This window comes from Mustela nigripes, chromosome 17, assembly GCF_022355385.1.
Source record: "Mustela nigripes isolate SB6536 chromosome 17, MUSNIG.SB6536, whole genome shotgun sequence".
NCBI lineage: Eukaryota > Metazoa > Chordata > Mammalia > Carnivora > Mustelidae > Mustela > Mustela nigripes.
In genome coordinates this window covers 30,129,630-30,255,453 of record NC_081573.1, presented here as the reverse complement: position 1 = coordinate 30,255,453, position 125,824 = coordinate 30,129,630, and the positions used below count along the sequence as shown (strand labels likewise).

At 41.1% G+C, this 125,824-nt stretch overlaps 3 protein-coding genes and 1 pseudogene across 18 annotated transcripts in view; 2 read left to right on the top strand and 2 right to left on the bottom strand.

Annotated features, from left to right (window-relative positions):
- Positions 1–8,717: 8,717 nt before the first annotated feature.
- On the top strand, positions 8,718–19,747 carry AKTIP (AKT interacting protein). 4 transcript variants are annotated; one of them, XM_059382566.1, is made up of 10 exons: positions 8,718–8,829; positions 12,716–12,827; positions 14,355–14,560; positions 16,496–16,560; positions 16,645–16,745; positions 17,209–17,297; positions 17,374–17,472; positions 17,565–17,672; positions 18,724–18,784; positions 18,944–19,747. In XM_059382566.1, exons 2-10 carry the CDS (start codon positions 12,786–12,788, stop codon positions 19,052–19,054), a joined length of 882 nt encoding a protein of 293 aa, XP_059238549.1. In that variant the 5' UTR covers positions 8,718–8,829; positions 12,716–12,785; the 3' UTR covers positions 19,055–19,747. The 4 variants fall into 4 exon arrangements, with proteins under 4 accessions (XP_059238549.1, XP_059238547.1, XP_059238550.1 ...); XM_059382564.1 differs by lacking the exon at positions 8,718–8,829 and adding an exon at positions 9,935–10,055; XM_059382567.1 differs by lacking the exon at positions 8,718–8,829 and adding an exon at positions 9,936–10,055 and having other exon boundaries at positions 18,947–19,747.
- Positions 19,748–19,806: 59 nt separating this feature from the next.
- Positions 19,807–75,517, bottom strand: RBL2 (RB transcriptional corepressor like 2). Of its 2 annotated transcripts, none has more exons than XM_059382562.1 (22): positions 75,128–75,517; positions 72,014–72,144; positions 69,533–69,733; positions 65,470–65,534; positions 60,927–61,055; positions 56,963–57,123; positions 56,807–56,871; positions 56,010–56,196; positions 51,230–51,396; positions 46,974–47,080; positions 45,726–45,829; positions 42,945–43,082; positions 41,653–41,817; positions 40,586–40,697; positions 37,335–37,604; positions 36,870–37,150; positions 36,602–36,778; positions 32,376–32,447; positions 31,610–31,715; positions 30,835–31,040; positions 30,059–30,223; positions 19,807–21,286 (listed from the first exon to the last, which is right to left on the bottom strand). In XM_059382562.1, exons 1-22 carry the CDS (start codon positions 75,365–75,367, stop codon positions 21,116–21,118), a joined length of 3,420 nt encoding a protein of 1,139 aa, XP_059238545.1. In that variant the 5' UTR covers positions 75,368–75,517; the 3' UTR covers positions 19,807–21,115. The 2 variants fall into 2 exon arrangements, with proteins under 2 accessions (XP_059238545.1, XP_059238546.1); XM_059382563.1 differs by lacking the exon at positions 75,128–75,517 and adding an exon at positions 74,175–74,280.
- LOC132005792 (large ribosomal subunit protein uL18-like) lies at positions 58,513–59,269 on the top strand (annotated as a pseudogene).
- A 25,782-nt stretch (positions 75,518–101,299) lies between the features above and the next one.
- The window catches only part of CHD9 (chromodomain helicase DNA binding protein 9), a 222,708-nt gene continuing 198,183 nt past the window's right edge, over positions 101,300–125,824 (bottom strand). For 8 of the 12 annotated variants that reach the window (XM_059381331.1, XM_059381337.1, XM_059381338.1 and 5 more), the window contains 9 exons: positions 124,582–125,490; positions 123,407–123,570; positions 122,426–122,698; positions 121,516–121,684; positions 115,022–115,161; positions 114,497–114,718; positions 110,827–110,955; positions 108,229–108,333; positions 101,300–104,787 (listed from right to left, as the gene is read on the bottom strand). In XM_059381331.1, the coding sequence (XP_059237314.1) occupies positions 103,924–104,787; positions 108,229–108,333; positions 110,827–110,955; positions 114,497–114,718; positions 115,022–115,161; positions 121,516–121,684; positions 122,426–122,698; positions 123,407–123,570; positions 124,582–125,490 (2,975 nt within the window). In that variant the 3' untranslated portion in view covers positions 101,300–103,923. The remainder of the gene's footprint in view (positions 104,788–108,228; positions 108,334–110,826; positions 110,956–114,496; positions 114,719–115,021; positions 115,162–121,515; positions 121,685–122,425; positions 122,699–123,406; positions 123,571–124,581; positions 125,491–125,824) is intronic. The other 4 variants (XM_059381335.1, XM_059381341.1, XM_059381334.1 and 1 more) reach the window with 3 other exon arrangements.

The window sequence follows — 125,824 nt, the reverse complement described above, 5'->3', positions numbered from 1 at the left end:
GCCGGCTGGGAAATGAGGGGACCGAGATGGGGTTCGGAGGGTTGGTGGGCTGGGTGTGAGTACAGGGCTTGGATCGCTAGAAGTGTGCTCGCTCCTCCCTGGGGCCACTGACCTAAACACATACCCAGTCGGTGACGCCATTCCCCCCAGGTGACCCAGCCTGGTCCTTCGTCCCATGGGTATGTTCAGGGCTGGTCTTCGACTGGGCAGTGGCTCCAGGGGAGTGGCCCTGGGGAGGGAATTGCAGTGACCCTCTTCTCACTCCCAGCCCTCAAACCTTCCTAATCCCATCTCGGTCCCCTCATTTCCCAGCCTGTCCCTGGAGGACAGATGTCATCCCTGGGCTCTGGCGGCCCATGCCGGAAGTTACTGTTAGTGATTCAACCCTTTGAGGCTTTGGGGCTTTGAGCCCTAAGCAGGGGCGGGAGGGTTGAGTCGTGGCTAGTCGTTTCTGTTTTAGGGAATGAGGATTCCACGTTCCGGTTTTGATGGCAGGAGGAACGTTCGGGGGCAGAGGGATAAAGCCAGTGACAGGGGTGCCAAAGGAGAGGCTCTGCAGGCTAGTGGCATGAATTTTCTTAAGCGGGACAGCCCTGAAGAATGGTTTCTGAGATGATACCTACAGGATATTTAAGGTATCTTAGAGGAAAGGGTCAGGAATCCATTTTGAATCTATTCCTCTTCTCTGTGTGCTTGAGGCTCCAAAGGGAACGTTCCCCGGCTTGAGACTAGTAAGTACCTGGTCTAAGGGAAATAGAAAACTGTTTTAGGCAGGATTTCTTTTTTTTTAGGAATGCAAACATAGATGCAGGATTTTTTTTTTTTTTTTTTTTTTTTTTTTTTTTTTTTTTTTTAAGAAATGTGTGTGTTTTTGAATGTACTAGTCATCATTCCAGAAACAGGCCAATTAATTCGGCTTTGCTGCATGCATTCTTCCCGCTGCCCACCAGAGGGCGCGCGACCATCCACTAGGAGGAGGGCAGGCCCTTCCCCACGGGTTATTTAAACTCACCCAGCGCCTTCCCAGGCTTAGAGCCAAGTTAGAGCAGAGAATGGTTTGCTTTTTAGCGTCCGTTGAAAGGGAAGGCCTGTGTAAACGGTGTCAGGAGAAACTGCCGCCTGTTACTGGGGAAAGTAAAAATGCATTGCTGGGAGCCGATGGGGGTCCTCAGTGCCCGGCTCTGCTGTCCCATCCGCGTCCCGCACACAGAGCGGTGTACCGGGCTTTCCCGTTCCTGGGCAGCCTCTGTTTTCATTCTCACGCGGTAAGGGATGAGAGAGAGCAGCGTACAGTGTACCAGGTAGCAGGGACCGGAGGCCCCAGTCGGACTCCAAGGAGGACGCAGCAAATGCTGAAGGGGGAAATCCATCATCAACATCCGTCCTCGGGTGTCCCCTGCTTGCCCTGCCTTAACCTTCGCTAGCCGGGCGCCTGGCTGGCTCGGGTCCTGATCCCAGGGTGCTGGGGTCGAGCCCCACATCTGGCTCCTGGCTCAGCAGAGCGCCTGCTTCTCCCTCTCCCACTGCCTGCTGCTCTTCCCGCTTCTACTCTCCCTCTCTGTTAAATGAATAAATAAAACCTTAAAACAGGGGTGCCTGGGTGGCTCAGTGGTTAAGCCTCTGCCTTGGGCTCAAGTCATGATCTCAGGGTCCAGGGATCGAGCCCTGCATTGGGCTCTCTGCTCCGCAGGGAGCCTGCTTCCCCCTCTCTCTCTGCCTGCCTCTCTGCCTACTTGTGATCTCTGTCTGTCAAATAATAAATAAAATCTTAAAAAAAAAAAAAACCTTAAAACAAATTCTTTAACCTTCATGAGCAGACAGCTCTCCACCTCCGTCTTCTGAACCATATTGTTGCTTCTTCACATGGATTCAAGCTTGCCAAGGACTCACCAAGTGGTCATAAGGAGAAGTCTGGTTTCCTGACTCCTCAGTATTTGTGAGAACAGAGTCCTCGGCAGTAAGTCAGCCTTCAGAGCAGTAAGTCGGAATGGCCAAAATACCCAACTGAAAACTTTGCATTGACTCCCATGGACGGGACCCGATATTCAGGTACTTTGTGTGAGCACGAAGCGTGTTTCACGCCTAATCACTAGGGTGCAGTCCTGCTAAGTCAGTAGTTACGCGGTCCTAGAAGCTTCTCGCTCTGGAAATACCCCTGCCAGAAATGGTGAGTCTGATCAAGTCTTCAGACCTTACCGTTCGCAAGAAATACAGGGAGAGAGGACCAAGTTACACAACATCACAAGAAATCCAGAAAGTGAAACATCCTGGCCTGTTCAGATGGTCCGTGTCAGGGCAGGCTTCTAGAATACAGGATTGAAGAGACCAGCTGTAATGAGTGAAACTTGATTGGATCCTGGCTTACAAAAATAAAAACCATAAGCTTTTTTTTTCTCCATGATGTGTGGCAATCAGGGCGGTTTAAGTAGGTGTGGGCCTCTACGGAGGCAAAGGATTTAGAAAATTTTCTCAAAGTTGACTGTGGTACTGTGGTTTTGTAGGGAAATGTCTGCCCTTAGGGACAGACATGCTGAAGTATTTAGGAGTGAAGGTCGGGATGACTTCTTATTTATTTAAAGATTTTATTTATTTATTTGACAGACAGAGATCACAAGTAGGCAGAGAGGCAGGCAGAGAGAGAGAGAGAGAGAAGCAGACTCCCTGCTGAGCAGAGAGCCCAATGTGGAACTCGATCCCAGGACCCTGAGATCATGACCTGAGCTGAAGTCAGCGGCTCAACCCACTGAGCCACCCAGGCGCCCCGATGACTTCTTATTTATAAATGATTTGAGAAGGAAAAAAATTAGGAAAAAGAAATACCGCACAACCATTAACCACTGCTGAATCGAGGTAGTGAATAGAAGGATAATAAACAAGAAAAATAAATTATTTTTCATAATAAAAAGTTGGAAGAGACAATGGGTGACCATGTCATTTCCTTTGCGTGACAGACACTGAGATCCCTAAGGTGTCCTTCAACAACTGTAAGAAAGGAAGGTGTCCAAAAAAAAATTAAAATTTAAAAAAATTAAAATTAAAAAAGGAAGGGGTCTTGGGCGCCTTGGGTGGCTCAGTGGGTTAAACCTGTGCCTTCGGCTCAGGTCATGATCTCAGGGTCCTGGGATCAAGCCTGCTCAGCAGGGAGCCTGCTGCCTGCCTCTGCCTACTTGTGATCTCTCTGTCAAATAAATAACATCTTTAAAAAAAAAAAAAAAAAGGAAGGGGTCTTATTTGGAACAGTGCCCTGCCCTCAGCAGACCCTGAATTATTGAGCAGTGGATGAATATTGCTTCTTCTTCTTCTTCTCTCTCTCTCTCTCTCTCTCTCTCTCTCTCTCTCGGGTGGAATCTGCCACTCCAGCTGAAGTTAAGACTTTATCATCTTTCCAAATGCTTTGCAACCACAGAGTGAGGTGTTTTTGCAAAGATAACGCCAATCAAAGAGAAGAGTGTTCTTGTGGCTGGCGGTGGACTTGGCAGTGAGCGTGGAGAGGAGTGGGTGGTTGTCTACAGTGTTCTGTGTGTTCACATCGCTGCTAGATCATAAAAGGAAATCTCTTCTGCAGCCCGCTGTGAGCGCGCTGCCCTAGGTTGCTTGCCTTTCCTTAAAGCATCAATATTCACAGTGGTCCGTCAGCCAGTCTGATTTTTGATTTTAGTATTTGTAGTCTGTAAAACTCATCTCTTCGTCTACCTAGCCACCATCCCCCCATCTGTCCATGTAGCCACTCAGCAGCTAACGGGGAAGAAAGTTCTGGGGACTAGGGCAGGGGAACAAAATATGGTACAACCCCAAACCATGAATTGTGATGTGATGGCCAGAATTGTGACGATCCGTGAAGGTGCAGAAAGGACAAAAGCCACGTCATCCCTCCACAGCAGTGTTTCTCAGACTTCAGTCATTGTCAAAAATTCATGATTTCTGTCATCTCTAAGGATCATTATTGATTATAGGATTATTGATAGCCTCCCTTGAACCCACTCACTTAAAAAAAAAAAAAAAGACTACAGCCTCGTACTAAATGTTACGATCCATAAAATCATAGTTTTGCTGTGTTAATGATTTTTTTTCTGACCTATGAAAGTTTATAGCTATGGAATCATCTCCTGTATCTTAAGATTTTTTTAAATTTGACAGGCAGAGATCACAAGTAGGCAGAGAGGCAGAGAGAGAGAGGGGAGGAAGCTGACTCGCCACTGAGCAGAGAGCCCGATGTGCTCAATCCCAGGACCCTGGGGTCATGACCTGAGCCCAAGGCAGAGGCTTTAACCCACTGAGCCACCCAGGTGCCCCACGTCTCCAGTGTCCTAAATAACAATTGCAATGACGCATCTACCACATGTAATAGGAACCCACCTTTCTGAGGAGTCAAGGGCAAGTGGGTTGAACTAATGATCTTGGGTCGTGCGTGCATGTGTATATTTCAACTAAACGTCATTTTAGGTCTTCCTTCTGTTAAGGCCCTCCTTTAGTCGTAAATCAGTGACCTAAAAGCTTTGTGCAAGTAACTTCTGAGGGACCAAAGGAAGAAGGGATTCAGTGAATATTTTGCTGATTAGAACATGAGCAGGAGACCTGAGTGCCTGTAGAGCCCACATACGCAGTAAGTTCAACAGCAGTGGGGCACCTGGGTGGCTCAGTTGGTTAAGCCTCTGCCTTTGGCTCAGGTCACGATCCCAGGGTCCTGGGATCAAGCCCCATGTCAGGCTCCCTGCAGGGAGCCAGCTTCTCCCTCTCTCTCCCTCCCCCTGCTTGTGCGTGCACTCTTTCTCAAACGAATACAATCTTTTTTAAAAAGTCTGACATCAAGGGCATCGGCGTGACTCAGTTGGTTAAGCAGCTGCCTTCAGCTCAGCTCAGGTCCCAGGATTGAGTCTGCTTCTCCCGCTGATTGCTCTCTCTCATTCTCTCTCTTTCTCAAATAAATAAAATCTAAAAATAAAAAGGTCTGACATCAAGAAGAATTTATTTTTTGATACCAATACCAGATATGTTCTAAAAATTTAGAATAATGAAGTAATTGAAAATGTTCTACAGGTAAGGTTTAGACTCAAGTGGGGTTTTTCTCAGCACTTTATATACTTTAATTTTTTTTTTTTAATATTTTGTTTCATAGAGACACAACCAGAGAGGGAACACAGGCATGGGAGTGAGAGAGGGAGAAGCAGGCTTCCTGCTGACACAGGGCTCGATTCCAGGACAATGACCTGAGCCTAAAGCAGACACTTAATGACTGAGCCGCCCAGGCGCCCCTCAGTACCTTATATATTTTAATTTTCTGTTTTGTTTTTATGTTTCCTTGGTTTACATGTAAATAAAAAGGAACTAGACCAAAGCTTTATAACACAAATAAGAAAACACATTAAGTATTATTCTAAAGTGCTAATAGATGTAGCTACTAAGATTTTCACTTTATTTTTTTTTATTGTGATAAGTGCACTCTTTATTCCCCATCCCCTATTACACCCAGACCCCGCCCCCTGCCACGTACCCTTCTCCACTCTGGTAACCATCAGTTTCCTCCCTCCAGTTAAGAGTCTGTTTGTCTCTTTATTTTCACTTTAGCTTATTTCTGAAATTCCTCCTATATGAATGAGATCATACGGTATTTGTCTTTCTCTCTTCCACTTAGCGTTACACTCTCTAGCTTCATTCTTGTTGCAAATGGCAAGATTTCATTCTTTTTGATGGCTGAGTAGTATTCCAATAAATAAATAAACAAGCAAACACACACACCCCCGCCACACACACACACACACATTCTTCATTCATCTGCTGATGGACACTTGGGCTGCTTCCATATCTTGGCTATTGTAAATAATGCTGCTATAAAGATAGGGGTGCTTGTATCTTTTTGAATCAGTGTTTTTCTCTTTGGGGGGAAATACCCAGTAGTGTGTTTACTGGGATCTTAGAGTAGGTCTATTTTTAATTTTTTGAGGAAATCTCTATACTGTTTTCCATGGTGGCTTTAACAGTTCACATTCCCATCGACAGCGCGAGCATGTTCTGTTTTCCCCACATCCTTGCCAACACTTGTGGCTTCTTGTGTTCTTGATGTTAGCCATTCTGACCAATGTGTGGTGGTAGCTCCTTGTGGCTGATTGGCATTTCCCTGATGACAAGTGATGGTGGGTATCTTTTCAAGTGTCTGTTGGCCGTCTGGATATCTTCTTTGAAGAAATGTCTGTTCATGTTGTCTGCCCATTTTTAAATTGGATTATCTGCTTTTGGGTGTTGAGTTTTAGAGGTTCATCATTGGCTATGTCATTTGCAGATATCTTCTCCCATTCCACATGTTGCCTTTCAGTTTTATTGACTTTTCTTGGCTGTGTGGAAGCTTTTCATTTTAATGTTATCCCAATAGCTTATTTTTGCTTTTGTTTCCTTTGCCTTGGGAGAGGTATCTGGAAAAATGTTGCTACAGCTGATGTCAGAAAAATAACTGCCTGCTCTCTCTCTAGAACTTTTATAGTTTCGGGTCTTGCATTTAGATCTTTAATCCATTTTGAGTTTATTTTTCTATATGGTGTGAGAAAGTGGTCCTGTTTCATTCTTTTGCTTGTTGCCGCCCAGTGTTCCCAACACCATGTTGAAGAGTATCTATTTCACTCTTAAGAAAATGGTGCCTTGGGGCGCCTGGGTGGCTCAGTAGGTTAAAGCCTCCGCCTTCAGCTCAGGTCATGATCTTGGGGTCCTGGGATCAAGCACCGCATCGGGCTCTCTGCTCAGCCGGGAGCCTGCTTCCTCCTTTCTCTCTGCCTGCTTCTCTGTGATCTCCGTCTGTCAAATAAATAAATACAATCTTAAGAAAGAAAGAAAAGAAAAGAAAATGGTGCCTTGAGGCTGCTTCATTTCTCTTGGAGTCCCATCATCCTTGTTTTCATAATGACCTACTCTTCTTGATGCAAAGCTGGGGGCACGCAGGTTTTAAATTTACTTTAGTTGCTTCTGCCCTTCACTTGTCAAATATTCCTGCATACCTACTACATCCAGCCATTGGATTGGCTGTCGGGGAGATCATGAAGGGAGAAGCACACGGTCCCGACCTCGTGGAGCTTCCTGTGTAGTGAGAGAGACAGACACTAGTAGGTCCTCTCCCCAAAATGGAAAATCTGAGGAAGTGGTGTTTCAGCTGAGATCTGTGTAGGGGAGAACAAAAGAAGGTTCCAGGCAAAGGAGACAACCAGTTCAAAGGCTCCACCTTTGCAGTGGGGTGTGGTGGGAGAATATCACACCTTAGAAATTAAAAGAAAGCAAGTGACTACAGTCTAGGGCAGATGGGGCTGGACAGGTGCTGTCCCAGCCGTGCCACTAGTCTTGTCCTAAGAGCTATGGGAAACCACTGAAGGGTTGGACTCCTCAATAAGCATTGAGGACCTGTCAACAATGAAGAAGAGGGATGTGGCTATCAGGTACACAAGTAACAGTACTCATAGAAACACCCCTGACATTACCCATCGCATTTCCCACCCTCCCATAAACAGCATGGCTTACGGTCACTCATCGTGGTGAATGTTCTCACCATCCACCCGGTAGCTCAGGCCAAAAATCTAGGTGTCCTGCATGATACCCTCTGTCTTCGTATCCCTATCCCCCGTGTCTTATCTCTGGCCCAGGCTTGTCCACTCCACCTCTTTTTTTTAAGATTTTTTTTTTTTTAAGATTTTATTTGACAGAGATCACAAGTAGGCAGAGAGAGGAAGGGAAGCAGGTCCCTTGCTGAGCAGAGAGCCTGATGCGGGACTCGATCCCAGGACCCTGAGATCATGACCTGAGCTGAAGGCAGCGGCTTAACCCACTGAGCCACCCAGGCGCCCTCCACTCCACCTCTTAAATCTCTCTCCAATGCATCCCCTTCTCCTTCTCTACTATTATCTTTGTGCAGCTGTCCCTTGCTCAGCAACTGCAATGGCTTCCCAAATGGTGTCCTCCTCTGGTGGCCTTCTCAAAATGCAAATGTGATTATGTCCCCACCTTCCCTAAAGAGCAAGTAAACCTTGAGTAGCTCTGGCCCATCATGGCAGTCTCCTTCCACTTGCTCTTGACTGGTTTGGTTGTGGATGGAGACCCAGGGACTCCTCTCTGGTCACTGGAACGCGGGCATTCTTCTGGACCCCTTCCGGGTAAGGTATTCTTGCACTTTGGAAAAGGGTGGAAGAAAAGGATCCTTTCACGTCGCTAGGCATTGCCACATTTGGGTATGCCTCTGTCTGAAGCCCAGGGCACCGGCCCCCAGAGCCCGCCCTACCTTGTGAGATAAATCCCCCTTGCTATGGAAGCCAGTGTGAGCTGGGTTTATCTGGCAGGGGCCACCCCAAGGATTCTAACTGATGGTTGCCTGAGGCATCTAGGGCGGTTGTGGGCAATTGGATGTGAACGATGGAAGCTCAGTGGAGAGGTCTGGGCTGCAGTAACATACATGAGTCCTGGGGGAAGGAATGAGCTGGCCAGGCAGAGTGTGGAGGGTAACATTAGTCTGGGAGAGGATAATGAGCCTGCAAACAAGGTCGGGAGGGATTGGGCCATGTAGGTGCCAGGGAGACCATCTGTGGCCAGAGGAAAGCATTTCCTGCTTGCCTCCTCTTCATATTGACTGACTCTAATACTAAGGGCAGGACAACACTCCCAAGTGTATTCAGCCTGGACAAAAGGAAGCGGCTCAGGAGTGTTTTTCAGCTAGGGGAGGAAGTCGGGTTTCAGAACCAGCCCTGGGGATTAACAAGAGGAGAGTCTGGCTTCCTGCCATTCGAGGTCATTTTTACCAGGATCTCAAAAGCAACCCCAAACGGATCAACCTGGTCAGAGAAGACTTCTCTTCTGAGCACTGTAAGACACGGGAGTCAGGTGCGGATGGGAAGGGCGCCCCGAGAAAAGGCACCATCCTAAGAAAAGGGCAGCCGTCACGGAATGGGGCTGGCGACGGTCGTGGGAAATGAGAGGGGACCGTGGGAAGGAGGCCGACGCGGGCTGTGCCTGGGAAGGCCGGTTGAGTCTAGATCTTGTTTGCAGCCGGGAGTGGCTTCCGTGGCAAACTGTTGAGCAGTAAACGGTGAGACGGGGTGCAAGTGTTCTGGATCAGAGTGAGGGTTTGTGGGGTCAAAAGACTTAGGAGTCAGGGACCAGGAGCTCTGTTGCCATGGAAGAGGTCCCCGGACTTCGGCGCGCACCAGAGCCACCCGAGGAACTTGTGGCAGATGTAACTCCCGGCGCTCAGCGCCCCCCTGGGTTCGGGTTCTGCAGCTTCAGTCTGACGCGTACATTCTTAACAAGCTCCTCCGGCAGCACTACCGCCAAGCGCGGACAGGGCTGAGCTCCCGCCGCGCGCTCCTCCATTCTGTGACCGGTAACACTGCGTTTCTCAACGTTACATAAAACCTTCCAGTAGGTTCCCTCGACCTGTCAGCCACCCTGGTGTCCCCCTCCCACCACTCCGGGGAGATGAGAGGTCTCAGGGCTCGTAGCGCCCCCCGCCCCCAGAGTAGGGAGCTCCCACCGCCCGCCGAGCCCTCCCTCAGGTCACTCTCTCGGGGAAGCTAGCCCCGCCCTCGCCCTGCCACCGCGGGGACTCAGAAAATCCGCAGTCACTGCCTCTCTAAATGGCTGCAGCGGCCACGCACAAACCTGTGGGCGGGCCTCTATGATGACTGACGGATGTCATCGCCAATTACGCTCAGGTGCTTGTTTGTTTCCTCCCCGTCCCTCCCCCGGGGCTGAGATTTCCGTGACTGACAGTTCACTCTGGGCGCTGTTACGTAAGGGGAGGGTCAAGTGCTGCCCCACCCGAGCAGAGCTGATTTGATTGGCAGAGTGGAGTGCAGTCGCCCCAACGCCCCCGGAAGAACGTGCTTGACGGACTGGTATGGCAGCCACTTGGCGCCGGGAGGCTGGGCGGAAGCGTCCTGGCCCAGGGGCGTGGGGCAGAGGGCGGGGCCCAACACCGAGAGCAGGGCGGGGCGGGGAGCAGGCAGGGGCCGGGCTGGCGCTGCGGCCAGAGATGCTGTGGGGCCGCGACGGCGCTCAGCTGCCGGGAGCACTGCGTTGAAGACGCCGAGGTGAGGTGCACTGCTGGGAGGGACGGGAGGCCCTTGGAATCCTTAAACCTGAGCGGCTAGCGTCCTCGGCCCGGCATTTGTCCGCCCTACCCGGAGCTCTCGACTCCGTAGCGACGGCGGCCGCGCTGGGACACGGGGGCGGGGCCGGGCACCTGTCCGGGTTTGCAGGCACCTGCTGCGCCGCGGTCCGCCGGCCGGCGCTGGGGCTGTCTGGGTGCTGGGCCTGGCTGCCTGAGGAAGGGAGGCGGGCCCGACTGGCTCGCCGAGTCCCGCGGCCCGCCCTCCCCGCCTCCGTCCTGCGCCCTCGTTGTGTGTGTGTGGGGGGGCGTCCTCGAGCCCTGGAGGCCCTCAGCTCCCCACCGGAGGGGCTTGCGGACCCGGGCCGGCCTCGAACTAGCTGCGAAGCTGGGACACGGCCCGCGCCTTGCATCACCCCGAGACAGGTTTGTCCGGATTCCGTGTGTGTGTGGAGATGGATTTCCGCCCTGGGCGAGGGTGCCGGTCCGGGCTGTCCGCAGCGATCCCGGCCAGGGCCAAGGTTTTTGGTCCTTTCTCGGTGCCGTACTCTTGCCTCCTCTTAACGCGGAATTTAAGGCTTTTCGGGTGATGTATTAAGTTAGTGCCTATTTAGGGATTGTGGCACGTAGGAAAGCAGCACCCTTCTGAGTTTGGGCTCAAGCCATGTTCAGATCATTCGTGCAGGTCCAAGACACTGATTTCTCAGCTGTATGACGTAAAGGAAGACCGTCCTATTTGGTTTGTATGACCAAACCAGGAGAAATTCTCCAATTGTTCCCTAGGGCTTCCTTCCATCTATTGGAAAATGCTGAACCCTGTCTGGGTAGACTGGACTTCTAATAAACCGAGTAGTTAATCTTCAGGTGATTATGGTGCTACTGGAAACACAGGCAAGCATAGAAACTACCTTTTGCTTAAAGGTAACAGGAGCTGGGGGGGGCAGGTTTGGATTCTTAAAGGCAGAGTCATGGAATCTTTTTTTTTTTTTTTTTTAAAGATTTTATTTATTTATTTGAGAGAGAGACAGTGAGAGAGAACATGCGCAAGGAGAAGGCCAGAGGGAGAAGCAGACTTCCCATGGAGCTGGGAGCCCGATGTGGGACTCGATCCCGGGACTCCAGGATCATGACCTGAGCTGAAGGCAGTCGTCCAACCAACTGAGCCACCCAGGCGCCCAGAGTCATGGAATCTTTAGGTGTTAGATTTGGAAGGGACCATACAGGTGAATGAATCACTTCAGGAAATTTACATGGTGGTGAGCACTGCCTCTGTTAAGTCAGATGTATCCTAGATGACAGCAAGGTGCCGTACATTACTCTGGATCTGAAAAACCATCAATTTCATTTGGGCCAAATGGGAAGATGCCAGCACACAGTTTTGAGGTCCTAGTCATTCTCCTCTGTGCCCTAGTCACCTTTAAAGGCAGGTTTGTGGAGAGCTCTCTGCAAAAAGTTGCTCTGTAGTGGGTGTAAGTCAACAGGTTAGTGGAAGAACCAGGAGCCTCATTCCTTTGATTTAATTACTGGGTGGCATTATGTCGCGGCAAGGAAAACAGCAGTAATTGGCACCGCTGAGGTATGGACACTTGGTATCCACCTGCGGATATCACAGACTTGTCATAAAAATTTTTGCTGTCGGGGACATTTGGTACAGGTTTTTCTCATGATATGCTTCTTATGAGTTTAGCAGAATGTTGCTAAGTTTTGACCCTTTTAACCTTCAGCCTTTTCATTTGGTGCAAGTAGGAATTCAGAGAAGGAGCTGTGCTTTCCACATAACCGAGCTTGGAGAAAATCATCAGAGCGGGGAAGTTTTTCTTACAGCTTGACTTGCTGCTTTTGAGGTCCCAGTCATTCTCCTCTGCCTCTTTCTCTGTATTTTTTGCAAATGACCCACTGACTCTGTGACCTTTGAGGCATACTTTCTTGTCCAGTACTTGAAGCTTTGCTGGGAGATTTATTTGTGAAATGTCTCTGCACTCCTCTCTCGCATTTGTATGTACTGCTTGGCCATTCCATCAGCATCTCATCCTGTAGTTTCCACACATTAAGCACAGAAAAAGACCATTTCTCGGGGATAATCCTGCCAGGACCCAGTTATCCTCTCTCTCTTACCTGCTCTACCTTCTCTCTGTTATGTCTCTGGCTACTGGTTTTGCGGGGAATAATAATTTTGTACTTAAAACAACTGTAAGACGTAAATAAACCCCTTGGCTCTTTAATTACCGTAACTCTGAACAGTGATAGACCTTTTGTGTATGTGGGTTCAGTGTTCCCTGCCCCTGCCTGTCCCTATAATCGAATGCCTATGTATGCTAGTAGCAACTGTTGTAGTCCATCCGTATCCTCTGGTTCTGGCACCGAAGCTGAACTGTGTCACTGAATATTCTGAATCCTGGCTGAGGACTCATTACAAAGATTCTCATAGGCATTTAAAGGTGGGAAAGAAACTGGATTCAGAAGAAGGAGGGGTTTGCTGAAGGAAATTTTCTGAAGACTTTTTTCCCCTAATTTTTATAACTATATATTCTAGAACGTTATGTTGAATTTTTATTTAAGAGTGTCAAATTTAGTATTTAACTGTTTTGGAAATCTTAACTGTTGCTGTTGCTATGTTTCTGTGTTTTCCCATCTCATTTTTAGGTAAAGTGACTTCTGAGAACAGAAGTTTGATGACACAGACCACTGAATTTCTTTGTTCGGAGTCCACGTTATGAACCCTTTCTGGAGTATGTCTGCAAGCTCTGTCCGCAAAGTAGGTATAGTTAATAAATTTAATGAGGAGGGGCGCCTGGGTGGCTCAGTGGGTTAAGCCGCTGCCTTCGGCTCAGGTCATGATCTCTGGGTCCTGGGATCGAGTCCCGCATTGGGCTCTCTGCTCAGCAGGGAGCCTGCTTCCCCCTCTCTCTCTCTGCCTGCCCCTCCATCTACTTGTGATTTCTCTCTGTCAAATAAATAAATAAAATCTTAAAAAAAATAATAATAAAAAATAATAAATTTAATGAGGAAACCCATTTGAGTCAAAGTAGAGGTCAAGAATAATTCATACTAAAGTTGCCTATAATCTTAACGAAATTACCTGGCTTTGCTTATTTTGTTTTGTTTATTTATTTATTTATTTTGTAATTTCTGTGCCCAGTATGGGGCCTGAATTAACAACCCTGAGATCAAGAGTCATATGCTTTTCCAACAGAGCCAGCCAGGCACCCCTAGGTTTTACTTTTGAGAAATAATTTATTTTGCTGATTAAAGTTAGCTTCTGAGAGTTGGATGGCATCTCAAATTGAAAATCATCCTGGTAATCACAATTCTGAGATTATTTTTTCAGGTATATTTACACAGGATGAAATTTGTGACACATTATTATAGTAGTCTTTCTACTAATTTGCAAGATTCCACAGTCCAAGAAGCTTTGAGAAAGACCAGTCCAATGTAGTCAGCTCAGACTTGAGGGTATGGGTTATTTTCTCCAAACAAAAGGTCTTCTTTTTAAATCGCAAAACCAATACATTTTAAGAAAACTTTAAAAATGCAGACAGAATGAATATAACCTGTAACTCCACCTCTAAGAGACCACCGCCAGGAATCCTCTTTTTTCCTATGTACGCGATACCCATTTTTAATGCAGCCTTTGGCTCTACTTGAGCCAAGGAAGTGCCCATGAGATGGTGGTTTCATTTCTGACTCATGTAGACCTTTGTCTTTGACTTAGGCTGACTGACTGTGCTGGGCAGAGTCCAGATGGAGATCATCTCCATCAGGGACAAGATCAGAATCAGAGCAGCGCAAGGGAGAGCATAGCTCCTTCTGCTGTTTCTAAGCTCTCGAGGTGCTCACACCAGGTGGTGTGACTACAGTTTCAGTCACCTCTACTGTTTGCTTTGAGCTGCTTCGCACCTGACCTTCTACAGCACCTAAGAGCCAAGGGACTCTTCTCTTATGGTTGTCTAGTTGCTAAGTAACCCCTTGCCCTCTTTTTGGGGTCAGCAGAAGAAACCATTTCTTTGTCTGTTTCGTATACATCCTGTAAATACTGGCATTGTTTTTCTCAGATGTAGCTTTAAATTTTTTTTTTCCTGTTGCTTTAGTCTTCCTTCAGCTTTGCTCTCTTTCTAACCGGCTGCCTACTCAGAGGACTTCCAAGTCGTCTTGATTGTGATGCTAGAACTTCCTTGTGAAAGAGTCATTCCAGCTTTCAGGTCAAGGATAAGAGTGTATCACAGGTACTCTTGTGATTTAAGACTCATGCTAACAGATGTTCTCACCACTTCATCTCGAACAGCGATCTGACGGTGAGGAGAAGGCATTAACAGGGGACGTGATAACCAGCCCTCCACGTGCTGCTCCAAAGAAACAGCTGCCTTGTATTCCCAAAAACGCTTTGCCCATAACTAAGCCTACATCCCCCGCCCCAGCTGCACAGTCAACAAACGGCACACATGCTTCTTATGGACCCTTCTACTTGGAATACTCTCTTCTTGCAGAATTGTAAGTGCTGAAGCTGTCTGGTTAGATTCTGACTGACCTTTGAAGGTGAAAAGGGAAGGTTATTCCGGTGCACTCTGTAAACGCCTGCGTCATTCAGTCTTAAAGCTCAGGTGCATCCCCCTCCGATATCTGATAAATAAGATTGAAAGGCAAACATGGGTTTGCATTTTCACGTCTGTTTTGGAAAGCAAGGGGAAGACCCTGAGACTGAGCACTTAAAGTAGGTCAGGAACTGAGTAACTTAATTTTGGTGTGCCTTGGCAGGAGGTGAGGAAGTCCCCTCCTGAGGAGCCGGTTGTGGAGAACGGGACAGTGGGACGCAGGAATCTGTTCTTGGGTCAGACCCAGCTGGAGCTTGGGCTCCACTGTGGTGACCACCTCGTAAGAGGCATCCTGACAGACTGAGGAGAGGCTCCCAGTAGGCAGAGGTCAGGAAGCCAGACCTTAGGAGCCAGCAATGGAAGGAACTGGAACTGCCAACTCGGTGAAGAGACCATGTAGGAAGTACTTATCAGAGCTGCCTTCGTGTATTTGAGGGCCAGTCATTTCACAGGGGACTGGACTCCTGCAGAAGCAGCAGTAGGCAGTGACAGGGAAGTCCCAAAGGTTCAGGCTCTGCAGGTGAGAATCACACTAGTCCCAGAAGCTGAAGGTTGGACTGAAGTCGCAGCATCCATAGCGGGAGGCGAGGCACGCCACCCAGAGTGCTGGTCATGCCGATCTCGGGGGGCCGGCGGGCTTGTGTTCCTGGGGCCGAAGTGTGGAGGAGGAATTCTTCAGTTGTGTCATGGTACAGCATCCTCAAGCGTTCCCTGACTATACTCGTGTCGTGCCGGTTAGAGGGTCTGAAGCCCCAGCGCTGCTGGCGGAGTGTGGTTTGGTGACAGTGGTCCCTTTGGCTTTATAATGGAGGCCTTGTGTTTGAGGCTGGGCCGTGGGCCGGACAGGCGTCTATTGTGGCCCAGATCTGCTGTCTGTATTAGAACACCAAACGGCCTCCCCGTAGTAGCTACATCTGCCAGCTGCACGTGCTGACGTGCCGAGCTTTAGGGAAAGGATCGCAAATAAATGTGATGGTAAATAGGTAATACAGACAGACAACTAAGGTTCAACACGTTGTTTCTCAATAAAATCCAGACTTGGCAGGTTAAAGGTATTTTAAGGCCCGAAGTCAGCACTGTTCCAGGTCTGATCTCAGCCTTGTGCCTTTAGGTGCACGGTGACAAGGTCCCCGAGAGCCCGTACCACCTCTGTCAGGGCCCTTGTCCTCCCCCTTGCTGTGGGGCCCACAGAGTACAGGCACCTGGGTTGGGGGGTCGCTTGAGGGGGAGAGCAGAGTGGGGAGCGCCTCACGCACATGCCTGCCTTCGCCAAGAACGCTGCGAGTCTGAACGCGGCCCTCTGCCACGTGGACTGGTGTTCACAGCTGAGATGACACCTAAGTGAGGGCAGTTGTGGAGAATTTTTATGCTTATTACCTAAAATCGTGCTTCAGGAGGCTTTTGAACTTGTGTGGGTGAAATCTATTGTCCATAGTCACAAAAGCAAAAATTGTACATCTTTTTCCTAAAATTTAACGTCCAGAATTTAAATCAGTTTGCATTGTTCAGAATTACCTACTGGTTGGTTTCCAAGGTGTGATGTTTTGGGAAAGTTGATTTCTGGGAAGAAAACTTGATTCTTTGTGTACCCCTGCTTGGCTTGACTTTCTTCATCTGGGGCCGGCTCTGGCTCCTGTTTTTTCTGTGAGCTTGATCTGGAAAGCTGGGACACGGGTACGAGCCTGAGCCGGGTGAGATGGTGAGGACTTGGCTTGTGTGGTAGCTGCTGGCTGCCCGTCAGGGGACTAGTGCTTGTCTCGAAAAGTGAATGCAGGGTGGTTTGATCTGTATGTGTCATTTCTAGCCATACCATTTTACTATTCTTCTGTTTTAGTACCTTGGTCGTGAAGCAGAAGCTGCCGGGTGTCTATGTGCAGCCGTCTTACCGCTCTGCATTAAGTAAGAAGGATTTGTTCTAAATTTATAGCATATTTGGTTCCTCTGACACAAACTTGGGTCTTAACTGTTTATTTTTCCCCACAGTGTGGTTTGGAGTAATATTCATACGGCATGGACTGTATCAAGACGGTGTGTTTAAGTTTACAGTTTACATCCCTGATAACTACCCGGATGGTGACTGCCCCGTAAGTAAGGTGTCCAGTCTGCCTTCCTTTGCTGGGTCTGAGGAGGACTTAGAGCTTGAAAGATTCCTTGGTTCTTTTCCTGAGCTCATTTTACGATTTCAGTTTCCCAAAATGTTTTGTCTATGCAGTCGTTTTTGAAGGGCATTTTTGTGCTTTGTTGCGTCTTTTGCCACGCCAACCTCTGCCCTTAGTGTCCCTGGTTTCTCTGCTCAGGGTGTGTGAGGGAGGCTGGCTGTGCACACGGCAGTGTTGTGCTACAGCAGAGCAAAGGGTGCCTGCCCTCCGGTTGCAAAACTGAGTTTTATAGGAAAATGGTGGAAGTTGTTAAGTATCCCTCTTGAGGCAGCTCTTTGACTTAAAATACCATGAGTGCATTGTCCTGAAGCTCCCCTTACACCTCTCTGTATGGGTCCAGTAAGTTCCCAGCTTCCACTAAAGGACACGTCTCTCTCTTTAAATACAGCGCTTGGTGTTCGATATTCCGGTCTTTCACCCGCTAGTCGACCCCACCTCAGGGGAACTGGATGTCAAGAGAGCATTTGCAAAATGGAGGTTAGTAAATGAGATTTACTTTGGTGACCTACGTCAGCAGGACAATACTTTAGTGATCCTACGTGTTTCTCTTTAGGCGGAACCATAATCACATTTGGCAAGTTTTAATGTACGCAAGGAGAGTTTTCTACAAGATTGATACATCAAGCCCCCTAAACCCAGAGGCTGCAGTGCTGTATGTTCCTTTGCTTTGTCCTTTTAGATACATTTGACAGTGCAGCTAAGTAGATTACGTTGGTAACTTTTTGAATTAAACTTTTAATACAGGTATGAAAAAGATGTTCAGCTTTTTAAAAGCAAAGTGGTGGACAGTGTTAAGATGTGCACGGCTCGTTTGTTTGACCAACCTAAGATAGAAGACCCCTACGCAATTAGGTAAGTGGCCCACGATCTAGATAAGCTGCACTTTGCCATCCTGTAGTTCCATGTTTCAGCAGGTCTTAGAATGGGGATTTAAAAGAGTGTATCATCTGTTAGCCTACAACCTTTATAATTTGTTGGCAGCTCACTTTCTGATACCTCTTAGGTATCCCTGAAACAGAAAGCTTTACGTCGGGGCACCTGGGTGGCTCAGTTGTTAAGCGTCTGCCTTCGGCTCAGGTCCCAGGGCCTTGGGATCAAGTCCCGTTTCAATCCCGCTTCCCTGCTGGCGGGAAGCCTGCTTCTCCCTCTCCCACACCCCCTGCGTGCATTCCCTCTCTTGCTGTCTCTCTCTGTCAAATAAATAAATAAAATCTTTAAAAAAGAAAAGAAAGAAAAAAAGAAAGAAAGCTTTACATTGACTGGCATATTGTGCCAATAGCAAGCTATTTAGTGACTTTGATTTCCTAAGGATCCTTGTCATGTGCACGTTCAAATGTCCAAACTTTTCTTTTCAGCTGACAGTTTTAGCTGGAACCTCTCTTAAACTGCCACATCACTCACTAATGCTCAGATTTGGGGAAAAGAGGGGAAACTGAATAGGGTGAATAGCGCGTTCCTTTATCACTATGATATTTAATCTCGGAAGCGTCTGAAGGATTACTGAGACCTGAGGAATTGGTGATTTAGCTCTCTGGCAACACGTACTGCTGGAAGGCTGGTGGTCCAGTGGGTGAGAGGCCTGGCCTCTGCGGACAGACTGGCTGGACTTTGCACTTACTGACTTGGGTGACTCAGAGCAGTGACTTACTTTGACTGCCACGCTTTCGTCATCTGTAAATAATAATACTTCAGGGATGGTTGTGAAGCTGAAATGAGCTGACGTGACACGTGTAAGTGCTTCCTAAGGGAAAGTTACCCTATGAGAAGCATCTAGAGTCACATCTAAAACTTACATGTTGACAACTGGTTATTGCTCCTTGTTAAGTTTTGTTAAGGGAATAAATGGATATTCTACAAATTTAGTAAGCCAAAGCAGTTTTTAAATATTTCTCTCTTCCTTAAGCTTTTCTCCATGGAATCCTTCTGTACATGATGAAGCCAGAGAAAAGATGCTGACTCAGAAGGTGAGTACATAACCATTTTTGAAATCGTTAACGGTTTCCTTTCTGAAATGTCTTCGTTAGAGATTACTCATTATGTACAAGTAACTTTTTGGGAAATGAGTTTGTACAGGACCGACTCCATCAGTCTTATGTTTAATGTCTGTTTTTGATTATGCCTAGAAGAAGCCTGAAGAACAGCACAATAAAAGTGTTCATGTTGCTGGCCTGTCATGGGTAAAGCCTGGTTCAGTACAACCTTTCAGTAAAGAAGAGAAAACAGTAGCAACTTAAGCGCTGGTGAATCTGGTGCACCGTGCACTTTCCTGCCGGACTCGGGCCTAGTTAGAGCTGACCGATGGCAAAGGACTGCCGGAAGAGTAAACTGTGCGAACGAGGACTGGTATCAGTGTGTCCGTGTGTGCGTGGGTTCTAACAGCAAGTTTTGGAAACCTCTCTCTAAGTAATGCATTACTTCTGTCAGAAGTGTCTTTAGGGTGGTTATCTAGTTGAGTACTCCAAATTATTGGGGACCTCGAGGCTTAAGTATTTTTCTGAATATAACGCTAAAGGTAAGTTACGTTCATTTAAACTAATAGAGTAGCAGAGTTCGGCACTCTCATGACTCTGACATGCGTGGTTTCAGTTGTATATAATGTCAGGACGAGAAGGAGGTAGAGAGAACAGGTTCCGTAGCTGATGAGCACTTGGAAATGGAAGATCATCCGAACCTCAGTCCTCAGTCTGCTGTCTTACTACTTTACAGACTCCTGTCAATCACTGAGGTACACATTAGGTGAGTGAGAGGAAACCAGAACACTTGTTCATAGCTGAGGTTTTTTTTTCTTTTTTTTTAAAAGGAAATTACTTACTGTATTTTTATGGCAGGAGGGAGAAAGTGTTAAAACAGTTTCTAATGAAGTCAGATATTTAAATGATGAATGACTAATGTGTTTTGTAGAAACAAAAATAAACCAATAAATGATTGTTCTTTGTCATTTATGCAGGAAACTAAATAGCCCTTTCTCAATATAACTAAACAAAGATTAACTTATAAATGCTTTATTGAAAAATACACTTATTTTCATATAAAATTACAGTAGCAGTAAGTATCTTAAAGGTTTTATAAATATTTTTGCACCACTATTCTAACTGAACAGTGTAAGTTCCATATTTCTTTCAGAGCAATATGAAGTTACCCAGTAACTTGGTTTATACTGATTCAATTTACAATTGAATTTTCTCCCTAATAAGATTATTCGTTCAACTTTAAAACTGCTGGAACAATAGTGATTAATAAAGGTATATATAGATAATTCAATAGCTGTTAAATAACATTTCTAATTTTTATAAATGGTACTAGGTACTAATAAAAACCTAAATTCTCCAATCTATTTTTTAAACTGCCAGGAACACACCCAAAGGTATCTTAAATTTGTCACCTTAATAGACACATGTCTTTCAGATAACTACCTCCTAAATAAGAGGTCATAATTTTCCATATTGCCTTAATTCAACTTGATTTAAAATCTTTACTTAGCTAGCTGATCCCTATTAACAACAAAAAACTGGAGAATTTAAAACACATGCCCAAAGGTGGCTACTGGGGCTTGAACAGTTTAAAAAAAGTACAAAAGCATCAAAGATGATATTGCATGTTTAGCCTGGAAGTTTTGTACTCCATGAAGTTCACATTGTAGAAAGTGCCATCGCAAATATACAGCAAAATCTGGGTTACAAAATCATGCTTTTTACAGCCCTAAAGTGCCACTTCTTATACAAGTTCACTCACACATTGCACACCAAACAATCCAGCACTTACCACACTGTACCACACCTAATGGGGAGAGGGAAGAATTACATAAGGGGAACGGGAGATTTGGGATAATCTAGGAGCTCCAAATCTGGGCTCTCTCCCTTGTTCTGTTTCAGGAACCAAAATCCTCCTAACTCCTACCAAACGTTTTGGGACAAACACTCTTAAGTTTTTGTTTTTGCTTTTCATGAGGGCCAGAAGCTGACCACAAAACAGGTAGGAATGAACTGACAGCCAGTCCCTCTGCTAGAGCACGTCAACAGAGACCTCTTACACATATATTTGAGCACGCTCTGTTCCCTGTAATACTTGCAAAAGCATTGCTGAAGAGTTTAAAAAAAAAAAAAAAAAAAAAAATCCTGTCTGGATTCTAAGCAGCCTTGATGGCAAGCACTGAGTGATAGGAAAAAGGCAGTTGGGATGAGTAGAGATATCCTAAGGATACTGGAAGATTAGGAAACGAGCCCCATAATCTAGCATGCATTACCGGTGCTGCCCAACAGTTTGTGAAAAGACCGTTTCAGTACAACCGACTAACCTCAGTGAGAACCTCGGTCATTAGCTACATCTTGGAGACGACGTAATAAGGCAGAATGATTTTCTGGGCAAATTCTTTTTGCAGGTGATTCACTTCCATCTTCCAAAAGAATCCCTCTCTTTTTGGTTGGAGTTTCTCCTGTTCGTATCATACTGTTAATTTCTCTCAGTCTCTAGAGTGGGGGGAAAAACATACAAAACTTTAAAATGCTCATACGTCAAGTTCAGTGATATGTCAGAGAACCTCAAATGAGTTTCAAGAGTTCGAACATCTTGGGGAGCCTGGGTGGCTCAGTGGGTTAAAGACGGGTGGCTCAGTGGGTTAAAGACTTTGAACATCTTTATAAAGAAACTAACTACTGAATTATACCTTTCCGATTTTACTTCTCAGCTGGCCGACACTGATGACTCTCTGGGTTGGAGGGCAGAGTGTTTCTCTTTTTTAACAAGCTCCAGGGGTGATTCTGATGTAAACTTTTCCAAAAGTAAGAATTCACGAATTTGTGATTTTGTTGTTTTACAATAGTTATGGAGCATCACCTTGCTGTGCCATAGTCAATTCTGTATGTCTCCATTTTTCTTTTTTAAAAAATAGTGTGCTTTTACACAGTATTATGCCCCTTTCAATCTAGTGTTACTCATTTTTTAGCAGTGGTTCCAAACTGGAATTTCACAGGACAAGTAAACCTTAATTCCCTAAAGTATCCATTATAAGTAATTTATTAGTATGATCTAGAAGGTACTAGTTATTTTCTCATCCGTCGGAGAGTTGAGAAAAATTTGACAAATTTGTCTTCTGTGGTTAATGTGAGGAACCCTGATTGAGGAAAAACTGCCAGGATGCCAGCAAGATTGGACGTATATATAAAGCCTTCAGCACTAAGTTTCTCCAAAGCCCCAAAAATCAGTGGCCACGTTATTTTCTGGCAGTTTGTTGGCCACATTTTTTTTTTTTTCACACGCTGCTTCACTCTGTCTATGTTTCCTTAGGGAAAATATACTCCCCACATTCACCTGCACTTATTACATGAACTCTCAAACAGGAAAGCAGAGGGGGGGGGTAATGAACTCTCCCCTAGCGATCACCCCACTGGGCCAGTTTTGGTCCGTCATGCTTGATCTATACCCTCATTCATTTCCCATTCACCAGACTATCTTAATGCTAATCCTAGGCCTATTTTATTCATATTTTATTCTTTATTTTAAAATAATTTTTCTGAGGTTTTAAATAAAATCAGTATTCTTTATTACTAGCATATGCACCCTCCCAAACCTCAACCACTCTCAGGAAGCTTTCCTTTGACTTTCTCTTCTACCCTCTTGCATTCCTAAACTCTAGTCTCGTATTCACTTGACTATTCCTTAAATTGTTAGGTGCATATAATGTATACATATCTTGTGAAATATATAGTATATAACAATATACACAGCACATTTATGCCATATATAATATATGTAATGTGTTAAATACAATTTATATACAATTCATAGTATCTTACACAATTTGCACAGGTACATATTTAAAATACAAATTCTTACTCCCCCCAAAAGCTCATACAGAATATGCTGAGACTTCTTATCCTCACCAAATTCCTGGGACACCTACTGTTATTTTTCATTCACTGGACTGATCAGGCTACTGTAGAGCCTCTGCTTTCTATCTACAAATGCACTCACTAGAAATGTAATACAGTCTATTAAGTGGGGTTTAAAAAAATTTTGAAATGGCAGGGGCACCTGGATAGCTCAGTCGGTTAAGCATCCGACTCTCGATCTCAGTTCAGGTCTTCATCTTGGGGTCATGAGTTCAAGTGCCACGTCTGGCTCCTTGCTGGATGTGGAGCCAACTTAAACTGAAATGGCGTATTTTGTGTGTTGTTTGGAACAGTTGCTCAGTCAACACTGCATCTTCGATCTTTCCGTATCAGTACAGACGCACATCTCTTTAGCTGCTGTGTGCTGTCCTCGTTTAATCCTGTTAATATATGATTTCCTCCCACTTGTCAAGTATTAGAACATTGCTTGTCTTAAACAAGACTATACCAGTATGCCGAACTGCCCTGATAAATGTTACTAATGGCCCCCAATCATGTTAATTACCTTGTGTGGTATTTTAGAATTCTCTTCTTATGGTGGTGTAATTGGTTCTAGACCCGAGGTACTTCTGAGCTCAGCTATCATCTACTCAGTCATGATGACAGATGTTTCTTCAGCAGTCTCATTTTGTTATTTATTGGAGAAACTCCCAATTCTCTGCAAAAATTTTTCTGAAACCTTTCCAGGTGGTGATAGGTAAGATTGAAAGCCACTAATTTAGATGGTTAGTCTGACTTTTTTTGCCCAAAATGTCATTTTTTAAAGGTTTACTTACAGTAAAACTCACTCTTAAAAATATATAGTGGTACATATTTTGACAAACACAGCCCTGTAAGTACCACAATAAATAAGTTTCTTCGTTCCCCCCAAATTCCCACATTGCTAGTTAAGGGACACAGCTCAGGGGCCCCCTGCCAGCAAGCACTGATAATGTGTTCCTTGTCCCTATAGGTTTGCCTTTTCCAGACTCTCTCAGAAATGAAACCCTATAGTAAGTGGCCTACCGAATCCAGGGGGTTTCACTTAAGCACCAACGCATCTGAGGCTCATCCGTGTTGCCGGGTGTATCAGTAGTTAGTTCCCTTTTATGGCAAAGTAGTTGGCCATCACTCAGGCATACCACAGGTCTGCTTATCCACTGGCCACCTGGAGGACATGTGGATGGTTTCCCACTTTTTGGCAATTAGGAATAGTTTTAAATGTCCATGTATGTGTTTTGTATGAACCTTGGGTGAACATCTAGAAGTGAAATTATTGGTTATATTGTAAGGGCATGTTTGTAAGAAAATGCCAAACTGTTTTCCAGGTATTAGAGTTATGCTGGATTATTTTGAATTCTCACCAGGAATACATTAAAGTTCCCAGTGCTCCGTTATCATCGCCAGAATTTGTTACTAACGTTTTCTGGTTTTAGCCATCCTAACAGGCATGTAATGGATGAAGCATGTTTGAATCTTTTGCGTAGTTTTAAATCTGGTTGGTTGGTTTTCCTTTTGCATTTTGATAATCCTTTATATGTTACAGAATTAAATCCTTCATCAGGTAAGAGGTTTGTGAACTTTTCTCCCAGTTTGCAGCTTGTTTTTTAAAGAGCAGGAATTCTTAATTTTGATGGAAGTCTGATTTATCAGTCTTTTATGGATTGTGCTTTTGATTCTGCTACCTAAGAAGTCTTTGTGTAAACCATGTTCACAAACATTTTGTTCCCCTATGGTTTCTCCTAGAAGTTTTGTAAGTTTTACACTTAGGTCCACGGTCCATTTTGATTCATTTTTTATGTGGTGCAGAGTATGGGTACAAGTTTACTATTTGTATATGGTTATCAAGTTGTTCAGCACCATCTGGTGAACAACTAAATTACTTTTGTACCTTGGCCTACGATCCGTTGACCATGGATAGGTAGTCTATTTCTGGATTTTATTCTAGTCTATCAATCTGTATGTCCTTTCACCAATAACAGTGTCTTGATTACCACAGCTTCATAGTTAAGTCTTGAAATCAGTGTGGGTCTTCCACGTTTTTCAGAATTGTTTAATCTAGTTCCTTTGGATTTTCATATAAATTTTGGAACCAGTTTAACTTGCACAAATAATTCTGCTAGGATTTTGTCAGGAATTGGATTGAATTTATAGACCAAGTGGAAGAAAACGGACATCGTGAAAATGTCATCCAATTCATGAACATGGAATTTCTCCACTTTCAGTCGTTCCTTCACCACTGTTCTACAAATCTCAGGATGTAAGAGTCTTGTACACCTTTTGTCAAAACTTATCCCTAAGTTGTGGTCGTGTTTTTTGTTTGTCCAGTTTGGGGCTTGAACTAAAAACCCTGAGATCAAGATCTGAGCTGAGATCAAGAGCTGGGTGCTTACTGACAGAGCCAGTCAGGCACCTCCCCGCCTCCCAAGTATTTAGTGTTATGGTGCTTTAGAAAATTTTTACTTCTCATTACTTGTTGCTAGTATATAGAAATAAAGTTAATTTTTATATATTAGTCATATAATTTTGCTAATTGCTAATCTTATTCCACTAGCATTTTTTAGATTTTCATCTTTCTGTATAGAAAATCATTGTGAATGGAGATAATTTTATTTCTTCCTTTTCGGTCTGTATGCCTTCTTTATCTTGCCTTATTACATATGCGAGGGCCTACAGTTCTGTTCAATAGGAGTGGTGAGAGCAGATATCCTTGCCTTGTTCCTGATCTTCACAGTGGAAGACTGGATGCCTTCTCTCTTAGTGTGATGGTAGCTGCAGATGTTTTTGGTATGCAGTCTTGATCAGATTGAGCAAGTCTCCTGAGAGGTTTATCATGAACGTGGCATTCTGTCAAATGTCTTTTTCTTCAACTAGTGAGATGATTTATCACCTTCACTTTTTAGAAGAGTTTGGATGGAACTGGCGTTACAGCTGACTGTTGAACAACATGGGTTTGACTTGAATGGGTCTACTTATACTTGATTTTTTTTGATGATTTCAGTATTTTCATTTACTTTATAGTATGTACTATATATACAAAATATGTGTTAGTTAGCGGTTTTTGTTTTCAGTAAGGTTTCTAGTCAACAGTAGGCAATTAATAGTTAAGTTTTGGGGAAGTCCGAAGTTATACACAGATGTTCGACTGCATGGGGTATGGTGTCCTAACCCCCGTGCTGTTCAAGGGTCAACTGTGTCTTCCTTAAGTATTTGGTAGAATTTACCACTGAAGCCATCTGGGCCTACAGTTTTCTTTGAGAGGATGTTTTAAAATTATAAATTCAGTTCGCTTGATACAGGGTCACTGAGACTGCTTGTTCAGTATGTTTTAGAAGTGTATGTCTTTCAAGGAATTGATCCATTTCATCTGCATTATTACTTGTATTGGCAAAAAGTTGTTTAACCTTCATTATATATTCTTAATATCTGTAGGACCTGTACTGTTAACTCTAATTTCTGATCTTGTTGATTCATTTATTAATCCTGATTAGTCTGTGCAGAGATGTATCAATTTTTTAAAACCTTCTAAAAAAAACCCTGGTTTTTCATGGCTTTAAAAATTTTCTGTATCTTAAGCTGTTTTACAGATTCCTGCTTTTTTCTAGTTGTTTAGGGTGAAATCTTAGGTCACTAATTTGGGACCTTTCTTCTGTTCTCATGTTAAGTATTTTAGTGCTATAAATTTCCCTCTCTTAACATTGCTTTTGCTGCATCCAGCAAATTTTGGTATGTCAAGTTTTCATTTAGTTCAAAATACTTTCTAATTTCCTTTCTTTTTTGAATTAATAGAAGTATGCAATTTAGTTTGCATAAATTTGGGGGTTTTCCAGGTATCTGTTACTGATATCTGATTTGATTCTGTTGTGGTAAGAACAGAAAATACATTATTTGAATCCTTTAAAATTTTTTTTTTTTTAAAGATTTATTTATTTGTCAGAGAGCGAGCGAGAGCAAGCACAGGCAGACACAGTGGAAGGCAGAGTCAGAGGGAGAAGCAGGCTCCCTGCGGAGCAAGGAGCCCGATGTGGGACTCGATCCCAGGACGCTGGGATCATGACCTGAGCCGAAGGCAGCTGCTTAACCAACTGAGCCACCCAGGCATCCCTGAATCCTTTAAAATTTACCGAGACTTGTTTTATGGTCCTCAGTGTGGTCTGTGTTGGTAAATGTTCCAACTGATGCTGTTGGAGTGTTCTATAAATGTTAGTTAGCCAATTTGATTGTTCACATCCTGAATATTTTTATTGATTTTTTCTGCTTACTTGTTCTGTCAATTATGTTGAAATGTCTTGATTATAAAGGATTTTATGCCCTATGACTGGGAAATGACCTTCTTTATCAGTGGTAATATTCTTATTAATGACATGAAAGCTGGAGTAGCTACAGTAATTACTGTTAGCAGAGTATAACGTTTTCCATCCTTTTGCTTTTTTTAAAAAACTACCTTATTGGGATATAGTTTACATACCATACAATTCAACCATTTGAAGCTCACAAAACCATGGTTTTTGGTATATTCTTAAGAGTTGTGCAATCACTGCTACATTAAATTGTGCAATTCATTACCACATGTGCCCAGTAACAGAAACCTTCCATTCCTTCCAGACCTAGGCTATCACTAATCCATTTTGTGCTTCTATAAATTGGCCCATTCTGGACATTTCATATAAATGGCATCATATAATATTTATCCTTTTTTTTTTTTTTTAAAGATTTTATTTATTTATTTGACAGAGATCACAAGCAGGCAGAGAGGCAGGCAGAGAGAGAGAGAGAGAGAAGCAGGCTCCCCGCTGAGCAGAGAGCCCAATGTGGGGCTCGATCCCAGGACCCTGAGATCATGACCTGAGCCGAAGGCAGAGGCTTTAACCCACTGAGCCACCCAGGCACCCCAATATTTATCCTTTTGTGGCTACTTTAACTTAGCTTGTTTTCAAGGTCCACCCATGTTGCAGAATGTGTCTGTACTTTTTATTGAAGTAATACTCCACCGTGTGGACACTTACTGAGTTATCGTCCTTTTGGTTTAAACTGTCTGTGTCTTGATATTTAAAGTGGGTTACTTATAAGTGGTAAATAGCTGGGTCTTGCCTTTGTGTCCAGACTTCCAATTTCTGGCTTTCAATAAGTATATTTAGACCACTTACATTAATTGCTATTTGTGTACTATTTTCCCATGTGTTTTTTCCTTTTTCCTCCCTTTTTGTCCTTTTTCAAATTGAGTATTCTGGCTTATATTACTGAGTATTCATTTTTTCCACTTAACTTTTATTTAATCCAGATGGAATTTATTTGGTTATAGGGTGAATATCTAACACAGGCATACATAATGTGATTTTTTTTTTTTTTTTTTGTGGTGGCTCCTGCATCAAACAAGTGCATCACTGACATTTTCCAGGGGGGTTTGCTTTGTGTCTTTGTATGAAATTTTAGTAATTCTCTCAAGATTTCGAAGTTTTTCATAATATCTGTAAAGGTGATCTTTGGTGATTAAGAGTCACTGAAAGCTCAAAGAAATGGTTAGCATATTTTTTTAATTAAGGTATGAACAGGTTTTTTTAGATGTAATGCACAGTAACAGACAACAGTATAGTATAAACATAATTTTTATATGCACTGGGAAATAAAAAATTTCATTTAACTGCCTTCACCGTAGTGGTCTGGACCTGCACCTGCAGTATCTCTGAGCTATGTCATCTGTTCCAGTTGCTTTTGGGGCTATTGATGATTTATGTTTCCAGCTTTCACGATCCCACTGGCAATATCACTGGAATCAGATCAAACCTATGCAGTGTCTGGAGAAAACTATGTCTTTACATATTTGGTTTTCCTATTCAGAAACATCAGTATGTCTTCATTATTCAGGTTAACTGAGGTTTCTGCAGGGAATAAGTTTACTCAAAGGTATGTAGCACCTTCATTACTACCGTAACAGAAAAATGGAAAAGATTTTCCATTTTCTGAGAGTTTTGCTGCTTTGTTTTCCCCCAACTTTTTATTTTAAAAGTTTTTTTTTTTTTTAAAGATTTCATTTATTTATTTGACAGACGGAGATCACAAGCAGGCAGAGAGAGAGGAGGAAGCAGGCTCCCTGCTGAGCAGAGAGCCCGATGCGGGGCTCGATCCCAGGACCCGAGCCCAAGGCAGCGGCCTAACCCACTGAGCCACCCAGGCATCCCTAAAAGTTTGTTCTTAAAGAAAAGAACACCCAGTTATCAGTCAGTAGCATTTTACCACATATGTTCTCTATGTAATTTTCTTTTTAGTTGAACCATTTGAAAGTCCGTTATTCACACTGGGACATTATACCTCTGAATACTTTAAACATACTCTCCTACATAATCCAGTACTATCATAAATACCAAAGGAATTAAACAGAAATTTAACGATAAAATTTAACCTTGAAGTCCCCATTATATTTTCCCCACTCATCCCAAAAATGTCCTTGAAAGCTGTGCTTTTCTGTGTAGGATGCAGTGCAAGATCATGCACTGCATTTATTTGGGTGTCCTCTCTCTCTAGTTCCCTCCCCAGCTAACCTCTCCTTCATGGTACTGCTGACACTGCTTTGTTTGTTTTTGAAGAGTCTCTCTGTATTTATTTTTTCCATTTAACTCTTATTTAATCCAGAATTTAGTTGGTTGTAGGGTGAGTATCTAACACAGGCATACTCTCCTATGTTTTTCTAAGCAATCTTTATGCATACAAGCATCCCATAAGGGGCTTTAGAATCAAGTTGTGCTCCTAAATGCAGCACCTGATTCCCAGTGATCTAGCCTTACTGCCTTAAGGATATTTTCTTCTTTACTTTTCTGGTGCCTCCTGGATATCCCCCTTCCTTCCACACCTCAGCATCTTGCTAACTTTTCTTCTGTTAAGACCTGATGCAGAATTCCCTCCCCACCACAGACTGGTTTGGCAGCGTCTGCCTCACCAATCTCTCCTAAATAGGACTGTCCCACCGACCGGTACAAATTGCTGTTTCTCTCCTTAGACAAAGAATCCAAAAGGACAGAGACACTACCTGTCCCAGAAACAGACAATCCATAATCAGTTTAGAAATCCAAATTTTGTTAGGAAAATTTGCATTTTAAATGGTGTAAAAACCATAAAACTCCAGATTTACAGCAGAGTGAACTCTATATGCACAAACAGGAAAAGGAATAAAAATAAATCTAAATCCTTTACTCTATTTCCAGCCTTAAAGTTCTCCCACCGACCCCTGTATTTTGTTCCACTGGAACTTACTGGTCACTTTCCCCTGGTAGTTTCCATCATTGAGGTGGAGTACTGAGCATTTCCCATTAACCCCAATTCCAGCGTCCTAGGCATTCTGGGGTTAATAAAGGCCAAGATTTATATTGGGCTCACCTTTGAAGGACTGTTGCTGAAGTAGTAGAAAATCTTTTCTCGAGGAGAAAGCACTGTTTCATTTTTATGTGGAGAAATGTAGACCGGATGATTCTGAGACAGCTGTATCCGGCGAGGAGAACCTGTCCTTACAAATGGATAGGGAGAGAGTGGAGGAGCGTCCATCTGTTTAAAAAAAATAATAATAAAACAAATGTAAAAATCCATATGCCTAAGAAAGGTAACAAAATTTCTAGCCAGGTATTTTTTTTATGGAAATAGTTATTTTTATTGACAGAGTGGTGAGGTATAATAAACCCGTAGCTTTTTGAAGAGTAATGCATTAGCAGCCACAATTACACTTGAAGAACAAGTGACGCGTAAGTGCTTATTTTATGCCAGTCACTGTTTGAGCATTTTTAATCCATTCTGGCATTTAATCTCCACAGCAACCCTATAAGCTAGAGTCGACTCCTATTCCCCTTTGATATACGAAGAGACAAGAGGCAGAGAGAAAGTTAAGTAACTTGGAAGGTTACTGTAGCTGGTAAGTTTGGGACAATGTGGATGCATGCTCTCTCGCGCGTGCATTACAGTAATTTGTAGGGAATCCAAAAACCATCTCTTTAAATGCTTCACGATAAAAAGAAATTCTGTTGGTTAGGCATATTATGTCTCTTAGAGATTCCCTCAGTTTTATTTAACAAAAGAACGATAGTTCTAAGACTAGCTCAACCTAAGTTACTTCCCTTCCCTCAGAGGTGAAAAGAGTATGACATAATCCCTGTCAAACTTACTACGTTTGCCTGTGAGTACTTCATGGCAAATGTTTTAATCTGCTTTATGTAGATATTGTTGTAGAACTGAATGAGGTCTCCCCTCTCCTCCTCTTCCATGTCACTGTTGGCGCCGGTGAGGCGAGTTGGGGTAGGAGGGGCGCTGCTAGGCTGTGGAACCGGCAACGTGCTGTTGGACCTCATGACGGGACTGGAGTCTCTGCTGGCTGCAGCAGGTAAACAGAGGGTGTTAAGCAGAAAGCCCGCTAGTGCAGATTGTTTTTTAAAGGAAAGTTCAGTGAGAGAAAGGCGAACAGCTACCTGCTGTACGTGGGCACTCTCTTCTCAACCCCAGGGAGCAAAGCACAGACACTAGTAAGTATTAACTTTACCCCCTGCCATGCAAAGGCTTACTGAGTAGTTCTAATAAATTATACCACATTTTCTAGGACCTGTGCCCTGCATTAAGTGATGCAAATCAACCATTAGTGGTGGTATTTCCATAGCACGGCTTCAGTTGGCATACCAGACTTTTCTGGAACTCAGGCCAACAAATTCCTGCCTGAAACCTTCTCTAATTTCCCTGGAGAAAAATGCTATGCACAGTGTGCCTCGAAGCTATGGGAGGAAGGACAAACAACTTTGCCACCAAACTTAGGATTTTGTTTATTGTTCCAACAAATTTTTTGCCACTATTTTAATATAGTTGTAATTTCATTTAGTAATCCTTAGGCCTAAAAAGTGAGAAGCTCCTAATTTTGTTTTCTTAGTGTTCATAAAGACCCTAAACACTTACTTCTGTCTTTGTTTAGTTCTGTTGGAGAGTTCTGATGGCTTCTGCTATCACTGCTGCCAGAATTTCTTCTTTTCCTTTTTCCTTTTATCAGAACACTTCTATACACCTTTAGAGAGACCATGAGAAAGGGACAGATCTGTTGAGCACATCTTGGACTAAATGACCTTGACATGTAATTAAATTCTCACAGTGGCTCCATGTAGTAACAGTTATTGTCCTCAGGGAAGTTAATAGATGCAGCCGAGGTCATTTATCTGTTAAATAACAGAGCCAGGATTTACACTGGGGCCTGTCGGGCTTCAAATTCCAAATATGGCCTATAATACTGTAATATAAAGGGCAATACTAGCACCCAACCATAAAATCAAGCTATTCTCAAGCAAAGATCTTACATACCTACCCCTTGAGATAAATGAATAGTATTAAAGATGAAATGAGTTTTAAATTTTCCTTTGTTGTCTTGGTTAAATGTACAGTATTGTTTTCTAAAGGTGACACAGAAACCAAATAACTTGCTAAATTCTCCCTTATGATTATCTAAATTAAGAAAGAATCAAAAATTTCACCTCCACCTCCTCACCTTTTAGAGAAAAGAGGACTTAAACTAATCAAGATGTAAAGTTGTCAGATTAAAGAAAAGACTTCCTTAAAGTAGAATCTTAGCTTTTATCTTGGAGAAAAGGCCAAAGAATTAACTGTGGTTAATTTTTTATATTTATCAAAGATGTTAAGCTTTATTTTCAGCCCTGAGAGGAAATGTAATTACCTGGCTGCGGGCCTGTGGCTGAGTCCTATAACAACGCATAATATTCTGGAAGGACTTGTCTTCTTTTGTGACCTGGCAAAGAATAAGAGTATTCTGAGAGAGAAATGGACTTCAAAATATTTTAAAGAGCTCTGTGAACCTACTCCCCAGTGAAACTGGTGACAATTATAAAAACAGGCATTTCAAGTCTCTAGAAATGGTCCTAAGGACATATGCAAAATGAATAATCTATTCAAGAAAACATACTAAAATTCAGCAACAAGAGGGAGTGGGTGGTATCTGAGCACAGATTGTAATAAAGTAGTACAGTTACCAAATGAAAAATTCACCAAAAGGACAAAACAGATCTAAAATGGCAAAGAAAAAATGAATTAGCCAACTTGGAATAGATTGTGAAACCTGAAGAACACAGAGAAAGAAAGGAAGAAAAATTAACAGAGCTTCAGGGGATCTGTGAACATCATTCAAGCACAGAGAGAAGCAGAAAAAAAAAAATGATAAAGGCTGAACACTTCCCAGGTTTATTTAAAAAACAGTAACCCACACATCCAGAATTCCAAGTCTAAAATAAATGCAAAGAGATCATACCCAGACATAGTAAAAGTGTTGAGAGCCAAAGAAAGGGAGAAAATCTTGACAACATCCACAGAAGCCCAGTAAAGTAAGAGGCAACTTCTCATCAGAAACGACTGAACCGAAGAGGCGGTGGAACACCATATTCAAAGTGCTCAAAGTAAAAAACTAAGAATTTGGTGTCCAACAAAGTTATCTTTCAAAAAGGGAAATAAATACAAATAAAAACAATTTGCTGCTAAAAGACCAATCTTACAAGAAATACCAGAAGTTCAAATTAAAAACAAGTGACCCCAGCAATTCAAATACACATTAAAAAAAAAAGAGCCCTGGTAAAGACAATTATGTAACTGTAAAGACAGCATAAAATGTGTATTTCTCCTTCACTGATTTAAAAAGCCATTATATAAAAACTATATATATATATATGTTATTGGGCCTGAAACATACAGAAATGTGATATATTTGCCAAAAACGGCACAGTAAGAGGAGGAATGCTGTACTGGGCTAAGAAAATAACTCCAGATGACAACTCAAAACCACAGGAACTAATGAAGAGAATCAGAAATGATAAAATTAATAAAGGCTATACATTATATTTCTTCTCTCAGCTCCTTTGGAAGTCATAGAATTACAAATAACAATGCAGTTGTTGGATTTATAACACTTATGGATGTAATACATATCACAATACATCTCAAAGATTAAAAGGAAACAGCTACATAGGACACTTCTTTTTCCTCACTGGAATTAAGTATAAATCTGAAGCTGATTTTAATACATTAAGATGCTGGGGGTGGGAAAACTGGGGCGATGCTGGTCAAAGAGTACAAACTTCCAGTTATGAGTAAGTTCTAGGGATTGAGTATCTAGCATAGGGACTACAGTTAACAATATTACATACCGGGAAGTTGCTAAGAGAGTTGATCCTTAAATATTCTCGCTACCTAATAAAAACAACTGGATAGCCTCCTGTGAAAGAATGAAGTTGGACTCCTACCTCCATGAATAAAAATTCCTCAGAATGGATCACAGACCTAAATGTTAAAACCTAAAACTATAAAACTTTTAGAAGAAAACAAATATTCATGACCTTGGATTTGGCAATGTATTCTTTTTTTTTTTTAAGATTTTATTTATTTATTTGATAGAGATCGCAAGTGGGCAGAGAGACAGGCAGAGACAGAGGAGGAAGCATGCTCACGCTGAGCAGAGAGCCCAATGCGGGGCTTGATCCCAGGACCCTGGGATCATGACCTGAGCTGAAAGCAGAGGCTCTAACCCACTGAGCCACCCAGGCGCGCCTTGGCAATGTATTCTTAAGATACGAGAGCAAAAGTACAAACAACAAAAGAATAAACGGACTTAATCAAAATTAAAAATTACTATGCTTCAAATAACACAATAACATCCAGAAGTGCAAAAACAGAGAAAATATTTGCAAATACCTGGCAAGAGAGCTGCACCCAGAAAATATAAAGAACTATGGCTCAATCACAAAAAAGCACAAACCATCCAAATCAGAAACGGGCAAAGAATTTAAACCAGTATTTCACCAAAGAAGATATACAAATGACTGGTATACAAATGACTGGGATGGCTAGAAGCAAAAACTCAAAAAAACAGCAAATAAGCACAATAAAAGACCCTCAACATCATTAGTCATTCGGGAAATATATGTCAAAACCACCAGAATGTATCAATACTCACTGGGATGACTATAATAAAAAAGAGAAAAGAAGCTGGCAAGGATGTAGAGGATTTAGAACTCTCATGCACTGCTGGTGGGAATGTAAAATGGTGTAGCTGCTCTGAAAAATATGGCAAATTTCTCCAGCAATTAAGCACAGAATTACCGTATGACCCAGCAATTCCACTTTTGAGTATAAAAACAAAAGAATGAAACTAAAAACTTGAGAGATATTCATACACTCATGTTCACAGTACATTATTCACAATAGCTAAAAAGTGCCAGCCACCCAAGTGGACATCATTGGATGAATGGATAAGCAAAATGTGGTATTTAATCAGCCTTGCAAAGGAACAAAATTACAACTCATGCTACAACACGGATAAATCTTGAGGACATTATACTCACTGAAATAAACCAATCATAAAAAGACAAAAACTGGGTGTCTGGGTGGCTCAGTGGTTAAGCCGCTGCCTTCGGCTCAGGTCATGATCTCAGGGTCCTGGGATCGAGTCCCGCATCGGGCTCTCTGCTCAGCAGGGAGCCTGCTTCCTCCTCTCTCTCTCTGCCTGCCTCTCTGCCTACTTGTGATCTCTCTCTGTCAAATAAATAAATAAATAAAATCTTTAAAAAAAAAAAAAAAAGACAAAAACTATATGACTCCTAGAGGCACCTGGTACAGCCAAATTCATAGAGACAGAAAGCAGAATGGTGGGTGCCAGGAGCCAGTGGGAGGAGGAAAAATAACCTACTTAAGTAGTTTTACTCTGCAGGGATGGAAATGTTTTGGAACAACATAAAGATTAGGTGTATAATAATGGGAATGTACCAAACACCACTGAATTGTTCATTTAAAAATGGCTCATTTATGTTATGTGAATTTCACCTCAGTAAGTTATTTTAAAAAACAATGTCTAATAATAAAAAGTGCTGAAAAGAGGGGCTCCTGGGTGGCTCAGTCAATTAAGTATCTGCCTTTGGTTCAGGCCATGATCCCAGGGTCCTGGGATCAAGCCCCCCACCAGGTTCCCTGCTTAGGGGGGCAGCCTGCTTCTCCCTCTCCCTGCCACTGCCCCTGCTTGTGCTGTCTGTTGAATGAATAAATAAAATATTTAAAGAAAAAGTGCTGATGAAAAGGTAGAAAAATGAAAACCTTCATATACTAATGGTTGAAATACAAAATGGTGCAGGGACTTTGCAAAAGCAGTCTGGCTGTTCCTCCAATGGTTAAACACAGTATATGACCTAGCTAGCAATCCACTCTTAGGTACGTATCAAAGAGAAATGAAAACATGTCCACACAAAAACTTGTACACAAATGTTCACGAAAGCATTATTCATAATAGCCGAAAAGTTAAAATACCCAGATGACCATCAACTGATGGATAAACAAAATATCATATACTCATACAATGGAGTATTATGTTCTAAAATTTACTGTGGAGATGGCTGCACGTTATCTGTAAATGTACTAAAATCCAAGGAGGTGTACATTTTAAGTGAGTGAGTTAAGGGGTGGTTGGGTGGCTCAGTTGGTTAAGTGTCCCAACTCTTGATCTCAGCTCAGGTTTTGGATCTCAGAGTTGTGAGTTCAAGCTCCACGCTGGGCTCCATGCTGGGTGTGGGGCCTACTTAAAAATGAGGGGAGTTAGAAGGGAGTTGAGAGCAACTGGAAGGGGAGGTGAACCATGAGAGACTATGGACTCTGAAAAACAATCTGAAGGTTTTGAAGGGGTGGGGGGTGGGAGGTTGGGGGAACCAGGTGGTGGGTATTGAAGAGGGCACAGATTGCATGGAGCACTGGGTGTGGTGAAAAAACAATGAATACTGTTATGCTGAAAATAAATTTAAAAAATTTTTTTAAAAAGTGAATGAATGAAGTGATTGTACCTCAGTAAAACTGTTAGAAGTGTTCTGAGCTAGTATCTTTACTTTTTCCTTTTATATTCCAAATGGTGCTTACCTTTGCCATCACATAAATGGCACACATCAACAACTGGTCCAGATGTCGGTCCATCATAAGTTCAGGACACTGAATTATGGAGAATTCAAAACAGGTCCAGATTTTTTTCCTCAGTTCATCGGAAATATCCAGTTTAGCACAAAGATCCCGAAGGCGGACTCCTGCCAAGTGGTAAACCTGGTAGAGAAACAAAAACATTTCCAATTTTGTTTACCTAACACTTGTATTTCCCAAGCTTCTGCTCTGGCAAGGGTACATGAAAAATTACCTTTCTAAAGAAAAGCGATAAAGAGCTGGTCTTCCTCGGTCTAATACTGCTGCCAGTTGAAGGTGGGCCTTGTTTCTGCTGGTGTGCACCTGGGGAAATCTGTTGAATGGCCACCTGACCAGGGACTTGCAACGTTGTTCCTGTCACCTGTTGAGAGCTCAAGCTTCCAGCCAGGGCCTGAGCACTCAGGGGCTGGATGGAGCCAGTTACAGCTTGTGCCTGCCCTCCAACATTGACCTGGACCGGGAAGAACGTTATCCCTCCATTTTCATTCGCAATACCTAGTTTGTTAGGGAGAAAATGAGGATGATGAAAGGCTCTCCAGGCATGGGTGTGCAATTTCTCCCCTCCCAGCCTCCTTCCCCCGCTCCACTCTTATCTCACGTTGTCATTCCAGCCAAATCTCAGGTGACTTTCCATAAAGGCCACCAAGAAAGAACTCAATATCCAACCTGCCTTCCTTACCTTGTACGGGAATGGTCACTGTTTGTCCATTGTTGGCCGTGACAGTGGCTGTTGCCATGGTGACCAAAGTCTGTCCAGGAACTGGTGTGACAGAAACAGCATCCCCAGATACATTCTGCACAGGGACAGCATTGACTAGGGGTTGGGGGGGAATGCGCCCAGGTGTCCCTCCATCAGAGGGGCTATCGTTCTCAACAAATAGACGCCTTCTGGTAGAGCTGGCTGCTGGGGAGCTGTATCTGTCATATAATGTGGCTGGAGATGTTATGCCTATAGTTAAAAACAAAAACAAAAACCCATCAAACCAACGGTTTAACTCAAGAAAACTCAGATCTAACTTCTGAATCCAGGCTCTTATGTTCAAAGCTAGTGTCTGAAATACTTCATAAACAAAAATTAAAGGGGTCATATCACAGCTATAGTCAACTAATGAAAATTCAACCAGACATCATTAAGAGCAAAATTTAAACACAGGAAAATTTCTCTATTTGTTGCACAATGCTCCCTACATTATTCCAGCTTCTGCTAAATCAACCAAACTCCACATTCTGTTCCTACAGAACCTTGATGACTTAGGGGCAATTTAAAGAATTATTCTATTTTCCTATGATATTTTTGATGATATTCACTCACGTATGATGTGATTTTACCGTAAAGCCACTACTCAAGGGGACGTGATATTACTATGATATCATCCGGGAGCATTTTACCCCAGTTTTATTAGTTTTCATCTTTATCTTTTTTCCACACACAGAAAATTACTAAAGCTCAGTAATGTTCTTCAGCAAGATTGGATATTATGTGTTTTGGACTCAATTAAGCTTAGTTTATTATATTTTTTAAACAACTCTATTGAGATATAATTCACATACATTTTAATCATTTAAATTGTACTATTCAATGGTTTGGGGTATATTACGTTATTAGTTTCTTTAATATAAATATATATAACATGTAATTTGCCAGTTTAACCATTATTGTGTGTACTATTCAGTGGCATTAATTCCGCTCACAATTTTGTGCAATCATCACCACTATTTCCAAAACTTCATCATCCTAAATAGAAGCAAATTCTATAACCATCATGGCACGGTCTGTTGTTAAACATTCACATCAAGGACTGAATTTTCAAGCAGCATGTCCAACAGCATATCGGTAGTTTATTTAAGTTTTAAAATCTACGTAGAGAGGTCATAAGGGGATTGATAATAATAGTCCTGACAGCCTATAGCTTCATGTTTCAATTTCTCAATAGTACAAAAGTCCTGACAGCTGATAGCTTAACATTTCAATTTCTCAATGGTACAAAAGCCAATAAACTCACTAGCTTTGTATTTGGAACAAAGCTGCAGTCAGAAAGAATGCATTATGACTGATGATTACCTTGTAAGGCATTAAGAGACATTGAAATTGGAAAAGTGATGAGTACAAAGAAAATAAAGCTTAAAGTCAGGTCCCAAATCCATAGACTAGGGAAGGAAAAAACTACAGAAAAAGGACTGAGGAAGACCAACTGTCAGATCTATGGGTCTGAAGCAGGTAAAAGCAGAAAAATAGTTAAGCCAATCTACCTCTTCCAAAAAATGAGGACATTTTCATATAGTTCATCCATACTTATTGAGTATGCACGGACATAAAACGATTCCTGATTTTAAAACTGATCTTTCGTCTATAGCCAGTGCTTATTGAATATATCAAAAGGTTGATCTAGAAACAACAATATCCTTCTAATGGCATCCAAGGATTTAGAGCTCTCTGAATTTACAGAATCACTTTTTTAAAAAGCAGTTTTGTCTCAGCTGTATAAACTTAAACCTTGTACCTGGAAGACATTACAGAGAGCTAGCTACCTGAAGGGGCTCCTGGCTGACTCAGCCCATACAGCATTCGACTCTTGATCTTGGGGTTCTGAGTTCAAGCCCTATATTGGGCAGAGAAGTTACTTTTTTTAAAAAGCCGCCTAAATATAATCAGATGAATAGCGAAACTTCTCTTTTCTCTATTTCTTGGGCCAGCACTACTGTCATACTAACCAGTATAGCACAGCTCGACTGCCAAGAGTCAAAGCTGAACTCACTCTGGCCATTCACCACTTTTAACTCACTTGTCTATACCTACTTGCATCATACAGCTCTACAGTCTGGTCATGGGTATTAAGGAGGGCACAGATTGCATAGAGGAAGGGGTGTTACATGCAAATAATGAATCATGGAACACAACATCAAAAACTAATGGAAGGACTGTATGGGGACTAACGTAACCAAAAAAACGCTGTTCTGATTTTTTTTTTTTTAAAGATTTTATTTATTTGACAGATCACAAGTAGGCAGAGAGAAGGCAGAAAGAGAAGAGGAAGCCGGCTCCCCGCTGAACAGAGAGCCTGATGTGGGGCTCAATCCCAGGACCCCAGGATCATGACCTGAGCCAAAGGCAGAGGCTTAACCCACTGAGCCACCCAGACACCCCTGAGTTTTGTTTTTTTTTTAAGATTTATTTATTTGAGAGAGCAGGGGGAGGGGCAGAGGAGGAGAAACTCAAGCAGACTCTGTGCCAAGCATGAAGCCAAACTTGGAGCTCAATCCCACAATGCCAACATTATGACCTGAGCTGAAATCAAGAGTTGGACGTTCAACTAACTGAGCCACCCAGGTGTCCCTCTTCTTATTTTAGAAGAAATACATATTCATCTTAAAAATTTTACAGAAAGCAGGGGCCTCTGGGTGGCTGTCATTAAGCCTCTGCCTTCTGCTCAGGTCATGATCTCAGGGTCCTGGATCAAGCCCCACGTGGGGCTCTCTGCTCAGTGGCAAGCCCGCTTCTCCCTCTCCCACTCCCCCTGCCTGTGTTCCCTCTCTCGCTGTGTCTCTCTCTGCCAAATAAATAAATAAAATCTCAAAAAAAAAAAATTTACCGAAAGCACCAGGAATTCTATCGTCCAATAATAATTGTTCTTAACAGTTCGGTTTTCCCATTTCAGCTCTTCTATATGCTTATATATAAACACACACTTCAAATATAAGAATCACATTAATACACAGCATTCTCTTTTTATAGTCACCTGTTACTACATGCCTCTTCCTGTGTTCTTAAATATTCTTCAAAAGCATTACTTTTAAGTGATCCATGTAGTACTATAATGCACAAAATATTTCTTCTATATAAACTCCATTAACTTCACTTGTAGTTTTAGATAGAATTTCAATTCCCAGATATTAGGCTCCCAAATATTCCCTCTGCTACTTTAAACTTACTTCTTCCAAGTCCTCCAGTATCAGCACGAACTTCACTCACCCTTCTGGGAGTCAAAGGAGAGCCAGCAATACAAATATCATCAGCTCTTTCCAGATTCTGAGGTGGCATAACCTATAAAGAATGATATACACAGAGTGTCATTATTCGAAAAGGCAGTTTCATTAGAAATACAGTCACAATCTAAGGCAAAACAAAACATGCTCACCAGTTACTCGACCTAAATAAAATCAGCTGTCTTCTCCAGTTTCATACTGAAGTTGAAAAAAAGTCTGGCAGGCTTAAAAAATTCAAAGCTAGGGACGCCTGGGTGGCTCAGTTGGTTAAGCAGCTGCCTTCGGCTCAGGTCATGATCCCAGCGTCCTAGGATCGAGTCCCACATCGGGCTCCTTGCTCAGCAGGGAGCCTGCTTCTCCCTCTGCCTCTGCCTGCCATTCTGTCTGCCTGTGCTTGCTCTCTCCCCGCCTCTCTCTCTGATAAATAAATAAAAAAAATAAAAAAAAAAATTCAAAGCTAATAGCTGAATACTAAATATGAATCAGTCTTCATTACTGATTTAGAGAATCCGAATACCAACCATTCTAAGGTACAGAAACTGTACTAAAAATTAAGAGAGAACACTGAATTCTTACTCTGGCACTGAGCTTTACAGCCATCAAGCATTATTTCTGACTCCTAGACTTAGAGGATTTTTCTCAGATACAGGGGTGACTGTACCATATTAAACCCAACTGCCACCCTCCCACTTCACATAACGAAGACACCAAGTTTTTTTTTTTTTTTTTTTAAGATTTTATTTATTTATTTGACAGAGAGAAATCACAAGTAGGCAGAGAGGCAGGCAGAGAGAGAGAGGAGGAAGCAGGCTCCCTGCTGAGCAGAGAGCCCGATGCGGGACTCGATCCCAGGACCCTGAGATCATGACCTGAGCCGAAGGCAGCGGCTTAACCACTGAGCCACCCAGGCGCCCCCGAAGACACCAAGTTTAACTGCTCTCAGTGAGCAATATAAACTGACTAGTTACTGATGCACTTTTGTTATAGAGAGATGTTAAGGTATTTTCACAAACCTCTTCACAAGTAGGAACTCTGTTTTCATTGTCTCTAATTCTGTCCCAGAGTGGAGACTCTGGTTTCCATGCCAAATGATCCAAGATCTGTTCTTCAATCTGATTAAGGTGTTTTACCACCTCTCTACAAAGACCATCTTCTGCTCTAATGAATACTTCTATCACCTGAAATTTAAAAATGCCCTGCTTTAATAATTATTTTTGTCACCAAAAACTTAGTAAGTGTGAAGCAAAATGGGTACATTTTGGTTTTTTACATATTTGTAGATAAAACAGGTAATTAATCAGAAATTACAAATCTAAATAACAATACTATTTTGAAACAGTTGGTCTTCCCTTCACTGTCTTTATAAATAATTATTTAAAATTCATGTAGGAATTATAGAAAATCTTCTAATGGCATATTTTAAACATTTTTCAAAGAATAAAGATGCCTTTTCTATTAAGCTGAAAAATATTACTCTTAAAATTTCACATTTAAAAACTCTAGGGGCACCTGGCTCCTCAGTTGGTAAAGTATCTGAATCTTACTTTTGGGACTGTTATGTTCAAGCCCCATGTTGGGTGTAGAGATTACTTAGAAAAATAATAAATACATCAATAAGTAAATAAATAAATAAAACAAAAATTCTAAACATTCAATCCATGCCACTAAAAAACATTGATTTTGACTACTATATAATAATTAAGATAAACCCATACACTAAATCCATATCAAGACAAATAATTACCAAATCAATGCCATCACTCTGCACTTCTATATAACAAGGGAAAGAGAACTTTTTTCTTCTCAAAGACTTTCAATGTTATTTCCATAAAGTAAAAAAAGGTTGGGACACCTGAGTGGTTCAGTCAGGTCTCTTGATTTTAAGCTCAGGTCTTGATCTCAGGGTCATGATTTCAAGCCTGGAGTTGGGCTCTGCACTGGGAGTGGAGCCTACTTAATTAATTAAAATAAAAAAATTTTAAAAGGTTGCTATATAGGATTAGCTACTGGTTTGCTACTTTTTTTGAAAGGTTTCCTAGACAATAAAATCAAAGTATCCTAAAGGTCAATAGCAGATAAAAGGAAGAATCAAATAAAGCTTTTACCGTAAATTGGCCTTTATACTGTTTGAGAAGAATTTAAATAGTTCTTAGGACTCTTCTTCTCCCCAGATAGAGTAAAAACTATTAAATATATAATTAAAAAGAGAAGAGATGTACTTAGGTAGCAAAATGAATTAGCCAGCTAACAATAGGAAGATGGTCACATCTACAATTTCCTCATCAGTAACAGATTTTTAAAATACCTTATAAAAATGATAAAGTGGCACATCAAATATTTCAGTAATAAATGGAAAATTCCCAGGAGGCTTGTAAGAAAAAGTAACGACCTCAAGGCAGCAGGCCAAAAGCGATCTATGGAATGCATCTTGCTCCAGAATGCCCTATAAAACAAAGGTATTAACATTTAAAAACATTAGCCTACTCTAACAAAGACATTTCCTACCCAGTCAAGTTAAATAAAAATATGAAAGGAAGTCTTATTTTCTGAGGTAGTGAGAACTATGTGCTTTCTTTTTTTTTTTAATTTTTTATTTTTTATAAACATATATTTTTATCCCCAGGGGTACAGGGCTGTGAATCACCAGGTTTACACAATTCGCAACACTCACCATAGCACATACCCTCCCCAGTGTCCATAACCCCACCCCCATGTGCTTACTTTCTTATAGAACTTTTCTTAGCTTGATAAATAAGCCCATGTTTTAGCAAAACAAGTATTAAAAAAATGTGTAAGAACTTTCAAAAACCTTACATATTATGAAATACAGCTGATAAAATATTATATCCCTAACAAAAATATACAAACACCCTGCTGCTTAGGGAAATAATAATGTGGAAAGAGGTTACAAAATGGTATTTACAGTTGGAGGCCACTGTCAGAGAAAGACAGCTGGAAAGCAGGTGACTAGCTGCATGATCACGGGCCACAAGTGCACATACTTCTCTCAGGAGACATAATTACATTCCCCCCCTTTTTTTCTTGGTTATTAATTTTCCAAATCTGTACATAAACATTTGCTTTTTTTTTTTTAAAGATTTTATTTATTTATTTGACAGACAGAGATCACAAGTAGGCAGAGAGGCAGGCAGAGAGAGAGAGGAGGAAGCAGGCTCCCTGCTGAGCAGAGAGAGCCCGATGCAGGGCTTGATCCCAGGACCCTGGGATCATGTCCTGAGCCTAAGGCAGCGGCTTAACCCACTGAGCCACCCAGGCGCCCCAACATTTGCTATTTTTGAATTAAAAAGTTACTTAGACACCAAAAACACAGGAAACAGGAGAATAAAAATAAATTGGGCTTCATCAAAATTAAAACCTTTTGTCTATCAAAGGACACTATCAATGAAATAAAGACACAACCCACAGAATGGGAGAAAATGTTTGTAAATCATATATAAGGGATTAATATCCAGAATACGTAAACAACTGGGGCGCCTGGGTGGCTCAGTGGCTTAAGCCGCTGCCTTCAGCTCAGGTCATGATCTCAGGGTCCTGGGATCGAGTCCCGCATCAGGCTCTCTGCTCGGCAGGGAGCCTGCTTCCCTTTCTCTCTCTCTCTCTGCCTGCCTCTCTGCTTACTTGTGATCTCTCTCTGTCAAATAAATAAATAAAATCTTTAAAAAAAAAAAAAAAACAAAACAAAACAGAATACGTAAACAACTCCTACAACTTGACCAAAAAAAGGCAAACAATTATATATTGTTGATTATGAGTAATATTCTGAATACTGTTCAGCCTTGAAAAGGAAATTCTGACATGCTAAAACATGGATGAACCTTGAACACGTCATGCCAAGTGAAATACACGAGACACAAAAGAATACTGTATTATACCTAGAAGAGGTTAATCTGTAGAGACAGAAAGAAGAGATTACCAGAACTCAAGGGAGGTGAGATGGGGAGTCATTGCTTAATGGACACAGACTTTCAGTTGGGGATGATGAAAAAGTTCTGAAGATGGCTGGTGGTGAGGGTTGCGCATCACTGTGAATGTACTTAATGCCACTGAACTGTACACTCAATAATGCTTAAAATGCCAAATTTTATGTTATGTATATTTTACTACGATAAAAAATTGTTTTATAAGTTTTTGAGGTGGGTATAAAGGTATCTTCTTTTTATCAGCCCCTAAACTGCAGCTGTTTTATACACCCTTCTGTATGTGTCTCAAAATTTAAAAATTTGTCTTAACAGCTTTTTTTTTTTTTAAGATTTTATTTATTTATTTGACAGAGAGAGATTACAAGTAGGCAGAGAGGCAGGCAGAGAGAGAGAGAGAGGAGGAAGCAGGCTCCCCTCGGAGCAGAGAGCCCGAAGCGGGACTCGATCCCAGGACCCTGAGATCATGACCGGAGCCGAAGGCAGTGGCTTAACCCACTGAGCCACCCAGGCTCCCTCTGTCTTAACAGCTTTTTAAATTCCTACAGCCATAATTTCATGTACAAAAATAAAAGTAAATAGAAGAAATTAGAATAATTATTGGTCAGCTTTATAATTTTCTCCAAAATGTTATTTTAAAAAATAGTTTTTAAAAGTCATTTTTACTGATGTCATTAAAAGTAAATACTACTTATTTCAAAACCAATTTATATTTCTTAACTAGTAAAATCTGGAAAAAATAATTTTCTTAGTCAAAGAGCAATGGCTGAATATTTATGTTAAAGTCCTATCTAGTCAATGCTCAACTTACTCTTGCTGCGCAAGGTTTGTTTGGGGAGCGTGCCGATTAACAAGTTCATGCACCCTAAAAACTCAATTTACCTTAAGTCTGAATGATTCAGTCTTTGACTATGGAATCTTAACTGCCCACAGAAGCCATGAGTTCTACTACACAGCCTGCCACACTGAGAACAGTAAGTGGGGGACTGGAGGCAAAGACACTCAAGACACGAGTTTCCTCAGCTGCCAATCTTACTCCCTCAAAGCTATAGTTTTATCTTTGTTTAGTTTAGTCTAGGTTTTGTATGAGTAGGGCTGAAAGGAAACTACATTTTTATTATGCACCAATGCATTGGTGATTTACTCACAGATAAATCCATGTCTCCCAGTCTTTTCTGTTCCTGTTCAATAACAGATTCTAGTACTTTATAGTAAAGCATCTCCGCAAAACGAAAATGTTTGCTGGCAATTTCTGCATAAATAAAAGATAAAAGTCACATGCAAAGAACACACTGTAGAAAGTGAGAGTCTACTCCATTTGCTGCCCACAAAATAAAATTTAAAAACCAACCAATAACTTCATATATATATGCACTTTGTACAGCTGCTGTTCCAATCATTCCTATGACTTCTTAATTTTCTTCATGGTAACCACAGTAACACTAACATTTTTCTAAAACTGTAAAATGAATTTTAAAAAAAGATTTTATTTATTTATTTGACAGTGAGAGAAAGAGAGGAAGAGAGCACAAGCAAGGGGAGCAGCAGAGAGAGAGAGAGAGAGAGGAGAAGCAGCAGATGCTGAGTAGGGAGCCTGATGCAGGACTCAGTCCCCAGGACCCTGGGACCATGACCTGGGCCAAAGGCAGACACTTAACCAACTGAGCCACCAGGTGTCCCTGTGAAATGAAATTTCCACTTAAAAAACTGTAATAGCATTCCATTAAGAGTCATACTTTTTTTTTTTTTTTTTTGGTAAGTTTGAACTAAGCAGCTCTATGCTAAAAGGTATATATAACTGGTTTACTATTCCACTCATACCTGTTTCTACTTTATGACATCAGACAACTTCTAGGGCAGGTCTGGGCATGGAACAGCTGTATCTTCTGAACTTATTCTTCACATTTTGAAGAATCACTACACTTCTGAATCTAATAATATCCAGTCTACAAATGGAACTAAAGATTTTGCCAACAAAGTACCAGATATCAGTCTACATTTTATCGTATGGAGAAGGGCCCAGAAACCACTTGGTTAACAGAAAAGTTGGACATTCATATTGTAGCCATCAATCTAAAGCCCTAAATCGGGGCGCCTGGGTGGCTCAGTGGGTTAAGCCGCTGCCTTCAGCTCAGGTCATGATCTCAGGGTCCTGGGATCGAGTCCCACGTCGGGCTCTCTGCTCAGCAGGGAGCCTGCTTCCCTCTCTCTCTCTCTCTCTGCCTGCCTCTCCATCTACTTGTGATTTCTCTCTGTCAAATAAATTAAACAAAAATAAAAATAAAAAAAATAAAGCCCTAAATCTATTCTTCGTATTTCTGATTCACTTATGAAGGACAGACTCCATGTAGTTAAACTTCAAAGATGAGAACAAGATGGACAGTATGAAGCCTTACCTTTAGAACTACTGAAATCCTCATCTGGCTGGCAATGCTGAGAATATATTTCATACATTTCTTTCAATCTGTTGGCAATGGCCTGTGTTGGATCTCTGGAACATGTCCTAAAAAAAAAAAAAAAAAAAAGAGTAAGAAATTATTCAACTTAAAGGTCTTGCCCAGTCACAAAGTAATAAACTATTTATAACTCTGTAATTTAACTAACCTGTAAATATAAAATACTTTGAACAAAAACTAGGGTGCTTGGGTGGCTCAGTGGGTTAAAGCCTCTGCCTTCGGCTCAGGTCATGATCTCAGGGTCCTGGGATCGAGTCCCACATTCGGCTCTCTGCCTGCTTCCCCTCTCTGTCTCAGCCTGCCTCTCTGCCTACTTGTGATCTCTGTCAAATAAATAAATATAATCTTTTAAAAGTCTTAAAAAAAACTACACACTTCCCAAATTATTCTAGGAAATTCCATACCTCCTTATCAGAAGTATTGGTATAACCATTTTGAGTGAAAAAAATATTTCTTACACGGAACTGTACCTTCACTGCAATTAAGCTTATTAGCCTTCTTGACTGGCCCTCATCTACCCTACACATCTGCAATCACTGGTAACAAACAAAACTGCCTTCTATCCTTTCCCCAGAGGGCAACACAACTCCCATTAGCAACTCCTGGAAGAAAACAGAATGAGGAGGTATATAAACTATACTACAGACTCATACAAGCCATTACTGCCACTCTACCTATTTTCCTCCAAAACGAGGTTTATTTCCTTGATTTTTTTTTTCTTAAAGCTAAAAAGGCAATATATATTCAATGCAAAAGCATTATCTGCATCATGCCCTAATCCATCATGTGGGCCTGTGGAATAACATTTTCATCTTTTTTTTTTTTTTAAGGGATTAACACACCCTTTTAACTTATTTTTAAGTATTTTTAAGGTTTATAATTCCTAGTACGAATTCCTGGTAGGAAAACATGATGCGAATGGATACCCACTGGCAAACCACTACAAAATGTCTGGGTTGCACATGGGGCTGAGGGGTAGGGACTCTTCCCAGCACCCCAACATTCCCTCCATGAGGTCAGAGGCACCCTGTATTACTATGACATCCATCACGTGATCTATGTTGTTTTTCCTTCAGCAAGGGTTTTATCTGAAGGGCATTATGCTTGACCTCCAAATTTGACAATTTACTGACGAGATTCATAACCTTTGGGTTGCTCTGATATTTGCCACATTTACCGGGTTCTAGGCCACATCCCAGAAGGCCACCATAACTTCTGGATCCTGAGTGGTTGCAAGGACCTTTGGGTCACTAAGAATTTCACTGAGCCCAGGCATCCCTTCCATTCCTGGCTTGCCCCACCATTTCACGCATTCCCACGGGATTGACACCTAGAAAAGAGTTAGTCTGGTCATCTGGCTTCTTCCTCCCTCTGAGGTTCCTCATATTCTTCCCAAACCTTCTTAACCCTTTCTATTCTTTCTTTGATCTTTCATGCTCACTTTCTCACTCATACCTTCTCTCTGTTTGGCAATTTTCTGGCCCTCGGCTGAACTTCTTCCAGCATATGTCAGGCACCTTCATCATAACCCAGTTCACCAGCAAGGGCAAGATCATGTGCTGCTTCTTCCCAGTGGCCCAGAAGTCTGTGTGCTTTCCCTCGCCCCTTGTAAGGCTGAGCGGAATCAGGATTTATTTCTTTATTTCTATAGCTCTGTCACAGTCGAGATGGCAGCATTTGGGTTCTGTAATTTGATGACCACACCAGCTCTCTTGGCATACAAAATGGCCAAGCGAGGATTCAGCTTGATGATCTCAGTGAACAAGCCAATAGCTTTCTGTAGCTCACCATCATTTAGGGCATCAATGGCAGCCACTTCTTTATCACTTGCCTGATCTATCATTTCCCCAGTCACCCCTACACTGTCATCTCCCATTTCTTTCTTTCTTTTTTTTTTTTTAAGATTTTATTTATTTATTTATTTGACAGACAGAGATCACAAGTAAGCAGAGAGGCAGGCAGAGAGAGGTGGGGGGAAGCAGGCTCCCTGACCAGAGAGCCCGATACAATGCTGAGCTTGATCCCAGGTCTCTGGGATCATGACCTGAGCCAAAGGCAGAGACTTTAACCCACTAGCATCCCAGGTGCCCCCTAGCTCCCATTTCTTCAGGAGTGTCAGTTTCTGGTTCAGTCACACCTTCACTATCAATTTCTAGACCACTTTCCTCACTTGATGGTTGTTCTGTCTTTAAGCTTTCCTCCACCTTCTGTTTTTTCTTTCTTGGTATTTTCTTCTGATTTAGTTTTATGAGTACCAAGTAGTATTTTACCCTCCATGCTCTCCACTCACTCCTTCAGGAAGCACATTTCCTGTGTGTGCAGAATGCTTGGATCCTGCTACACATTTTCACAAAGACCTGAAGCTCACTCATTTTGTGGGGGTCCACGGTCCAGAGGTATGGTAAGAGGTGGGCACAGCAAGGATTGCAGCCCTATCCAATTCCAGGGGCCGATGCTAGCTCAGCATGACTGTGCTGAAGCAAGTATGTTTTTTTTTTAATCATGATCATAGACATACATACTCATTGTAAAGGCTTAGCAAATTTAGAAAATTACAAAGAAAACAAAAATCAGTTATAATCCTCCAAGAGTTAGTTACTGAATATCATATACAAGGAAAGTTTTATTTATGAACACACACAGGTACCTTTCAGAAAACAGGACTCTGGTTTTACCTAGTATTTACTGGTAATATTTAACCCCACTAATGGTGATTAAAGAAGCTGCTATACCTGGTTAGGGATGCCAAAGTGATCAGTAAGATATAAAGACTAAGTCAATCTTCTAAAATGTATTTATAAAATGCTTCTCTATTCTAAGTATACAAGGTCTGAGAAACATGACTTAGAAAGAGGCCATACAACATGGCCTACTGGGTATTAATCACAATCAAGTTTATAAATAAAGCAGACTTCATGGTTTAGTAAGTCTAGCTATGAAAAAGAAATTACTCAAGTGTATATACTGGACCTTCTTACACTTTACCACCAGAAACAAAATGGGCTCCTACAGGGTCTATGTCAACAAATCCTATACTTTTTAGAACTAGGAAGGGCCTTGAAGGTAGTTTTTTCAAATAAATTTGCAAAAAGTATGCACAGGTCATGAGATCAGTCTATTATGCTTTTCACCAAAGCTCAGTGATATTCCCACCAGTCTTAGGCAGATCAAGGACTAAAGGCAGTTAACGTTGTTTTCAGGGGAAGGGTATTCTATGGAGCTTACAGAAGTTACAGTGGTATGACATTAGCTATAAATATTAAGGGTTTATGTTTTCAAATCTGACCCAACACCTCAGGAATTTGTTCAGGTTCAATCCTCTGCATGGAGTCCTTTGACAACTCCCATCTTTACTGATCCCCCCCCACCTCTTTTTTTTTAAAGACGTTATTTATTTATTTGACAGACAGAGATCACAAGTAGGCATAGAGGCAGGCCGAGAGAGAGGAAGGGAAGCAGACTCCTGGCTGAGCAGAGAGCCTGATTCGGGGCTCGACCCCAGGACCCCGGGATCATGACCTGAGCCTAAGGCAGAAGCTTTAACCCACTGGGCCACCCAGGTGCCCCTATTGATCCCTCTTTCCCTGAAATCTTAAGATAGAACAGTTGGTAGTAGTCTGGTGCTTTAACCTACAGTGCATAGTGCTGTTAGTTACCATCTCCCAAAATACGTAAGAGAAATCTGAATGCCATGGACTGAATTTTTGTGTTCCCCCTCCAAATTCTTGAAACCTAATGATGAAACCTAATCCCCAATGTGACAGTATTTGGCAGGGAGCCTTTGGGAGGTGATTAGGTCATGACAGTGGAGCCCACATCACTGGGACTAGTGTCCCTGTAGAAGAGGCCCTAGAGAGCTCCCCTGCCTCCTCACAGCATGTGTGGACAGCAGAAAGACAGACCAGGAAGCAGTTCTCACCAAACACTGCACCTTGGCACCTTGATACTATTGCTTTTAAGTCACCCAGTCTACGGTGTTCTGTGGTAACAGCTGGAACACATTAAGATACTGAGGAAAAATGATCACCTTCCATTCATACATCCCATATTACTAGGTCCTCCACAGACTAACAGGGTCTGAGCATGCAACTGGTATATGATTAATAATGAGTGAATTAAGGCACTAAAAGTTAAAAAACTGAAATAGAAAATGGTCAAGGATCAAATCTTAGAAGGAAAGAAGGGCTCAAACTAACCTTAGAATCTGTTCCAGTTTCTCACTTGGTGCATTCCTGAGGCCTGTTAGCATGGTGTGAAGACGGCTCAAGCTGTGTGTGGCCGTAGACACTGGGGTCACACAAGGGCTGTTATCCTTCACGTACCTCACACCGGTAAGTGGTGTGGAGATTCTAAGTGCTTTAGACTAAGTTGGGGGAGGAGAAGAACATCACTTTGGGTCAGAAGGACTTTCAATGAGATTTAAACCAATCAGACTTTATCAATACATTTTAATGAATCAAATATCACCATTCTTGGAATCTAAACATAACAATGCCACAAGGAGCTACCGCCCTCACCCTCTGTGTGAAGCTGTATGAAAGGACAATTTGTATTTTAGCCCACAAGGACATTTATCTCTTAAAAGTTAAACCTTTAAGGGATGCCTGGGTGGCTCAGTAAGTTAAACGTGTGCTTTGGCTTCAAGTCACGATCTCAGGTTCCTGGGATCAAGCTCCACATGGGGCTTCCTGCTCAGCGGGGAGGAGGAGTCTGCTTCTCCCTCTTCCCTCCTCCCCCTTCCCCCCTCACCCCCTGCTGGTGCTCGCTCTCTCTCACTCACTTTTAAATAACAAAACCTTTAAAAGAAAAAAAAGTAAACCTTTAAGATAAGGCATAGTTCCCTAGTATCCCTACTTCAAACCTAAGCCAAAAGGCACAAATAAGCAATGTAACTTATTTTTTAAAGATTTTATTTATTTATTTGACAGAGATCACAAGTAGGCAGAGAAGCAGGCAGGCAGAGAGGAGGAAGCAGGCTCCCTGCTGAGCAGAGAGCTGGATGAGGGGCTTGATCCCAGGACCCTGAGATCATGACCTGAGCCAAACAAAGGCAGAGAGGCTTTAAGCCACTGAGCCACCCAGGCACACGAATAACTAATTTTTTTTTCTTTTTATTTGACAAATTGAGAGAGACCGACTGGCAGGCAGAGGGAGAGGGAGAAGCTTGCTCTCTGCTGAGCAGGGAGCACAATGTGGCATTCGATCCCACAACCCTGGGATTATGACCTAAGCCGAAGGCAGCCACTTGCCCAACTGAGCCATCCAGGAGCCCCAGCAATAACCTATTAAGAATATCCCTGAGAGGGGCGCCTGGGTGGCTCTGCCTTCAGCTCAGGTCATGATCTCGGGGTCCTGGGATCGAGCCCCGCATCGGGCTCTCTACTCAGCCGGAAGCCTGCTTCCTCCTCTCTCCACCTGCCTCTCTGCCTACTTGTAATCTCTGTCTGTCAAATAAATAAATGAAATCTTAAAAAAAAAAAAAAAAAAAAAAGAATATCCCTGAGAAACAGAACTTCACAGGTCCCATCTACTACTTTTTTCTGACTACTCAGAAAAAGAAAAAAAAAAAAAAGCTATGAATTAAACCTGGCCCAGATGAATTCCATGATTTAACAAAAGCCCATCTAAGTCATCAAATTTGCTTTGGAGAGGTGGAACAAAACAACACTCTTGGACGAGAAAACAGCCTGACTCAGAACAAGCAGCTTTCTTCAGCATTCCTGCCCCTCCTCTACCTTTAGTTACAGGAATCTTTTTCCCTGTAAAGGAGACAGACCTTCAGGGAAATACATTTAAGTCAACATTCTTGAATATAAACATGAAAAATATATGACTTAATGTCTGAGAATTGAAGCATGAGTACATATGCCAGTGAAACATCTTTTCTATTTTTTCTAATAAATTCTGAAAGGTTAAGATAGCTTAAGAGTGTTTTTTCAATATTCAAGATAAACTATGTTTCCTATGTAGTAAGTATATTTATTCTAGAAATACTTGTAAAAACACCCAGCAAAACTTTCACCCGGCAAAACAAACTACTCAAGTTTAATGCAGTATAGATAAGCACAGAAAATCGCCATAGACATCTATATGCTTCCTCTGTGATTTAAACAGGATAGAGCCAAGACTTCCACTTGGTTTCAAAGAAATTAATTCTGTAATTTTTTTTAGATCAATAAAATGATCTGTGTAGGTTAACTACATTCAGAAGACTACCCCTGGAGCCAGCTCCCTCCCTGTAAACAAACCAGTGCTGTGCTGGAATGGGTATACACCTTGCACCTGCACGGGAAAGCAACAGCAGCCAGCAGCATTGCACATGGCCCACAGGGAGCTGTGCCTCTGCAAAGGGAACCAGGCAGGACTCCCACATGGTCCTCAGGGTCAGCGTGCGGCTTCTCGGCAGCACCGTTCAGTTCTTGGCTTCAGGCAACCTGTGCATTCTGACCAATAGGAGTCTTTCTTTGACTCAGGTATAAATATAGGTATTTTTAAATAGTAGGACAGTCCCTCTCCAAGTCAAGACTTCTAAATTTTGGAGTGCCTCAGAACTCTAGCCTTAGACCTCTTATTCTCCATCAGCTTATACCGCCAGGTGACTTCTCTTCATTCCATGGCTTTAAAAGCCACCTATAACATGATGTCTCCTGACTGCATACACACAGCCCTGACCTCTTTGTGAACTCCAGTCTTGTATACATAAACTGCCTACTCAGCATCTCTGCGAGGACACCTAAAAAGGCATCTCAAACTAACATACCATCGTAATACGGACTCTGGGTTTTTTCCCCCAGACTCACTCTTCCTCCTGAGTAAATGTCAGCGTAAATATTCATGGAATGCCTACTACCCTACTACCGGCCAGGCACCAAAGACTCCTCACGCCCTCAGGAAGCTTATATTCTAATGCAGGGAGATGCATAACAAACGATTCTTTTTTTTTTTCCTATCTTTGTGTCTATCTAGTTACTGTCAAACAATTCTTTCAACCCACCCACTTATCTTAAGACAGAGGAACACTAATTGCAGAGTAAGAGGAGAAGGAAGTGCTGAAGGGAGAGGTGGTTATTTTTCTGTATAGCGGTTGGTGGGTCTATCAGAGATCTGAATGAAGTGAGGAAGTAAACCACATGAGTATCTCAAAGAAACATGCTCTAGGCAGAGGAAACAGCAAGAGCGCAGGCTTAGAGCTGGGCTATGCTTGGCACACCTGAGGAAGGAGGACAGAGGTTTATGTGGCATGAGCGCAGCGGGTGAGGAGAAGAGTGGTAGGAGATGAATTCAGAGAGGTAACAGGGCTGGATCACTGCAGACGTTAGCGGCCGTCATAAGGACTTCAGCTTTCACACCATGTATGCACCTGGAGTCCTCACTGTCGTCCTTCTCTCACACCCTGGATCCCAGCCATCAGGCAATCCTGAGGCTGCCATCTGCACAATACAGCCCAACACAGCCACTGCTCTGGCCAAACCACCATGAGCTATCACCACAACTACCGCAGCAGCCTCTTAATTCCCTACTTCCACGGGGCCCCCAAAACACCTCCTCAGGAGACCTTTACAAATGTCAGTCAGGGGCGCCTGGGTGGCTCAGTGGGTTAAGCCGCTGCCTTCGGCTCAGGTCATGATCTCAGGGTCCTGGGATCGAGTCCCGCATCGGGCTCTCTGCTCAGCGGGGAGCCTGCTTCCTCCTCTCTCTCTCTGCCTGCCTCTCTGCCTACTTGTGATTTCTCTCTGTCAAATAAATAAATAAAATCTTTAAAAAAAAAAAAAAATGTCAGTCAGACTGATTCAGTCACTGTTTCCATAACACGTTCCTAATGGCTTTACTCCCAGTCAGAGCAAAGACAAAAAACCTCACTACAGCATCCAAAGTCCTCCTGTCCCTTGTGTCCACTTGCCCCTCGCTTTTTAATCACTCCCACGCACTCATTCATTTACTTTATACCTACCATACACCATTCTCAGTTTCTCCAAAAAGCCAACCATGCTGCCACTAAAGGCTTGGCACTTGCTATTCTCCGGGCTTCCAAAACGTCCCCAAACTTCCCAGCTCCTCACAGGACTTGCTTCTACACTTACCTTACACCCCTGCTGACCTCCTCAGAGAGGTCTTTCCCCTCTGGCCTAGCTCTAGCAGCCCAAGGCCCACCCATTCTCCCTTCTCCCCAGTACGCTGTACTACTACTCTATTTTACTTTTCTTCATGTATCATTATCTGATGTCCTATATATTTACTTGTTTGGTTATCGATCTCTCCACATTAGAATATAAAACAAGGTATTCATGGCTGTTTTGTTCACTGAAGTATCCTCAGTGCCAGGACAGTATCTGGCATGTAGAATACCTTCAGAATACTTGTTGAATGATTAGCAAACCAGCTTAAGTCTGATCTTACAGGTGGGTTACCCTTAGGAGTTACCCACAACGCCTCTGCAGGCACTTGTCAGAAGCCATACATTTCCTGTGAACATCATAGAACTGAAGGAAAACTCTGAAGTCTCCATCACCCTAAGTGGATGCCAGAAATAACACCATGATCCTGAAACTCAGTTTAACAGAATTTTCCTAAAGACAACAGATTCTCAGTTTCTCTACCATCTAGATGAAGACAGCACTCAGGTCAATTGACATTTTCTATTTCTACTGTGTTCAGTAAGTAAAGACTGCATATTTCTGGTCCATTTTTTCAAAACCCACAGCTATCAGCATGATACTGTGATATCATGAATCACATGTGATACTGTGATACTGTGAATCAGTATGATTCATTTAAGTTTGTATCTAATGCTTTCTCTCAGATCTAATCAGTAAACACAGAGACAACTTTTTCATGTAAGTATGACAAACATTTTTTTTTCCATACTGGAAGAGGTATGATGCGTGTGCACACACGCACACATGACTACCCACGTAAAACAGATCATCTGGCATGTTTGCTCCTGCACTTCCGCTCTCCTGGTCCCGGCCAGCTCACCTTGTCGAAGTGCTGCTGCAAGATGTTTTTCATCTGCACCCTTTCAGCAGTCTCTGTTCCTGAACCAGAATTCAGACACCTGGAGAGAGTCCCAATTTCCTCTTCAGCATCCTCTCCAAGAAATATCCTTTCATCTAAATTCCCAACAGATAAAACATACTCTTCATAGGCCTTATTGATGGCTTTACTACAGGGGGAAAAACAAAACAAAACAGACAACATATACACTCACCGAACTGCCATTTCAGTTCATGTTTTAGGCCATTTAATTTTTACACTTTTTTTATTTACTAAGAAGTTCTACTAATTTTGTGAAAACTAAACTTCAGTTCACTGCTAATTATAAAACCCTATGATACACAAGCTTGCTACACCACGTCAGTCCTCCGTACAGCAGGTGCATTCTGTGGACAGTGTTTCAGGGTGGGTGCCCCGTGCCAGTCGGACTGGGAGGTGCAGTTTCTGGTGATATGCTGAGTTATCCTTCCTAGCTGCTGTAGGCTCTGTGAAGACCTCACTACTTTCATGTCATGGTTTTTAACCTATGTAGTTCTGAAATAATTTCTCTCAAAAATTATGATCGAAAAGCTTAACTATTAAAGCTTTAAAGAACAGCCACACAATTTTCAATAGATTTAAAACCATGTGCTTAGAGTAACAGTTGATGTAATTTGCTATGATCTCCCACAAAACATATTCTAAATTTCCAGGGTACAAACAATAAAAACAGTAAATGCTGAGGTTTTCTAAGTACGCAATTTAAAATATTAAAACAGTCTGATAACAGAAGTACTCACAAACTCTCTCCAAAATTCCCAGGTTCTAAAAACCCCGTAAGATTTTCTTCTTTTCCCTTAAGGAGCTATGATGAAAGAAAAGATCCTTAAGTCATCATATTAAAACAAATCTTCCCCAGAAATTATCTTCAAATTATTTCTTTACTACTTACAAACCTTTTTTTCATAAAGTTTCCTAATGTAGGGTTTCCAGAAGTGTTCTTTTATTCCCTTTGCTTCCAAAACTAGGCCATCATGTAAGGAACAGAGTTTCTCAATGACACAAGGTGGATCAGAGGAAGGTTTAGAATCCTTAGCATGAAAATCTTCAGACAGGCCTACAATGAATAAAATCGCAGAACAGAGAGATCAGGTAGCATTCAAAACGTCAAATCATAATAAACAAAAATACATAGTCTAATCAGCATGTGACTCAGCATGTAAGTATATAGGAAACAGGGTATAAGGGCCTAATTTGACTCTAAATATACCTCAAAAGTAGCAAACAGACAAAAGAAAACATAGGCAGTAATCTCTTCTGACACCATCCTTAGCAATGTATCTATGGATATGTCCCCTTATGTAAGGGAAACAAAAAAACAAAAATCAACGATCAAGATAACACCAAAATGAAAAGCTTCTGCACAACAAAGGAAACATCAACAAAACAAAAAGCCAACCGAGAAGAAATCTGCAAATGATTTATCCAATAAGAGGTTAATACCCAAAATATATAAAGTCCTACAACTCAACACCAAAAAACCAAATCATCCGTTTAAAAAATGGGCAGGGGACCACGATAAACATTTTTCCAAAGAGATCCAGACAGCTAACAGACACGTGAAAAGATGCTCAATACCACTCATCATCAAGGAAATGCAAACCAAAACCACTGTGAGAAATGACCTCACACCAGTCAGAATGGCTGGTATCAAAAAGGCGAGAAGAACAAGCATTGGTGAGGATATGCTGAAAAGGCATTTCTCGTGCCCTTTCTGGTGGGATTATAAATTGGTACAGACACTGGGGAAAGCAGTATGAATTTCCTCCAAAATTTTAAAATAGAAACACCTAAGATCCAGAAATTCCACTGGTATTTACCCAAAGAGAATGAAAACACTAATTCGGAAAGGTATGGACTCCCATGTTTACTGCAACATTATTTACAAGAGCCAAGTATGAAAGCTATTCAAGTGTCCATTGATAGATGAATCTCATTCTCTCTCTCTCTCTCTCTCTCTCTCTCACACACACACACACACACAGAGGATATTACTCTGCAATCTTGCCATTTATAACAACACAACTGGACTTAGATGGTTAGTACGCTGAATGCAGTAAGTCAGACAGTGACAGACAAGATACCACGTGATTTCACTTATGTGTGCAATCTATAAAGCAAAACAAAGAAACAAAAAACAGACTCTCAAGTACAGAAAACAAACTGCAGAGGAGAGGTGGGGGGGGGGATGGACAAAACAGATAAAAGAGATTTAGAGGTACAAATTTCCAGAGATAAATAAGTCATCCCCCCCCATGGAGTACTGCTGGGCCTGCTGGTCTGTGGTGAGCTGGAGACACCAGTCTCTGTTCTGTAGGATGGTTTATTAAAGTTGTCAAGAATAAGGCTTGCATCAAGAGATACCAAGTGAAATTTAGAAGGTGAGAGGGTAAAACAGATAACTGTGCTCAGAAATGCTTGGTAATTCAGGATAAAAATAAGTATAACACATAAATACAGAATGATGGTCCATGTAACCAACAGAGAGATCATTTATCACACTGCTCATGCTCAGACAGAAGGAAATATGATAGCTTGTGCAGCTCTCATGCTCATGAACTCCCAAAATATGGTGATGGCTGGCCTGACAAGTAAGCTGCTGCATATTGTGTGGACCCGCTGCTGGCCTGTAGGCTTCTCAACAGGTTTGGCAGAGACAAGATCTATGAAGGCCAAATGCAAGTGATTAAAGACAAATGCAACGTGGAAAGCATGGATGATCAATCTGTGCCTTCACTTGCTATCTGGATACAGGGCTGGCCAGAACTACTACTGGAAATAAAGTTTTGCAGACCCTCAAGGGAGCTGTGGATGAAAGCTTGTCTGTTGCTCACAGTACCAAACGATTCCTTGGTTATGATATGAAAAGCAAGGAATTCAACGCAGAAGTACAAGGGAAGCATGTCATGGGTCAGAACACCGCAGATTAGATGTGTTACCTAACAGAAGAAGGTGAAGATGCTTATAAGGAACAATTCTGTTAATACATAAAGAACAAAGAACCTCTAGATAATGCTGAGGAGATGTATAAGAAAGCTCTTGCTGCTACATAACAGAATCCAGTCTATGAGAAGAAGCCTAAGAAAGAAGTTAGACGGAAGAGGGGGAACCATCCCGAACAGTCTTTTGCCCAGAAGAAAGACCAGGTAGATCAGAAGAAGGCAAGCTTCCTTAGAGCTCAGGAGCAGGCTGCTGAGTGCTAATAAACCAAACCACAATTTCTATGAAAATTTTTCAGATAAAGACAATAATGAACTTATTCATCAAGCAGCTTAAATAAATATAGTCATGGAGATGAAAAGTGCAACATAAAGAATACAGTCAGTAATATTTGTAATAACACTGTATGGTGACTGATGGTGACTACACTTACCATGGTGAGTGCTGCGTCATGTACAGAATTGGCGAATCACTATGCTGTACACTTGAAACTGACGTGACATTGTATGTTGATTATACTTAAATAAGAATAAATAAATAGGAATAGAAGTAAAGTGTATCACTACTCAAAAGATTTCAGTTATTCAGTTATTTATCTAGAGATACTTAAAGAAAAAAAAAACTAAAGAAACAATTTTAGTATACTGCTGTGAGATCTAAAAAACATAAAAATAAAATATAACTTTGCAAGTAAGTCTGACATTCAAATAAAAAAATACAACTTTGGAAAACAGTACTAATCAAAGTATATATAGTTTATATGCTTTCATTCCATTACACTGGGATGTATTTAAAATACTGATTTACAACTTACTCTTGCCCTAGACTCAGTATAAGAAAAGCTAAGTAAGAAGGGGAAAAATGAAAAGCAGCCACTATGTAGAAACATAAAAGGGACTCAGGAAGGAAATAAGAGAAAAAGACATTAAATGAAAAATATTACATGTACCAAAGCAGGAGCAACTAGGTAACTAACTCCATTAACTTTAAAATCTACCTTGCAAGTCGGACAACCTAAAATTCTAATTATAACCACCCCAAAATTGAAAATCACTCAGAATCCTACCATCGTATTATTCAAAGAGCATAGCATTACATACTAGCTCTATAAATACTGTTTAATATTTATAATATTAACTGTAAGTTATGATTTGGTCTCTTACGGTAACTCATTCGTAGAAAATACGTCTTAAAACCTGTTAAATCCATTGCCAAAATAATCATTTCTATTCACCTTTCAGTTTAAGAGTTAAAAATTTATTTTACTTATTTACAACCATTACTACTTCTCTGTAGGAAAAAATTTGAAATGAAGAGTATTTCAAATTTGAAATGAAGAGCTCCTACTGTGTATCAGGCATAAAGCCTGGCAATGTAGAAAAACAACATCAGTTTTAATGTAACTTTGCTACCCTGGGTTTTTAAATTCCTTCCTCCTGTTGAGTATATTCTGCAGAAACTTCTCAGGTTGTCATGTGAGACTTTACACTTTATAATATTTGCAGTTGCTTTTTCCATAGATATTTTTACAGAGAGCTCAACTCCTAGTGACAAGTAGTTGTAAGTGCTCTGGAGAACCATGATGATGGAGTTTTTCAAAGCACTTCTTTTTTTTTTTTTTTTTTTTTTTTAAAGATTTTGTTTATTTATTTGACAGAGAGAGATCACGAGTAGGCAGAGAGAGAGAGAGGAGGAAGCAGGCTCCCTGCTGAGCAGAGAGCCCGATGTGGGACTCGATCCCAGGACCCTGAGATCATGACCTGAGCCGAAGGCAGCAGCTTAACCCACTGAGCCACCCAGGCGCCCTTCAAAGCACTTCTGTTCTCGGATGCTGGAAACCTGTGGTATGTGTACAACTCCCAAGAGTAAACACAACGTAAAAATGTGAGTTGTCCAATAATCTCTGATTTATAATCTTACCTTTAAAATTAGGGTTTACCAGCTCTTTACGATTGGAACACTGAAGGGCATTTCCATAGACCAAGTCCAAAGCACACAGCAGAAGATGGTAAGAATTGACCAAATCATCACTAATCATGGGGAAATTACCTACAGGAATATAAACAGTTATCGAGTATATCTGCATCAACTTTATAATATTTTAAAAGTAATTTATTCCTTTATTTAAAATGACATTATACAACACTGTACCAAAGTTGACTCATGAGCTACATGAAATGTTCTGGCAAATTTACATTTTGAAATATTACTCTTGAAGTCTAATAAATTTCTAAAAGCATAATAAAAACTAAAAGTTTACTAAAAACAACATTCATTCACTCAAAATTCATTAAATAAGCATTAAATTCCTAGTAGCTGATCCAAATTTTATCATTTTCTTTCTTGAAAATTCTAAACAACTTCATAAATTATCTCAAACTGTAGGAAATTCTTTGTGTGAAAATACTCCTCTGCCCAGAAAATTAGTAGATATCGTACACCTAATTAACACTGTATGTTAACTATACTGGAAGTAAAATTTAAAACTTAACTAATTAAAAACAAAAAAGTAAAACAAAATAAAAATACATGAAGACAAACAATGGTCCAACATTTCTGGGATGCAAAAAAACAGTTCTAATAGGAAAACTCATTAAAAAAAAAAAAAAGATTAATAGAAAAACTTAAGATAGGAAAAGCTGAAAAATGACTTTTTCATGTATATACTTAAAAAAGACCAGAACCTATAATCAGAGTCCTAGTAGTAATATTTTAGATACTTTCTACACAATAATACAAACTGGTACAAATTCATGCAACCAGATCACAATGGAAGTCTAGAGCTAAAATCCCAGGAGTGATATAGATACATGGTAACAAAGAAAAAAGAAACCAAAACTCAAACCTATAGAAACATGTCACTTCTGTAATGCTGGCTTAAGTCTAACACTGAAATCGGTTTTTACAGTCAGGTAAACAGTTTTATTCCTAGAAATTAAGAAATATTTCCAGACTTCTTTTATAACTTTGAGCATATCCCTTTTCTCATTCAACACTGCATACACATGCTTCCTAGTGATTATACATTCTTATAACATCACATAAATTCAAGTTTAATAGCTAACATACATCTGAGGGATTATTTCTAAACCTCAACATTTTCACATGTAATGCCTGCCCAAATACATGCAAACATGTATGTACACACACACACACACACACACACACACACACACACACTGCTTTGTTTCAGGCTTTTTTTTCCCTTTCCTTTCCTCCAAAGAAAATTGCCACTTACCTCTACATATCAGGATAAACTCTCTTTTTATAAAGATGAAAACATTCAACAAATCAACTTAAATGAATTAAAGAGAAATTTTTTTTTCTGTTGTCATGAAGACAAATAACAATTAATAGGTTAAGTTTTGCACTGATACAACCAAACTAACTTGCTTGGTTCCACTATAAAGATGTTTCATACTAAAGTGTACTCAGTTTCTCAAATGTAAAAGAGGAAGTGGAAACTACTGGTTTCAAGCTACAAAACCCATCACATCGACAAGCCTAAACTTGTTACTGGTTTGTACTTGCCATAAAGGGGAAAAAAAAAAAAAAAAAACCCACAAACCAGCAGCCTGTAACTTCTAACACAAAAACAGAAAGGCCCCTGAAGATCAAAATCTTGAATTCCCAAGACTGTCCCACATGACGTACAAATCCTGACCTTAGAAACAGATCTCACTTGGTTAAGATAAGTTATCTTTCAAATAAAGATAACTTGTTTAAACTCCAAAGTTGGCTTTGGAGGAATGAGGAGATTGGAGAGTGTAAAACAGGAAGTGGCACCCCAAGTGGTCTTCAGGCCACAAAGCTCTTCAGGGTAACAAGCCCAGACTTGTCACTGGTGTATACTTGCCACAGGAAGTCAACAAAGGTAAGAGGCAGAAAGCTGGCTTCCATATCAGGAATGAGATCATCTGGGATTGCCCATATGCTACAGGGAAGTCAGAGGAAGGTGGCTACAGAAGAGTACAACTCTCTTCAAACAACTAAATCAAGAACTGAATAAAACAGGGACGCCTGGGTGGCTCAGTTGGTTAAGCAGCTGCCTTCGGCTCAGGTCATGATCCCAGCGTCCTGGGATCGAGTCCCACATCGGGCTACTTGCTCTGCAGGGAGCCTGCTTCTCCCTCTGACTCTGCCTTCCACTCTGTCTGCCTGTGCTCGCTCTCACTCTCTCTCTCTCTTACAAATAAATAAATAAAATCTTAAAAAAAAAAAAAAAAAGAACTGAATAAAACAAATTCAACAACTCTATTAGAAAAGTTCCTGGTGAATCATAAAAGATCATAGTGTCAGACAGTGAGGAGATAAAGACTCTTCAGATTAAGTAATTACAGATGGAACAAATAATAAAACACAAACACTGAATTAACTGCAGAGACAAAAACACATGTCACCCCAGGTAATCAAGTGAGACCAAAATGTAAATAAGGACAATAAAATTGTTTGTAAATAGTTTATAAAGTACCAAACACATTCACTCCCAGGTACACATGCACCATAAAAGACATAAACAAAACAGATAAAAATCCCAGAAGTCAACATATACCTGCCCACAATCGAATGACAACATTAATACCGTATAGAATACCAGCCACGGCAAACTAAAAGTGACAGCAAGGGTGATTGCCACTATTAGAACAGTTTATATGCTCCTACGCCTTTATTTTGTACCACTTACCCTATCACCTTTATCGCTACTAAAGAAACATGCCAGTGTGAGGGAAAGCAAAATAACTAGCAGCTTATTTTTGGCAAAAGAAAGATTTTCCTTTTTTTTTTTTTAATTTATTTGAGAGAGAGACAGTGAGAGAGAGCAAGAGCAATGAGAAGGTCAGAGGGAGAAACAGACTCCCCAGGGAGCTGGGAGTCCAATGTGGGACTCCGGGATCATGACCTGAGCCGAAGGCAGTCGTCCAACCAACTGAGCCACCCAGGCATCCCGATTTTTCTTTTATTTAAATTCAATTAGCCAACATACAGTAACATCATTAGTTTCGGATGTGGTGGTCAATAATTCATCAATTGCATATAAGCCCCAGTGCTCATCACATCACTTGCCTTCCCCAGTGCCCATCACCCAGGTGCCCCATCCTCCCTACCTATCCCCCCACAACCCTCTGTTTGTTTCCCAGAGTCAAGAATCTCTCATGGTTTTTCTCCCTCTCTGACCTCCTCCCATTGTTTTCCCTCCCTTCCCTTATGATCCTCTGTACTATCTCCTAGATTCCACATATGAGTGAAACCATATGATAACTGTCTATCTGACTGACATTTCACTTAGCGTAATACCTTCAATCAACCATAAAGCTCAAGAAGGAAGGCTGAGCTCTCATTTAACTAGCTAGTTAAAACTCATTTAATCAGTTATAATCAGACACATCAAACCCAAGACCAATGGAGTGATGCATCCCTGCTTGAGAGCCTTTGCCTCTGGCAAGAAACCGAGAGCTAGATCTGGGTTCAAATCCTAGCTCTGTTCCTAGCAGCTAGTTTTTGGGCCTCAGTTACCTAACCCTAAAAGTAAATTATTTGGGCTACTTGATCTAATAATGAGAATCTCTTACATTTACAAAATTCCAGCTCTGATTCTTTGGTTACAACTTTGTATTTTATTGGGTTTTCTTAATAGCAAAGGCATTCTACATAGTCTATATAATTAATGTAACTTGTTTTCTCCTTGAGATTACTAAGAATCATTTCTACGTAGAAATATGGAGAGGACCCCCCAAAAAAAACACCATCTTTCACTGAATATAGACCTTGGGTAAGTTAAGGGAGATGAGAAGGGGGAGGAAATAAATTGTATCCAAAGGCATTAGAGCAAGTGTCTTTATCTGAACAAGATGCAAAAAGTAGGGCGCCTGGGTGGCTCAGTGGGTTAAGCCGCTGCCTTCGGCTCAGGTCATGATCTCAGGGTCCTGGGATCGAGTCCCGCATCAGGCTCTCTGCTCAGCAGGAAGCCTGCTTCCCTCTCTCTCTCTCTCTCTCTCTGCCTGCCTCTCCATCTACTTGTGATTTCTCTCTGTCAAATAAATAAATAAAATCTTTAAAAAAAAAAAAAAAAGATGCAAAAAGTAATCCAAACTATACATACTGAGATGAGCAGACACACTCAAAGAAATAAGACATGGCTCATGAAAAATACAGCTAAAGATACCAGTACAGACCACTAATGTGTTTTCAGTCCGTAACTCAGAAGAAGAATAGCTTTGAACAGAAAAAATGTTACATAAGAACAAAATTAAAGGATTTTCCACTTTTAATAAAAGAAGTTCTGGACATTATAAAGAAATTAAAATCTTTTATGAAAAGGCAATACTCAAAAATGAATCTGAGACTAAAACCCTTAAGAAATTTTTCAGTGCACATCTTTCCCTGATACACATTACAGGTTGACAAAAGTACTATGTGAACATTTAAATAAGCTAACATCTAGGTAAATATTGCTCTGTCTTACCTTTTGCGTATATAAAGAGCACCCAGCAAAAATGGAAAACCTCTGACACGGTACAGGGCTGTCGCCTTTGGGGGAGAAAAAAAAAGTCAGGAGATAAGAGAAGCATGCAAGAAAGACACCACAAGTGACTATAAAGTAGGTGAGACACCAAACCCACAGTTAAAGGGAGTAAGAGCAGATTTACTTCACACAGAAAACATGCAAGTTCTGCTCCAACCAAATCCTGGTAAGGACAAAGCCAAGGAGAGCTCATTGCAGAAAAAAGAAAATTCTGAAGAACTCTAAAAGGTTTTCAAGGTTAAGACAGGTAAGGCAGAAAATGAGTGACAACAGTTCTTCTAATGACATCTGCAAGGCTGATGCTGCTTTCGGACCTTTGTATGCTGATTATTTCCCCATTTTTTTTCCTTTATCACAGCTGATAAACTGTAAACCCATCCCTCCCTCCCTAAAGACATTGCAGATTACGTCAAGTCACAAAAGGACTATTTGATGTAACTTCTGGGCTTCCTATAATTTTTTATTTATCGCTAAGACGATCCATTCTATTTTGTCAATGCTGTTTGCTGAAGGGAGTTTCAGACCTGTTTTAAGCTCTTGTCTTGTCTACCAGAATCCCCTGAAATGTTTAGATAAAACATCTTTGGTCTCCACATCCCAACAAGGAGCTCTAAGAAGAACAATCAGGACACTGGGGTTTAGTTCTCCCACTGTCCTTCACAAGGCACATTTGCTGTCCATACGCCTCGTCTCTTCATCTGCTGAACGATCATTCTACTTGGGCAGAGTTCTGTACTTAAGTCACCAGTCCATGGCAACATTAAATGTCAGTGCCCTGCTTTTTAAAAGTGGCCTCTGGGGCACCTGGGTGGTTCAATTGCTTAAGCCTCTGACTCTTGATTTCCGCTCAGGTCATGACCTCAGGGTCATGAGACTGAATCCCTTGTTGGGCTCCACACTCAGCAGAGTCTGCTTGAGATTCTCTCGCTCTGCTCCTCCCCACTTTCGTGCATGTTCTAAGATAAGCAAAATCTTCTAAAAAATTAATACAAAATAAAAGCGGCCTCTGTGCCACAGGCACATGAGAACTATTCAGTTTTAATGTCTACCAAGATAAAAGCCAAACTTTTTTTTAGCTTAACATTCAAGCCACTCTAAAAACTGAATCTTTAACTTGAGAACCCTAGAGTTTAACCTACTAGACCAAACTGCCTCTTATTTTGCCACTTTGGTATATTCCTTCTTCATCCTATGCTATGAAGGCTCTATCAACATCTCCAAATTCACCCATCGAAATCCAACCCATCATTCCTTACTTCATGGATCCTTAGCTGACTGGCTCATGTACAGTGGTTTAATTTTGGCTCAGAAGTTGTACGTTTCTATTGTCTTTCACATTTCTACATGCCTCCTCTCCACAACTATACTGTAAACTCTCAAAAGACAGTGGCTGTGGGGTTTTGGTTTTGTTTTTTTTTTTTTTTAAAGACTTGTGTCCTGGGGTACCTGGGTGGCTTAGTTGGTTAGGAACTCAACTCTTGATTTTGGCTCAGGTCATGATCTCAGAGTCGTTGGACTGAGCCCCGTACTAGGTTCTGCGCTAAGCATGAAACCTGCTTAAGATCCTCTCTCTCTTTCTTACTCGCGCTCTCTCAAAAATAAATAAATAAATACTTGTGTCCTATATAATACCTAACAACATACTTCACACTAAGTTCTCAACAAATACCCAGTGACAAATTCTCAAAGTATGTGTGAGTACAGAGTTGTGATGAAGCACATGGGTTCTACAAGCAGACCGCTAATTTCAGTAACAGCTCCACACTTACTGTGTGACCCCGACCAAATTACTTAACCTCTCAACAGCTTATGTTTCTCCACCTATAACAACATCAACCTCATATGGCTGTCATATAGATTCACTGAATACAGATTTATTTATTTTTTTATTTTTTAGTATTTTATTTGAGAAAGAGACAGTGAGGGAGACCATGAGAGAGGAGAAGCAGACTTCCCATGGAGCTGGGAGCTCGATGTGGGACTCGATCCTGGCACTCTGGGATCATGACCTGAGCCGAAGGCAGTCGCTTAACCAACTGAGTCACCCAGGCACCCCCTGAATACAGATTTAAATCTCAGAACAGTCCCCATAACAAATGTTCAATAAATGGTGTATGTTACTACTATTAGCCAAAAGTACTAATTAATGCATACAGAGTGATCTAAGTGTAAAACTTTTAGAATAAAGTTATCTTACAATTTTCTTAACTATAATTAGGTAGTACAGATACCCTACTAAATATCAAAGCAAGTACAATCTAAAATCATTTTCTACAACACTACAAAGACAGAAGATATTATCTCTCTTTCTGTAAATGATACAATCAACCTCACTCAGATTTGGAACAAAGCATCTATCCAAACTTTGGAAATAGTTCTCCAAAACTACAAGCAAACTACATCGGCTGCTTCCTTAGCAGTGGGGTCATCTAAGAAAGTAGAGATTCTTTTATTTTTAAAAGCTATTCACTTGGGGCACCTGGGTGGCTCATCAGTTAAGCATCTGCCTTCAGCTCAGGTCATGATCAGGGTCCAGGAATCGAGCCCCATGTCAGGCTCCCCGCTCAGCAAGGAATCTGCTTCTCCCTCACGCTCTGCCTCTGCCCCTGCTCCATTTCTCTCCCTCTTATTTCCTCTCTCTCTCAAGTAAATAAATAAATAAAATTTTTTAAAAAAAGCTACTCACTTACTTATGTAAACACCTTTCATAATTTGAGAAAAAAAATTTATATTGAAAGAGAAGCAAAAATAAAAAGAGAGAGAGCGAACAAAAGAGGCAAACATTATTCATTCAAGTATAACAACTCCTTTTCCCTGACTTGTCAACATTCTTCTAGTTTAGTTTAAAAACAATTTCCAGGGGCGCCTAGGAGGCTCAGTTGGTTAACGGCTGCCTTCAGCTCAGGTCATGATCCCAGGGTCCTGGGATCGAGTCCCACATCGGGCTCTCGGCTCAGGGGAGAGCCTGCTTCTCCCTCTCCCTCTGACTGCTGCTCGGCCTGCTTGTTCTCACTATTTCTCTCTCTCAAATAAATAAATAAACAACCTTAAAAAAATTTTCCGATTCTACTTTATGAAAAAGTGTTCATGATAAAGGTAGAGAATTTACTTCCCAGGATTGCCTTTATTGGGAAAGATGCAAAACACTGAGCCAGAGGAAGTTTACAGATTTTGCAGACATGATCAGAAAGCACAAATTCAAAAAAGATTTTTTAAATTTCAAAAAAAAAAAAAAGAAAAGAAAAGAAAGCACAAATTCATGATCATTTTAGGTCCCCTACTCTTTCCCATCTAATTTCTCTACTCTTCATTGACTGTAAACTTCAAAATGACACATAGAAGCCAGTTCAGGAGGATTATATGTCACTAAGCTGGACATAAAAGTCAAATAATACAAACAGTCAACATAGTCAATAAGAGAAAATCGAGGAGTCAAATTCTATATCCAAGACGGCCAACTGGCAAAAATATCTAAGATCTGACTTTTGCATTTTGGGGTGCTTAAATGAAAAGGTTAAGTTTACAGAAATAATAATTCCATGCATTTCACAATATGAAGGAAGCCCAATTTTTCATAGCTAACATGAATCAAGAAGCAAGAAATTATTATTTAAAGAGAACTATTGGAAAGAAAGATTATTTATGAAATCACATTTTTTTTTTGTTTTTTGTTTTTTGTTAAGACTAGCAAAATAGGGGCGTCTGGGTGGCTCAGTTGGTTAAGCGACCAAATCTTGATTTCTGCTTAGCTCATGGTCTCATGGCCTGTGAGCCCCATGATGGCCTCCTCCCTGGGCCTGGAGCCTGCTGAAGATCCTCTCTGCCCCTCCCCCCACACCCAGTGCAAGCATTCGGTCTCTCTCTCTCCCTCTAAAAAACACAAAAACAAAACAAACAAAAACCTAACAAAATAAACTGAGGGACACCAACTGAGGGATCAGAACTGAAGCACAGATCAAAAAAAAAAAAAGTGTATTCCTGACTAACAAATATAAAAACATACCGCTGTTTTCTTCCTCTCTGTTGACGAGGCTGCTCCTCTTGAGGATATTTAAAAATGTCCTGAAAAATGGGTTCATATTTCTTAAAAATTACCGCTGAAACAGTGAAGTTTCTTTCTAATCTCTCAGTACGTTCTCTGAAATGTGGGGGTAGATTTGCCATGTCTTCCCACTTCTTCATCTTGTTAAAAAATTCAATTAAGCTGATATTAAAAATAAAAAAATGAGATATTTTCAAAATTAACACAAAGGTGGGGTACACAAATATAATTAAATCAAAAATTTAACTAATTATATTACTTTAAAATGGTGATAAAATCACACCTCATGCCTCTGACTAGCTTAATCTCTTAGATTGGTTTATTTCTCTGATTTTCCTAATCTGTTTTTCTGAAATTATCAGAAAGCTTTATTTTTAATTATGAAATAAATAAAAATAGTAAATAATTAGAGTAATGTAACCAATATTTAAGTATTCAACTGCCAAATTTAACAAACATTAACATATTGAAGAAATTTTGCCATGTTTGCATCAGATCTACCAAAACAGCCAAATTCCCGTTTGTACGCTTCCCCAAACCCATGCCCCTCACTGCCTGCTCAAAGATAACCACCATTCTAAAGTTAGCCTGAATCCTTCCCATCCCTGTGGCTATACTTACAACTTCGTATAGGTACTATATGGATCTAAATGTATCCATAAATAGTCAGTGGTATCTTTTGCATGTGTGGCTTTAAGATTTTAGATAAATAGTATCATATTGTAAGTAGAATTCTGCAACTTGCTTTTTCATTCAATGTTTCTGAGATTAACACTGTTAGATGTAGATCTCATTGATTTTCACTGTTAAAAATATTCCTTCATATGAACTACCATGACTTTCTGCATTCATTCCCCAATCAATGGAAACTGAGTTTACATTATGACCCCAAAATGCTGTAATTGACACATTCTTGTACATGTATGTAAGAGCTTCTTTTGGGACACCAGTAAGTAGAACTGCTCAGTCAGAGACTGTGCATCTTCAACTTCACTAGATTTGGTCAAATTTCCCATTCAAGGGGCCATGCCAATTTATACTCTCACCAAAGTACAACAGCAATACAGAGTTCCCATTTTCCTACATAATGACCAAAGTTGGTTTTATCAGACTTCAAATTTCCCCAATCTGATGAGAGTAATGGATACCTTGTTTTTAATTTGAATTTCCTTGGTTACTAGTGAAATTGAACATCTTTACATACATTGATTAGCTATGTGAGTTTTGACCTTTGGGAAACCACATTCTTTACCCCTTGTTTAGTGGCTGTTTGTCAAACGGGCAACCATTTGTTAGTAGATCTTTATATAAATCTGGATGCTGATCTTCTGTCAGTTATACACATTGGAAATACCCTTCCTGACATATTCTTTGTTTTAACCCATTTTAGTCCATTATGTCAGAAAAGTAAAAAATCTGAACTCAAAGGTAAAAATTTAAAGATAGAAACTGAGTTTCTGAAATGGAACTACACCTGAAGCATAGGACTGTATTACTTGCACTAAAATGTTGGATAAGTCGATTTACTACAATTTATGATGATGATTCCATAATCTGACCTTTGCTTCTAAAGTTCCAATCCTAACTGGATTGCCCTGCCTCCCCTTTTCTTCTCCGTAATGATTACACTTTTGCACCTTATTTAAGTCCACTTTATGCAGGTATACAGTTCAGGGGTTCAACTCTTTATGCACTGCCTCTTGTTCTTAGGCCGAAATATAATTTGGGATGGAGTTCAAGGTTAATAGACTACAGCTTAAATATTACATTTCTTCTTATTTTAATAGTAAGTGATTTTTTAAGCCATTAGGTACATAAATTTTGCCTGTGGCATTCTCCCCCCACAAAGTGCCAAATAATCTTTTCCCACCAATCTTTAGTAAGTCATAAAAGAAAATTCACCCAAATGGCACATATGATAAATGTAATCAATTCAATTATACAGCAGATAGAAAAAGCAATTTCTGCCTCTTCTTTAAATCATTATTTGGCCCTTTCAGTAACTGATTGTAAGAGTGTTGCTTATCCCCCAATACAGGAAACAGAGAAGTCTTTACACACTCCATATATTAAAATACAAATCCTGTACATGTAGTTTTAAGTTTAATACCATATTTAATTACCTCTACAATTTAGAGTATATCCTAAAGTTTCTCAATATCCTTATTTAGAATTCTCCCAATACCGCACAATAAGTCATAACCTTCAATAGTAAATTCTTCATATAAATGCCTAATACATTAAAATTTCAATACTTTTCACTAAAGAGTAAAAATATAATAGATACTTATATGTAGTAAAGGAAAACCATGACCTAACTTCTAAATTCAGCACTCTATAGGTACAAACGCCTGGGAAATAATGAGAGGATTCTTAATATCACTATGATTTTTGAGCTTTCATATTTGTCACATTCTACCTTTCAAACTCTGACATAGTTACCTCTGCTCTGAACATCGCAGGATTCTAGTTAAAGATACATAGTTTCCTTCAACTGTCCCTTTGCTTACAGTTGGCACAGATTTTCTGCAAGCCACATATAAGGCACATGCTAACCAGTGAAGATCATTTCCCTGTAAAAATAAAAGAAAACTGAGTTTTAGCTAATGAGCTATATAAACATTTCAATATAATAACCTTTCTAGATTAAATGGAAGGCACTGTTTTTATGTTTGCAGGAAACTGTATTTTCAATGATAGCTCTATCTATCCCATGTGCTCCTTATACTGGGACATTAACATTTTCACGCTGGGAGATAGGAATCTGTGTTCCATTCCCTCATTTTCAACTGTCTCAACTAATAGCACAGGTGAAAATGTTGCTATGTACCTTGCAAGATCAGAAAGGGCAATAATGATTCTACCTGGCTCACTCTCTCAGCATACATGCCCTGGGTGTCCCACTCTGGGACAAATTAACAGTCACAGAGACTCAATTTTCTTATCCGAGGGCTGAGAGACTGAAATGAGTTACAAGTATAAAGCCCAGAATATACAAGAAATCAAAAGATAAAATTCTATAGCCAATACTCTGTATTCAATATCATATTGAGGGGAGTCTGGGTGGCTCAGTCAGTTAAGTGTCTGCTTCCACTCAGGTCATGATCTCAGGGTCCTGGGATTGAGCCCTGCATCAAGCCCTGCATCGAGCTCACTGCTCAGTGGGGAGACTGCTTCTCCCCCTCCTCCATGCTCTTTCTCTCCCTATCTCTGTTACTGTCTCTGTCTCTGTCTCTCTCTCTCTCAAATAAAATATTTTTTTAAAATATCATGAGTCTTGGGGCGCCTGGGTGGCTCAGTGGGTTAAAGCCTCTGCCTTCGGCTCGGGTCATGATCCCAGGGTCCTGGGATCGAGCCCCACATCGGGCTCTCTGCTCAGCAGGGAGCCTGCTTCCTACTCTCTCTGACTGCCCCTCTGCTTACCTGCAATCTCTGTCTGTTAAATAAATAAATAAAACCTTTAAAAAAAATAAAAATTAAAATTAAAAAATAAAAATATCATGAGTCTTATTTTCCATCGTACACTTCCATGAGACTGACAACCCATGTTATCTTAGAGCATACCCGACTACAAGCTCCACAACAGTGGAGATTTTTAAGTTTTGTATGCTGCTCTGTCCCCACCATGTACAACAGTATCTGGCAAAGAAGAGGTGATAGCGGCGCCTGGGTGGCTCAGTTGGTCAAGCCTCTGCCTTCGGCTAAGGTCATCATCCCTATCCATGCATCAGGCTCCCTGCTCAACGGGAAGTCTGCTTCTCCCTCTCCCTCCGCCTGGCATTCCACCTGCTTGCATTGTATGTGTCAAATAAATAAAAATCTTAAAAAAAAAAAAAAAAGAAGAAGAAGAAGAAGAAGGGGTGATAAATATTTGACAAATGACTATTCGTTCATTCACTGGGTAAACTGAGCTAAGAATCTGAAGTCTGAGTCTCTAAAAATTGAGTAATCACATATGTGTTTTCAGAAATCATTTACTAACCATCAATTGTTTGTCACTTGTTCATGTAACACGGGGCTTCATACAACTTAACCCCTCTGAGTTGAAATACCTCAGCTGTATGGTGATCATTACTTGTTCTATGCAATTTAAGAGAAGATCGTGAGGATAAAATAAGAGCTTTTTAAAAAGCACTACGCCCATCACCAAAGAACCACTGGAACCACTGACCACAGAACCACTGAGAAATAAATAGGAGTATGACCTATTCAGCCACAGCCACATCACCTAAGCAGAGGAAGGAGCTCTGTAACTCTCAAGCAGAAGCAGGGTCCATGACCACCTTTTGTGCCAGCAACTACACATGATCTTATTAAACCTTCAGAACAACTCTGATGGAGGCACAAATTATCTCAGATTTACATATCACAAAATTGAGTTTCGGAGTGGTGAAGCAAACTCTCCAAAGTGACCTAGGCCTGTCGAGTTCTGAAGCCACTATATTACTAGCCTTCCCCCCTCCCTCCCCCTGTAGATGTAACTACGGGGAAAAGGAATTGAAATAAGATTCTATTAATGCAAGAATAAACAGAAAGTAACCTTAGTGAGTCACACACAGGCCAAAAAAAAAAAAAAAATCCTATTATTATAATTAAACAATACCTTGCTTAGGCCTCCTCATTCTACTGGCCCCGCTCTTTCCCCAAATTGTAAAACAACTTCAGAAAATCTCTCGGCCTCCTGTTTAATGCCACACACAGGCAAACAGCTGGTAAACAATCCAGACTTCCGTGTCACTTCCCATTGGTCCATAAAGGGGAGGTGCCTACAGAGTTGAGCCTCACTGGCTAGAAGGGCCAGTTTTCTCATCGGCAAGCCCCGATCCGAAGAAAGGGACATGACAGGCCGACATCACAGAGGGTATAGAGTCCCGGGTAACGTCTTGGGTGACCAAAAGGTCCTCAAGGGCGTCCCAGGCCGGACTTCCTAGGGACAAATGGGGCGCGTGGATCTATGTGCAAATAGGCAGGAAGCCCGTTTCGTTTGCCCGCAGGAAGGTTCGCCTCGGTGTACCCACAAACCCAGCCCGAAACTTAACGACGCGCTTACTCCACGGATGCAACGCCGGGACAAAGGCAATTTGGTACAGCAGGAAAAGAACTGAAGGAGCAGCCTAGCAACCGAGGCGCTAAAATCGGGCTGATCTCCGTGGGAGCACAGCCAAGTCCCCTCCCCTTCTCCTTACGGCCTCCACGACTGCACCTGTTCATTCCGCCAGCAAGGTGGTTGTATTTTTGCAATCATGACCCCAGCACGACCTCGGCCTCGCGCTGCCACTTTAGGGCAAGAGGTGTTCCCCACTCGGAACTCGAAAGGGAACAGCTGCGAGACGAGGGTCAGTCGCAGGGCCGCTAAAAGCTTCCCGAAAGCCAGGTCTCCAGGACCGAGGTGCGCAGGGAGGAGTCCCACGGCTCTGCAGGCTGGGGACCGGAGACCCGGGGCCTGCCGGAGGGTCCCTGCAGGGCGCCCGACCCGGGGAGGGGAGGGGCCCCATTCCCGCGGTGGGGCGCGACGACTAGGCCCGGAAAGCCCCACCTCTCTTCCCCCGGGCGCACCTCCAGAGTGTAGCTCTCGCTCATGTTGCGGTAGCTGTCCCAGGCCTCGGCCCGCGCCGCCTCGTCCATGTTTAGGCGGCTGCACAGCTCCTCGAACCGCTGCTGGGTCTGAGGCGCCGGCGACCGGGCCGGCTGCGCGGCGTCCTCCGCCTCCCCATCGTCTTCCTCCTCCTCATCCGAGGCTGCGGCCGCCGGAGGAGGAGGCGGGGGCGGCGGCGACTGGTCGCCTCCCGACGGCATAGCGCACCCCTGGGCGGCGGGTCCTCAGGTGAGCTGAGGGCCGGAGCCCGCAGCCATTCAAACCGCGAAGCGCCCGCCCGTCCGCCGTCCGCACGGCGACTGCGCCGCCACCACAGTAGCGAAACCTTTTGTAGGCACCCGTAGTTCCGAGCGTGGCCTGCTGGGAAATGTAGTCCGAGCCGGAAGCCCACGGGGGTCAAAAAGCATATTAAAAAAAAAAAAGAAAAAAAAAGAAATCAAATTTCTTGAGCTAAAATAAAAGCGGCTTTGCTAGTTTTTAAGTACGTCCCGTGGTGGACCCATTAGGCAGAGCTTTACTGAAGAGAACACAACCAAAAAAACATTTTGTGATGGTTTCGTATCCAATGTATCTCCAAAATTAATACTCATTATCTGGGTGTCCTTATCTCTAAAATAGGAACAATAGCAAACAAGGGCCTGTCTGCCTAAGTTGTAATTTCAACATCGCTCCTAATTTCTCTTTCTTTCCTATGTTTTAACTTTATGTGAGCCTTTCAATTAAACACTGGCTTTTTTTAAAAGCAGTAATTCTTTTATTTCCCAAAGGGCAAATATACCTTCACTCTAAGTGATACGTTTGTACTATCCTCAGCTGTCTTAACTTTATTCCTTTATTTTTACCTTGCTTTTTCTTTCAGACTTGAATCACTTCAATAACAATGCTCTTTGATTTATAAGTGGGTATAGTATTGGGCATTTTTGCACTTGAGGAACCAGTAACATATTGCTGATTGCCATGGGGTCACTTCCTTCTCTCTTCAGTGTCCCTTTGAGCCCAGCCATCATACTGTGAGGAAACCCAGGTTACTTGGAGCAGCATATTATCAGTGGTAGACAAAACTGAGCGTTAGTTAAAGGGGTGAAATCAGATTTTACTCAGACACTATTGACCGACCATAAGGGAGAGAGCTGAGCTCCATTCCAATCTGTGTAGAGGTGGTGGCGTGTCTTAAAGGGAGAATGAAGAACTAGGGATGGGAGAGAGTGGGGCACCTGCGTGGCTTAGTCGATCATGCATCTGACTCTTGATTTCGGCTCAGGTCTTGATTTCAGGGTCATGAGTTTGAGCCCCGAGTTGGGCTGTGGATGGAGCCAAGATAAAAAAAGAAAAAAAGAAAAAGAAAAAAAAAACCACCTATGGCTAAGACATGTTACCTACCAACTGATTTTATAGGAGCCTCAATTTTGCATGTGTAAAATTCTTACCCTGTTGTGATATGATAGCCCAAAGGAATGTCGAAGCCCCTAAATGGCAGTTATCTAGAAGTAGACCTTATTTTTACTCAGTATATATGACCTTAAAATACATGGCTTAACTGTGAATATTCACATAAGCTTTTATAAGACAAAACAAAACAAACAAAAATGCAGTGGTCTTGAAACTTTTTGGTCATGTCCCCCTAAAAGAACTACCTTCTAGCATATTTTAAATTTGACATCTAAATTTTTCATTAAAAGTTTAATCAGGTGTAATATCCAACATGCAAATATAAACCTTTGAAAACAAAACTGTTACTAACCTATATCCAGTGGATTCATAACAGTTTGATACTCACTATCATCTATTTCAAAAATCCATGAACAAAACTTTGCTTTAGCAATTAGAAGTTTATATCCTACCTTTCTCTCCTTTACCTCATATTCCCATTCTACTCCAGCATAATTTTATCCTGGTAAGTTCTGTGTTCAAAAGTTCTTTAGGGATTCTCTTCCCATTTTCTTTCAGCAAAAACATACATAGAAGTGAATTTTTTCAAGTATCTTCTGTTTATTCTTTTACATCAGATTCGTTGAGGTATAATTTGTATGTGGTAAAATTTACTCTTGTTCAGTATACAGTTCTACGAATTTTGACAACTACACAAAGCTATGTTCACCACAATCACACTAGAGAACATTTCCATCGCCTGAAAAGCTTCCTAGTGCCCCTTGTTAGTAAATCCTTGGCAACCACGGACCAATTTTCTGTTCCCATAGTTTTTCCTCTTTTCCAAAATGTCACATGAAAGCCATCATACAATATATAGCCTTTGAGGGGCACCTGGGTGGCTCAGTGGGTTAAAGCCTCTGCATTCGGCTCAGGTCATGATCCCGGGGTCCTGGGATTAAGCCCCATATCGGGCTCCCTGTTCAGTGGGAAGTCTGCTTCCCCTGCCCCTCTCTGCTTGCCTCTCTGCCTACTTGTAATCTGTCAAATAAATAATAAATAAAATCTTTTTTAAAAATATGTAGTCTTTGGGGCGCCTGGGTGGCTCAGTGGGTTAAGCCGCTGGCTTCGGCTCAGGTCATGATCTCAGGGTCCTGGGATCGAGTCCCGCATCGGGCTCTCTGCTCAGCAGGGAGCCTGCTTCCCTCTCTCTCTCTCTCTCTGCCTGCCCCTCCATCTACTTGTGATTTCTCTCTGTCAAATAAATAAATAAAATCTTAAAAAAAAAATATGTAGTCTTTGAGTCTGTTTTTTTTCAACTTAGCATAATGCCTTTCAGATTCATCCATGTGCCTGTAGTTTGTTCCATTTTATTGATAATATTCTACCATATGAATGTCCCAACATTTATTTATCCATTCAACAGTTGAAGACAGCTTGGTTGTTGCCAGTTTGGGGCGATTGTGAGTAAAGCTACCATCACATTTAGGTAAATGTTTTTGCAGAGCATACATTTTTTATTACTCTTGGGTCAACACCTAGGAGTGTGTCATGGACTAAATGTTTGGGTCCTTCCCAAATTCATATGTGGAAGCCCTAACCCCCAATGTGATTGTATCTGCAGATAGGGCTTTTAGTAGGTATGTAAGGTTAAATGAGGTCATATACAGATGGAGGAAAGGCTTATATGGGCACACAGGGAGAAGTCTAGCAGATGAAGACAGAGCAGTATTACTCGGTTATATGGCAAATGTTAAACTTTATTTGTAACTGTCAATTTTTTTTTTTTTTCTAAAGTGGCTCTATCATTTCCCACCCGCAATGAAATTTACATTTGGGGACTAAGTGGTACAAACTTCCAATTACAAAATAAATAAGTTATAGGTATGTAATGTACCACACAGGGAACAGAGTCTATAATAATCTAATAATTTTGTACAGTGACAGGTGGTAACCAGAATTATCGTGAGGGCTATTTCGTAATGTATAAAAATAACAAGTCACAGCAATATACACCAGAAACTGATAGAGAGTCATTATTCTTAAATTTTTAAAAAACATACATTTAAATTTATTTCCTATGATCATGAAGCTATAAGTGTTGTATTCCTTTCAGATGAGTGATCAGATGGCTTTTACAGCTGCTATGGCTTCAACTTGTGTTTGCGATTTGTTTACGTGTCTCCCACAATTATTCAAAGAAAAAGGTGTTGGTACCGCCAAAAGCCAGTTGAGGGCGCCATCGACTCAGGCAAAGCTGAGACCAATGTACTTTTCACCTATTATGTGAGGAGCCTCTGGCTGAGACCTGAGTTAACTAGCACTTTACCTGTGATTAATTCTAGTCAGGCACCTGTGTCCCTTGTGGGCCCATACTATAAGCCCCTCAAATCAGCTTTACCTGCTGCTAAAAATTCAATTCTCAGTATAAACTACAAAAAATAGCTAGACTGAGGAGCACCTGGGTGGCTCAGTCAGCTAAGCGGCCCACTGGATTTCAGTTCAGGTCATGATCTCCGGTCCTGGGCCTGAGCCCCCACATCAGGCTCTGCACTCGGCAGCGACCCTACTTTCGGATTCTCTCTCTCTCTCTCCCTTTGGCCCTCCCCCAGCGTGTGCTCCCTTTCCTTCTCTCTCTCTCAGATAAATAATCTTAAGCATCAAACAAACAAACTACCTAGATTGAATATACAGGGAAGCCTTGGCAGTCTGGAATGAATGCAACCTGTCTCTTCAGTCCTCTATAAACAATTATAAACCATTGTTATTATAAACCATCATTGTCTTCTGATGCCTCCCAGATCTGTTGGAGTAGGTATTGGGTTATATACATTCAACTGCTTTGTACTGTTGAGTTTTAAGACACTCTGTCTAATTTGTGAATAACATGTTTTTTCTCTCATTTGTAACACTCCATCAGTAATTTAATTACAAGATTTTTTTAAAGATTTTATTTATTTAAAAATAATGAATACTGTTATGCTGAAAATAAATAAATTTAATTTAAAAAAAAATAAAGAAAATGTTGGAACCCCCTCCCCCCCCAAAAAAGATTTTATTTATTTATTTGACAGAGAGAGATCACAGTAGACAGAGAGGCAGGCAGAGAGAGAGAGAGAGAGGGAAACAGGCTCCCCGCTGAGCAGAGAGCCCGACGCGGGACTCTATCCCAGGACCCTGAGATCATGACCTGAGCCGAAGGCAGCGGCCCAATCCACTGAGCCACCCAGGCGCCCTAATTACAAGATTTTAAAATAAAAAAATAAATAAATACTTTGTCTATCTTTATCTTCCTTTCTGAATTCAGGCAATAAGATGTTTCTTTTCACTGAAGTCACCGTATGACCTGCTGATAACCCAGGAGGAGGGCTTGCTAACAGAGTAGCCCACCCAGAGGTGGCTGGGAATGTGTCTGTCAAGTAAATGACCAATAGGGCATGAGTGAGGGAGGGCCTTGCTTTGAGTGGAGAGCACAGACACTAATGACTGAGTTTAAGAAATCAATCTAGACCACAAAAGACCCCTGGAAGCCAAAACAACCTTGACAAAGTAGAACAAATTATACCACAAAGCTATAGTAATCAAATCAGTATGGTATTGGCCACAAAAGGATAAATATTGGGATGCCTGGGTGGCTCAGTGGGTTAAGCCTCTGCCTTCGGCTCAGGTCATGATCGCAGGGTCCTGGGATTGAGCCCCGAGTCAGGCTCTCTGCTTACTCTCTCTGCCTGCCTCTCTGTCTACTTGTGATCTCCGTCTGTCAAATAAATAAATAAAATATTTTAATTAAAAAAAAAAAAAGAAAAGAAAACAGAAACCTCAGAATGGGAGAAAATATTTGCAAATCATGTATCTGATAGGGGATTAATAGCCAAAACATACAAAGAACTCACACAATTCAATAGAAACACACAAAAAGTTCCAGTAAAAAAATGGAGGATCTGAATAGAATTATTCCAAAGAGGACATACAAATGGCCAACAGATGTATGAAAAGGTGCTTGACATCATTAATCATCAAGGAAATGCAAATCAAAATTACAAGATAACACTTCACGCCTATTGGAACAGCCATTTTTTTTTTAAGATGTTATGTATTTATTTGACAAAGAGAGATGGAACACAAGCAGGGGGAATTGGAGAGGGAGAAGCAGACTGCCCACTGAGCAGGTGGCCTGACGGAGGGCTCAAACCCAAGACGCTGGGATCATAACCTGAACTGAAGGCAGACACTTAATAACTGAGCCACCCAGGTACCCCTGGAATGGCTATTCTTGAAAAGAAAAAGCATGAGGATGTGGAGAAAAGGAAACCCTTGTGGACTTTGGTGGGAATACAAAATGGTGCAGCTGCTTTGGTAGACAGTATGGAAGTTCCTTTAAAAAAATTGAAAATACAATTATGAAGGGCTCCTGGGTGGCTCAGTCATTTGGGTACCTGGCTCTTGATCTCTGTTCAGGTCTTGATCTTGGGGGCCTGAGTTCAAGCCCCGCATTGGGCTCCATGCTGGCTGGGTGTGGAGCCTACATTAAAACAAAACAAAACAAAACAAAACACACAACAAAAAAACAAATGACTCAACAATCCCACTTTTAGGTATTTACCCAAAGGAATTGAAATCAGGATCTTGGGGCGCCTGGGAGGCGAGTGGGTTAAGGCCTCTGCCTTTGGCTCAGGTCATGATCCCAGCATCCTGGGATCGAGCCCCGAGTCGGGCTCTCTGCTCTGCAGGGCTCTCTGCTCTGCTTCCTCCCTCAGCCAGCCTCTCTGCCTACTTGTGATCTCTGTCTGTCAAATAAATAAATACAATCTAAAAAAAAAGAAAAGAAGAAGAAAGAAAGAAATCAGGATCTTTTTTTTTTTTTTCAGCATAAGAGTATTCATTATTTTTGCACCACACCCAGTGCTGCATGCAATCCGTGCCCTCTCTAATACCCACCACCTGGTTCCTCCAACCTCCCACCCCCCGCCACTTCAAACCCCTCAGACTGTTTTTCAGAGTCCATAGTCTCTCATGGTTCACTTCCCCTTCCAATTTCCCCCAACTCCCTTCTCCTCTCTAATTCCCCATGTCCTCCATGCTATATTGTTATGTTCCACAAATAAGTGAAGCCATATGATAATTGACTCTCTCTGCTTGACTGATTTCACTCAGCATCATCTCTTCCAGTCCCGTCCATGTTGCTACAAAAGTTGGATATTCATCCTTTCTGATGGAGGCATAATACTCCATAGCGTATATAGACCTTGATGAGATATCTGTACCCCCGCGTTCACTGCTGCACTAAGCACAACAGCCAAGACATGGAAACAACCTAAGCATTCATCGATGGATGAACAGGTAAAGATAATGTGTGTGCGCATATAAAATGGACCATTATTCAGCTATAAGAAGAAGGAATTGAATTCCTGCCCCTTGCAACAACATGGACGGACCTCAAGGGCAGTATGCTAAGTAAAATAAGTCAGACAGAGGAAGAAGACACATACTGTATGATCTCATTTATATGTGAAATCTAAAAAATAAGCAAACTCATAAAAAAAAAAAAGGGGGTGGTTGCCAGAAGCAAGGGGTAGGGAGTGGGCAAAATGGGTGAAAGTGGTCGAAAGATACAAACTTCCAGTTATCAAATGGATGAGTGCTGGGGATATAATGGACAGTATTGCGACAATACTTCATGGTGCTCTATTGCATGTTTGAAAGTTGCTAAGGGAGTAAATCTTAAAAGTTCACATCACAAGAAAAAAGTGTGTGACTCTGTGGTTGTGGGTATTAACTAAAGTTACTGTAATAATCATTTTACAACATGCATAGACACCGAATAATTATGTTATACACCTAACATAATGCAATGTTATATGTCAGTTATATCTCAATTTAAAAAAAAAAAGAGGGGCACCTGGGTGGCTCAGATGTTAAGCTTCTGCCTTCAGCTCAGGTCATGATCCCAGGGTCTTGGAATTGAGCCCCGCATTGGGCTCCCTGCTTGGCGGGGAGCCTGCTTCCTCTTCTCCCACTGCCCCCTGCCTGTGTTCCCCTTTCTCTCTGTGTCTCCTTTTGTCAAATAAATAAAATCCTTAAAAAAAAAAAAAAAAAGATTAGGGGCTCCAGGGTAGCTCAGTCAGCTAACTCTTCAACTTTTGATTTTGGTTCAGGTTGTAAGCTCAGGGTTGTAGAATTGAGCCCCACACGGGGTGGTCCATGCCAGTGGGAAGTCTGTTTAGGATTCTCTCTCTCTCCCTCTCTTCCCTCCCCTCCTCTAAAATGAATCAATAAATCTTATGGATATTAAAAAACTCACGGTGTTCATCATTTCATAACATATGTATATATCAAACCATGGCTAGCAGAAGAGAAGAAGGATTGGTTTCAGGTGGAAAAAAAAGGCTTACAGAGAGAGAGAAGACACATGAGCTGGTGGTGGGGACAGAGGAGAGAGGGAATCACAAGCAGATTCCCCACTCAGCGCGGAGCCCAACCCAGGGCTCAATTCCACAACCCTAAGATCACGACCCGAGCTGCAATCAAGAGTCAGATGCCAGATCCCAGGGTGGCTAAGTCGTTAAGTGTTTGCTTTAGCTCAGGTCATGATCCTCAGGGTCCTGGAATCAAGCTCTGCTTTGGGCTCCCTGCACAGTGGGAAGCCTGCTTCTCCCTCCCCCACTCCCCCTGCTTCTGTTCCCTTGATCTCTGTGTCTCTGTCAAATAAATAAAACCTTAAAAAAAAAAGAGTCACATGCTTCATTGCCTGAGCCACCCAGGGGCCCCTAAATAAATAAATCTTTAAAAATAAATAAAGCTTTTTAAAAAAGAATTAAAAAGAAATCAATCTGCATCGTTCAGCGATTTTCTTGGGGTCTGATTATTCCTTCCCTCATTCATTCATTTACTCATTCACTTAGCCAGAGAACCTACCATTAACCCTTTCAAACACTCAACAAATGTTTAGTAACCATCTGCTATAGGTCAAGTTTGCCAACAACTGAGGATACAGTAGCGAACGGGACCAGTGTGGTCTCTGTCCTCACAGAGCTTGTGATCTTATGAGGAAAACAGATCCAGAATAAACAATGGTCAAATATAAATATGTTATAAAAAATAAATTTAGCAATCTATGGGAGTGCATCACAGAAGCCCTTTAACTCTGTGTGTGTGCGCGTGTGTGTGTGTGTTGTGTGCACACACATGTGCAGGAGTGGGAGTGGGGGTAACTGAGTGGTTGGAGGTGGACAAAGGCTTTGCCTTCCTCCCTTTCATTTCCTTGAAGAGAAAGCTTAAAAAAAGAGAGAGAGAGGGATGCCTGGGTGGCTCAGTGGATTAAGCCTCTGCCTTCAGCTCAGGTCATGATCCCAGGGTCCTGGGATCGAGCCCCGAATCGGGCTCTCTTCTCAGCAGGGAGCCTTCTTCCCCCTCTCTCTCTGCCTGCCTCTCTGCCTACTTGTGATCTCTGTCGGTCAAATAAATAAATAAAATCTTAAAAAAAGAGAGAGAGAGAGTAACTAAGTGTGGTTATGGATGTTACTAAAATTACGGTGTTAACCATTTCATAATAGATACATATATCAAACCATTGCTAGAGGACAGGAAGGAGGTTTGGTTTCGGGGGGAGAAAAAAGCTTATGCAAAGACCTTGAATCAGGAAAAGACATGGGTCATTCAGGGAATCGCAGGAACGAGAATGTGGTTTAAGAGTGAAAATGGAGAAGAAAAGGCATGAGGTGTGGATAGAGATGAAGTCAAAGACCTGGGAAAGATTTGGGACTTGATTCTAAAACTGAAGCCGCTTAACCTTTTTAGGTTAAGGAGGGCAGTGACACACCTCTATCCCTGAAACCTAGAAGCGTGTTGAGCCCTTAGTAGGTGTTCAACAAATATTAATGAACTAAACACCTAGCTTGATTTCCTGCCCAGCGTTCCCCAAATAAAATTGATTGTGCTGATTAGATTGATTTCTTCTGTCATCATTAAGAATGGGACGCCTGGGTGGCTCAGTCGGTTAAGTGGCCGCCTTCAGCTCAGGTCATGATCTCAGGGTCCTGGGATCAGGCCCTGGATTGGTCTCCTTGCTCAGCAGGGAGTCAGCTTCTCCCTCTGCCTGCTGCTCCCCCTGCTTGTGCTCTCTTGCTCTCTCTCTGTCTCTCAAATAAATAAAACATTAAAAAAAAAAAAGAACGTAAGGCACCTTGGGGTGTCTGGGTGGCTCAGTTGGCTGAATGGCCGACTCTTGGTTTTTGCTCAGGTCATGATCTCAGGGCCATGAGACTGAGTCATGTATCAGGCTCTGAGCTCAGGATGGAGTTGGCTCACCTGTCCCTCTCGCTCTGCTCCTCCCTTCACTTTTGCACTCTTTCTCTAAAAGTAAATAAATACATCTGTACTTTTTCAGATTTTATTTATTCATTTGACAGAGAGAGTGAGCACAAGCAGGGGGGCATCAGAGAGAGGGAGAGGGAGAAGCAGGCTTCCCGCCCAGCAGGGAGCCCGATGGGGGCTTGATCCCAGACCCCAGGAGCATGACTGGAGCCGAAGGCAGATACCTAAGGACTGAGCCATGCAGGTGCCCCATAAATAAATAAATCTTAAAAAAAGAAGAAGAAGAAGAAGAAGAAGAAGAAGAAGAAAGAGAGAAAGGAAGGAAGGAAAGAAAGAAAAACAAAAGAAAAGAAAAAAGAATGTAAACCTTTTTAGTTATCTCGCTCTCTGAGTGGTTTCAGCCAGGATGAAATCTCCCTCTCCTTTACTATCACCTGTCCTTTCGATGTGCCCTCTGGAGCCCTCAGCATTTCCTTATATCCCACAGGCTTCAAGGCCTGGAGGAAGGACGGTGTCTTGTCCACTGCCCCCTGGGCCCATCAGAACCTCACTCTCCATGTCATCAAAGCTCATGCCCTTGAGGCACCTGGGTGACTCAGTGGATTAAGCCGCTGCCTTCAGCTCAGGTCATGATCCCCGGATCCTGGGATCGAGCCCCGCATCGGGCTCTCTGCTCTGCGGGGAGCCTGCTTCCTCCTCTCTCTCTGCCTGCCTCTCGCTGACTTGTGATCTCTGTCTGTCAAATAAATAAATAAAATAAATCTTAAAAAAAAAAAAAAAAAAAAAAAAAAAGCTCATGCCCTGAGCCCATCATTTCCGTTTTTTCCTATCAGAATATGATTTCGACATTGTTCCCGCGGATCCGGCCAAAAGACTTTGGCCTCATCTTGATTCCTCTTTCTCTCACCTCCTGCATTCAATGCACCTGCTATTTCTGCCAGTTCAGTCTTCAGTTATTCAGGACCTAACCAGTTCTCATATCTTTCATTGCCAATCCTCCGGCACAAGCTTCCAGCATCTCTTACCAGCATTATAGCAATTTCCTCCCAGCTAGTCTCCCCGTCTCCTTCCTCCTACGGCAATTTCTTCTCAGTAGAGAAGCTGCGGCGGTAATTTTATGTGTCAAGCTGGCTGGGCCAGAGTGCCTAGATATTTGGTCAAACGTTATTCAGTGACCTGTGGGGATAATTATGGATGAGATTTACATTGAAGTCGGTGTACTTTGGGTAAAGCAAATGGCCTTTCATAACGTGGTGGGCCGCACCTAATCAATTGAAGGCGTGATTGGACCAAAAAGACTGACCTCCCCCAAGTAAAAGAGAATTCTGCTAGAGACAGCCTTTGAACTTTAACCCATTGGCTCTCGCTCTTCCCTAGGTCCTCAGCCTGCTGGTGCACCTGCAAATTTTGGACTTTCCAGGCTGCCTAATCGTGTGAACCAATTCCTTAAAATTGATCAATCTCTCTCTTTCTCCTTCCACACCCCCATCTCTCTCTCTCTCTCTCTCTGACTGTTTCTGCTTCTCTGGAGAACCCTAATAGAGCACCTAAGATAACTTCTTTTAAAAAGTGAGTCATATCCTGTCTCTCCTCTGTTCAAATTACCTCAATGCTTCCCATCTGACTCAGAGTAGAAGGCAACCTTGAGAAAACGGCCTTGTGAGGTCCTTCTGGATCTGCCTCATCTACCTACCTCCTCAAGCACACCTCCTGCTACCGTTCCTCTCTCTATTTCTGCTACGGCAGCCTACATAAATAAAGATGCAAAATGCAGAAATGTGTGATGTGTCAGGCAGAGTTGGCGTTTGCAAAGCCATGAGATTGGGGTGGGATCACCAAGAGCATGAGTGGGGAAGAGAGGAGGATGAAGGACCTCTGAGCCTCCAGTGCTCAGAGGTCTGAGAGAAGAGGAGGAAGAGAGGAGGGAAAAGGGGTGAGTGCCCCTGTCTAGCGACACCGATGGTGCAAGAAGATACACAAATGGATGCTGCGTAGGTGACAACGTGGTCCCGTGGGCCAAGAGCAGTTATGGAGACGGTGGACCCATAACTAGATCGAGGCAACGGCGGACCCATAACTAGATCGAGGCAAGTGTACGAGGGTTTGGGAGGAGAGAAATCAGAACGCAGGGAATTCTTGAGTTTTGCTGCCAAAGGGAGAATCAAAAATAGTACAGAAGTGGGGAGGGACGGCAGGTGAGCAGAGTTTTGTTTTGTTCATTCATTTGCTGTGGCATTAGGACAAAAGAAACAAGGGGACACCTGGGGGGCCCAGTTCCTTAAGCTTCTGACTCTTGGTCTTCTGTTCAGGTCGTGATCTCAGGGTTGGGAGATGGAGAGAGGCACCGGGCTCTGCCCTTAGCGCGGCGTCTTCTAGGGATTCTCTCCCTCTGCCTCTTGCCCCACCTGCACGCGCTCTCGAGCTCTCTCAAATTAATTAATTAATTAAATCTTAAAAGAAAGAAAGAAAAGGAGAGCATGTTTGGTGTTGGTAGAAATGACTGGGCACCAGCACGCCCTGGTCCTCCTGATTCCTGGTTCAGGGACTTCTCTCCAGGAAGAACCAACTCACTGCCTGTACCCCCTGGTCCCCCCCCCCCCCCAACCTCCTCACCCCCGACCAGAACCCCCTGCCCTTGATGACCCCTCCCTCACCAGGCTCCCATCATAAAAACCCGCCCCCGCGGGTGTCCCAGACTCCCGGGGGGAACCCACCGTGGCCAGCCACCCAGGGGGCTAGCCGCGAAGGAAATCGGTTGCTGGACCAAAGTCTCCCCTCCCTGCTTCCCCTTAACGCTGATCTGACCTCTCCCTGCCGCTGTCACTTTCTTAGCTCCCACGCTGGGACTTCCATTTCCAAGTTCCTCCCCTCTGTCCGCCAGCAGCGTGGGCAGGAACCACTGTCTCTCCCCCAGAAGCTCTTCCCTCACTTTCTCCCTGGCCTCTAGGAAACTCACCGTCTCGGCTTCCCTCCTACCTGTCAGATTTCTCCGCGGCTGTCCCGTTTGGGCCTTTCTCAGGCCTCCGTCCCCAGACTTCTTCTCTTGCCACTCAGCCTTCCCTTCCCAGGCAAGCTCACCCATTCCCTCGGCTTTGATCTCCAGCGCGCAGCCACTGCCAAGTGCATCTCTGGGGTGCACCTGTCTTCTGAGCGCCTCTACCTGCGGGGCTTGGGAACGCCGCGAGATCAACACGGACAGAATACACTCAGGGTCTTCCTCCGCAAACCCGCTTCACCCCCAGCCTCATTACGTCTCCTTACTGGAACCTCCACCGCTCACCCACTCGCTCCAGCCAGAAACCTGCAGCCCTCCTTCGAGTCCCTCATTGTCACCAAGCCAGGTTGAGTTCACTGTCCAGATAAGCAGAGTATTGGGTTCGGCTTTCCTAACAATGGCAGGAGACATGCTGTTCTAGATAGGATGGTCAGAGCTGGCCAGTGACCTTGGCTGAAGTCAGTGACCCAGCGAGGCAGAGATCCCGAGGGAGAGCACTGCAGGACAAGAGCTAGTGAAGGCAAAGGGCTTGAGGTGGGAGGGTGAGTCGAGGGTTGGAGCAATGGCAAGGATGTTAGCGTATCTGGAGCTGAATGACAAGGACAAGAGTGGTAGGAATCCATGTCAGAGGGGGATGGGGAGGTTGGTGAAGGGTTTGGCTGTCACTTTGATGTCGGTGGGTGCCAGAGGAGGGTTTTGAACAGAGAGCTGACGTGGTCTGGCTTACGATTTTATTTTATTTTACTTTAAAGATTTCATTTATTCATTTGAGAGAGAGTGCACACAAGGAGGGGGAGCAGGAGACAGAGGGAGAAGCAGGCTCCCCACTGAGCAGGGAGCCCAACACGGGACTCAATCCCAGGACCCTGAGATCATAACCTGAGCCGAAAGCAGACACTTAACCGAATGAGCCACCCAGGTGCCCCACAATTTTAAAAGCTCACCTTGTTTGCTGTACGTAAAATAGACTGAATTAATGGAGATAGTAGATAGAGGTAGTGAGTGCCCAGATTCCGGAGATACACACACACACATTTTACTATGAAATAATTTATACACACAGGTGTGTATAAAACAAAGTATATATACACAAAGAAGTTGAAAGAATAATAATAATAAAAAAAAAAAACCATACTCAGGTGCCCACCACCCACGTTGAGAGCTATAAATACTTGAGCAGGGCCCCACAGGCCATCTACAATAGTATTCTCTATTCTTTAAGACGTAACCACTAACTTAATTGTTATGCTAATAACCCCCTTGCTTTTCTTTGCAGTTTCACTGCTTATATATATCTCTCTAAACAATAGGGTGCTGTGTTTCGAGAGACTGGAAGGCAAACACAAGCATAACAGTGTCAAGGAAAGGGGAGTCCTGCCTCTCCTTCCTCGATGCAGGCTCCCAGGAGCAGGGAAATGGCCTCAGGGACTTGGTCTTGGCTTTATTATTGTCTGGTGGCTTTCTAAGGCCTCCTGCTGGGAAGTCAGTGGTCAAGGTCAGGAGTGTTGGAGGGTCTGGTAGGGTAGGGATGGGTCAGGGGCTGATGTCCAGGAACAGTCCGAGGAAGTGGGCTTCTCTGTAGGTTCAGTTGTAAGCTTCTGACTTGTGTCCTCCACTGACTGAGGTCAGCAGGGCATAGCCTGGGGCTCATCCGCCACAGGGAGAGGAGGACATCATCAGCCCACGGTGAAGACAAGCCAAGTGCAGAGAAGAATCTGGGTAATTTACCAGTGCATCCTGTCCCAGAATCACGAAGGGAGTATCACAGCAGCAGGGATCTTTGTGATGACAAGGCAGTTTCTTGAGTCCTGCTGCTCCAGTGGGACGGGTGGCTCTGTCCTACCTCCATGCGATCCCCATGTCTGAAAGTATTACACTCGTGTTTGGAAATTGCTTGATGATCCGTTCTGGTGTGGGTTCATTTTTATTCGTCGTGCTGGACATTCAGAAGTAACTCATGCCCTCCAATCTTGGGAAATCTTCTTGAATTATTAAGTTCACAGATATTTTCTTTTGTTCTCTGTATTGTCCCTCTTGAATATTGGACCTTCTAAATTGCTCTTTGAATTTTTTTTTTAACCTTCCGTCTCTTTGCCTGCTTCCTGAGACATTTTCTTATTATTCCTATTGAACAGTTCTGTTGAATTTTCGTTTCTGCTATCACGTTTTAACTGACTTTTTGTTCTCTTAATTCTATATAAATATATTCTATTGCTAATATATATTATACATATGCTAATATACATTTTTTCCCTCTTTTTTTTTTCTCTCATGAATGCAATTCTCATCTCTTTGAAAGCTTTTGGAAAGATTTCCTCTCTGTAGTTTCTGTTCCTTGCTCTTTGTTTAGATTTCTATCTTCTGTGTTAAAAGTTTTCCTCTGGGGACACCTGGGTGGCTCAGTTGGTTAAGCAGCTGCCTTCGGTTCAGGTCATGATCCCAGCGTCCTGGGATCGAGTCCCACGTCAGGCTCCAGGCTCAGCAGGGAGCCTGCTTCTCCCTCTGCCTCTGTTTGCCTGTGCTCACTCTCTCTGACAAATAAATAAATAAAATCTTTAAAAAAAAAAAAGTTTTCCTCTGATATCTGGTAGATCTTGGCAATCAGCTCATAATTAGAAATTAGAAAATAAAAATGGACATGAGTTTTCTTTTTAGGGTGATATAAATGTTCTAAAATTAGATTGTGGTGCTGGGGTGCCTGGGTAACCCAGGAAACCTAGAGTCTTGGGATCGAGTCCTGAGTCAGGCTGCTTGCTGGGTTGGGCCGGGCGGGGGTGGGGATGTGGAGCCTGCTTCTCTCTCTGCCTCTGCCTCTCCTTGCTTGTGTGCTCGCTCGCTCGCTCTCTCCCACACAAATACATAAATAAAAACTTTTAAAAAAATAAAAATAAAGTATTTTCTCAGTCTCCAGTGAATTGTCTTTTAATCTCCTGCTGGGAAATGTAAGTCTGGATGCCAGAATTCTGGGAGCCAACTAGGGGGAGATGGCTCAGGATATTAAGTTGCAGTGTCAGTCACTTAAGCCTTTGGTTTCCATGTGGTGCTGACTTCCTTGCCCGAGCCAGGGGCCCCCCCAGTACAGAAACAGCTTTCCATGTAACAGACCTCCAGACCTCTGCAGAGACAGGGCTATGAGTGGGGAAGTAGTTCTAAGACTTTTACTTTTTCTGTTAATAGTCGCTCTTTTATCTTTAGTTATAGATGAATTTAGTTTGCTAATTCTTAAACTTTTTCAGGAGAAAGAAAGGTAACTTGGGGGGCACCTGGGTGGCTCAGTGGGGTAAAGCCTCTGCCTTCGGCTCAGGTCATGATCCCAGGGTCCTGGGATTGAGCCCCGCATGGGGCTCTCTGCATGGCAGGGAGCCTGCTTCCTCCTCTCTCTCTGCCTGCCTCTCTGCCTACTTGTGATCTCTGTCTGTCAAATAAATAAAATCTTAAAAAAAAGAAAGGTAACTTGGATTCGTTTTCAGCTTTCCTTTCTCTTTCCTCTTTTCCCTTTTCTTCCCTTCCTTCCTTCTTTCTCTCTCTCTCTCTCTTTTTCTTTCTCTTTCTCTCTTTTCTCTTTTTCTTTCTCTTTCCTGAAGATCAGATGAGTTTTCCTAAGCAATGCATCAATCTGGCAGCATCCCATTTAGCAAAGAGAAAGGAACTCCCAGTTTTCAGCGTCTCTTACTCTCAATTCGGGATTTCGCTTTTTTGGAGACTTGTGTTCCTTTTCAGTGGTCTGCTTCAGTTTCCGAAATTCTGCAACTGTCCGCCCCCTCCCTGCCTCCATTCTCCCTGTACTACGGGTTTGTCATTTAAAAGAATTTCCTTAGAGCTCCTGGGTGACTCAGTCAGGTAAGCATCTGCCTTCGGCTCCGGTCATGATCTCAGGATCCTGGGTCAAGTGTAGGCAGGCTCTGTGCACCTCTCTCTCCGCCTCCCCTCCGTTCCCTCCGGCTCATCCTTGAGCTCTCGCTCTCTCTTACTCTCTCGTGTTCTCACTGAAATAAGTAAAATCTTTTTAAAAAATTTTAAAAAATCGGGGCGCCTGGGTGGCTCAGTGGATTAAGCCGCTGCCTTCGGCTCACTCTCTCCCACACAAATACATAAATAAAAACTGGGATCATGTCCTGAGCCCAAGGCACAGGCTTAATCCACTGAGCCACCCAGGTGCCCTCACCTTCTGTGTTTTAAAACAACTTAATTGAGACACAATGCACATACCATACAATGCACCCCTTTAAAGGATACAATTCAGTAGGGTTTTGTTTTTTTCTTTTTAAGATTTTTTGCTTATTTGATGGAGAGAGATACAGCGAGAGAGGGAACACAAGCTGGGGGAGTGGGAGAGGGAGAAGTAGGCTTCCTGCCAAGCAGGGAGTCTGACGTGGGGCTGATCTCAGGACCCTGGCAGACGCTTAACCACGGAGCCACCCAGGTCCCCCAAGTCAGTAGTTTTTAGTATACTCATAATTAAGCAACAACCTAAAATCTGTTCTTGGAATATTTGTCACATTTTATTAAAACAAAAACAAAAACAAGGGGTGCCTGGGTGGCTCAGTGAGTTAAGCATCTGCCTTCGGCTCAGGTCATGATCTCAGGGTCCTGGGATCGGGCCCTGCATCGGGCTCTCTGCTCGGCAGGGAGGCTGCTTCCTCCTCTCTCTCTGCCTGCCTCTCTGCCTACTTGTCAAATAAATAAATAAAATCTTAAAAAAAGCAAAAAACCATACCCAGTAGCAGTCCAACACGCTCAGCCCTGGGCAACCATGAATCTACTTTTTATCTATACAGAAAATTTGCCTATTCAGGGCACTTCATATAAATAGAATCATACAATATGTAATCTTTTCTGACTGGCTTCTTTCACTTAGCATAATTTTTTTAAATTTATTTTTTTAAACTTTTTTTTTTTAAGATTTTATTTATTTATTTGTCAGAGAGAGAGAGATCACAAGTAGGCAGAGAGTCAGGCAGAGGGGGTGGGGTGGGGAAGCAGGCGCCCCGCTGACCAGAGAGCCCAATGCGGGGCTCAATCCCAGGACTCTGAGATCATGACCTGAGCCGAAGGCAGAGGCTTAACCCACTGCACCACCCAGGCAGGTGCCCACTTAACATAATATTTTAAAGATTATCCGTGTTGGAGCATGTATTATACTTCATGCCTTTTATTATTTAAAAAAAATTTTTTAAAAGATTTTATTTATTTGACAGAGAGAGCACAAGCAGGGGGAGATGCAGGCAGAGGGAGAGGGAGAAGCAGGCTTCCTGCTCTGCAGGAAGCCTGATGCGGGACTTAGTCCTAGTACCCTGGAGTCATGACCCGAACCAAAGGCAGATGCTTGACCGACTGAGACTCCCAGGTGTCCCTACTTCATGCCTTTTAATTGGTGAATAATATTCTACTATATGGATATATCACATTTAATTTATCCATTTATCAGCTGATGGACCTTTGGGTTCTTTATATTTTGGGGCTATTATGAATAACAGTAATGTGAATATTTGTTTGCAAGTATTTGCATGGGCATATGTTTTCATTACTTTGGATCTATAATTAAGAATAGAATTGCTAAGGGGCCCCTGGGTGGCTCAGTGTGTTAAAGCCTCTGCCTTCGGCTCAGGTCATGATCTCGGGGTCTTGGGATCGAGCCCCGCATAGGGCTCTCTGCTCAGCGGGGAGCCTGCTTCCCTCTCTCTCTCTGCCTGCCTCTCTGCCTACTTGTGATCTCTGTCTGTCAAATAAATAAATAAAATCTAAAAAAAAAAAAAAAAGAAAAAGAACAGAATCGCTGAGTCATACAGCAATACCACCAGGGATTGCAAAAACGTGTTCCCAAACTGTCGCACCATTGCACATTCTCTCCAGCACCATATGAGGGTTCTCACTTCTCCACATCTTTGCTGATACTTACCGCCTGTCTTTTTGATTCTGCCCATCCTGAGGGGCATGAAGTTCTAGCTCTTTTTAATTCTGATGGGCATTTATCTGATAGATAATGATACTGAACATCTCAGGTGCTTATTAGCCATATGTATGTCTTCCTTAGAGAAACGTCTGTTCAAATCTTTTGCCCATTTCACAACTAGGTTTTTGTCTCCGTTGCTGGGTTGTAAGAGTTCTTCCTATTTTCTGATACAAGGTCTTTATCAGCGACGTGATTTGCAATATTTCCCCCAGTTCCGTGGGTTGTCTTTTCACTTTCTTGAAGGTACACTCCGAAGAACTACATTTTCATTTGGATAAAGTCCAGTGTATTTATTTTCTCTTCGAGTTTTGGCCTAACCTAAGATCACAAGGATTTGTCCCCGAGTTTTCTTCTAAGAGTTTTACCTTTTGCATTTAGGTCTGTATCTATTCTGAGTTACTTTTTGGGTGTGGGATTGGGAAAGGGTGCAACATGATTCTTTCGTATGCAGAGATATAGTTGTTCTGAATGTCCTGTCTCCCACTGAATTGTCTTCGCATCCTTTTGAAAGATGAGGTGACCTTAAGTGGAAGGGTTTATTTCTAAATTCTCATTTCTGTTCCATTGATCCCTTATTCCTATCCCAACTTCTATGCCACACCACCTTGAGGTTTTGAAATTAGGAAATAGGAGTCCTCCAACTTTGTACTTTAAAGAAGAATCATTTGGGGGGCTCCTAGGTGGCTCGACTGGTTAAACGTCTGCTTTCCGTTCAAGTCATGATCCCAGAATCAAGCCCTGAGTTCGGCTCCCTGTTCAGTGGGCGTCCGCTTGTCCCTCTCCCTCTGCCCTTCCTGCTGCTGGTGCTCTCTCTCTGTCTCAAATAAATAAATTTTTAAAAATATGTTTTTTAAAGATTTTATTTATTTATTTGACAGGTAGAGATCACAAGTAGGCAGAGAGGCAGGCAGAGAGAGAGAGAGAGGAGGAAGCAGGCCCCCCCCACTGAGCAGAGAGCCCGATGTGGGGCTCGATCCCAAGATCATGACCTGAGCCGAAGGCAGCGGCTTAACCCACTGAGCCACCCAGGCGCCCCCAATTGATTTTTCTATATTGAACTTGTATCCTGCAGCCTTGCTGAAATTGTTTATTAGTTTCTAATGACTGCTTGTTTTTTAGTGAATTTCTTAGGATTTTCTATTTACAAGACCATGTCATCTGCAAATAGAGAGTTTTCCTTCTGGCTTCCAGGCTGGGTGCCTTTTTCTCCTTTTCTTGACTTATTGCCCTGATTAGAACCTCCAGAACAAGGTTCGATGAAAGTGCCAGGAGTGGACACACTGGTCTGGTCTTGACTTAGAAGATACTCAGTTGTTAGGGCGCCTGGGTGGCTCAGCAGGTTAAGCGACTGACTCTTGATTTGTGGCTCAGGTCTTGATCTCAGGGTCCTGAGATCAAGCCCTACATGGGGCTCTGCAAGTGGAACCCGCTGGAGATTTCTCTCTCTCCCTCTTCTTGTGCCCCTCCCCCTCATTTACTCTCTCTCTTAAAAAAAAAAAAAAAACAATTCAGGGGCACCTGGGTGGCTCAGTGGGTTAAAGCCTCTGCCTTCGGCTCAGGTCATGATCCCAGGGTCCTGGGATCGAGGGTGCTGGGATCGAGCCCCGCATCAGGCTCTCTGCTCAGCTGGGAGACTGCTTCCTCCTCCTCTCTCTGTCTCTCTCTGTGTGCCTCTCTGCCTACTTGTGATCTCTGTCAAATAAATAAATAAAATCTTAAAAAAAAAATTCAGTCTTTATTAAGCATGATGTTAGTTATGGGTATTTTATAGATGCCCTTTATCAGCTTGAGGAATTTCTCTCCTGTTCCTACCCTTTCTGTTTTTAAATCTCGAAACAGTGTTGAATCTATGAAATGTTTTTTTTTTTCTAATCAATAACTTTTCTTTTTAGGTTTTATTTACATTCCTGTGTTAACATAGAGTGTATTAGTTCCAGAGGTTGAATTTGGTGAATCATCACTTGCATACAACACCCAGTGCCCCTTACAAGTGCCCTCCTTAAAGCCCAACCCCCATTGACCCCATGGCCCCGCCCACTTCCCTCTGAAATGGTTTCTTTCTGCTTCTATTGCGATAATTATGTGGTTCCCACCCCCCTTTCTCTGTTAATAGTATATCGGTTGCTTCTTGTCTGTTGAAGCAATTTTGCAATCCTGGGATAAACCAACTTGATCAGGGAGTATAATACTTTTCGTATGTTGCCGGATTCAGTTTGCTAGCAATTTGTTAAAAATTCTTGCATTTTATAGTCGTAAGGGCTGTCCACCGGGCAGTTTCCTTGTAGTGTCTTTGGCTTTGGTCTCAGGATAATACTGGCCTCATAAAACTAATGAGGAAAAGGTGCTCTTTTTTCTTCTCCCCTCAGTGAAGCCTCCTCATCCAGGGGTTTTATCGTGGTTTTTTTTTTTTTTTTTGCTGTTAGTAATTTAATCTCAGTACTTTATTATACTCTTTGTTATAGTCTCCATTTTTTTCTTGATTCGGTGTCACTAATTTGTGCCTCAGAATTTTCCATTTCATCTAGTTTTATCTAACTTATTGGCATATAATTATTCACAAGGTTCCAAATGATCCTTTTTATTTCTCTAAGGATGGTAGGAATGTCCCTTTTCATTTTTGAATCTAGTAATTTGAAGCTTTTTTTTTTTTTTTTAAACTGATCAGTCTAGCTGAAGGGTTTTCAGTTTTGTTGGTTTTTTTGGAAGACCTACCTTTTGGTTTTATTTATTTATTTATTTGTAATTTCTTCTTCTTTTTTTTTTTAACAAGTGGTAACTTTTTTTTTTTTTTTTAAGATTTTATTTTATTTATTTGTCATAGAGAGAGAAGCGAGAGCAAGCACAGGCAGACAGAGTGGCAGGCAGAGGCAGAGGGAGAAGCAGGCTCCCTGCCAAGCAAGGAGCCCAATGTGGGACTCGATCCCAGGTCGCTGGGATCATGACCTGAGCCAAAGGCAGCCGCTTAACCAACTGAGCCACCCAGGTGTCCCTATCTTTTGGTTTTATAAATTGTCTCTACTTTCCATTTCATTCCTCCGGCTCAAGTCTTTATTTCCTAACTCCTTGCTTTGGGTTTAATTCTATCTTTTCCTAGTTTCTTAAGGAAGAAATTTACATCGATTTGAAAAAAAATTTTTTTTTATTTTAAAGATTTTACTTATTTATATGACAGAGAGAGACACAGTGAGAGAGGGAACACAAGCAGGGGGAGTGGGAGAGGGAGAAGCAGGCTTCCCGCTGAGCAGGGATCCTGTTTGGGGGCTCCATCCCAGGACTCTGGGGTCATGACCTGAGCAGATGGCAGACCCTTAATTGACTGAGCCACCCAGGCTCCCCTCAATTTTTTTTTTTCTTTTTGTAGATGTTTACACTTACACATTTCCTTTCACGCACCATCTTGGCTACGTCTCTATGTTTTGGTATGTTGTGTATTTGTTTTCATTCATCTCAAATTATTATTATTATTTTTAAAGATTTTATGTATTTGACAGAGAGAGAGAGAAATCACAAATAGGCAGAGAGGCAGGCAGAGAGAGAGAGGAGGAAGCAGGCTCCCTGCGGAGCAGAGAGCCCGACATGGGACTCGATCCCAGGACTCTGGGATCGTGACCTGAGCCGAAGGCAGAGGCTTTAACCCACTGAGCCACTCAGGTGCCCCTCAAATTATTTTTTAACTTCGAGATTGAGATTGCTAGGACTCAGGTTATTTATGAGTGTGTTGTTTCATTTCCATGTGTTTGTGAATATCCATGCTTTGTAACTGATTTCAAATTTCATTCCATTGTGGCTGGAGAATATACTTAGTATGGATAAATCTTTTAAAATTGGACACTTGTTTCATCTATTCTGGAGAAAGGTCTCGTGTGCCTTAGAATAATTTTTTTTTTTTTTTTTTTGCTACTATTTGGTGGTGTGTTCAACAAATGCTTCTTTGGGCCAGTTGGTTTATAGTGTTGCTTGGGCTTCCGTTTTCTTGTTGGCCGTTTGCCTACTTGTTCTATCCATTATTGATAGTGAGATTTTGAAGTCTCCAAGCATTGTCATTGAGTTTCAGTTTTGTTAGTTTTTGCTGCTTGTGTTTTGTCGGTCTGTTGTAGATGTCTATGTAAGTGTTATATTTTCCTGATAGAATGACCTTTATAACCATATAAAATGTTCTCATTTAATTTCTAGCAACGTTTGTTTGTTTTTAAGGTAATCTTTTATTAGTATAGCCTCTCCGGTTTTATGTTTACTGTTTACATGATATATCATAGATACATCATGCATATTTATATGACTTAAATCATTCATATATATCTAAATAATTTACATATACCTACATGAATTATTCAATTATGATCAATGAAGGCATGTCAAATCAGTGGAGACATTATATATTAAATAATGCTGGGATACTGCACAATTATTAATAAGTTCAAATTAGGATTCTTATACCATATGTATGTTACTAAAATAAATTCTAAGTCAAAAAAGGTACTAGATATTTAAAAAAAAGCAAACATGTATAGAATTTGGGGGTAAAAGAATTTTTCTGTGGAAAAACATCAAGAACTTAAATGTGGAAAAAATGGAGTATCAAAATGACCACATAAAAATGTAAAACTTGCACATTAAAAAAAAAAAGCAAAATTCATAGGCAAATTGGGAAAAATATTTACCTCTTATATAACAGATATTGTACAGAGAACATGAACAATTAATACACAGCATACAAATGGCCTTATGAAGAGATACGGAAGACTTTATATTACTAATAATCAAAAGAAATGTAAACTAAAACAAGAATCTATTTTTTTGTCTATCAAATTGACAAAGATTAATAAATATTCTAAAGCCCAAGGGTGCTAAAGAGACACAGGGAAAGAAGTAGTTTTATGCTCTGCTGTTGGGGTAGAAAACAGTACAATCCAATTGGTCTTAAATTCAAACTATTTCATGCCTAGGTATTTTTTTTAATGAAAAAATGTATGAAGAAACTTAAGTGAATGAAGAACTTAATTACATACATATCATTGGTTAGCCCCAAACTGAAAAATTTCTAAGTACTCAATAATTGGGCATTGTACAGATTATGTTGCATGTATATAGTGGAATGAGAAAGTCCTTAAAAATGCTGTGGAAGATTCTTTAATGACATGGGGATATTATCATGATATAATAAATGAGAAGTTACAAAATGTATGTACAGTATAACTCCATTCTTATCAAAATAATATATAATACGTATATGCAAAGAAAAATGACCCAAAGGTTAACAGTTGTCTCTGAGCATTCAACATCATGGGGGTTTTGGTTGACTTTGTGCTTCTCCAACTCCTCCTCAACCCCCAACCCCGCCGCCTCCCTGTTTCCTAGAATATGTAGGTCTTATTTTTTAGTAAGAAAAAAGAATAATTTAAGAATTCATCAAGATGGTACTTTTTGCCTATTAATTTGGCAAAGATTACTTCAAAAGACAATACACAGTATTGGTAAGATTTTGGGGTGAGCTTACACAAAACGTATGCTGCCGGGGTAGTATAAACGGCTACACATCGCATCGTTGTAAACTTGGCGGCACAAATTAAAATCCCAAAAAACAGAGGAAGTTGTTTCACTTCTAGGGATTAAGAAAGTCCTCGGGATGGACACAAAAGATTCATATTTAAACCCCAATGTCCATTTTTAAGTACATGGTTAAATAAATTACTTATGTAGGCGACAATAGTATGTATTAAACATCACAACACAGGATGCTATTGACATGGGTCAGTATGTTAAGGTCAGAACAGTAAATATTATGTCCCATATAATACTGCTTTATTAAGGAAATGTGTTGTGTAAGTTTCCTAGGGCTACCATAATAAAGCATCACAAACAGGGTGGCTTAAAATAACAGAAATTTATTCTCCCACAATTCAGGCCGGAAGTCCAAAATCCAGGTGTCGGCTGGGTTGCTTCCTTCTTCAGGCTCTGCAGGAGCATCTGTTCCTCGCTGCTGTCCTAGCTTCTGGTGGTTGTTGACAATCCTTGGTGTTCCTCGGCTACATCTGTATCACTCCAATCTCTGCTTGTTGGCTCATGTCCTTTTTCCCTTGGACTGGGTGTCCTCTCTTCTTATTGGGAACCAGCCACCGGATCTAGGGCCCAGCCTCACCTAGTGTAACTGCCAAGACCCTATTTCCAATTGAGGTCACATTCCGAGATTCTGGGTTGACAGATTTTTGGATGACGCGACTCAACCCACTACTTGAATATAACATCCATATAAAAACATTGGGTATCTCTCTGAACAGTATTGATCTCAGGGTGGGTTTATGATGATTTAACTAGTTTTTCTTTGTGCTTTTCTGCATTTTAAAATAAAAAGCTTATGTACTGAGTTGTATTTACATAGAGACTAAGTTCTAAATTTGTTGTAGAGGATGAACATTACTTGTAGTCGAAAATGACTCTCCCTCCCTATAGCTCACAAAACACAGAATCCATCATTTTGTACATAGTATACGTTCTTTCAGAAACATCTAATATAGCTCAATCTTCTTCTAGCACTGGAACAGATTACTGTTCCTCTGGGTGAGCACTAGACTAAGTAATTGATTTGTGTTTATATGCTACATTGTACAAAAAAGGGGAAAAAAAGGTTTTCTATGCACAGAAGTAAAGGGAAATGGGTTCCAAGTTAAATGAGTGTATAACGAGACTCTACTGTTCTCCTTTTCTAATCAGGGGAAAACTAAATTTCTTTCATGTTTACAAAAACGCTAAAAACAATAGTGATGAATTAGGAAAGACACTTAAGACCAAGGGGAAAAACAATTACTGATATCCAAAATGTACTCCTTTATGAGTTTTGGTACATCTCTTGAGTCTTTCTGGACATTTTTAAAGGTCAGGGGAAGAAAACTTAAGGAAATAATGATACAGTGGATATAACTATAGCTAGCTTCTGTCTTTTAAAAATTTTTCCAAGGTGGGGCGCCTGGGTGGCTCAGTGGGTTAAGCCTCTGCCTTCGACTCGGGTCATGATCCCAGAATCCTGGGATTGAGCCCCACATTGGGTTCGCTGCTTGGCGGGAAGCCTGCTTCCCCCTCTCTCTCTGCCTGCCTCTCTGCCTCCTTGTGATTTCTGTCAAATAAATAAATAAAATCTTAAAAGCATTTTTTTTTTTAAGATTTATTTATTTATTTATTTGACAGAGAGAAATCACAAGTAGGCAGAGAGGCAGGCAGAGAGAGAGAGGAGGAAGCAGGCTCCCTGCTGAGCAGAGAGCCCGATGCGGGACTCGATCCCAGGACCCTGAGATCATGACCTGAGCCGAAGGCAGCGGCTTAACCACTGAGCCACCCAGGCGCCCAATATAAATAAAATCTTAAAAAAAAATTTTTTTTTCCCCCAAGGTATAACTTTCCTTTTGGAGATTTAGGACTAGGGTTTCTTTCACAACTGGATTAAGATAAATTATAGATAAAAGTCAATTAAAAAAAGGAGTATTGTCATGTACAGAGGCTGACATCATGGGTAGTCAAAGAATATGTTTAATAAAAAATAATTAAACTTCCATTTGCTCTATAGAACATCATAGAAAGTAATTTAATAAATTACAAATGACTTTTTTAAGACGTTTGCTCAACTACAGAAAGCAAATTCAGACTACACAAAACACAACTGGTAAATATTGCAAATGTCCAAAAGAAGAATTGGACGAAGACTTGAATCATGAAACCTGAAACAAGGGCTATAAATACAAGGCAATAACAGCTATAATTCTTTTAGTAACTACCAACACATACTTGGATATCCTTTTAACTGCAACTTTAGTATTATGTAATTCTACTGATTTTTTTTCCTTATAACCCTTATCTTTACACAACCATATTTGCATTTTTTTAAGCTGACAGGTGGAAAACTTTTCCCCAATCAATACTAAATAGAAGTGTCTTGAAACCCGAGAGAAACTTTAACGTTAGTATTAGCCTTAATGCTTTGAAAAACTGTAATTGCCTTATTACGTAGAAAGAGAATCACTAATATGTTAACCAAATTCGTCTGATCATAATTAGGAAAATACTTTATCTCATAAATTTGATATAAATTAGCTTTTTAGTGACAAGATCTAGGGCTTTTTTTTTCCCTTTTTTTTTTTTTTTTAATTGGGGAAAGAAAGGAATGAAGATTATGCGGACAGAACTAGAGGGAAAGAGGGAAGTATGGATGGCGTTGAAATACCCCACCAGCAAACTAAGTTAACTGTGTTTGAAAAACTTTGGCTATCTCATAGGTGTGTTCTAGTTAAACAAAAGTGCAATACTGCAAAGGGAAGATACTAAATATGTAATATATCATTTTCATGATGAAGAATTACTACCCACTTCTCCCGGATGACTATTGCTAAGACATTGCATAAAGAACTATCAATTCAAAGTACTATTTTGGGAAAAATACAAAAATGAATACAATCTCAATGGAACTTAAATGACTTTGTAAATACATGTAACACTGTCTCTCTAGTGAGGGATTAGTTATCTTACATACAGAAACATAATTTACTGGTAAAGATCTGGGAAAATCCAATATAATTGTTGGATTTATGACGAAACAACAAAGTTCTATCAAAAAGTACTGAGTTATTTTTTTCTGTGGGAGAGAAGTGGGGTACTTTCCCCCTAAATTTAGCCCCTCACAAACTTTATCACTGACTTATCCAAGTATCAGAAAAATGCTAACATCTTTCTCTCCTTAGGATGTAAATGGTATTTTATGTCCAATTCAGTTCTAATTGTTTTTAATGTACATGAAGGTGATCCTGGACCTCTCTATCTTGTCGGAATTAATAGCAGCTTTAGCAGGAGAAACTGTATCACAAATCAAATATCAGACAAATTTTACATGATAAAGGGTTCTAAGAAATTGATCAGAAGCCTTGGGCTTCATTTTTGTGGTTGACAGGTATAACTTGTATAAATTTTTTTGAGATCATTCAAAGTGCATATTCAAAATGGGCCAACTCAGTATATTTAATATAAACTGATAACCCAACACTGATTCTGGGCAACATTTAGTCTGCTTATACCTAGCAACTTAAAAAAAAAAATGAATTTAGACTATTCTGCATATTACTTTATCACTAAGACCTGCTCATGTTGGAACAGTTCCATGACATAAAACACAAAGAGAAATCTACACGAATAAAGCAAACCAACAGTTTCTTTTACATGAAGTATGCTGTGTGGAACGATCTTCTCAGTGGTATTTCATGAGTTTGCCTTTTCTGAACCCTGGAAACAGACATTACTCATCAGAGACAGAATGATTTCTTTAGAGGAGGCCAAACTTTGAAAAAGTAAAACTAAGTATGTCTAGAGGGCGCCAAAGTCCCATGACACAGGACTCTTGTAGGACTTAATTTTACTGATATCAGAGTTAAGCTCAGCCGAAAGCAAGTCAGATTTCTTGCCAGATCAACATGATATAGAGGATGTGTTTAAAAAACCCCTGAAAACAAGTAGAGAATTAGAAACGAATGTAAACTTCCTAAACTAACTCAGCTGAGGTAACAGGTAGCCAGTTCAATTGGCTGATTGGGAAACTTATTTCTTCTTTAAAACACACTTGTACCTGAATTGGAAACGTCAGCAGTGCATCACGACACGAGAGCGTTTTCATGGAATTAAAGCAGTGGATGGTGATGTAGACTCTACAGCTTTCATGACATTCATTAGCTGCCCAAATTATTGCTGAGTTTTGATCTGTAAATTATAGGTGTCAAGGAGGCTGTAAAACTATATTCAAATTAAATCAGTAAATATGCATCAAGTATGCTGTGTTCTCTGCAAATATATTAAATATACAACTCTCATGGAGCATAATTTTCATAAAATTAACCCCCAACAAAATTATAATGCCTTTTTGTTGTAATTTTACACCTTTATGTATTTGATAGTACATACGAGTTCAGAAACTTATACGGATCTTAAGAAATAGTACATGCAAAACGTCTCTGAAAGCAGTTTGCACTTCTAAACAAATAACTGAAATGTTCGGTCAGTAAGTTATTGATGCACTCAACACTGGGGTATTTACAATTCATAATTAAAGAAAAAAAAATCCAAAATCAGTTCATAATTTAAGTGCAGTCTGGGAGTCAGTCTTCGTTACTCGAATCTGAATCCTCGGATGATGACGACGTACTGTCGGATCCAGACGAAGCATCAGCTTTCTCTGAACCCTCATCTGTGCTGTTCTCGTTGAGAGGACTTGCTTCAGTTCCCCCTTTGTCCTCCTGGTCTCTACCTCTGGACTCTTCCTCCTTTACTTCCTGGGACTTAGACGAGCCCAAGTCACTGTTTCTGTTTTTCTGTACGTCGAAAGTATTGGTCTGGGACGAAGTTGGCATGTGGAGATTAAGGCCTGGAGTGAGCAGCATCCCTGGGTAGAGTATATTAGACAGCAGTAGTGGGTTAAGAGCTAGCGGGTTGGCGGCTGCAGCGGTAGAGGACGTGGAAGGAGAACCCGACACGGAGTTTTCTCCCCCGTTCTCTGAATTTTGACTCTCTGTCCTTTCTTTTTTTCCTTCTAGCTCCTTCGAGTCATTTCCCTTTTTCTCTTCGGTTCCAGATTCAGTAGGCTTGGTCAGGAGCCCCCCCATGCCCAGCAGATTTGGTAAGCCAGTCATTCCTGACAGCAGCATGGGGAACATGGCGGCCACGTTTTTAGCTTCTCCTCCAGAAGACAGACCGGCAGGCATTCCCATCAGCCCCGCGGTTACTTGCAGAGACTGCAAGTTTTGTAGGTTTTGTTGTAAGGCCTGAAGGGTTGTGAGATCCACACCTGGAAGTAATCCGTTGGCTAACAAAGGATTGCCTGACACGCTGGTGGCAGTTGCTGCCGCCGCCGCTGCCGTGGCCTTGGCAATTCCACTTTTAGGCCGTCGCCCACGCCTGCTGACTTCCTCTCTCACAACAGGACCGGTGAGAATGCGCTCAAACATACTCTCTGGAAGAAATCCCTGGGGAAAAAAAAATCAGTAACAATAGCTACATTAGAATAAAATCAGTAGCGATCACATTAAAATTGGTAATTATTCATAGACCGAGTCTGTACTGAAAGAACGTAATCAATTATGAAAGAGACAGCCTCTTTCAGATAGTGAGGAGGGGTGTGAGACAGTTCCTCCGCTTCTCATTTTCTCACAGGGTAAGAAAGCAGGAAGAGGCCTCTAGCTTTCTTCCACATGGTGAGGCATACGTGTGTAGAAGAGTTCTAGGGAACTGAAGGTCCAAAGACATTTTCTCATGAGGTTACTTCTGCACCCTCACAGTTTCGCATCATCAGTTACTCTTGAAGACTACAGAAGTGCCCCTCGTCCAAGTTAGGAGAACGATAAGGAAAGAACAGAGGAAGTAAGTGAAAGGTTAAGATTACAGTGAGATGCTCCATGTGAATCTTTGTCACTTTGGGAGTAAGGGAGGGAGCTAGCACCATGCTGATAAAGATAGTTGAGTGATTCTCCCATGACTTTCTGGGCCCAGAACTCCTAAAAGTGATAGGAGTTGTAGAACTTCTAGGCTAGCAGGCTCCAGCAGAACTATAACGTAAGCCACATATGTAACTTTAAATTTTCTAGCAACTGTATTAAAAAAGGTAAAAGAGAAACAGGTGACATTAATTTTAGTAATATAGCCTAACATAATTATTATTATTTTTTAAAGATTTTATTTATTTATTTGACAGACAGAGATCAGAAGTACGCAGAGAGAGAGGGGGGTGGGAAGCAGGCTCTCCGCGGAGCGGACAGCCCGATGCAGGGCTCGATCCCAGGACCCTGGGATCATGACCTGAGCCGAAGGCAGAGGCTTTAACCCACTGAGCCACCCAGGCGCCCCATAGCCTAACATAATTAAACCAAAATCCCACCATCTCAATATGTAACCTATGAAAATAAAGATATTTTCTATTTTTTCCAAACTTAATCTTCAAAATCCCAAACCAGGGTGGGGAGATGGGCACAATGGGTGAAGGGGAATGGAAGACATAGACTCCGGTTACGGAATGAAAAAATTAGGGGATAATTTTTTTTTTTTTAAAGATTTTTTATTTATTTATTTGACAGAGAACACAAGTAGGCAGAGAGGCAGGCAGAGAGAGAGAGCAGCAGGCTCTGCACTAAGCAGAGAGCCCGATGCGGGGCTCGATCCCAGGACCCTGGGATCATGACCTGGGCCGAAGGCAAAGGCTTTAACCCACTGAGCCACCCAGGCGCCCCTAGGGGATAATTTTTAAAATTAATTAATTAATTAAGGGGGGCGGAATAGAGGGAGAGGGAGAATCCTAAGCAGGCTCCACACCCAGCGCAGAGCCTGAAGCGGGGCTTGATCCTGTGACCCTGGAATCATGACCTGAGCCAAAAATCAAGACTTGGCCGCTTAACTGACAGAGCCACCCAGGCGCCCTGAGTCACAGGAATAAAAAGCACAGGGAATAAAATCAGTGAAGTTATGACAGTGTTGTGTGGTGACAGACGGCAGCTGCGCTTGTGGAGAGCACAGTATAGACCTGTCCAATCACTGCGCTGTACACCTGAAACTAATGTAACATTGTGTGTCAAAAATACTCACCCCCCCCAAATCCCAAACCAGTGTTTTATACTTCTTACACAACCTAATTCAGGCAGCTACATCTCAAATGCTCAACAGCTACATGTGTTTAGTGACTATCATTTGTGACCCCTCTGCAGAGCAGTTTCAATACCTCTCTCTCTCTCTCTCTCTTTTTTTTTTTAAGTAGGCTCCACACCCAACATGGGGCTGAACTCACGACCCTGAGGTTAAGAGTCACATCGTCTACCGACTGAGCCAGCCAGGTGCCCCTAGATGGCAGTTTCAAAGACTCTCATGGTACTATTTTAAAATTTTGTTTTGAGGGGCGCCTGGGTGGCTCAGTGGGTTAAGCCGCTGCCTTCGGCTCAGGTCATGATCTCATGGTCCTGGGATCGAGTCCCGCATCGGGCTCTCTGCTCAGCGGGGAGCCTGCTTCCCTCTCTCTCTCTCTGCCTGCCTCTCTGTCTACTTGTGATTTCTCTCTGTCAAATAAGTAAATAAAATCTTTAAAAAAAAATAAATAAAATTTTGTTTTGAATTCATCAACTTAATTGTTTTCTTCACAAAAGCATTAGGGTTCACTGCAGAAAACAACAACAACAACAACAACAACAACAAATATACCACGGAAAAAAATCATCTGTAATTTCACCAGAGAAAAAAAACATTGCTAATATTTTAGGGTGTGTATTTCATTTCTCCCTTGTTCATATAGACAGATTCTACAATTCTCCCCACTCCGTTTCTAAAATAAATAGAATCATAATGAACATAGTTTTATAGCCTGTCCTTTTCATTTGGACACTTGTGGAAATAGTAGCTATTCTTTATTCAGCATTTACCACATGGTCAGGCTTGGCTTTTCCGAGGGCTTAATTACTACTCCATTTAACACACCGTGACCTTTCCCTCCCTTGTCATTGGATGTTCTTCTAAGATATAATTTTTGCCAGTTGTATAGTTTTCCTATATATGGATGGACCATTAATATATTCCCAATTTGTTACTATTATATATAATATCCTTATATGTTTCTTTCTGCACATCTTTGCTTAATCTTTGTGGCCTTGCTCAAAGAGTTATCTTAGACGTTAAAATAAAAACAGATTAATGATCAGTATATATTGATTCTGCATTCTAACTCAACAAACATCTGATAAATTTGTAATGTGTACTGCAAAATAAAAACTGTGAAAACACTGGCACATGTTTACACAATATTGCTAATTCTTTCTTTTCTTTTTTTTTTTTAGATTTATTTATTTATTTATTTGATAGAGATCACAAGTAGGCAAAGAGGCAGGCAGAGAGAGACAGGAAGGGAAGCAGGCTCCCTGCTGAGCAGAGAGCCCAATGCAGGGCTCGATCCCAGTACCCTGGGATCATGACTGGAGCTTCAGGAAGGCAGAGGCTTTAACCCACTGAGCCACCCAAGTGCCCCACACTGTTGCTAATTCTTAATTTAAAACTTCATCTCTGATATCATTAAATGGCAGGTAATTTTCTTTTTTGAGTATAGTTGACACCCAATGTTACATTAGTTTCGGGTGTACAACTTAGTGATTTGACAGGTTTACACAGGCTGCCGTGACTTATTCATCCCATAACTGGAAGCCTGTACCCTCTTTCCCCTTCATCCATTCTGCCCATCTCCCTACCCACCTCCCCTCTGGCAACCATCAGTTTATTCTCTGTATTTATAGATCAGAGTCTGCTTTTTGTTTGTTTTGTTTTCGGTTCTAGATTCCACTTATGAGTGGAATCATATGGTACCCTATCTTTCTCAATCTGACTAAATGGCGTCTAATTGTTAAGATGATGTGTGAGTTAGTATTTATGAAATTACTCACAGACTGCTTAACAACATCTCCCCATTCAGGAGCTACTCCGTATTCCGAATTTTCTTTTAGGAATCTACATAAGTCTTTCAAAGGGGGAGCAAATGCACCTCCAACCTGTAAATGAAAAAGACTGTTAGACACTTAAAAAATTAATTTTTATTATATATATATTATATATATTAAATATGAAGACCTTTTTGCTTTTATTCTGTGCTATACAGAGTTTATTTAAGACATATGTGTTTCTTGAATTACCTTTGACGTTCTCTACTATATTTAAAAGGACTACCACATGCCAAAGGCACTGCTAATATACCGTACAGACGTGTGGTATGTAAATTTTAAATGCTTTAAGTAACTAAAATAGTAAAATGAATAACCACGGTTTCCTGTGCACTTGCTATGCTGGATAGGTCATACAGCCTCGTTAAAAGCATGTGCCCTCCAGAGTCAGACTTACCAGCTACTGGAACTGGGCAAATCAGTACATCTCTCTGAGCCTCCATTTTCTGATCTATAAAAAAGGGGATTACGACAACACTTTCCTCACAGGGTTTTATAAGGATAAAAATGAAACCAATTCAAGTGCCTTAGCACAGCATCTGGTGCAAACAAACACCAAGTTCTCCTTCTTCTTCTTACATGCCAAGCATCATGCTAAGGACTTTCAGTATATAAATTTACTTTAGTTCTCACTATATCCTTTGAGAGAGTATTATTTCTGTTTTTCAAATGAAGGAATTAAGCCTCAGAGAAGTTAGGTAAGTCACCTAAAGCCAGCTAGTAAGCATTAGGGCCAGCTTTTAAACTCAGGTTCCGCAAAGTCATGCTCTTACCTATTACGTAACCTGAAGTATAAAATTAAACACATCTTTTGCATGTGAACAGTGATATAGCCAACTAATCACAATATGAAAAAATTTAAAAACTACATATGATAATTAGTAGGACATTAAAACAAAATATTTTGAAACTTCAATGATTTGGATCTACCAACTTAATGTTCCTTTGGTGTCTAAAGGTAATTCCTCTTTCCATACCTCTCTGAACATATACTATCTCTTGGTAGAATACAGACAGGACTTAAATGTCGCTACACCACCTAGAAGTTATAGGTATCTATAGTTATAATACCTTAAGCACTCTTTTCTAATATTTTCTGTAGTTTTTACTTAGTTTCTGTTGCCTTCTCCTTTTCGTTACCCCCTTTACTAAGCTCCAGTGTAAGCGGAGGCCCTTTGGGTGGGTGGTGTATAGGGATTCGGCAGGTAGATTCTTTTCAATCCTTTAGCCTGTGTGCTACAGACTCAGAACAATAAATAATACAAATTACGGGAGATGAACAGACCCCGTGTCAGGTTATAACAATTAGATAAAATTAGGAGTGTTTAATATCTAATAAGTAAAACCACAAAATTGTTCCAGTTCCTTAAAACTGGCTAAGACTAATTTATTCCTATCCAGTAATGCTAACTTTTGTTAGAAGATAAAGTGCTAAGATTTGTAACACCATCTATATAATCACAAAATTAAGTAAAATGCTACTAAAATGTCATCTTGTCTTTTCCCTAATCCCCCTATGACATCATTTTAAAGTACAAACAAACGCTGAATAAGCTCTATAAACTTGGGGGAAAATCAGTATTAATTTTAATGAGCTAGTGCACATAACAATATTAAAACAATTGTTAAGGTAATCTGATTGTGACTGAAGGAACTCAATGAGAAATTTGCTGTTCTTACTCCGAGGCCATCTTTTTCTCTTTTTAATTTTATTTTGTTGCATGCTTATCTGAGTAAAAAACAGAATAAAAATATCAGAGCTATAGGCCTACAGAAGGGTGCCGTAAGTATTGTATCATTTACTTTTGAGGTGAAGGAGACATCTACCAATCCATAAATGAAAACAATTTGGGGAAACAAATGTTGAGCCACATTTGGTTAAGAAACAGAATTTAGAAAAACTGGACTCTTACCATTCATCAGTCAAAAAAGCAGTAAGATAAACACAGCAGTGCCTTTTTTCTATAAGGTACCTTTGTTTAAGACATTTTACTTTCATCTGTCAGAAAATTATGTACTAGGCTCATTTAAAGGAACAAGATACTTTATGGCCATCTGATGGGAAATTTCAGTGATAAAAATGTAATCTCTGACGGCCTAATGAGAATGGTGGCTCTCTCATCAGCTTCTCACCCTCAGCAGTGTGGCCTTTCTGGGTGGGTGCTATGAGGGACTGTCTCATGTGCGGTAGGAAGTTCAGCAGCATCCTGGCCTCTACCTGCTGGATGCCAGTAGCGTCCCTGCCCTGCCTGCCACCTCCTCACCTCCCAAGCTGGGACCTCCAGACATTGCCAAATGTCCCTGCAAGACAAAACTGCCCCGTGCTGAGAACCGCTGCTTTGGATGTCAGGCCCTTGGGCAATGTCACATGGCTTACACACAGATGTGTCAAGTGACTTATTTTTATCCCAAGGCTTAGCCAAAGATGTGGGAATTGAAATTAGATTGCATAAAATTATAGTCCATGTCTTTCCCCACAAATCTGCTAGTTTTAACCCATCTCCAGGTCTGTTTATAAACAATTAACAATAAATATACACATACCTTCCTGGCATTTCTTCTGTTGATCAGCTGAACACGTTCGTCTCCAGTAAGACTATTAACATCGAGTTTATTAGGGTTTCTGCAACGATGCCTTTTTTGTTTAGGCCTCCCTTCATGGAGCTGTACTCTCTAAAACATATAAGTAAAGAAACAGCTTTAAAATCTTTACTTGTGCAAACAGTACAAAAAAGCTGATCCAACTAATTTAATTCTATAATACTGAAGATACATATAATATATATTATACACTGAAGAATATATATTTAATATATATTATACACTGAAGATAATATATATTATACACATATTTTACCTTTAGTATATAATATATATACATACATATATATTAAAGAATTTACCCATTACACTTTAAAAATACTTAACCTTTAAATATTTTTATATTTAACACAGTTGACCTTAAACAACATGGGGATCAAGGCTACCGCCCCTGCATAGTCGAAAATCCACATAGAACTCTTGATTCCCCCAAACTTAACCGATAATAGCCTACTGCAGACCAAAAGCCTTTCTGATGCTATCAACAGTTGATTAACACATATTTAGCATGTTATATTTATATTATATCCTGTATTCTTACAACAAAGTAGTAAGTTGTTGAACCTACTGGTACAAAGTAGGTTGAAGAAAAGAGAATGTTCTTAAGAAAATCGTATTGAAGAGAAAATACATTCTCAGTACCATACTGTAAAAATTCCACGTAAAAGTGGACCCACACAATTCAAGCCCAAGTGTTGTTCAAGGGTCAACTGTCTAATAAAAATATTAAATATGACTTCAAGAAATATAATATAAATCTTTTCTTCAAATTACATATTTGAAAACATATTCAAGGCCATCATATGATTGAAACACTATCATTCAGTGAGCGTTCTCGCTCCTGAAATGAGGTCTTTCCTTAAACGCTCTCACAGATCACTGTGTTCCTAGCATTGTCTGAAGGAGTTACCAGTAACACTGGAGCAGCCTCCTCGAAATCGTACAGTTCTTCACTTCTTCTCCTGATAAATTTCATCTGAAACATCAGATGTTTTTCTGCGCTGGTACAATCCATGTTTGTGCCAGCTGTGGCTTTCCTCTTCTCTTCGTCTCACTACTAGTCTTTCTTATTTCCCCTCAAGTAACCGTCACGATATTAAAAGATATTCTTATATTTTACGAATGGGAACCAAGGCTTGGAGAGGTTACCTTCCTCGAGGTCATACAACCAACAAGTGGTAGTATCTGGTAATGAAACTCTTTCCAGCAAACCATACTGCTCACTTCTATAATTTAACAAAGCAGGGCTTGGTGTGGGTTTCTGACCAATGAGAACAATGCAGGAGAGGAATGCTCAGACTCTTCAGCGTGGCAGACCCATCCCTTCACAGCCTGGACCTCAATTTACCTTTTCTATCCTGTTACTATTACCCCACAGATTTCCTCACATACCCTGCAATACCAGACTGGCCGCTCTTTTATGAATATGCCTTAGAGTCCTATCCTTTTTAACTCTTCCTACTCATTTTATAATGCTTAGAATATCCTTCTCTTGTGTTAACCTGGTCAAATGCCTACTTATTCTTTATCATCCACCAGTCACAGATGTCATCTCTATCTTCTTTCCACATTTCCCCAGATACTTTGCCTAGGAAGAATCACTCATTACTCTTTTTTATGTTTCCACAGTACTCTATACATAGCCTCGCTATTATATATCTATATGTTATAATTATTTAGCTATAGGGATACAACAGAATGTGAGAGCTAAGAAATCATTAATGTGAGATATCCTTCAGAAACCAAAACTAATCATCTTGTATTATCACAACAAATGCTGTTTTAAAATCTTAATATTCTATAATGTTACCTAAAAAATTATGATAATTTTATTAGCAGTGAAAATGATGAATGGCTTTTAAGTTTAAAAAATTAATAAAGATTCCTTTGCAGTGATGAGAGAAAGACAGAGAAACCCTACAGACTACAGTGGAAGTACCACAAGGGCAAGAACTTTATACTGTTTGTGGTTTTATCCTCCATCCCTTAAAAGAAGAACTAGCACTGAGTAGTTAATGCAAATCTACTGACTGAATAAAACGTTATTTTCTAACATGTTAAGTTACAGGGTTAAACTAATAATTCTTATTATTGTTAGAACTGCAGTATTCATTCTATGCTTACCCATCATATTTAGTGAAAACTCCTCCCCTCATAATTATAAAAACTTTGTTTTTTTAAAAAATCAAAAGTATTTAAAGTTTGAGAATTAGTGGCATCCTTAGAGAAGACCAGGGAGGGCGCCTGGGTGGCTCAGTGGGTTAAGCCGCTGCCTTCGGCTCAGGTCATGATCTCAGTCAGGGTCCTGGGATCGAGTCCCACATCGGGCTCTCTGCTCAGCAGGGAGCCTGCTTCCTCCTCTCTCTCTCTGCCTACATGTGATCTCTCTCTCTGTTGAATAAATAAATAAAATCTTAAAAAAAAAAAAAAAAAAGAAGACCAGGGATATGAAAGGCATCTGAACGCCAAGCCTGAGGCAGTCTGGTGTAGATGACCAGGTTATTTCCTGATGTTAATAATAGCGATGTAAAATTCTAGACAAAGTACACATTACAGACACAGAGACCACTGTAGGGACTGAAGTGTGGAGCTTTTGTGGTTCCTTAATCTAAAAAAGTAACAAGGTAATTTTTTTCTGTTAATAAAATAACAACTTTACCTTTATAGAGTAGATTTTTGTCTTCAAAGGACTTTCAGTTTTTACTCATTGGCTCAGTAAATGTTTATAGGAAGCTAGATACTATTCTATGGATCACAAAGGTGAATAGGATCTTGTCCTTCAGAAGCTCACAGAGTACTAGACAGCTGTGCTAGGTTCTCCATTCTAATGAAGGCAGATATAACAGGCCTCCTACACCTTTGCTCTTTGGGGGATCTGATGCGAATTCGGTATATCAGCACCTGATAGTAAAGTACTGCAAAATGCAGTGACAGATTTCTGTGAGTAAGAAAGTCATATGCCTATGAGACAGGGAGCACAGAGTATCTCAGGAGACAAAAAATGCAAATGAACTAAAACAATTCTCGCTCTGATGAGAGTAAACTCAGTGTGCACCTGCAGAGACACAACAGCAGCACTGCGGCAGCTTGAAGAAGAGCTTACGAGTAGCAGTTTGGACACTGGAGTTAAGACTGTGCCCTGGACTACTTACTTCCAATTTCGGTGTTTTAATTTATCCAGAAAATAGTTACAATTATGCCATTCTGATAAAGGTGTTAGGAGTGTTAAATGAGATAATGTATGTTAGTAAAATGCCTGGAACACGGTTAAGTCTCAATAAATGTTTAATATGATCACTGGTATCACTGGTAATTTAAAGTAAACTCCCTAAGGAAAAGGACTGGAAATTTTATACCTTTACAACCTACACTGGGTCTAACATAGTGCTCTGTATATTGGAGATGATTTTCATTATTAAATGCAGAATGGAAAAATGGAAATGGCACTGTGTTCTATCGGGGGGAAAAACGGTCATTATTTTTTTCTGTTTATTTTCCTTACCCTTGGGCAGAACACATATTTACATAAGTGGGTAAAAACATATGCTTCATCATTATGGATTTGATAAACCACAGAAATAAAATATACCAAGATCTGTAAGGCATCACCTACAGGAATAAAAGCTCCTAAATCTTCCACATAACCTGGGTGCTCCTTAAGCCATTTTTCCAAATCCTTTCTCTTTGGCGCATCATCGCCTGCAAGTCTTGTCCCGTCTTTGAGGTTAATGACTGGAACTGGACTTTCCGTATCAGGAATTCCTTGAGGTTGAGTGTAGGACAGTGCTGGAGTCATCCCTGTAGAAATCTGTGAGGTGGTTAAGCCCAAAGTAACCTGGAGAGAAAAAAACAAGTGAAAATTTTATTTCTATGCTTTATCATTCGATTTTTTGTCCAGTAAAGAAAATCTTTTTGAAGAGGAAAAAAGTAAGCTGTTTAAAATTCTGACAAATTTTCCAAGTTTAAGATTTTCACGAGTCTTGGTCAATGCTAGATTCCTCTGAGATATAATCTAGAAGTACACTCTAATTTCCTAATTAATATTTTTACTCTCTAAGACATTCGCAAAATAGCAATATATATATTTACATACTTTGGACTCAAATTTTGGACTCAAAGATCAGTACTTTTTACTTACATGGTTAGGTGGTTTATTTCTGTTAAAAAAGAGGATGTCAACACCTTCTACATTCTTCCTTCTTCCCCGCCTTTTTTTGACGATAGGCTGGTTGTCTAATCTAACGCCATTGGCACCAAGGGTTGACTGAATGGAAGTACCTAATCAAATAAAAACATGTAAAATAGTGATCAAAATTTAGATCTTAAGTAAATTAAAAGTACTTACTTTCTAAATATATGAAAGTGTTATTTCTTATTTTACAGGTCCTAAGTCCAGCAATTTTTGGGCTAAAAACACCCCCATTCCTCATTTAAAACGATAAGTAACTTTTTGACTTGTCTCTTCAAATTTTTTACCCAGATATTCACACATCTTATCTTTCCCTTTTAGAGGAAGAAGCAAGTCTTTCTCATATAAAAAGACAAATCCTTCCTTTTTCTTTGAATCCATTAATTCCTACATTTTCTGAAAGCTTGTTTTTTCGGCTATCTTTACTTTCTGGTGCCAAGTTTTTTTTTTTTTTTTTTTTAAATTAATTAATTAATTTGACATAGACAGAGAGATCACAAGTAGGCAGAGAGGAAGGCAGAGAGAGAGAGAGAGAGAGAGAGAAGCAGGCTCCCTGCTGACCTGAGAGCCCGAGGCGGGGCTCGATCCCAGGACCCTGGGATCATGACCCAAGCCAAAGGCAGAGGCTTTAACCCACTGAGCCACCCAGGTGCCCTGTGTGCCAAGATATTTTATTCTAGAGTCTTCTCCTCAAATTAAAAACATGGCCTAACTCAAACAAAAAATAAACCTCTTTCAGCCTTTTTATAACTTTCAAAACTTTCGAAAGGTTGGTCTTTGTTGTGCTCCTTTTCTTCATGACCAGTGCATTCTTCAATGTCCCATAGTCCATTCCCGTGCCAGCCAACTTAAGGTATTTTAAGATCACCACTAACTTTTTAGTTGCCAAGTCAAATTGACCTTTATCATTCCTCATTTCCGTAGATTCAATGAAAATGCATCTAAGAGGTATGAATGATACTCTGATGGTACAAAGATGGGTTAAACGCAGTTCCTGTTCTCAAGAAGTACGTAATCTACAACTCTCTTATTAAAAGAAAATATTGGGGTGCCTGGCTGGCACAGCTGGTTATGCTCCGACTCTTGGTTTTGGCTTGGGCTGTGATCTCAGGGTCTTGAGATTGGGTCCCCCAAGTAAGACTGCTTAGCATGGAGTCTGCTTAAGACAATCTCTCCCTCTCCCCCTCTTGTGTTCCCTCTCTCGCTGTTTTTCTCTCTCTGTCAAATAAATAAATAAATAAATAAAATCTTTAAAATAAATAAACAAATCTTGGGGCGCCTGGGTAGCTCAGTGGGTTAGAGCCTCTGCCTTCGACTTGGGTTATGATCCCAGGGTCCTGAGATCGGGCCCCACACTGGGCTGTCTGCTCAGCAGGGAGCCTGCTTCCTCCTCTCTCTCTGCCTGCCTCTCTGCCCACTTGTGGTCTCTGTCTGTCAAATAAATAAATAAATAAAATCTTTAGAAAAAATAAAATAAAATAAATCTTAAGAAAAAAGAAATTATTAAGGATGAAATTTTTTTTTCTTTAAAACATGTCACAGCTTATAGTGAGAAATGCATTTGGAATCATTCAAGAATTTTTATTTTTTTATTTTTTAGACAAATTTGATTGTCACTCCCTTTATTTTATTAAAGATTCTATTTACTTACTTGACAGAGACAGAGACATTGAGAGCAGAAACACAAGTAGGGGAAGTAGGGGAGGGAGAAGCAGGTCTCCTGCAGAGCAGGGAGCCTGATGCGTGGCTCGAGCCCAGGACCCTGGGTTCATGAGCTGAGCCAAAGGCAGATGCTTAATGCTGAGCCAACCAGGCACCACAAAGGAGAATTTTTAGAGCAAGTCCAGTGTATCCCTGAATAAGAAGTAGCCTTTTGGCTGGTCATGTAACCTTATGGAGGCCACTTATATTCGCCACATCTCAGTTTCAAAATGGTACCTTAATTCATCTGGTAAGGAATAGCTAGTTACAATAATTAAAAACCATGTTTGCATATAAAAACACAATAGGAATGTCACATAACTTTTTAATTTTAGTAAAAAAATTTTCACTTTTTAAAAAAAATTATTAACATATAATGTATTATTTGTTTCAGGGGTACAGGTCTGTGATGCATCAGTCTTACACAATTTACAGTGCTCACCACAGCACATCCCCCTCCCTGGTGTCCATCACCCAGTCACCCTAACCTCTCAGCCCCCTCCCCTCCAGCAACCCTCAGTTTGCTTCCTGAGATTAAGAATCTCTTATGGTTTGTCTCCCTCTCTGGTTTTATCTTGTTTCATTTTTTTCCTCTCTTCCCCTATGATCCTCTGCCTAGGAATGTGACATGACTTCTTTAAAAAAAAAAAAAAATAAAAAAAGGAAAGTTTTCATTATCTACAAAGTGAATTTCATTATAACCAGATTTTATAAACATGATTTAAAAATACTTTCACTGTAGTACCTTTTAGCTATAATAATAAACCAACTTTCCCAAAGTATCATTTTTAAGAGTATCATTATATTTTATAAGACGTTCTCATGGTTTCTTATTCTAATATGAATGAGATGGCTTTCATCAGCCCCTTTCCTGCATGACCTCCCCACCCCTAATTCTTGTCCTAGCTCAGTTTTCATGTTGTCTATAATGTGGATTCACCTTTTCTAAGCAGGCTCTGCTTTCATACAAAAATCTCTCTCCAGTAGGAATTTACACACTAGCTAGGTCAGTCTTATCCCAAAGCCACACTATTAAGCTTGGGTCCACGCTGGTCCCCGCCCTTCTCCCCCTTCTCCCATGAACGTCACTTTCCACGATCTGATCTTCCTCTTACAGATCCTGTTCGCTTCTACCTCTTCCAGAGGACTTCGCCTAAGTTTCTACACAGCAGTGACTTCCCTCTTCTCTAGTACGTTTTTTTTTTAAAGATTTATTTATTTATTTGACAGACAGAGATCACAAGTAGGCAGAGAGGCAGGCAGAGAGAGAGGAGGAAGCAAGCCCCCCGCTGAGCAGAGAGCCCAATGCAGGGACTTGATCCCAGGACTCTGGGATCGTGATCTGAGCTGAAGGCAGAGGCTTCAACCCACTGAGCCACCCAGGCGCCCCTTCTCTAGTACTTTTTAACTATAATGTGCTGTGTAGCAAAACATATTATCTTGTTTTTTTAAAATATCTTGGCTAATATTTTAACATTTAGGTCTTGGTCTACCAAGTAACTGAAAGGTAGACCATGTCTTACTTACTTTCTACTTTCCCTTTATTGCTATTCCAGTGTTATATAAAAAAGTACTTACTATAATTCTCTCTGGAAAAAACAATTATATACATACCACAGTGTACATTTATAAACGTACTCTATTTGGCCAGTTAGGTACTATTGTAATGTCTTTTATTTTCTTTCTTAAAAAAAAATCCAGCTACTGGGACACCTGGGTGGCTTAGTCTGTTAAGCATCTGACTCGTGGTTTTGACTCAGGTCATAATCCCAGGGTCCTGGGGATGGAGCCCTCTGCTGGGCTCCCTGCTCAGCGGGGAACTTCCTTCTCTCTCTCCCCACCTCTCATGCTCTTTCTCACTCTCTCTCTCAAATAAATTCTTAAAACAACAACAACAACAACAATAACAACAAAACAAAAAACAAACAACCCAGCTACCTTGACTTATTTCTAAGAGTTATTTTTAGAAACATTATTTGTTTATTTTAAGCTAGAATCCAAAATGGAAAATTTAACCTATCTATTCTATAAAGCTTGTATTATACTTATCTTAGATGTAATTATAACAATACTAAAAATAGCTTCTTTTCGCTGAATGCCTACTAGGTGCCGTACACTGAGCTAGGTTTAACAAATGTTTTCTTAAATCTTCAAAAACAAAACAAAAATATAGAGTATTATTAAGCCTATTTTATAAATGAGATCAGAAACATTAAGTTTTACTAGCCCAATGTCACAGCTGGTAAATGACAGAATTCAGCCCCAGGCTGTGTGGCGGCTCTACCATCTTCTTCTGTTCACCTTTCTAGGTAGTTTTTGGAATGGGTTCTTTAGTTTTGTCCTACTGTAATTTAATGCTATTTTACTCTTCCCTTCATTACATGAAAACTTGTATCTTTACTTGAAACTTACAGATACAATTCAGAGGGTACCCACCTAAACGTAAAAAGGGTTTCGGCTTTGGGACATTAGTAACTATAATAGTAGCATTTATTCAGTATCTAATTCTAAAACTGTGAGGTTTTGGATTTTAACATCGGTTAAAATTTTAACATCGGTTTAGCATCTAATTAAGTGCCAGGCTCCGTAGTAGCCACTCTACATATATTATTTAACCCACCCAACAAGGCTACCTCTTCTCCTACCCCAATGCCTCATTTCATAGACAAGAAAAGGAAGGCAAAATATTATTAACAGATTTCCTAAGAGTTGTGTTGGAAGACAAATCTAGATTTCACATTTGCAATTATTAAGATGGATGAGCTGTAATGCTTAGATAATAACTCTATCTGGTTTTAATGTTTAAGGCTTTTAAATATTTTGATTTGCTGCAGACTGTGTTACAATAACTGCTAATACTATTAACGATGATGTTATTTACCCAAGGGTTACTTGAAGGTGAAGGCTGTACAACCTTCAGCTGCAATAGCAGTAAAATATTCAGATGACAGAAGTGTCAATCCCATTTATAATGGTGGTATCAGAGTACAAGCAGTGGTATTTCTTATTTTTTTAGAATTTTATTTACATTCAACTAATTAACATACAGTATATTAGTTTCAGCAGAGTTCAGTGATTCATCAATTGCATCTAATATCCAATGCTCATTGCCTCCTTAATGCCTATCACCCATTTACCCAATCCTCCTACACTCTCCTCTCTTATTTGATTTTAAGAATTTATTTATTTGAGTGGGAGAAAGAGAGAGAGAGAGAATGTGCTCAAGCATACAAGCAGCGGGAGAGGCAAAGGGAGAAGCAGGGAGCCCGATGTGGGGCTGGACCCCAGAGATCATGACCTGAGCCAAAGGCAGATGCTTAACCGATTGAGCTACCCAGGCACTTACCCCGCCCTTTTCTAAAAAAATCAGAGCTCCCCTAAATACAATACCGTCAAGGAAAACCACAGTTTGGGGAAGTTACGTTTCAGTGACAGAAGCAGGGCTGGGTCATATTTGAACTGCAAGCTACGCATCTTTCAAAGTCTAGTAACTGGAGAATTACAACGAATGGTTAATGAATCTGTAAGAGACCAAAGTAATGATGATGATACTAATTTATAATTTAATTATAATTTATAATTAAAAAGTCACGGTAGCAGCAATTGGGAATAGCTATCAATTTAACACTTATAATAAAGCATTATGTTCCCCAGTCCTAGGAATTCCACACACCGTGCACATGCACAACAGGAGTTCTGAAATGTTTCCAAGTACTGCATGGCAACCGGATTTAGCAGAATACTGAAACAAACTATTTAGCTTTATGTATATAGAAGGTATAATGGAAATTCAAGTCATTAATGGACTTTAATCAACACCTTCCACTTTTTAAAGATTCAGCTGATCATGAGTAAAATTCTCAATTTTTTGATACCCCATTTTATAAAAGGGACACAGACAAATTAAAGCACATTATACCAAGATCACATTATACTAAGATCAACAAAACAAGCTTCTTATTGATTCCTTAATGCCTACAGAGCACACAACTCACGGCTCCAATTTGGTATTTAATAAAAACTGTTGATTCAAAGTGTCAAAATGTTGGAAGAGAGACAGTCCCAATTTGGAAGGAGGAGATACAATCATTGCTTTCAAAATGTGAAGACTATCATGGAGACATGGGAATAGGCTGATTCTGCAATGCGTTTATAAAGACCGAATTTCGGTCATTAAGAAAAACCAACTGCAGGCAGAATTTGCTTCCAAGTAAGAAGGAATTTTGTGATGATCCGAGCTGCCCAGTAATAAAAAGGGCTGTTTTAGGTCAGCACAATCTTCCTGCAAATATTCCACGAGAATGAAGTATTATCTTTCAGGGATTAGTTGTAACAATTCCTGTATCCTGTAGATGACTGAACTACAATATCACTAAAGTCTTTCTAGAACTTCTCATTCTAACTTCTTCTACTAATCATCACTAATTTGTGATTTAGGTGTTTGCCTTTTACACTATTAGGTGTTTGCCTTTTACACTGACTATCTGCTTTCATGTTGAAATGCTGTCTGAACTTGTATCGATATAAAACGACTTGACAGTGTATTTCCAGTCAAGTATTTAGGACCTCAAAACAAAGTTGCACCCTGCTTTAAAATATTATATTAAAAGCCTCAACAGGTATTTATTAAGATCTAAAGATCTAAAATTAGATTATATACAGAAACAGAAATAAATAAAAGAGCATCTGGAAATGACAGCAGGAGTATTTCATGCCTAGACAGTTATTGTCGTCACACTCACCTGATACTGGTGTGGATTTGGGGAAGTTGGCGAGGCTGGTCTCCGACGCGCTCTGCAGTTCCCGGAGCCGAGTCAGATACTGCTGCTGTCCCAGAGCACCGTCTTCACTGTCCAGTGGTCTCTTCTGAGCAAGCCCTTGCTTCTGAAATGTCAACTTCAAACCACCTTCCTGTTAACAAACACCATTATCGAGAAAGAAACAATTAAAAAACTCATTTTAGTTATTAAGAGAATTTTTTTTACTTAGAAAAAGTGAAATAAAAACACTGAAACATTATTTAACTTCTCTCCTTATTCAGAAACCAACTAAAAAAAAAAACACAACTCCTTTCTATAATGAATATTAAGTTTTCTACCTTAAAAGAAAAAAATCTAGGTACTATACACATTTGTCTGAGCAAAACAAAGCTGTTCATGTGACTACTACCTTATAACACGATCAGCTTCGGACATACATCTCTAAGAAACATTATTCAAATAATATTTCAGAGGATGTTACCCATGTATTAGACACGGAATAATCCATTTAGCTTCAAAAATCATACTGAAAAATGAAATGTTACTGATAACAGGGCATGCTAAATGTTTAAAAGAGGAAATGCACTGACATACCATTTAAACATTATATAAAAGAACCATAACAATTAGAATTTGTCAGACTGTTTAAGAAAAGCATTCTTGATCGGCAGAAGGACTATGTTCAGAAGTATAGGTAGAGAAACATATTAAATGACGATCCTTCTAGTAGAATATTCAAGTTTAATAACCTGGATATCAAAAAGAAAACAATCCAAATACCAGAAAACAAGTATGTGAAGGAAGTAAGAGTGAGAGCAGGCAGCCACTTGCAGAAAAAGCATGCTGCACACGTAATCGCAATCGGGTCCTAGGGCAATAAAAATAAACATACGTCTTTGATTTTCACTGTAAACTCCTTTTCTCGTACATGCTTCTTCACCTTTGACATCTGTGTTGACTGATCGTGTTCTTCTTTAACACCGGCACCTGGCGGAGTGGGTACACTGGGTTCACTATATTCTGTAGCTGCGCCAGGACTGTCCAGCAGTTTTGTGGTATAGAAAGAAGCCACTGTGTTGGCATCATAACTTCTTCTAGCTGAAGGCCACTTCCCTTTCAGCACTGTTTGACAAATACTGTCCAGCCGGTTGATCATCACGCGGTCCTGGAAGAGCATGTCACATGAGAGTGTGATTTTAACAATCAGGCCAGACCCTTGGAGACAAAATGGCTCAGGGCCTTGATGGATTTAACCCTGGTATAACATATGTGCATTCGATATGTATACATATTTGCATACATTTGCATATCATAATTCTGTAAGAATTCAAGTATAAATTTCTACCGGAGTTCAAAAATGTTTATGATATAGTCTTCTGTTATTTTTATAACTATACAGTACAGGTTCCTTGTAAAAATTCAAATGACTCAGAACTAGATGAGAGTAGTTCTCCTAAAGGTAAGTACTCTTGTTCTAGCTAGTCACATACTGAAAGAATTGTATGAATCCAGCCTGAACTTCTACCACTGAAAGCCTACATACCTAAGTGAACTTTTTTCCCAAGTCACCAATGACTATGATAAATTTCTCCAAGGAGACTCAGCTCAAAGCACCTATTTCATAACTTGTACATGAACCTAAGTGTTCATTATCTCGTATTCTAAACACTCTAAGGTTAGGTTGAGAAACATACACATTCAAGTACACCTATTTACTTGATGACAGCAGTTGATACTTTTGATGCTAATACCAAAATGTGGCCCTCTGTTTTATGGCAACCTATCTTTCCATATGAGAAGAGTTATCTCCCATTAAAGCAACAAGAAAAATACTCAACAAACAACCTCTTCCAGCAGGACAGTATTCATTTACCTTCGGCCAATATGAAGCTGCTAGCATGTATCCCCCTTGTAAGATGTAAGCGGATTCTGGCGTCCCATTGTTCATCTGGAAACTATCCTGGGTCTCGTCCTGGGTAGTGCTCAGTGACGCGACACTCTCCTCATCATAGGCTTTCACGTGAGGGGTACCTTCTGCTAAGAACAATTATAACTGTTTCAAAAAGACTTATTGCATAAAACAAGTTTATATATACTTTTCAAAACTTATGTAAATATTCAGATATATTTAAAAAGAAAAAAGAAGTCAAAACAAACAGTTGAAAAAAAAAGGAAAAAATTAACCTAAAATATAATTAAGTATTCATTGTTTAAATCACCTAAAATACAATTAAGTATTCATTGTTTAAAAAATTAGCACACAAGCAAAATAAGGGCATTAAGGAGCTTAACGGGAAAAGGTTAACAAAACATCCTTTCTGCAGGAAAATGTGACCTTCAGTAAACTCTGTAGGTCTGCTTGCTGGAGAGAGAGAAACTCCTGACTGATCAATTGCATTTGGACTGGGGACCATTTAAATACCTGATGGGTGTACTAACGTTCTCTAAGGAGGGGATTCCTACGATGGGGCACATCCTTGTGGCCACCCTGAGACTTACGTCTCTAGAGTTGTCACAAGGGACTCTGGCTCCTGCACCCCCAAGTGTCAACTCTTCCCTGCACATGAACTGTGGGCTGTGGCACGCACACTCAGGAGAGGGCCACCTGACACAACCCTGGGGGCGAGCTATAGTTCTATGCCATACTGCTCTGAGTAGAGAGCTGCCAAACGGTGCCTAGGATACTCTTGCTGGTCTGACTGCTTAACTTAAAAATCCTGGCGGTGGTTAGAGAACATAATCCCGATTCATTCACTGATCAACTTGTTCAGAAAAAAATGTAACGCTAAATTCAAGGTAATGACAAAGAACTAAGATTAGTGTGTAAAATGCCTAATTTCTGTTTGACTAACCCATTATGCAATGCCTTGAACACTGAAGAGGGAGTGTGTACCAGTCATGCTAGTTTCCTTCTCACTCGTGCTTCTCTAGGCAAAGCCGGACATGTAACATTGCAGTCAACAATTTTAAACAAGCTTTATCTGAACCAAATGCTTTTCATTTTCACTTGAAATGTCTTAAAATAGCAAAAGCACTTTATGCATATACCTCGCTTTTGGACTTCTTCTTCTTCACTGTCACTTTCTTCTGATGAAGATGAGGAGGAGGATGATGAGGAAGAGGATGAGGATGAGGATGAAGACGATGCTGAAGAACAAGAGGAGGATGAGGAAGAACTAGAGCCTGATCGAGAGTGGGAGCAAGAGGAGGAGGAAGACGAGGAAGAAGATGATCTGGAAGAACAGGATGATCTCTCAGAATCAGAGTCAGACTCAGAACTAGATTCGGATCCTCTTTTGTGGACTCGCTGTTTCTTAGAAGCTGGGTTTGGAGTGAGGGGTTCTGTTCTGGCTGCAACCATGCGTCTGTCTGTTTCACCTTTTCCACCAGATTTCTGGTCTCCAGTGGCCTGCGGTAAAACACCGTTCTTTGGACTTACAGGCTCAGACTTTATTAGTGTCCTGGTTTCCTCAGAAGACATAGATTCTTCTTCAGAAGACTGAGGCTCCTCTTTAAGATTTTCACTTTTAACTTTCATATCCTCTAGAATAATACCTTTAGCATCTAGGAGCCTAGGTAGAGAGGTAAGAGGAGAAGCAGAAAGTGCTACTTGATATTGCTGTAAAAGTGGGGTAGAAGTCCTTGAATGAGCCATCTTACTTTGACTGTAGTTCCTTTGAGCTGCCATAAAGGAGAGTTCAGGATCACGAAGAATGTGATAGTCTGTTCGGCTCACCCCGTGTTTAGCAGCTCCAATGAGCAAGTCCCTATCGTGAGGGCCACATTCCCACCAGACTGGTAAGTCTGGATTTGGATGGCAAAGCTTCAAGCGTTCAAACAGTTGCGGATGCCGGAGGGCCTGTTCCCGTACTTTCCTTAGAAGTTCAATACGGTACAAAGTCCTAGAAGCACGTTCTTCTGTGATTGGCTGGATAAAAATATTTGGATCCACCAATTCTATGTTAAAATGAGAACAAAAGCATTAACCTCAAAAACACTTTGCTGTGGAGTTAGAACAAATAATGCAACTTCTAAAATGTACCTCTACTCAGTATCATTGTGTAGTTTCCAGAATTTCTTTTTAATATTTTTAAATGAGGAAAAATAGAAATTTTAAAAAGAAGTGCCAAAATCCATACATATGATATGTAACACTGGATCTTCTGAAAGTAAGTAAAACATAATATTTTTTAGAAGTATGTGAATATAAGAATTTAAGAAATCCCCTAGGAGCTGTCTTTACTAATCTGTGTCTTGATCAAAGAGAAAAACACTTACCTGAACTCATTTA

Coding starts and splice junctions, on each gene's coding strand:
- AKTIP (XM_059382566.1), top strand. CDS start 12,786: ATGAACCCTTTCTGGAGTATGTCTGCAAGCTCTGTCCGCAAA. Junction 14,561..16,495: donor TACTCTCTTCTTGCAGAATT/GTAAGTGCTGAA, acceptor CTTCTGTTTTAG/TACCTTGGTCGTGAAGCAGA. Junction 17,298..17,373: donor AGAGCATTTGCAAAATGGAG/GTTAGTAAATGA, acceptor GTTTCTCTTTAG/GCGGAACCATAATCACATTT.
- RBL2 (XM_059382562.1), bottom strand. CDS start 75,367: ATGCCGTCGGGAGGCGACCAGTCGCCGCCGCCCCCGCCTCCTCCTCCG. Junction 61,056..65,469: donor GCTCTTTATATACGCAAAAG/GTAAGACAGAGC, acceptor ATATTCCTGTAG/GTAATTTCCCCATGATTAGT. Junction 32,448..36,601: donor CCATTTATGTGATGGCAAAG/GTAAGCACCATT, acceptor ATTCTTTGCCAG/GTCACAAAAGAAGACAAGTC.